Consider the following 115245-nt stretch of genomic DNA (forward strand, 5'->3'; position numbering starts at 1 on the left):
CCGCTTGCTTTTCTTCCGTCGAGCAGTATATATAAGATCTTTCCCCTAAAAAATCAATGTCTAGTTTGCTTGTGGAAAGAGCAGAGGCTGATTAACCACAGACAGCTGTTTCCTGAAAAAATGTTTCTCTAGCTCAGGAGGAAGAGTACTTTTTTTGTTGTATGCACTCTTTCAGTTATTTATAAACTTCTTTTAGCTGACATGAGCTCCTGAGGGAAAGCTCCTGTCCAACTTGTATACACGACTTTGAACCCACGACACTGCTCTCATTTGGGACAAAGAGTCACTTGCTGAATTAGAGAAAAGAGTATTTGAAAATAATCCCCTTTCCCAGAGACAATACCTCCCTGCCTTCCATTCCAACTTCCAGCTTCATGCTACTTATCCAAAACTAGTTTCAGGTGAATTCGCATCTTACCAAGCATTGCTGTAATTCTCTATCAGCCATGACAACACTTTGTGGAGCTGCAACCTACCAATGGAGCATGACCACATATGGCAGCATGACACTGCAGGCCATCAGGAGGCACTGTGGGCAAATAGGAGCAGACGTATAATGAAAACTACTCGATCCTGAGGACCTGACATCCACACCAGACATGGTTAGGGTTTGTCTGTTTATTCACTTTGGACTAGCTCATCTTTTTTTCCCAGGAACAGAACACATATCTGTGGCTGGTGAACATCAGGTGGCTCTGGGAGCATTGCTGCCAGTGTTTCACCCAAGAGGAATCCAGTTCACTAACGTTGAGACTGTTCCAGGATGGAAACCCAAGTGCAGCAGGTGGGGATTGACTTCAGAAGCACACACAGATATGCACTAACACACCAATGACGGCTTAGCCCTTGAACATTGAGCTCCCTCCTGCTCAGATGCATCTATGCTTCTGCCCACTAGCTTTTGTTTAAATCCAGAATTTTAATATTAGATACCCTTTTGGTCAAGCATTGTCTTTTTACGTATATATTCTTATAACACAAGCTTCAAAGGAGTCTGTTCTGAATTGGATCTTTTGGATGCTGCCACATAATAAATACTAAATAATAAGCATTTGGCAGTTTCACGCTAGACATCCTTTATCAAAAGAGAAATCTAAGGTAAATCAATGCCAGTTGCTGCTGATGCATGACAGCATAAGGATACATATGCCATTTTTCATGGTAAATACATTTTCAAATGAAACGTTATGCTTGCATAACTCAGGAAGATATACCCCTATATTAATAGCCTGCATATGCAGTCAGCTCAGTCTCTGTCTACAGAAACACTACATCACTGCAGTCAGTCATTCCTTCCAACACAGCAAGGCTGAGCTGTTCAGGTCAGTTGGCTCAGTTATTAGAGGTTTCTAGGTCACCTTGGAAACGTTTAAGCAGTAAAGCCTATAGAAACAGTAGAACTTGTAGTGTTGCAAAATTATAGCGGCAAAGCTCAGCTGATATTCAGTATTTCAGTGTTCTAAAATCAAAACTTGATTTAGAATATCAGAACAGACATAACCAAAAAACAAAAAAAAACCAAACAAAAAAAAAAAAAAAAAAAAAAAAAAAAAAACCACGCCCAACCAAAGAAATCCAATCCAAACCAAAACAGTCAGGAAAGGCTTTTTGGCTGTTAGGAAGAATTTCAGGAAAGACTAGAGAAAGAAAGAGATTTATGTCATTGAACAGTTGGTATATGAGGTACTTTAAATGAAAAAATTTTTAGAGCTCAGTTCTAGTTTCCCCTACCTCATGTCCGAAGATGGATAGATAGACTACACATGCTCTCTCAGTGCCAGACACATCATAGATCATGGCCTTTTGGAGACCAGATGAGATACCCTATAGCACCTCCAAAAAATACTGATGCATGCTCAACTGAACTGAGCACCAAGAGTGAGAGCTCTTCTAGACAGAGATCCTGAATGCAGGTATCTAAATGTCATCCAAGGTTACATCATAGAAAACTAGGGTTTAAATATTCTGTCTGAATGGAGAGCAGACCTAGGAAATTACTGCATAAAAAATAATGTTAATATTGAACAATCTAATCTCACTGGCTATCTGGAATTTAGTTATGTCATAATTTTTCAGTAAAATTGCATAATACACAGAAACCACCTCTGGGTAGGATGTGAACCTGTGGTATTATCGACCGATTAGGTAATATAGATCACAAAGAATCCAAAACTATACGTGACTAGTTTTGAACTACATGCAAAAGGAGCTAGAGATGGTACTAACCACAGTACCACATGCTCCATCTTATTTAGAGTTTGTTGTTTAAAGCTTTTTAATATGTGACTTACCTGTATCAGCTGCGGATTTAAAGTCTTACAGAAAGAGATGAAGTTTAGATTGCATAAGCAGTAATCTATAAAACAGAGCATTTGGGTGTGTACTTAGATGGTAGTGTTGTCTGCATGTGAATTCCCCAGGTGTACCCCATCCCTTACATAAGCAGCTCATCTGCTGTTACCTCCAGTCACCACTCCGGGGAGACTGTAAACCACCAACACACTCAAGACAAAGGAGCTGTTTTAACAGTAACAGCAGCTAGAGAAAAGAAAATTGCTAAAGCCTTAGAGAAACTGAAACAAAAAGAAACCAGCTTTCTAAATCATCATCACATTTCTATAACATGTCATTACGCTTCAAATTCTGAAAGCAAAAAGCTGCTCTCCCCCTGCCCCTTGGGATAATCAAACACAATAGAAAACTGAGCCAGGACTGTTTCCAGATAAAATTATTTTCAGACTTGAATTCTAGCTCTGTGTTTACACTACAAACATTACTAAACTTCATATGCCAAGAAGAATTGTTAACACTATATTAACTGGTCTTAAAAATGAGCTTGTGTGTTGTGGTTCGTTTGTGTTACTGTAAAACAAAACCTCATTCTGTCTAAAATCATATCTGTTTATATAAAGATTAAAAAATGAAGCATCTCAGAGCTGAATGGAATTACCTGTGACATTAGAGGACGTGTTAATCAAGATCAAACTTACTCATACATGCGTACCTACATCTATACATGTGCACACACACATAGACATAAAGAAGCTACTTCATCTTTTGAAAATTCAAAAGCCTTAGTGAAGGAATAAGTTTCAATGGTACACAACACTCCCCCACCCCCAAAAGTGTTAAATTCTTCTTCACCTTTCCTAGCCCAGGCAACCATGTTAATGTTATGTTAGAAAAGCAGCCTAGTCTCACCATAGCACTTCTGTAACATACTAAATCTAATCATCTGCCTCTCGCTAGCATAACTGCAACAACACCTCCAGCTGAATCTCCTTAGGTCCAACAAAAGGAAACACAGATCTTCCACCTTGGACCTGAAGGTACACAGGTGGCTGTTACCACTGCAGCTTTCTGCACAGGGTTAGACAGGCACCAAGAACTATTGCATTTGCATTTAATCTGCTTGAAGAGGTGTCTTCAGTGCTTTCTTTAACACACAAAAACCCCCATGGCCTCAGGAGGTATGAACTTGCCTTTCTAATTATCCCCAAAAACATTCACTTTCAGACAGGGACTGCAAAGACCCCATTGCCAGGTACCTACAGAACTTCACCTGCTAACTCTGCTCAAATGCAGCTCTGCTAAGTTAGGGGCAAAAAGCAAGTGGCACAGCTGTTGTACAGTACTGAGCATTGCAGACCCAGGGTGGAACCTCTCTAGAAACTACTCCGAAAGAGAAATAGCACTGACATACTAGGCTAACATGGTCAGTTTGGGAATAAATGTACTTTCACCCGAGTAAACTTCTCACAGTGTCAAGAAGTTTAGAAAGTCTGATACAGAGCAGTGAACAAGTTTAAATGCCAATGTCCACTTTCCCATTTGAGGGGTTTCACTAAAAATAGCCTGCACTCTTTTCACAGACCCACACTTCCTTAGACTAAATATTTCTTTGTAACACCTCATTGACAGAAACTTGAGGGTTTGACATGATATAAATTGTTATGATTGACTACATTCTTCTACCTCCTTGGAAACCAGGATTTAGCTCTTGACTTCTGGGAAACTAAAGTGAAATTAAACACTATGAAACCAGCTACCTGAAACTGAGAACTGAATTATGCTGTAAATGGTTCAGAGTACAAAGAAATCTTTAAACACTCCAATCAGTACACTTTATTATCACTAAATTAAGAGATAAAACAGGAGTATTTTATAATATATATCCTCTGTTAAAAATGAAATGGTTAACACATAAATCACATGAACTTATTTAGAAACTTATTTAGACAAAGACTTTTGTTTTTCTTTTTTTTGGAGACAGACCAAGGTATCCCTGGAGTTTGAGGTTGTTGGATTTTTTTTTTTTCCTTTGGGGTGAGGAGTTTTAAAATTAACATTATTTGCATCACACAACCTGTGTTGGGATTGCATCTGATTTTAATGAGAGTCACTTTTATGAGCCATTTGCTCAACCTCTTCAAATTCTTACGTAAGTCGTATCAGAAATTCCTCTCTGCTGAAAGGAAGATGAGCCACTTGCCTTTATATCAACAACATAACTTCAGTTTATGCCCAGAAGAAACACCATAGAAAAAATCACAAATTCATTGAGGCTTTCTTGCTAAATACATACACAGAGTACAAATATGCTGTCATATACATATGCAGACAGCTTAAACAAAATACAAGAGCACAGCTAAAGTACAGGGAAAGTAACTAGACTAAAGTTAGCATATATCACCTGGAGGTACATTTAATATCTAAATGGAGAAAGTACAGCCTCCAGCACCAAATTATCCTCTCCCTCTCTCACTCTTCTTTGAAGGTCCACTTGCAGTGTCACATCATTTATACAAAAAGTCATTGTAATAAATGGCTTAGCTGCAGTGTGAGTGTGGCATCATCTAATTTTACAAGACTTGGAAGCACGTAGACCCTGTAATACAGAGACCCTGCGTTCCTCTGCAAACCTGTCTGCACTGACTGCCTGGGCCTGGGGACAGGGTGGAAAACTGCAGAGGTGGCAGGACCAGTGAAGTGCTGCACATTTCCATACACCAAGGAATCAGCCAGCACGGCACAAAGGTAACAGAAGCTGGTATGATAAGGAATTGCAGAATGAGTGAAGGCTGAGATTGCCAAATGGGATCATTCTGCTCTTTACTGCTCCCCTTCCTGGCCACCTGTTGCTTTTCTTCTTCTGTGTCACCACCCACTATGAGAAGCTGATCCAGCTACATTTTTTTCCCCAGAAGTTGTTTCCAGCCATATCAGTTTCTCTATCTAGCTAGCTTATCAAATGTCTGTGCTAACATCAAGTGGGAACAGCTTGTCAAAGATGAGCTGCCCATTTCAAAAGCAGTTGATGCCTGGATTGGCTTAAGTAGTGTGTGGCTTAACACTGTGAAGTTGCACATTGTAGGGTGTGAAGGGGGGCACAGAGAAAAAAAAAAAAAAGGAATGGAAAGATAATTTCTCTAATGAAAAAGAAACTCAAACTTTTTCCATGTTAAATGTTTACTAACTGCAGAAAGGGTGCACTGCTTTAAGCCCTACTTTGGATGTGTGAAATTTGTCATCTGAGAAGTCCCTTCTTCTTCAAATAGAACAATTTCTCTTCAATTATTTATTAACCTCATATTTGAGAGTTGAAAATGTATTAATTATTACACTCCCCAACATTAAGATGATGACTAAGAAGGACATGGTTCAAAGGCAGAAGATTTCTCAGGCTTGTGAATGAATCTGCTAAACCACGTTACTCTGAGACAGAACTACAGCATTATTTAAAGCCTACATGTGGCAGTTGTGCAGCTGCACGCATTCTCAGCTTCCATGTATACACCACGAGCTGTGCACACAAAGACACATACAGTGAACCCTTGAAATTTGGCTGACATTATTCCACAAATCTATTCCTTGGATATATGTCTGAAAAATTATCAGTTCACAATTCAAAGAAGATGCATGATAAAAAAAAAAATAAATAATTGCTGAATAAATTCTAGGAATAGCAATGAGGAGAAAAACCCAGATTAAGAAACAAACATCTCGTTTTCTCAGAACACTTTATATTGTTTTATTTTAGTGGATAGTTATCCCACCAAAATAGACTATATTTTTCCGTTCTTAAAGTAGGTTATAGTCAACAAATACATCGACACAAAATTTCCTATTATACAATTAATCTGTTGAGATAATAAGTACCAGCTGGATCTTTCCCCAACAGCAATAACAGCATGTAGAGCACAATTATAATGTAACAGATTGTGAAACAGAAGAGATGGTTTCACTTGTAATAAGGCCCTTATGCTAATACAGTAACAGAAGAGAGAGTTCTTCTCGTACACAATGCTTGTAGCAAGGCCCTTATGTTAATAGTACATTATTTCCAAAGTAAATTCTCTGAAAATATTGCCTATGAACATTTTTAGGAGCTTGATTACAAATGCATATATGGGAAAATGCGGGCCCACCACTGAATGAAGCGGGGCCTCTGGTGACACAGGACATGAAAAAGGCTGATGGAACCTCATGAAGTTCAGCAAAGGCAAGTGCAAAGCCCCCTAAGTGGGGGGGAATAACCCCATGCACCAATGGATGCTGGGGGCTATCCAGCTGGGAAGCAGCTTTGCAGAAGAGGACCTAGGGGTCTTGGTGGACACTAAGCTGACCATAAGTGAGTAACGTATACTTGCAGTAAAGACAGATAATGGGTGCCTGGGCTGCAGTAGGAGGAGTGTTGCCAGCAGAATGAGGGAGCTGATTCTTCCCCTCTGCTCAGTATTGGTGAGGTCACACCTGGAGTGCTCTGTCCTGTTCTGGGCTCCCCAGTACAAGAGAGACATGGACATGCTAGAGAAAGTAAGATGATTAAGGGACTGGAACATCTTTCCAATGAAGAAGGGCTGAGAGTTGTGGCTGTTTGTTCTATGATTTTATGTTCAGCCTGGAGAAGAGGAGGCTCAGGGTGGAACTTATTCATGTGTACAAATACCTGGAGCAACAGTGTAAAGATGACAGGGCCAGGCTCCTTTCAGTGGTGCCCAGTGACAGGACCAGAGGCAATGGGCACAAACTGAAACACAGGAGGCTCCATCTGAACACAAGGAAATGATTTTACTGTAAGAGTGACAGAGCACTGGCAGAGTTTGCCTAGAGAGGTGGTAGAATCTTCCTCCTTGGAGATATTCAAAACCCACCTAGAAATGGTCCTGGGCAACTGGCTGCTGGTAGCCCTGCTTGAGCAGGTGAGTTTGACCAGCTGATCTCAAGAAGTCCCTTCGAACCTCAACCACTCCGTGATTCCATGAGAAGCGAGACAAGCTGCGCCTTGAAAATGCTAGCTACTTTTAGCAGGCAAGAACACGTACACAGGCAAAGATAAACATCATGCACAAGGAGTTGGCAAGCAGAGCTGCAGAAAATCATTCCAAATGTCAAGTACCTTAGAGGCAGATCCACATTCAGCAATGAGCACAAATGCAGTTTAAATTACTTGACAAGGAAAGTTTTTGTCTAAATCCATCATGCACTGATTTTGTCTCTTCTCTAGGCTTTCCAAAATCCATTCTGCTGAGAAGCATTCACACTTAATTTTGAGATATTTAAAGCTATCCTAGCTTTTTACAGACTTCGCAGTTGTCTGTTTAGCCATAGCTCTTGGTGCCTTCCAGAGCAAAGCATTTTTTGACATGCTATTGGCAAAACTTAACAGGTCACTGTTCCTATGTGTCTCCCACGACTGAAAAGTATTTGCAGATTAAAGTTTTTACTTCTGAAGTTTTTACTTCTAAAGGCAATGACCAAATAGTCAAGTGGAACACCAGACTGAGAGCAAAGCTTGTGGGAACACTGGCCTGTCTGCCAAATGTCTGCCCACAAGCCCTCATCCAAAATGTCCTGCTGACCGCCAAGAAACATTCAGTGGCACACTTGTTGCTGATAGATCAAGTTGAAAACAGCCACCTGCTGTCAGATTGCATGATTTTGTTTTTCTAAAGAAGGCTCACAGCATTTGGTACGTGTTTTTTCCAAAAAGCTCCAGTACCCAGATTTTTGCTTCCCAGTTCTGACATTATAAAAAAGCAGCTTGAAACATGCTTCTGAATAGCATGTTTTGCAGAAGGCAACCACTCTCCCAAGCATTTAGTTATTACTGGAGAAAATCCATAAATTTTGATAACCCTAATGATGTGTTTAAGACACTACTCTACATTTCTGAATAACCAAAATTTTCATAGTCACATAAATCTCTCATCGCTTTGAAATGTGACAGCATCCCTGGGGTCTGTAACTGGTGTTCTTCTGATGTATAGAAAATTGTAGGAGAAAGACTATTTGGCTTCAAATGTCAGAAAATCCTTGCAGGAAATAAGGATTAAAAAAAAAAAAAAATTAAAAAATTAAAAAATCTGGTATTTTGTTTCCCAGTGTTTACTTGCTGTCCCATTTTTAGGTTGTCTTTTGATACCGGTGCAGTAACTCAACACAGATCCCTACCGTGACTGAAAAGTTCAGGTTGCACATGGCCTGTAGTGGCACGTTAAGGAATTTATAGCATAAAGTCAGTGTAACTGAAATCAGTTTAGAGAGACCAATATTTCATTCCAGAAAAGAGATCTCATTTCTGCACATTGCTTATTAGCTAGTGACTACCTTTTTCCTGTGATAGGAATATATTTTTGATGCAATAAGGTTTGGACACATATGAACACAGGTTTATGTAAAACCTTGCAAAAAAGCAGTTTATCTCATAGAATCTTAGGTCACAAACTTCATCTCCAGAATAACAATCTCCAAATGTAAACAGGATACATGTGCTCTGAAAACTTGGGCTTGAAGGCAGACTACTCAAAATGGAATAATAAAGATGTTGAAGTTTGGTTCTTTATTTATAACAGCTCAAGCAGGATTACGCAGTTTAGAGCATCACATTCTCAACTCTTCCATTCTCCATGGACTTCATAACCATTGCCAAGAACTCATGGATGGTTCAATCAGCACATACTTTTAAAAAAATCAACCCAGCAAGAACAAAGAAAAAGCAAGCAAACAAACAAAAAAACCCTCTGCAATTCCAGCTTCTCTGGAACTTACTGCAAATGGTACCTCTTCAATATACAAGTAGTTACCACGTGTGGAGAGCATACCATTTTCCAAAATCCAGCTGCTCTGCTAGTCTCATTCCTACCTGAGGAGGAGATTCAGTTTTCTTTACAAAACTAATACTTTTAAATTGAAAGATTTTGCCACACCATCTTTAAAAAAAGAAAAAAAAAATTAAATGCTAAGAAATCATCTCAGGACTTTTTAGGCAGAGACAGGAGACACATGCAACACTTTTGCAAGCAGAGAGACCATAATAAGCTTTCCAGGTCTCCCCAGAAGAGCTGTAGCACACAGTCAGCACACGAGGTCCCTAGCACACACCGAGACTCACTCCTCAGTCCTTCCTCATACACTGCACACTAAGAATAGCATTTCACACGTTAGCTTTGAAACCTGGGTCCTCTTCCAGGCCCACATAAGCAAGGTGCCAAGCCCTTAAGCTGCAAGTTTTGCAGCAAAGAAATGGAAAGATGACTCTTTTTAAAATTATCATGATAAAAAACACATGTGGGCAGCATGGCTGCACTTCAGCTGTAGGCACACAGGAGAAACCCGACAATCTCAAAGCCGTCACGCTCGCATGGCTCACAGTCTTTCCATTGCCTCCCTCCTCATTCTGCCTTTCCCTTACTTGTTTCTGCTCTGACTGTATGCAACTCTATCCTCTATTTATAGTATTAGCACACTTCTCTTTGAGCATGTTGCAGGACTTGGGCACAAACAGGCATCAGGAACTTTAGGAATACAGCCTTGATTTCCCCACTCCTGACTCTTTTAAACACAATTTCTCTGTGTTTTATTATTCTGTCCATATTCTTCTCCAGATGTTTTCTAGATGCCTTTAAAAGGTAGCATACATTTTGGGTACATGTAAGAACCTGATCTTCTGTCTCCATGTGGATTATCATAGAATAGTTTTGGTTGGAAGAGACCTTTAAAGGTCATCTAGTCCAACCCCACTGGAGTGAGCAGGGATGTCTTTAACTGTATTAGATTATTCAGAGCCCCATCCAAGCTCACCCTGAGTGTTTACAGATACGGGCCATCTACCACCTCTCTGGACAACCTATTCCAGAGTTTCACCACCCTCATTGCAAAAAAATTTCTTCCTTACATCTAGTCTGAATCTACCTTCTTTTAGTTTAAAAACATCGCCCCTTGTCCTGCTGCAGCAGACCTTGCTAAAAAGCTTGTGTCCATCTTTCTTACAGAAAGGCTGCAGTAAGGTCTCCCTGAAGCCTTCTCTTCTCCAGGCTGAACAACAAAAACTCTCACAGCGTGTCTTCATAGGAGAGCTGCTCCAGCTCTCTGATCATCTTCGTGGCCCTCCTCTGGACCCACTCCAACAGGTCCATGTCATTCTTTTCTTGTGGGCTCCAGAACTGATGCAGTGCTCCAGGTGGGGTCTCATAAGAGTGGAGCAAAGGGGGAGAATCGCCTCCCTCACCCTGCTGGCCATGCTTATTTTGATGCAGCCCAGGATCTGGTTGGCTTTCTGGGCTGCAAGCACACATTGCCAGATCATGTTGAGCTTCTCATCAACCAACAACCCCAAGTCCTCCTCAGGGCTGCTCTCAACCCCTTCATCCCCTAGCCTGTATTGATACCAGGGATTAACCTGACCCAGGTGCAGAACCTTGCACTTGGCTTTGTTGAACTTCATGAGGTCTGCGTGGGCCTCACACTTCTCAAGATCATGCAGGTCCCTCTGGATGGCATCCTGTCCCTCAGGTGTGTCAACCACAGTACTCAGCCTGGTGTCATCTGCAAACTTGCTGAGGATGCACTCAATCCCACTATGTCATTGATGAAGACATTAAACAGCACTGATCCCAGTTCAGACTCCTGAGGGATACCACTTGTCACCAGTCTTCATCTGGACATTGAGACATTGACCACTACCCTCTGATGTGGCTATCAAACCAATTCCTCACCCACCAAACAGACATCTGTGACTATTCCCTTGCCCACTGATGTAAAGTCACTCTACCATAGGAGGTCACTAGGTTGGTCAGGCAGGATTTGTCCCTGGTGAAGCTATGCTGATGCAAAAAGGTTGAGTACCTCAGCCTTCCTTCTCTTCCTCTGTTGCTACCAGCTTGCCAGTCTTGCTCGTCAAGGGGGGTACCAGGCTAAGAAGTTTCCTAGTGCTGTCCTTAACCTGGACGCCAGGAAAGCAAAAGACTTCCCTAAAGGAGGGTCTGTCCAGCATATGGGAGCCTCTGTTTCTCTCAGAAGGGAGTCACCTACAACTCTAACACATCTTTTTTAACTCATGGAGGTGGTCATGATAAAGGGTGTAGGCCTTTCTGACCCTGCCAACACCTCTAGTGTAGATTACAGTCAAAGAAGGCAACAAAAACATCAAACATACTGAGCTTGCCTTGAGCCTTGTTTGCTCCAGCACTACTCATCCATAAATATGTTGTACGCACAGATAACTTGTTACTTACTGCATCTTAGATGAAACAGAGACCTGAAAAGAGCACAAAGCAATGATCAGCAGGCAGAACCAGTCTGTCAACTTATTAACATAAGTTATCCTTATGAATACAGGTAATTCAATTTTAAAGCACAAAATTTCAGAACTCTTTTCTTCAGGTGTTAATTCCCATGACATAATTTGAAGCAGTAATTTTCTCGTATTATTTTAATACCCTATTCTCTGACTTGTACTTTGTTCTTTGTATTAGTTTGGATTACTTTTATTCCATTTTTACTTATTACATTTATCACACTTATGACAAGAACTCAGGTTTGTAAACTGAAGAAATCTAATCTCATTTGACTGACATTTCTAGCACTGATGGCCAGTGAAAGAATTGCTGCCACCCTGTCTTGAAAAACGAAGTGCATGCAAGACTTTCTGTGTATTACCCATGCTCTGCATGCTTGTGGTTTGGACAGAATGCAAGTGTACCTAAAAGATTCCTGAGAGAAGGTCAGATCAGTGTGATGGCCATTCTGTGGTTTGGACTAATTTCTTTCCTTGTACATTTTTCTCCTTGGAATGAAACACACCATTTTGTAATGAAAAGTTGGAAGCATTAAGGTCATTGCTTGTGACATGGAAAAGGTGAAGACTGAAATAAGTCATACACTTCTTCACATTCTCCTGACCATTACAACACTAACAGTCTTAGTCACTCCATCACCATTTTTCTTCCTTAAGTATAGATGAAGAGGTCAATAAATGTAACTGAACTCTCATCTTTGAAAAACACAATTTATTGTAATAAGAATAAATGCTGTGTTGTCAACTTGCATTATTCTTTAAGTACATATTTTTAGCAGATTTGTGAAAGGTATTGATTGGATACATCTGCCTGATTCCATGTTTCTAAAGTCCCAGCACATTTAATTTATAAAATAATACTTCAGGTGAAAGAAGGTGACCTTCACCGAGCAAGCTGTTTTCTTTAATTTAAATGTGCATCTATAATTTAAGAAATCTGCAGAGAAGTGGGCATGCTTTGAAAAAGAGAAAAAAAAAAAAATGTTCAGGAAACAAAGAGTTATCCACTGATATTATTTATAAATGCATAGTGTGTTTCTCAAGGGTCTCCAGTCTAAATTAAGCATCCAAATTTTATGTAGTAAGTGAAGGTAAACAGTGGGGAGAAACTGGAAAGGCGGCAGACTGTGCTGTCACAATGCAGTGAAAGCTCGTATGTGAAACAGATACTGGCATAGGCTAAAGTTACAAAGACTGCAAGATATACAGCTGAAGGGACAAGGGAAGCAGTAAAATAATGTATAAAACATTAACCTACAAACCCCAAACTCCAAAACAGCAGCAACAGCAATTTATTTGACAATCTCAGGTGAATAATCAAAGGAACACCACTGATGGCTCGGCTAAGCCAGCTCTATGCCCTTGTCTCCGAAAGGACACACAGCAGCAGGGACTCAACAAGGCGCTGAAAGTGGGACAGCCCACAAGGGAGCCTTCAGCCCACCGTGCCACAGGAACTTGAACTACTGTCAAGCAGCTCATTTGGATAAAGGGATGACATTGACCACTTTCAGCAGGCCAGCAATTTGCATTCTTCTGCTTTTTTTGTGTGTGTGTGCCCCTTTTATTTATGCATACTTTAAGAGCATCAGAAATCTGCAGAAGCTTGTGCTTCAGCCACGATGCTGTTTTTGTAGTGACCCACACCAACAGGCAACCTTCATAAATGGCCATAGGGACTGAGGGCAGGACCTTCTCAGCTACAGAGCACAGAGCGCTCCAGAGGGCACTAAACTGCAACTGCCTGCTGTGAAAAAAGTATGTAGCAAATCATGTAGCCATTGGAAAAAATGAAACAAAATATTATACAGGTTTACATCTTAATGAAAGTATGTTAGAACTGGACCACTGGAAAATATAGTTGCAATAAATAAAGGAGAAGGACGGGGCAGGGAGGGGAGATTAAAGGTAGATCATCTAATAGAAAGGAGTAGATTAAAAAAAAGGATAAAAAAGGGAAACGATAACTTTTCCTTATACAAATCTTATTTTAAAACATAGCACTATTGGTTTTCTACTGATAGAAATACGCATGTTTCTTCATTCTGCAGGGCAAAGTGTTGAGAATGCCAACTACATACCTAGATAATTACACACGTCTTGTCCATTTGACAAAGACTGGATATAGGGAAACCCTAGTAGCAATCTGCAGCAGAAACAGTTGCAAATCTGTGCTACTCAGTTTCTCAACCACAAAAATTATTCCTGTAGGAACATCTTGTCAGGACAGCCAGTATCATTATGCAGTAAGGAAGATTAAGAAAATAATCAAAGATGACATTGAAGTACAGGCTGCCATGAGAAACCATATTAAGAAACTGTGAATTGCATGAAGAATTAAGAATTTTAACACTACAAGCTAAGACTTCTCAGGATAGAGGAAACTCAACATTTTCTTTCTTAGCCATCTGTCTGCATGCTGAGATACATCCTCAAGAGAAAATGTCCTGCTTGTTGGCCCGAGACACTAACTATTGCAAAGGAAAGATTGGCTTTTCTTTGGCATACTTAAGTGTTAAGTGTGTCCTGTGTGTACATCATTAGTGCACTTCAAAAGAAGAAAAAGAAATTGTGACACTTGTACTAGCAGCTGGTGCAAAGAGGAGCAGAATATCAGCAGCAAACACATTGAGTTCCGATGACTTCTTTAGCAGTGTTCAGAAGAAGAAAGTGCAACTTCAGCCAAAGCCGTTAGGAGGACACAATCATCAAGACAGCACTACAATCAAGGACAAGTTTACAATTAAGAAAGGAATAAAGGCTGACACTGTGACTTCAGTTAAAACATGCAAATTCAGAAACCTCAGTGACCCTAAACCTGAAACAAAAAAGTTCAGACAATAGTTAACATGAGTAAAAAGAACAAACCAAAAAAATATTAAGAGCAAACAATGTAATATGATGTCCCAGCAACTTAGAGGCCTGCAAGGATTTAAAAGGACACAGTGCGTAACAGCTACCTCAGAAAGGAAAAATAAATCCTGGAAAACAAAGACAAAATTGCTCAAATTTGACACTTTAATCCCATACCAGTAGTTTTAACGACGCCAAAACAATGTCTGCTTTAAATTCAAACAATTTAAACAAACACTAAACCAACTCATCCCGTTAGTGATAGCTATAGAGTATCACTGGACTGAATACAATAACTCACTCTCTGCAGATAGACCAACATTTAAAAAACTGTCTTTGTGCACAATGTATCCAACCAAATGCACAAATAGGCCTTTAAGGGAGCCTTGCCCACAAGTGATGACATTTTTATGTCCCTAATGCAAAGACAGCATGAAGGATGCGATAGCCACAGCCTTCAAATGTCTGCCAGAAATACCTAGGAAAGTGAAGTTAAAATTACCTTGCTGATCTCTGAAAACCTTAGTTCTATCCCCTAAAGGAAAAGGGTGATAGTAACTGCCTAAAAACATTATTTCAGCTATCCAGAAACTATCAGAATCTGTAAATTACTTCATACTAATTGAAATTGCAACATTACATCCCACTTACATGTCACAAAAAAAAAAAAAAAAAAGAAGCAGGATGTATCCAATTGGCTTCTTAAGCCAGGTAGCTCTACAGCATAAGCAACCAGGAACTGGAAACAACCATCAATGAGTTACAGAAGATCCAGGGACACTTAAAAAATATTAAATAAACCTGTGACATGTCAGTTCCCATAAAGAGAATGAAAAAGATCCAAACAGAAAGCTAAGTGTGCCAAAAAAAAAAAAAAAGAGTGCCTATGCTTACCACTGTGCAAAGCCAGCTGCTTGAAGACCAAGTGCCAGAATGGAGACATTCCAATCAACCAAATGTTGTAATACACAGCGTGGAGGTAATTGAGTCCTGTTCAGGTCGCTAACAACAGATCACCAACAATATTTTGGAAACAAACACGTTTTTATAGAGAATGCATATTGGTCAAACACTATTAAAAGCAGCAAAAATGTGATTTTAAAAAAAAAAAAAAAAGTCAGGTAGAGTAGGCCCTTTCACCCTTTTAAATACATAATAGACTCCTCAGCCTTGTAAGATTACTATTTGGATTTGAGAAATCTGGCCAGACCCACCATCCCTCCCCCTACTTCCCCTCCTTCTCCAACCCCCTCCAGTGGTCCCAAGCCACACTTGATTTGTGTCTGACAAAGGCTTCAGCAAATAAAAAGTTCTGTATTCATCATGTCACGACTATTGCAATTACAACAAAGTAAGCTTTATGCTACAGATAGATACATAGGGGACTACACAGGAACCTAACAAACCAGCTTTCAAGAAACAACTGAGAAAAGGGATATGTATATACAGACAAAGAACTGAAGTCTGAATTTGCCCTGCCTGGGTACACTCCTTTCAAGCTTTTTGAGCACTGAAGTGCTGCCTCCTTCCATTGTTTCTGAAGACTGCATACAAAACACACTTTGGGAGGAAGGAAATGGGTGGTACTGTGTTCTACAAAGGAGCAAAGAGAAGCTGTGTGAGAAAGCAGCTAATGTAAGCAACAGGAAGAGGTTAATAGGGAGGGACAATTGTGCATCTAGAGAATAACAACTGAGGCATGAGGAGGAGGAAAAGCACGTATGTTCTTGGAAGAGAAGTAAGTACACCCTTTCTTAGTCAACAAAGCACTTAAAACACGATTTGTTGAATCATATTCACGAGCAATAAATCCATATGCCTTAAGAACATGAATTTCAGTGAAGTCTTTGCTATGAGCTTTTCACAAATATAACAACAGAGTTGCCAAATGAACATCATGGGGACTCGGACACAGCATGCAAAATTTCAGGAAGCTTGGTGATTTTGGCAACATTATTATCTGAACATAAAAACCAAAATTCTAAATTTTTTAGGAACTTCTACAGCCAGCCTTAGTCACAGAGGGACATCCATCACTTTTCCAGTCTGTTCACTTAAACAGTTGCACTGTGCTGGTATCTCCACTCACAGCATACAGACTCAAGGCATTACACAGAGCCCAGGGACAGCCACGTTCTTTAGATCAGGGAGTCATAGGAAACAGGACTCAAACTTTCTTCAGAAGTTGAATTTCACAAACCTTTATGTTTTCTCGTTCTCCTCTAACTCTGTCAAGAAGGTGAAGACCTTCTCAAAGCACCTAACCTGAGTAAATCCCTCAGCCAAGGTCTCAACATGACAGAAAGATTCACTTATTTCATAGGTTACACAAGATAAAAAACTGTCCAGAATGTGCCATCAGCAAGTGGAAGAAATATGTAGGGTAAGGCTCCAGGATAACAAAAAACTAAAATAAACCAAAACAAGATTTTAGAGTAACCAGAAAAACCTAATCCCCATCCTCTAACCAAAGCCAAAATCAGCAAAGACTAACAAGCTAGTATTTTGGAGGATGGACATGAAAATAAAAATTACCAGAAGTCAAGATGAATTATTCTTTTTCATTGGCACAAAAAGCAGAAGATTCTCCAACTGAATAAATATCTCAAAACCAAAATGAGTTGTCTGGGCCACTCTATGGACAGGAAAGAACAGAGCTCAGGAGTAAGCTATCTATAGCTACCTAACAAAGTGAAGCATTCTTCAACATGGAAAACATCTTTAAATACAGGGACTAAGAAAACCAGTGATAGCAGCCAGCACAGAGCTTTGAAAGAACCAGAACTACTGCTGGAATTCTCAATGATCAGGTTGGTACTAAATTTAATAATAATCATCAAAACACAAATACAATTGACTGAGAACACAGCTTTGGAAGGCACTGACAACAGATAGATCAGAATATTCTAAGAGGAGGATGTGACGATATGATAATCATGTTGACAGAAATAGGATAAAATCCAGATAAAGATGTAGATCATGCTTCATTCCAAACAATAGCCCTGGATGTGTATATGTCCACAAGATGCAGAGTGGCTACACAAGTTTCTACTCCTCTACATGCCCTACTGAAGTTTGGCTTATTCTGACAAGATGGAGAGGAAGAAAATATGGAAGAAAAGAGAAAGGAAGAGAGCTACTCAGCTTAAAGAATGCTTAATGCAAGAATCACATACACATGGAAACCGACACACGGAGGCTCGTTACCTTTTGACTACTGGGGCTGTGGATCAGCCTCCCAGTTAAGAACTTTAGCAACAAAGGCTATCACTTAGGCTATTAATAACAAAACATGTGTCAGGGTTCCCTGCACTGTCAAATCAGAACAACCTTTCCAGTTCTATACTGATGTTGAAAAGCAGGGTCTCAGTCTGGAAGGTTGCTTTGTATCAGTGCAATTCTCTGTTTTAATTGGACTCTGACCACAGACACCAAGGAAGTGAGGTCATCCTGGGCCACACAGACTACCCTCTGTTAGAAAGCAACAGTTCAGATGAACTTGTTACACAACTCAACAGAATCTAGTTAAAAAATCCTCATATTTCTCTAGTGATGAGAAAAGCCTCAAAAAAGATTGAACACATCACCTAGGCAATTTATCTCTGCCACACTTACTGACCCCGAGGCAAGTGGTATTTTTTTTTTCTAGACTGTACCAGAAGATGATAACTGCATGTCAAAATACTTTGGCAATGACTGAGAAGGCATTTTAAACATGACTACTCTGATGTGAGTTTCACTGAAAAAAAAATGATTGAAAAACTACCTCCCTCAAATGCTTTTAAATAATGCTGTAGTGACTTTTTTCCAGTGTGGACAACGTAGATAAAAAAAGTGGATGCTGCATTAGTATATAATGAAGGTTTATGGTTTTTTTTGTGTATATATATACATATACAATTTTTTTTGTATTTATATTACATATATATATTTGCATGCACAATTTCATTGCTGCAAGGGCAACAATGCTGCAAAGAAAAGGATCCTATTTTAAGATGTCAGACTACCTACAACAAAACTAACCATTTAAGTACCAAAGAAAAAAAAGAAAAATTCCAGCGAATTCTCCAAACTGAAAGAGAAAACTGAACATATCAAGCAGTGACAGAGTGCCACCAAACAAAAAGCTGAGGTATACAAGTCTGCCCTCACTACATAACACAAATTCGAGTCTTGACACAGAGAGCCGAGGCTAATTTCTCCACAGGGAACACAGTCAAGCATGTGGAGTGTCACTGCATAAATTTAATCCCAAGGAAAACCAAGTAAGAATAGTTTTAAGATTATGCAGCCTATAAACTATACCTTCAAGGTTTATAGTTTCTTGGCTTGTTCCTGTGATACAGTTATATCAGTGCACGAATTTGAAGAACAACTAATATTCTGGTACCCAGGTCATGTCTACTCAATCCTAGATAGTCACTGCATATAAACGAGTAGAGTGTTACAGATTTTCATATTCTAGTAAAAAGTACAAATTTTCATTTATCACATTTTCTGTGGAAAACAGAAGTAAATAATTCCATCTTACCTCAGTAATAAACCTACTTTCACTCCAAGCCTTCTCACAAAGTATGCCAATTTTAGACACAAAACTGCAGAGCTTCTTAAAGGACAATCTAGGGATAGGAGTCCAAAATAGACCAATCATCTCAGACAGTTGCTTTCTCCTGAGAGGGTCAATTTTTGGAGTGTTTTTAACAATGTTCATATTTTCCCCAATAGATGTGTCATTTAATGTATATTAGAGAGGCTGTTGCTGTTACATAAGCTTTGTCGACAAAAGCATTTTTAACGATTCATCACATACCAACTAACACCTATGTATTTAGTTGCAATTGAATCACTACTTGCATTCTCCAGAGCTGATTTTGTCTCAACTATTCTACAATCCACATCCATAATCCTGGAACTTTATTACAATTCCTACAAGTCTTGAAGCAAAGAGAGGGCTTTGAGTTTTTTTCTGTTTTAGAATAGCAACACTGTTCCTGCTTGAAGTGGACCAAATATTTTAGTTTCAGATTTATACATCTAAAACATGCATGCTCCTCCAGGTGACCAAGGTTAATCCATTATAGCAGTACCTTCAATATCTCAGCTTCTGTCTCAACAAGTTTCAGTAAAAAAAGTCATAAAAGAGTACATATAATTGAATGACATTTCTTCAGAGAAAAATTTTCCTTCAATTTCAGTGTTCCATGAGATTTTGGCTAATGCAACACCAAATGCCAGAAAATGGTAGTTTACTTGTTTGCATCTTGCTGCCTCTATGAAGTAAGTACAACATTCATATTACATATGAATGAATACATATTACTGTGTCCAGCTCTGGAGCCCCCAGCACAAGAAGGACGTGGAGCTGTTGGAGTGTGTCCAGAGCAGGGCCACAAAAATGATCTGAGGGCTGGAGCAGCTCTGCTGTGAGGACAGGCTGAGAGAGTTGGGGCTGTTCAGCCTGGAGAAGAGGAGGCTCCGGGGGGACCTTATAGGGACCTTTCAGTACCTGAAAGGGGACTACAAGAAAGCAGAGGAGGGACTATTGACAAGGGTTTGTAGTGACAGGATGAGGGGTAATGGCTTTAAGCTAGAAAAGGTTAGATTCAGGTTAGACATCAGGAAAAAGTTCTTCAGTGTGAAGGTGATAGATCCCTGGAATAGGTTGCCCAGACAGGTGGTGGAGGCCCCATCATTGGGGACATTCAAGATCAGGCTGGATGAAGCTCTGAGTAGCATCATCTAGCTGGAGATGTCCCTGCTTGTGGCGGGGGTGTTGGACTAGATGACCTTTGGAGGTCCCTTCCAGCCCAGACATTCTAGGATTCTACACATGTACTAGAACAACTATTAAATCTGTTTCAGAAGAAGTCATACCATAGCAAGGCCTTTCCTTCTCTTGAATCAGTTGCCATGTGAAGCGTTCTTTATCTCCCAAATCACAATGAATTAAGCCATGTCTATTGGACAATGAGTGTTGAGGATGTCTCTACATATCGTGCTCTAAAAATATTAATTACCAGAGGGAGGCATAGACAGGAGGATAGGGAATGCTGCTTAATTCAATACTATATCAAGCATGATACTGAAAAAATTTGACAAATGTGCAAATGGTTCACATACCTCACAAGCTGATAAGAGGAATTATTTCCCCAGCAATGCACCTTTAGTATTACTGAAGGACAAACTTGCAGGTAAGATATGGAAAAAACATACAGTCATTCTACTCATGTCAGAATGAATGGGGGTTCTGTAGCTTCTTGAAATGTACCCAACAAGTATTAGCCACAGATTCACAGAGAGTAGTTCCACACACATACACACCATACAAATGTAATAGAGTCCCTATTTTCTTTCCTTAAAGTGCTAAAGATTCTAGTCATAAAAAGAGAATTTTACAAGTCCCCTATTTCCAGTGATTTTTAGTGTTCTTATGATTGTATTTCAGGTGTGGAATGTTTCCAGAGGTACGTTAGAAGACTTAAATCTAGACATAGCATTTTGTTGCTTGTCTTTGCAATGAACTAATAATGTCAGATTTGGAAATAACACTTATCAAGTATTCTAAAGCTAAATGGCATACAGCTGCTAATGGCTTTAGCGGTGACACTTTAACTCAGTCTTCTACATACTACTGAAAATATTGAACCTAACCTCTGGGAAAAAAAAAATCGAAATCAAAAATCGAATCAAAAGAAATTGAATCAATGTCAACTTTTATTGCTAGGGATTCTATTGAGTGATCTTTATTACTTGAAATAGCTTCTTCAGCAAAAACTCAAGATGGCTCACTTTCCAAACTTCTCCCTACCCAAATGTTAAGACACGCATTCCTTCCTTTTACACCATTCAGAATATAAACCCAACACAATCTTTCCTTTAAAACTGTTTACATTCTTTATATAGCCAAGGCCATACCTATATTCTGTTTTGGGCATCTCAAATGCTTCTGCTGGGGACACACATCAACTCAGTCATTCTCATTCAGCAGTACACACCCCAAACTTTTCAAAAATCACCATCAGCACAATTGTATATTAAGAAAAACTCCACACCAGTGGTTTGCCCACATCACTTGGCAATGTCCCTTTAATATTAATACACAGAGAAGTAAAATTTTTTTCATAAATTTGTTCAAGTATGTGGAACATGTAAAATGCATAAGAATCAATATGGACTTCATTAATGTTATATTTATTTATTTTCCAGCTTCATACAAACTGGATGTAGAAGCATAAACATAGTACATTTCTACCATTTTCAACAAAAATATAACCAATATGTACAATTATTGTATTAAAAATACAAAAGGGATACAGACTCCACCAATGTCTTTCTAAAAGACATACAGGTACAAGTAGTATCAAAAGTATGAGGAAATCACCAGTTAATTGTACATTCTGCACTTGACATCACAGAGCGAACTGAGATTAGCAGTCCTATGGTCTACAATTACTTAATGCTTATATAACATTTGTGCAACTTGTGATAGAGCTAGGATTCTGTATTTCTATATGCACGAGGTCCATAGCCTTGAGAATAAAACTGGCAAATGCATATTACATGTAAAATTACAATGTGATATATAAGCAAATAGACAAAAGCTATGATTACAGGAGAGAGAATTAAATAAAGCACTGACATTTGTTTGATACAGTGAAAAAACACTGCAATTTGATCTTTAAAAGTTGAAGCTATTTACGTTTATCTACTGATCAATATGATCAGCTGAGTTCAATGGAAAAAAAAATAAAATCCAAGACCAGCAGTTCCTCACATTTGAGTACTACTCGGATTGGCAGCCTTCACTTCTCCGGAGTCTGTGCAAAAACAACACAAAAATAGAGGGGAGGGTCATTTCAGTCATTATAGGGTTAATAGCAGCTGTGAGCAGGTGGTTGCTACACGTTGGCCTTCTCTACACATGCAGTGTTCCACGAAGCCATTAACAGTTGTGACTATTTCTGCATTGCAAAGGCTGGCAAATCTAAACGTGTTATTTTTCATTACTTAAAGGCTCGTTTATCCCCTAATGCCAGAGTCAATAGATGGAGGTTATTAGATCAGTACTAACAGCCAACACGAGCTGTGACATCCCAATTTGCCTTCGCTGCAGTGTTATCCAGTTAATTTTCCTTTTAATAGAACTACGATAGAGTAAAAAGAAAAAAAATAAGATCTGTAACTTAAAGGTGGGGTTGCCATCTGTCTCACTGGACTAGGACACTCTCTCTCTCAGTATGCCACCCTGTATCCCACAAGGCACAGCTCTGAGAGACACAGTGTCCTCTTCTACCACCAGCCCGCTGCAAGCACGTGCTCCTGCATCTACACCAGACCCGGCGGAGGATGCCATCAATGCCAACACTGACAAACTTCTGCAGGTTCCAGGGTGGGGCACATGAAGAGTGAAGCGAGATGGTCAGGGGAAGGCTGCATCCCATCACCTCTGCCTTCCCTCCTGCCCTGCTCAGCCACACGATAGCAGTATCTCCTCCAGGAGCTCAGGCTGGCAACCCTAACCTACAGGTATGAAATAATACTGTAATTGCTAAGCGGATGCAGTATTTGATCTCTGAAATGCAAACATACAAAATCTCAACAAAGGCATTGTAAACAAGCAAATAAGCACTGCCTCCTTGAAGCATCTCAACGCATTTTTCTCTTTGTAGGTTAAAGGCCAAATGTAATTTGACAACTAGCTTATCTCATTATCCCAACGAGACTAAGTGCTAGGATTGTGATTAAAATCTAAAAGGAAGATTAAAAACAAAACCAAAACACAACCCTTCCAGGCATTGGGAAGTGCAGCCAGAGTTAATCATCCTGATGTGATGATCTTGGAATTTGGAATGATACTGTGTGATGTGGCAGACAGCGACAGTGGTAGCTTGGAGATTGCTGCACTGTGCATTTCAAGCAACACAGTTTGAAAAGTGCCAGGGCGATTTCTTCACAGTATTTCACATGCAAGGGGAGAGGGGACAGAAGGGGGAGGGGCGGAGGAAGAAGCCCCATGCTGCTTTAAGGCAGGGAAGGAGGCAAATAGGTCCACCATCCTTTAACTAGAGTTCCAAGGCTCCTATTCTAGGGACGTCTTCTTGTGCTCTCCTTTAAGGTGGCTCACTCTGGATCCAGAAAAGCCCAAGTGTTAGACAGCAGAGACTTGTTCATCTTCTGCAAACACAACAGGATAGGGGAAAATAGAATTTAGTTCATGTAGACTGCTAATGAATGAAATAACCTGTGCTGTGCTCACAAGTTTTCCATTTCATTGCACAAGGTATGTATTTTAAAACACTCTAAGTATCTGTACATTTCAGGTCTCGTGAGAAGCATTCCTTTGTAATTTTGTTCTCAAAGAAAATAAGACAATTACTGTAACTGAGCTAGATGCAACTCCTAAGCCCGAGGAACACAACAGCTACTCCTAGATATCCAATAGCTTCATAAAGCCATCTTACATTTTTCCCTGAATATATCCGTGAATTATTTAAATACAGACTGCATTAAAATTGAGTGAGGCTCTAGTCATCATTGGTAGAAACAATTAAAATTCTCTGTCGTGGTAATTCTCAAAGTCTGCAGCAATTCAATTAAGGTAGGCTTCATTTTTTTTTTCCCATCATGTTTCACTGCAGAGTTCATCCTGCACTTAAGACCTTAGTAACTAAGCAGTTCGGGAGGGAAGGAGAACTTTGGCCTTTCTATCATTAAGCAAAACAAAGCATTCAAATGTGTGATTTGGGCACTGCTCTGCCTAAATCGTGAGCACCTAGCCCTCAAGATGCAAAACAGCTACATTTGCATTCTACAGAAACACACTGTAGTTGAGCCAAAGCATAAAGATGCAGACACATTTGGGCAAGCAAGGCAGAAAAAGAACAGTGGGCTTGATATGTGAAGCAGTTGGTGTGGAAGACCCAGTGTCCACGGTGTAAGAGTTTCAAAGTAGTGATTAACCAAATTAACCTGACCAGCGATGCTCTATGGTGTGGAAGAGCAGGTATTTTATAGACTGGGACACTTTTTGGACCATTAAAGTACATGATTAGTGCCAAACATTCATTAGGCATGCTGGATACCTTCAGGGCAGGCAGAGCTGTACCTGGTGAATGCAGGCACCTCTGGAGAAGCTGCCTAAGCCAACTGCTTGGTTGTCCAAGATTCAGTTGGATCTACATTCCAAATTGTAAACCATATTTAGAATGAACTGAATTCCTCCACTTCCAAAAAGTTAACAAATAGCAAGTTGTGCAAGATGGAAGACAGCTCAAATTATGGCAAGAATTTCTATGGCAGAACACATTTGCATAATTTGCTCTGTGTCTGTGAAAGGATTGGCCTTTTTTGCATGCAGCACACTCAAAATTTAACAATTAGAAATTTACCATCTTCCTCTGTGGAAAACCCTTGAGACGGATAGTGAGCAAGACGTGGATCTGACTCATTTGGTTTATGCCACTGAGGTTTGTTCACGGGTCTGCTAGTTGAATGGCCATGTGACTGCTGCTGTGGAGATGATGTCCCATGAGTCTCACATGTCCGTGCCACCATCCTAGACCTCTGAAGTGCTATATTGTAATCTGGAGGCTTTCTGGCTGGATGGGAACCACCTTCTGCAAACTCAGCAATAGGTATTCCTACATAACCAGGAGGAGTTGGAGGTGGTTCTCGGTATCGACCCTCTTTTCGTGCTGCAGGAAGAACAACAGTATAAGGGACAGTATGAGGAAAACTGTTCTAGGAAAATAAACAATGAAAATTAAACAAACATCAACCAACTCAACAGTCCAGGAGAAGAAAATCTGAAGGACAAAGTTAATCACCATACTGTAGAAAATGAAGTCTTGGAAAATAAACCATGCCAGAAAGTGTAGCATATACAACATACACAGGATATAGCTGTTCTTCCAGTAGTGAAGCACTAGTCTCCTAAAATTCACCAAACTACATGAGGAATTTGTTCAAGCGGCAACTGAAGCTGTTTTATCAATTGTATAGAGTAAAAAGTACATTGATCAAAGTAACCCTGAAGAATCACGAGTCCAGAGAAGTGGCAAACATCAGGAATATTGGCGTCTCCCCAAACACATCGGTATCTTAACGCTGAAGATGGGCTTTGTACCTAAGAGCTCATCTCTTTTCTTTTTAGCATCTGGGGAGGGTGAGGTGGGTAGGGAAGGAAAGCAGCTGATATAAGATTTGTAGGAAGAAATAATGTCAGTTAATGAGACATAAGCTACTATTCCAAAACATAAGGAAGAAATGTAGGCTTCACCTTCATACTTTCTGTATTCACTACTGCCCACTGCTCTTACAGCCATATTCTCTGCAAAATTAAAACTCAAAAGTATGCCTGTAAGAACAACGATTTAATATGATTTTACATAGGAGATGGAAAGACCACCACCTACTTAGTGGGTCTCATTGAGGTGTAACTGTTCACCTGAACAAGGTTTAACTCTGGGTGTATTTAGAAGTTCTCTCTTGCAGTGAACTTCAAGGGAGGAAACAGCGATTAAGAATTTTAAACATCTGCAGGGACACACAGCAGATACACATGATTCTCTGTTTTGCAGATATGTATTTAAAGAAGTCAGCTGAGACTTTGATGCTGAACATTTTTTGTGGGTCTAGCCCTTTAACACATGACAACTTTCAGTACAGAGGCAAACACAGCAAGAAAAACCACGGACACAGACAGTTTACTCTCCACAGCTTGTCATACACTGTATATGCTTGCACAAGCAGTGATGACAACATCACCCTGCATTACACAGCATGGAATTGACTGAAAGGGCAGTACAAGCTTAAAATGGAACACTGCTACCTGGATGGGAGATTTTATAGACTAAAACTAAAGTCTTAGTACTGCAACAACAACAACAAAAAATTTTCCAAAAGAATTTAAGTATTTTTCTTTGACCAATTGTTTTAACTAAGCAAAGTAGCATGAAGAAGTTTCTGAGAAATTTTATTCAAAGGTTTCTGAAAAGTAATTTTGATGCAGAAGAAATTCTGTAGAAAAATTCTTCTTAAATACTGCAAGAGATCGATGTCTATTCAGTGCAAAAGAACCATGTAAAAGTAGTGGCTGCTGTTGGACAGTGACATGCAGAGTTACATTTGCAGGATAGTACCAAAGTGTATGGAATTGTGCGGTTTGAATATTCAGGTCTCTCTGAGGCTCTCTCAAGTGTTTAAAAATGTAGTGGTGAGTATTGCCTTGAGCAGCAAGTTTGGAAGCATGCTTGCTCCACATTCTGGTGAACACCAGGGGTATCAAAGACTAATATTAGAGAGTGGCATGAATTTGAACTTGGTGAGTCCTGAACTGAACAGCTTCTTCCTCGTCACAGCTGAGGGATTCAGATCTGCACCCAAGCTTTGAGGCAATGGGCCATTACTAAGCAACATACTTGGGCAGAAAATGGAAAAGCCGTTTATCACAGTGGTCTCAGCATGACCTCAATCTGGCAGACTTTTTCAGATGTGTCAGTGCAAAATGGCTTTTGGGCAGTACTTCATATTAACCTGAAGAAAGGCAAAGTGAGGGGGAATGAAAGGAATGAAATGCAGAGCTCATGGAGGACCCAAGGACTGGGAGGAGCAGAAAGAATAGTATGAGAAAAATGTTAAGCTCTGCCAAAAACACCTTCATATTAATTTATATACTATCTGATATTTCTTTTGTTGAATGACTACAAATATATTTCAGCTCTAACTACTTAGGAACTCCTGCAGTTTCAGTAGTCCCCCCAAAATCTCAGTTGGTATTCAAGCACAAAGTCATCCCACTTTGAGAAGTAACAAACATTCACAATTATCAGACAAGTCATACAGATGATAAAGTAAAACACTTCTAAAAAAAAAAAAAAACCAGGCCACATTTATTAAGATTTCTAAATATAGAATCTGGAGCCTTACTGTGAAGAGAAATTCACAATTCAGAACAGGCATCTAAATACATCAATCTCTCAAACACACTGTCCAGCATCTGAGCTAGTTTTTTGATGTATGGCATGCTCTCCTGAAACACAAAGGCACTGCCAGAACTGAGAATCAACAGTAAGTGATATTTTTCCCTAGCAATAAATGCATAGATAAAGGGGAAAATTTAAGAGGCTGCAAAATGTTCATTTTTGCTTTAAAAATAAAAATAATAATTAAAAAATCAAACTAGACAAAAGAAACGCAGGTTTAGAACAATACAAAGAACCATAAGCAAATGAACTTACCAATAAGCCCCTTTGTACTACTTGATGATACTGCCATATGAGTGGCCACGGGAGCGGGCTTGGACTCCTCTGCTGGTACAGATGTTATGCTACTGGTCTCAGCTTCAGTCGAAACATCCTTCCCACCCCTCCGCTTTATGGTACCTGTATCACCTTCTGAGTCCTCTGCCCAGTATCCTGTTGAGGATGCCCAGCTTGCTCTGGACTGTGCTTGATCAAGGCCCTCCCTACCTTGGCTTTGCCTGCCATACTTTGTGCCATGATCGGGAAACATCAGCTGGTCCATATGACTGCCCGAGGCCCAAAGTCCTGCCCCATCGCCTGAACTATCGAAGTGAGCATGTCCAAAAGGCAGAGTCTCCCAGCTTCTCTGGTGTTGTATTGTTTGTATGTTGTCATGAGAACCACTCGAACAAGAAGTCCAGCTACCACGGCCACTGTCAGCTGCATCAAGCGAAGCTCTGTCCCCCTGATCCTGTGACAGTTCTTCTGTACTAGGAGAAGAAAGCACAGTTGCTCCAGCATACAGGCCTCTGGTCTCTGACAGTGGTGCATAGGAGCTAGATGCACAATGATGAGGGTGGGAAACAAAAAAAATCCAGCGTTGGAATTGGTCATCATTTGTAAGACCCATGAAGAATTCAACAATCAAGAGAAAAGTAAACACACTGGGGGGTTGGACTAAAAGACCTTTTAAAAGGCATCTTCGAAAGCAAACCATTCTATCATTCTACGATCAAAGGTTTTGATGCAATTTGTATTAATTATTATTTGTATTAATGACTAATTAAATTCTGAGAATAGAACACTGTCCTTTCAAGATCATCCTTAATAAAACAAAACAAAAAAAAATTACTCAATAGATATGTTGAAGTCAACACTTCAATGGAATCCCTTCAAAAGGTAAAATCTTAACTTTGCAGCAGCCCTTTGAGACAAACTGCACTGACATATATAAAGGGGAAGAGACTGGTAAATGGGGTTCCTAGGGCTTTTCAAAGGATCAAAAGTTAGATTTAGCAGGAGGCGGCTGACATTCAGGTTTAGGTTTCAGCTTTTCAGATTTATTTTTTTTTTCTGCTCTAGGAATCTCTGAAAACCAACTTTTCAACATTTCTTGCAAAGAGAAATGTATTTTAACCTTAGTTTTGAAAAAACATGCTACTTTGTAGAGCGAGTATGTTCTTTGCTGCCTTTGAGCAATTAAGCAAGCCTGACACTATTACTTAGATAGCAGCAAAGAAAACCAACAAAGTGTCACTTTTGTTTAGCACCTACCCAGGCTCTTGGGATTTGCCCTTCCAGGGCAGCTTGCTATGCAGACTGGAACCCTTCTCTTCCAAATATTTAAGACATGTCATTAAAGAGTTTGCATAGCCTGGGATTCCCAAAGCTAAAGTACATTGGTTTTGGAACAGATCTGCCATCCACAGACCCCGCTGGATTACAAACCCTAAAATCATTCAGGGACTAAAGCATCCAAATAACAGCTTAGAAAAGTAAGTGGAGGCTAAATAGGAGCCAGAGCTCAAATATTTTCAGACCAAGGCTCACTGCTAGAGATTTAGAGGACTCCTCACAGCACTAGCTTCCCCACCATTACAGAAGTTAATTACCTAGAAAATGACTTATAACACCAGCAGCCAAATGTAAATTTTAGCTTGCAATTAGTGTTGACTAGAAGACATATTTGGGGTAAAATATTTTTGAGTTAGATAAATATGCACTCTCCTATGAAACAGAGTGGAAAATTACTAGCTAGTTCTGTTCTCAGCTTGATCACTAAATAATTGTATGAATAATTTCTCATCTAATTCAGTTAATTCCCCATCTAGAAAATAGGCTAGGGTACTAGTCTGCCATGAAGAGGATAATCTACAGTACTACTAAATGCGCAGATCATTAAGTTCTGCTGAGGTAAAGTCTCACTGCTGTAGACCTCAGCACACACTCAGGAGTGCAAAACCTTTTCTTGTCAGAAAATGGAGCATTATCATAAAATGCAGCATTGAAATAGGTATTTTGAGAGCAGAGGAGAAAAAAAAAATTTGAGAGAGATACCAGGAAAATTACGTGAAAAAATATACAAGCTACATGCATTATACTTTCATACAGTGTGTAAGCAAGCACAAATAAAATTCCTACCCTAAGCTGTATTGATCTGGTTCAATCATGATTCTTCTATCAATCCTTCCCACACCAAGATTTGTCTCCACGATGCTGACAGAATGCCTCTGTCTCCTCTCATCATGCAGGGAGACTGGCACAGAGTCAAAAGAGGAATTGCTGACAATACTAGATCTGGAAGAAATTTCGCTGTGACCAGAATCTGAGAAGTTATCCACCGTGCCACTAGGAGCCAAAGTATAGCCTGCAAAGGGAACATCATGTTAACCAGACTCTCTGAGAAGGCTGCTCAGTTATTGCCAGGCAGCTGGTAATACTGTTACCATAGTGAATCAAAACTACAATTACATTTACACAGAAGCAGCACTGCAGAAGATAGACACATAGGCAGAACAGTGTAACACCATCTATTTTGTCTTTTAAAAGAGGTTTAAGATTGTGGGAACACACACTACTCATGTAGAAAACAACTGCTCATCTTTCTTCTTCTCTGCCCTCCTCCTCCAAATTTAATTTTCAAATGCATCATTATACTTGTATCCACACACTATGAAATCTCACTTCTCAAAAAAACTGCCTGTGCCTAAACACTGTCTCTGAGATTGGAATGAAAGAGATGCCAAGGACAAGCTGACTGCTTAAAATGACCCAAGAGACCCTCTCATACAGGTTTTTCTGCTCTGCACAGCTACATTTCTGAGATGAACATCAGGTACAACACAACGCCCAGATGTCTGGCCTGACAGCTTATTATGCATCTTGGCCAAGAGAGGGCCAGATCTTCAAGCTTTCTTTGTGGTATCTGGTTAACTATTACATTCCAAATGGCATATGCTACCAGAATTCTACTGTAATTTGGAGGTAGCATTGACAGCCTCAGAGATAAAATCTGAAAACCATGTCACAGAGGCAAATTCCGCTTTTGTTTTAGTATTAAGCCAAATTGTGCTGAATGCCCTTGCCAGCTAAGTTAAAGGTCATTAAAGAACATACATCCACAAGAAACTGCAGTTTCCACCTTTTGTTTTCACTCTACACGTGTCAAGATGACTTCAACTGATCTACCCCAATTCACTTGCTGAGAGTACAGAATTAATGCTGCCATTTTTGTCTGAAAGAGCATACTGTTTTTGTCTGAAAGAACATAACCATTAACTTCATGTTACCATCAAACCAAGGATCTATTAAATTTATAATCATGTTTATGATTTGCTTTTTGCAAAGATACTTTTCCCACTAGGAGTCAAGTAGAGAATCCCAATTGCTTTTTCAAGAAATGCACAAGCCTGATGATATTTATATGTAAGTTCATTCTTTGCTAAGGTAGTGTTTTAGGAGGAATCATGATGATAGCTTACAAGGATTCAAGGTGATAATATAAGTATTCTCTGCTTAACATCCTCCTCCATCTCACCTTAGTAAATATCACTTCAACAGAGGTTTTGGACAGGCATTTGTACTTTCTTGCCACATTTGTCTTGCCCCTTTTCAGATCTCTGGCTTATCCAATTGGACTTATTTTTTCCCCTTTTGCTTCCATAAGCCCCAGCTATCCTAGAGGTCCTTGGTGAACTGCTTTTCTTGTTAGTGTTCTCACTTCCAAGAGGAGAGAAGAAATTGGTTAGGTTCATTAGTCTGGAGCCATAAGGCCTCAGCTGATCAGCACTGCCCTCTACCATGTTAAGAAAAGGGCTTAGCTATCATTTGATAAGAAAGTAGAAAAAGTGATACTCATGTAAGATTTCAAATCCTTATCATCCCTGTGCAGTTTGTTAAGTTATTCGTACAGGGAAATCTCCCACACACATTCATCTCTTTAGCATTCTACATTTCTCTTATGGGGACTCAACCCCAATCTTTTACCATAAAGCTATATTATGTAACTATTAAACTAAACTTCTATGATAGTCCGAAAAGAGCGTATCTTAGAACTTACCTGCAATACAGCTAGACTATCATGCTTCCAAAGGGACCTTTTTTCCTTTTTTTTTTTAAAATGAAGGAAAATGTCCCTATTTTCCATTTTGTCAATTCATAATGGGAATACATAAAATGAAACAACAAACAGGCTTAAAAAAAAAAAAAATCCCTTTGAAGTCCTACATTCACTTAAAAAGCCCAACTCTAAGAAATCACTTAAAAAGAACACCATTCCTCAAATATCCATATATATTGTTTAAATAACCAGGCTGCTATTAAAACATTGTGTATTAGTGATTTGAATCCCAAATATCTTAAGCCTGGCCTGTCATACACAGATGACATCCTTCCAGATGCATGACACAGCAAACAATTCCTCGAATATGTTAGTGTGCTCACTGATGTACAAAGATCTTAAGTTGCAATCCGCACATCCTTTCATTGGCAGGAAACACCCTGGAAATATTTTTGTAAGAAGCAGCTGCAGTGAGAGTGACCTTCTGCATCAAATCCTCTATCAGATCCGGCTATCTTCCCTGGATTTTGCTTACCAGAGGGCTTTCAGGTATCCCTGAAATCACATTCCCAGGTATCCTTTTATGCATTCCACTCTGCACTACATTTCCTGCCCTCTTACTGAACGTATGTGACAGAAAAAGGAACAGTGATATCTTATCCTGAGTGTCCAAATTCTCCCTCAGAAGTTTCCAAAAGTCTATGAGCTTCAGGGAACACGATGAGAAATATTTCATGTCTAATACCTTTCCTTGGAGAGCTCTGTGGTGAAGTGGGAGGAGAAGACAGCTGTGAAGATGCACTTGAGACTGCGTCTTCAGACTGTTTCTTGTGGCGATCCAAACTTCCCTCTTCAGATAATGAAAGAATTTTCTTTAAAGCTTGTGGGGAGTTAATGCCTTTAAATGAGAATCAATGTAGGCAAATGTAAAGTCCAGTATAAATTCATCTTTTTGTCTCACAATGCATTTATAGAGCAGACACCATACAGGAAAAAAAATAATTTTTTTTTTCCCTGTGTATTTGTGAAATTTCTGACACCGGCTTAAATGAAGCAAACATTTCAACCTACTCATGCAGGAATAAAGTGCAATATGTTAAAACAGCTGGTTTTCTGTTCTAGTCACCAAAAACAAGTACTTTATCAAAGAAAACACCATGCAGATTCCATGTTGCAGAATGCTGCCCATACCATATACAATATATAAATCAAGGATATGCATAGTAATAGTTATGGAGAAACATGAACTAAAATTATGTTTGAATACAAACACACAAAAATCTCACTGGTTAGAGAAAGTTTATATAGTAAGAACTGAAATTGTTCTCCTATTTCTTTTCTATTCAGAGTACCCTAGAAGGTCAAAGAAAGCTGGAAAGAAGATTAATAACTCTAGGCTTACAAAACAAGGCCATCCTGCAGCTGCCTTCTTCCCCCCTCTAATTTTTGAGAACTACGTCTGCACCAGCTTATTTTGGGAAACTAAAAAGTAAAAACATCCTGAAGATGATGTATGATGTAAAGATCTAGGGCATCAAGAACTCTTTTTCTCAGGCAACATTTCTTCACCTTACTCTTCCCTCTCCCCTTAAAAATCCACCCTGGGAGAGTCTTAAAAGTGAAGACGGAGCTTCTCTGACAGTTTTGCCAGTGTTTGTTGTAGAGGTTACTTTCAACTATTCTACAGAATTTATCTTTGATCTGTTGGATCAGAATGCTGCTATCAATAATTTACAGCTGCTCCATCAACATAACCTAGTCAGTTTTCATAAAATTTCCCACCATGAGCAAAAACAATCTATGGTGCTTCAAAGTCCTTTTAAGATTAAAATTTAATAGTAAAATCAACAAGAACTAGCTGAATATTGATTTGTTTCTTCCTCATTTTGCTGCTTCTAATGTTTCGCTAGCAGCCCAAGCAGTGCACAAGTTAAACTAGTAAAAAGTTAAATCAGAATTAAGCTCTTGTGAAATTACCATCATGCCATAGGAAGGGCCAGTTACGTTACATATACTTATTAGTAACATTGTTGTACTTTAAGTGATGTGTAAGAAGTTCTTTAATAATCAATGGACGTTATGTACGCACGCTGGGATACAGATTTGGAAGCCAGAAGCAATTCCTACAGTCTGGTTGGTGTCTTTCTGAGTGGCATGCAGGCAGCAGCGACTGAATAACAACAGTAAAACAAGTACTAGGGAGCAGAAGCCAAAGGGACAATTCTCAGTGTGAAACTGCAAGCCTACATTTAAAATAGGGCTACCTGTTTTGACAGGCCTGAATTTCACATCAAATGTTTTTGAAAAAACACCAGAATTTCTGAGGCATCTCAGATGGGTCACTAAAAAAAAAATTCAAGTTGCTAATCCCTTTGGAAGAGTTAAGCTAAGATCCCAGGGCAGATAGACAGAAACATTCATTCTTTCCAGCTGCTAATAGCTGGTAAATACTTACCCTGATTAAATTGAAAGGAAGCTATCCTAGATTCTTTCCATTTCTAGAGAAGGAAATTATGCACACACACTGCATGACCTGGCATAACTTGCATGTAATACTACTGGAAATAAATGTCTGAATCTTATTTAATTAAAAACGTCTCCCTGACATAAGCGAGCAAACTTTAGAGTATTAAACCAAACACTTCATTGTTCCACTTACCAAATGGTGGGAGGTCTTTGACTGGCACTTTCTTGCGAGATGGATAAAGAGATACAGCAGGGACCTGCAGTGCTTGGTTTACTTTATGTTGCTGCTGTTGCTGCACTTTCTGTTGGATGCCTGCCCGGGGAGCCACCGGTGACGTTTCAGATTTTCCAGATCGCTTGTCTCCTGTATTCTTGGGCACTTTGCAAGAAATGGGAGAAAGCACAGAATGACTACCAGCTAAAAATATTGTATGTGTTTTAATCTGAGCAGTGCAAAGCCCTCCCATTACTAATTAAAAGGTGCTCAAATACTCAGACAATTAATGGAGCAGGATACCTTTAGAGAGAAAGGATAAAAAGATAAGAGGGGAGATCTAACTCCATTTAAAATAAGGACATTATCAAAGAACATTTACTTTTACTCAAAATAAAGCTGTCATAAACTGCTATTATAATAGTTATCAAAAATATGACCAGAATTTATACTGGGCTATCATAAGCACTATAAGTGGTTTAGAATATAATTACTATTTTTTGCTACCCTGAAGAAAGGGAAAAGCATAAGATACAGCATTCCCTCAAGTCAAAATGAAACTGATAGCCAGCATAAGGTCCCCCTCAGCTGCAGCCAGGTACAACCCTCCAGGTGTCTCTGAAACATCTGGACGTAAGGAGGTCCCCTTTTCCTTCTCAAGACCAAGATACCCAGGTTGACAAACCCTGTCACACCAACAGCCTGAATACCTCAGAACTGTAGAGAACTTTTGATTTTTCCATACCCTTTGCATGAGCAAATCTAAAGAACCTTTGATCACTTCAGTGTGAAATCATGTGAAAGCCTTATCTCCTATATAAATGTGTCTCTACATTGTTAATCTGCAAGATGATTTCCTTAAGATTCACAGATGTTCAGTACTTGGAAATTACTAGACACTTTTCTGTCTTACTGTCTAATTATAGTTCCAAATTACTTCCTCGGAGAAGACAAAAACGTATCTTGAAATCAGGAATGACAAGGCTCACATGTGTTGGTGGCTGGCTCGCACTGCAGAGACAGTGTCTGGAGGCTCTCTTCATCCATTTCCAGATCCAAGTTTGAAAGGTACTGCTTTACTTTCCGTGCCATCTGAGCATCCTCATACAGTTTTTTGGCATTAAGGAAGGAGCTGCGACGGACCCGCTTTTTATGACCCCCCGTCTGCGCAACATCCAGCACAGCTGCATTCGCACTGCCCTGGCTGAGGGACCTGGAGCGAAGGGGGGGCAGGAGGGGGAGGAAAGAAGGGAGAACTATGACTTAGTACAACACGATATCCCTTGACAAACAAGAAACGTGCAAAAGGTTGCAGGAATGTCAGTCCATGGTCAAAGCTTACATGCCTCATTCCAGTAAGTCAAACAGCTATAACAGACAGAAAGATGAGGGTCAGGAAATCTTTTTACTTGGTTACAGGCACTACTTTAATTACACAAATATTTTAACCTATTCTGCTCCAACTAGCTAATATATCACTTCACACATCTAGAGAAGCATTCAAGCTAGCGCTCTCATGTAAGCCAGCTACTGAGAAGATTGGAGCATTAGGAAAAGCTCATGCAGTAAGGCAATGCTGACAGACAACTATAGTTGAGATTCAAATTTAAATACCTATACAGAAGGTATTTTGAAAGCTCTCTACTTTTAAAATCAGACTGTACACAAAACATACAGCTCCATTTTACAGAATCAAACTTCCTTGCAACTTGCTAGGTTGAAGACAGCTTTTTGTTAAATAAAATGATCAGCTAGTTCATGATGAAATGAATGTCATGCACATTTCAACACATCTACGTTTATATGAAAGCTATGCGTTGTTCGTGAACTGTTAAGAGTGAAAATTATGATGGAATAATAATATGAAAATAAGTTATTTTAGCAGATACTGTAAGTTTTAACTTTTGTATTTAGGCATAAGGAAACGAACAGCAATTTTCAGCTGTTGCAACCTTGCCATTCTATAGTTTCTCTTTTACTGACAGTCACTTCCTTTGACAATTTAAATTGGAGGTGGGGGAGAAGAACACCCCACTCCCATCTACAACCATTTATAAATAATTCACAGCTTTTGCGTTTTAGCTTCAAACGCAAAGACAATCCTGGATTAAAATGTATTGTCAGTAAAAAAGGGTTAACAAAAGGAAGAAAATGTCAAAGCAGCAGAACATTAAAGACTGCAAGTAGGAAACAATGCAAGTGGTAGGAAGAATGAATGTCTGTTTGTGTTGTCTCCAACCACTTACCCCAAACTCCTCCATTTCTTCTTCCTGCAAGTGAGAGCCAGGAAGAGTAAAGCATGGGTTTAAGAAGAGACAGAGAAAGATCACAAGCTCAGAAAGAAAAAGACCAGACCTCAGGACAAGCAGTTCTGGAAGCCCACTAAGATTAAAAAGAGCCTTGACTTGGGCATACAGTCAAATATTACAAACTCTTCTAGCTCAAATTAAGAAAAAGAGTATGCAATAAATTGGTCTAACATGAAGCCAAAGAGCATTCACTCCACATTTGCTAACAGTACTAGCTGACAACGTTTCAGACACATTCCCACTTCTGCTGAATCAAAATGGTAAGGCTGGTACACATCAACATTCCAGACAGACTAATATGTATGTGTTCAAGACAATATCAGCCCCTCCCTCCCACTAACGGAATCGCATTTTCATGAAGTAACTGGCAGCTAAGGAATAATATAAAACATTTTAATATATATTGATAAACACAAAATGCAATGAGTTCTTCAGTTTTAGAACACCACATAGTTTTGGTAAATTTTTATCAACAAACAGAAAACCTCACACTGCCCCAGTACAAGAAGGGTCACGTAAGAAGCACCTCTGGCTGACATGTAGCCTTCTCTCAGCTGGGAGCAGCTCTGCCTAATACAACCCACTCACCTCGTTCTAAACATTAAAGCAGGATCCATGTTCACAGAGGCCATGCGACCAACATGGCGTATCTCCTTGGCAATCATTCTCAGCTTCTCAAAATTGACCAAGCCCTCCACTTTGGAATCATTTCCTAGAATTAACAATTAACGACATCAGTTATTAGGTACCAAAGTTAGTTTTCCTTAGCTGGTAAGAGGTGATGTACTTCCGCTTTTACCTTCATGAAGGAATGTAAGGTCTTTTTTGATAACTGGAAACAGGGGAATAATGGGGGGCTGTAGGTTTTGGCTGTTAAGGACATTACGGTATTTTGCCATATTCCTAGATGGGTCAAACAAGTCCTGTAGATCTTGAAACAGTTTTTCATACTTGCTTGGAAGCTTCTCCCAAGTAGTTCGGAGTCTTGCAACTGGTGCCAAATTCAGGCCACTTGAAACCAAAAAAAAAAGGTGCAAAAAAGTTAAAGAGCAACTGGGAAAAAAAAAAAAAAAAACAAAAAACCAAATCCTAGAAAAGACCATGTCAAATTTTGTATGGGAAAAATACCCTATAGTCAGAATAGGATAGCACAACAATATCAATAAAGTAACAGGGTTAAAACTTCCTTTTGCCAGCATGTATTACAGAACAATTATGATAACTTCTACTAAAGCTATAAAACCTGGAGATATCTACATGATGTAACCATAAACAGACTCAACTTATGTTTGGATGAGTAATTAAACCCTACAGAGAGTATGTACTTATTCCTACTACTTTGGAATAGTGTCTGAATTAGATTACAATACTATAATCTATCTGCACTTCAGGTTCACCACTTACTTCCAGATTACCACACTGAAGGACAAACTATCTTTGTCCAAACTATGCTATGCTTAGGTGGTGACAGCACAGTGACCCATCTTCCCACTGCAATAATCCATCTGACTTTGTTGTGTCTAAATCAAATTGATATAAGAGATTATATATATGTGAAGTTATTCTGAAGCTGTTAACTGCTACAAACCCCACTTTTTTACCCTTTAATGGCATTGTCATCTTGCTACTGATTTCTACCTTTGGGAAATTTGGTACCTAGAATCTTTCCTTCACTTGAATTTTTGCTGGTAGGCAGGCTGCTTTTACTTCTCAGAGATCAGCTGAAACAGCTGAACTAAATCTCAAGATTTTTATGTCTCAGAGACACTAACTGATAATCAGCATGGATCCTTGACTTTGGAACTTGCCACATTTGATTGTATGGTATTCAAACCCAGTGATCATTAGAAAAAGTGTCACATTCAATCTGTTGATTGACTATGACAAGGGCTTTTGCCAGATACAGTGATAAAATTGCCATTTTAATGCAACTTACTTAAGCTTTCTCAAAAGAGACAATATTTAGGGATTTGTTGTTGTTAGGCTCTTTCTGCCTAACATGAGAGACTAAAGGAAATGTGAATACACACACCCACAATAGTTTCCTCTTCTTGTTTTCATTCCAGAACTAAGAAAGGCTTTTTGTCACAGACTTTCAGTACTTTTTAAATTCTTATTAAAAGTTATTTATTTACAGCATATCATATGGCATTGTAGCCTGCTATTGACTATTATCAGAATTCTATCAAAGAAACTGCTGATACAAACAAAACCAAAGAACATATGAATGCTCAATGAATTCAAGATACTGTGAACTATGTATAAAATGATGACCTCCTTTTGGGAAACTAACCCATTCACTTATGACAATGTTATAATTTTTCTTCCTATAACTGCTGTTTCTTTTGTTCTTTGTTTTTAAGTGCAGTAACTTCTCTGGTACCGTGTTCACCAATGACTCTTGCCTCACTGCCTTGAGCAATAAGTACATAATAGTAGCATTCCAAGTAATATTTCAGCAAGCATTTCAATGTCAGATACAGATTATGGGAAAATGCCCTCCTTATTGGATTGCCAAGCATTAATGTTAGCAGTATGAACTGGCTTACTCTGTTAAATCCCTTTTTTTTTTCAGACTGACACAAGTTAAGACTTTGTTTTTTATTCAGAAATAAAATTATTAAGGGGCAATACCTAATGATGGCAAACATCGAGTTGAAGTTCTTGCATTCTCTGCAGTGTAGTGCTATCTTAATAAAATGCTTAATGATCTTCATCCTTTTCAGTTGGTTGGTTTCTCTTAGAATCTCAGAAGCCACCCAGAACGTTTCTTGATTTATCACCTCTTCGAACTTTTTTAGATTAGTGCAACCTGTTTTTGACTTGAGTTTAAACAAGTCATCTATGTATTCTGTGGGTTCAATATTACGGAACAGCTCAAAGTTTCTCATGGAGAGCTGGGTAGCCACCTCAACAGTACTGAGCTGTAGTAGGGAAATTTGGCTTTCCCTTAGTAACTCTTGAGCATCTTCATCTGAACAAAGAGTTTCTGTTTCCATGTTGTTCTTCAGGTAATACCTGTAAAAACAAAATTCAAAAAGACACTAGACACAAAATATTCCAATAATACTGAAAGTTATAGTAATGATCCAGTTGGAATCGTAGAATAAATCAACTTTCATGAGGCCTAGATGTTAATTAGAAGTTGCATAACGAGTGATTTTTTTGCAAACAAACAGAACATTAGTGATTAAACAATGCTCCTATTGATGGGATTCTGACTTAATAAACTGGCATCATTTGCTTTAGCTCACAGTCTCCAATCTTACCTGCCACTCAACTGTATCCTGTCAGCGAGCTTGGATAACTGATCAGGAAGCCTCCTCTGCTTGATGACACCCTCAGGTGTGACAGAGACTTCGCATAGTGAATATGCATCAGGGGTTGCAGTGAGAGCAAACTCCCTGATAGCCTGGACGACCACTTCTTTTGCTGTTGTGTCCTTACTGATCATGATGTAGCGACTTTGCTGATCTGCCTTGAAAACCCTCAGAACTTGATCTGGTAAGTCTGGGGAAAAAAAAATAAACAAAACAAAAAAACCCATTCAAGGTATGCAATTTAATAAAGTGGGGTTTTTTGTTTGTTTGGTTGTTTTTTATTTTATGCAAGACTAGTTCTATTATCAACCAGAAAAAGCAGTTAGGCTATCAATGGGGCAAGCCACAAAAATACGTTAACACTTCCAAAGTTTGGACTGACAAACTAATAAGCAGTCTGATTTTCACCGTTAAATTCCATTTAAGTCTGAGAAAAATCAAGGACACAAAACAACACTTCCCTATATACTGACATACAAGAAGTTTAGGCAAATTAGGAGATAAGAGTGTCAATCTTCTCAAGGATGCTTTTAAGAAAAAGTTTGAGACTCAACAATAGTGTCACACGCAGAGGGAAGACATGGACATATAAGGAGCTAGGAAGATACGTGTGTAATGACCAGCATGCACGTATACACAATAAATTGCAGTAGTAGTAATCCATCCAAGTACTTACCAAAATTACTCTATCCTTGATACATTTATATCATAAGTGTGTGACAGACTGAAAACTTGCTCTTTATTTCTCTATCCCAGTGCTTTAGCAATTAAGAACTAAAGCAGCGAGAGATAGAAAAACACTTCACAAATATTTGGGTTCTAAATATACTATTGTTTCAAGTGACTGATGATGGAAAAGTTACAGTCAACACCTACAAGGTGGCTTTTTTTAGGAAACCTGGAAAATTACCAGCCTAAGTGCAAAAGTTGGACTTGGTAAATATATACATTCCCTTACAGAAATAACAGATCCATATATATTTCCATATTTCCATTAATGTATTGAAATCTAGACCTGTTAATCAACTAAAGTTTGACTCTTATAATTGTATTTTTAAAAGACAAAAAAAAAGAGCTAAAGTTGTACAACTATTCACCATGGGATTTTTTTTTTTAGCATAAGGTATTTTTAGCATAAGATTTTTTTTAGCATAAGACTGACAAGTACTTTCAATTAATTTAATTCCTTCCTGTTGTTACAAATAACCTTTTCTAGTTTTGTGTGGCATGACATCTGGTGATTATTCTTTCTTTAATGAAGAAGTTATATAATTAATTTTTTTTTTTTTTAGATAAGAAAGGTCATACAATAGATAATAATAGAAAGTCTTCTGAATCTAGAGCCAAAAAATGATAATTTTAAAAAATCAATACTGAAAAAACAGCTGCCAAATAAAAATATTCACTTTGATGCAACCACAATGTTTTCTGAGAAGACCTGAATGTGTGCATAACATATATTCAAGTTACTACAGAAATATCTATTCAGCAACAGAAATCTCATGAAAAAAGAACAAAACCTAACATCTTCCCACTGCTGCTGCATTTCTCCAAAATAATCATTTGGAAACCATTAAGATAAATCTATCTGATGAGTTGATTTACATGCCACAAAGGCTGTTTAGACTTAAATATATTCATCTACAAATTTCATGCAACTAAGCCCATAACTTTGATGCTCACAGTAGAATTTTTGCAACTTGAGAAGCACTAATAGGGAAACACATCAGAATTGCATTATTACATCATCAGTTACACATAACAGATATCAGTAAAGGCCAGATTTTAGCTTGAAGTACCTAGAGTAAAATGTATAAACAACTTGGAGCTAGCAAGTCAGTTTTGCCTTTTATCACCAGCTCTATAGTGACCCATCTTCTTTCAGGTTGAAGAGTGAGACAGAGCAGAGCTTGAAATAATTTCTACAATTTTTGACATCCTGAGGAAGGCAGATGCCAAAGAGACAGCTTTTCAGAGACGTTATTAAAAACCAGACTGTTGCCTAGATCTTGTTGCCTCTTGCTGTTACAGGAACACCTGCCACTCAAAGAAATGCTACGAGGACGGGAAGCCACCTTAAACAACACCATGATGGGAGCTCGCCTAACGCTCCCAAGAAACAAGCGTTTTGTGCAAGAAGAAAATAACTTGCTCTGCTGGATCACTCAAGTCAATATGAAGAAATGCAGAGAACAGCAAATAGAAAAGTATCATCTTTGCATTGTACTTTACCACCCAATTTTTCAGTCTGCATACTTATCAGAGCTGGTAGCAAAAGCACAGAATACAGAGAAGTCTGCCAGCAATTGAAATGATTACAGCTGTAGCAATGGTGGCAAGTAATTCAGTACAATAATTTTTAAATAAAACAGCATTTGGAGAAAATTGCAATCACCTCCCTTTACTCCTTTTCAAAAACGGAAGCCAGAGTGGCAGGCTGAAGAATGCAATGCTGTATGAACGGAATCTAGTCCCTTAGAAAGCTTGTGTGGGGGTAAAAAAAAAGTAGCAGTGACTGGCAGCTCATCATTACTGTATTATTTTGACTTCCAATAGAATAGCAAAGACAGCACAAGAGAAGAGAAATCAAAGTGCTGTTGACTATTTGAACATTAAACCTTAAAAGGCATATTTGAACAAGACTGAACAAATCAGAAGAGAAACTAAAATGACTCCTTGCAGAATCCAAGCTGTTCTCATTTTCTCCTCAAAAACTAGCCTTCCAAAACAGCAAGTTGTTTTATTTTCTATATTTAGGGATATTCCCCAAAACCTCAAAGCCTGTGTCCTACCACTTTTCTCTTTCTTCTCCGGTGCATTCGATTTCTTGCAAGCTGCCTCCATCTCCATCTTTAATTTAGTCCGAGGTAATAAAAGAAATTAAAATTGTAGGCTTTCATTTTTTCAAGTCTTAAACTACATAAAGAGGTATAATTCAACTCTTCTCTCTACAATGCAACCATTCCTAAAGCCCTTAAGGTATATGTTTTGCATTTCAGTTCCCCTTTCCCCCCCTTTCCATATAGGGAAAAATTAAGCCTGCTCATTTCTTTCAAAATATTCAGTGCGTGGACATTTGGGCAAATTTTAATGAATGACAAAACAAAAAAAGAGCTTTTTTTAAAATGAGAAAACACTAATTATTTAATACATTTTCTAGAAAGGTAATGGAAAAGCTGCTATAACATTGAAGCAATACCATTACAGGATTATTTATCTTCTTTCCTGAAAGCAAAAGGCAAACAGCAAAACATGATTAATTTATTAAAGTTCTCCGAACCCCAATTGTGACTAAGGGATCTTCAGACCTGTAATGGTTTTCCTTCTCAATTAATGGAGTATGTTTGAGCTGTGTGAGACAGCAATGCTCACAGCTCTGTAAGTTAGCCAGTCACTGCACTCAGCATTAGGGGCATAGTAATTACCTAGAACTGTCTGGCCGAGGTAAATTGCAAGCTAGAGAATGAAATCTTCACCGGTTTAAAGATAAACTGCTGATGAAAAGTTAGGCTCTTATTGATAAAGAATATCCTTGAAGTGTTGGATTCTAATCATTAGATAAAATACAAAAAAAATACCAATCTTCCCGCTCTCTCAGTAGCAATCTTAGACAGTGAGACAAAATTCACACACCACCTTCTTGAAGTCTTTTCTAGCTTAAAGAACCTGACATGAAGTGATGCTCAATATCACAGTTTCAAGTGTGATGATTGCACCACATTGCCCAGTATGTAGGCTGATGTTTAAGCACTGTCTGTTCCTTCAGGTAAGGTTTGAAATCCCTCAGATTTAGGAGGGCACTGAATTTTCAGCTCTACTTCTGAGAAATACTCTTAACGGTTAGACTAAAGTAACCAAGTGTCTGCACAACTACCATCACCATATCCTCCTCCAGCAGCTACATTTTAATAGCAAACATTTGGATACTTAAGTCTTAGAAGATTTCCTGCTAAGAACCTTCTTGCAGCCAGACAGAACCCAAATCCCAGCCCTGCCAGGAGCTCTGGTTAAATCCTTCTTATAAGACAAGGCTCTCAAGTTTCTCATATTCACCTCTTTTCCTCCCTCACTCGCCCCCATGCTTTGTTCCTCTGTGCTAAATGTGTACATTTGTTATCTGTTTCAGAGTGGGATTTTAAATCCCTTTAAATACAAAGAATTCACCATATAGCTGTAGGGCAGGGTGACTAACAGGCCAATTTGCAACTCTGTGCCTTACAATGTACTACAAGATTATATATGTGTAGGAAAAGACTGAAACACATATCCTGTGTCCCAGTCCAATGCCCTTTCGCTTTCACGTAAGCTAATAATCTCCTGTGCTATTTGAAAATACTGCAGTCTTATAAAGACCGATCTGTCAGGGCAAATTATGAAATACCAAGCAAAATAAGTTTTTACTGGCCAAGATTATTCAATCAGTACAAGGCACTCTTTGTATAACATACTTGAAAAAGAGACATCTAATACATTCAGGTAAAGTAGTTGGAGCAAATGTAATAAATTGTAATGCATTAATATATGGCTAATCTGGTGACAGCATACAGTTACTAAAATCTCTCATGCATCTTCGGATTCTGGAAGTCCAGGAAAAAAAAAAATACACTGAAAGGAAATTAGAGGGTCAAGAACAACAAGAAGAAGAAAGGATCCTTACCTGGAGTAGTATTGAAGTCTAAGATGCGGTGATGAGACTGCAGTAGATCAGGATTACTGGAGGACAGGGTTCCACTGACAGGTAAAGCAGGAGGAATGTGCTTCGTTTGCCTCAGTCCCACAATGCTGTCGTCCTGAGACTGGCCAATTCCAATGTCACTGTGCCAAGAGAGAAATAAAATCAGGACTTACAGACATGCAGAGCATTGACTACGCTAAAGGAATGCAGTGATGTTTATATCACTACACTTTCACACTTTAAATTGTTAGCAATCACTACTTAGAAGTTAAAATTCTTCAGACAACACTGATTGCTGTCCAAATGTCTCAACAGCACCCAAACATCCACTCAAAGCGATTAGATCTGCTTGCTCACACTGCCAGGAGAGCCTCATGTTCACCACTAAACTCTGAGGAGCTGCTAGACTTGTTTTTTTCATTATTTCTCACAGCAGCCAAGACCTTTCTTCAAAAGGTGGTACATACACCTCATCATTCTTGCACCAACCCATCACCTGAACTTTGACTAATGCTGCTGTCCCCTCAGTGCTGTTTTAGAAGACCTGAATTTCACAGATCTTTCACCCCATCACAGATAGGATTTGCAACTGTACTTCAGGACATATTATAGCCATACAGCCTAAAATCTTTCAACAGAGAGGTAAGAGAGGATCATTGAGATCATCTGTTTTTCTGTCCCTTATCACAACCTTTGAGTTTTCCTTCACTGAATGTGACTGAGGCGATGCCAGCTCGCTTGGAAGGCTAAGCTAAGCATCCGCACTTGGGTGCTGCTGGTATCCTCTCAAGTGGAGGACAGTATGCTCTGCAGGGCCTGACAACTGTAGATAAACTATACTGGGACAAAGGTGAAGGACTTGGTTTATTAAATTGTGAAAGGCAGGGTCCCAAAGGAGGTCAGTAGTGCTAGCCGGATCAGAGACAGACCTATCATCATATTACAGTAGGCACTAATTTCCTTATTGCTTTAGAGTTCATAACCAGCAAGTGAAGCAGATCAACTGCTACAGGACATAGTATTAAATTTTTCTATAAATACATAGATGCAGAACCTTAATAAATACTCAGAGGGTGTAAAATGTTGAACTGCAGCCCTTATAGGAAACGAAAATAATTAAAAATTTAGCTACTATAGGCAAAGCCTTTTTAAAAGCCAAGCATATCTCAATCTGTATCTACACATGTAAAGAAAGCATAAACTCAACTCAGATTTCATTTTAAACTGCTGCAACTCTAAAAAGTCAAGCTACTGAATTAAATGATGCCATACAAATGACCACTTGCACCCTAATTGTGAGCACTTAAGCTTTTGTCTAGTGTTCTATCCATCCTCAGAAAACGTAAACAGAAGTAATTAAGTGCCTGATAATTATCCCTGTTGAGCTGCTACAGCACAAGCATCCTTTTGTGCTTACCAAGGAAATACTCTACACAGCACACTTCTTGTACCACTTCTTAAAGTTCTATGAGTTGAACAGTACTCTGGGAAGCTCAGACAGCATCTCTGGACATTTAGGACACAATTTTAAGTACATGGATAAAGCAACTGCTTTTTAGAAGGTAATGCAACAAGATAAAGGTTGGAGGAGGTACCTCTGTATGGCTTCTTCATTGTTTTGATTTTAAAGAACAAGTTAAACTCTGTGTTACCAAAATATTCTACAAAGTGTAAACTCCAAGGCACGCAAGTCCACTGAAAAAAATTTCTTGAATTCTCTCTCAAATAGAAACTAAGGTTCAGATTCAGATCTGTTCAGATCATTGAGATCTGTATTTCCACATAAAGGACAAAATACTGTGACAAACAGTGACGATCAAGCTCAGCACACAGCACTTTTATGCTAAGATACAAGCAAGTCTTTCACTACAACTGAAAGCATTCCCACCAATCAATATCTTGTCTCTCAAGCAGGAACACAGACCCCAAAAAACAAGTAAACAAAAACCCCAAAGCCCCTGACCCTCAAAATGCTTTCCAGTGGTTCTAAGCTATGTAGTATATTTCAAAACTGTGCCAACATCAGTATCTTCTCTAAATTCAAAAGAAATTAAGACAATGTGACCCTCCCATTTATATTAACAGTTTCACTTGCAGTTTCAACAGTCTTATACCATCTCATGCCTATCTTGCGTGTCATAATGGAAGTGGCTTCAGTAAAGTGGATCGCTGACAAATAGATTTTTTTTAAAAAAGTAATGTTTCTAAAATTCTTCTCAGTTCTAAGTATCCATATATGAAATTGGAAAGTATTTACCTTGTAATAATTTTTAGCTGTTTTTAATACTCAAATCAGAATCTGAATGAGTTCTAACTTATCCAAACAGGAAATGAACTCCAAAAACTTCAGATAAAAATAGCAACACTAGAAAACTCCAGGTCCCACGAAGACTGATTAACTCACTGCCCTTGCTGTTAGGTAAAATATTTTATTATACCAGTGAAAGGAGATTGTGGTTTTAAAGGAAAGGCATTTTGACTGTTTTCTGTATGCATTTGCCACACAAGCAGACAGCATTAACTATGAAATAACTTCCCTGATGAATGATGAACATGGTAGAAATGATAATGGAATGGCAGAGCTACTTGAATGTGTCTTCTTGAAAACGTGGTATATTGTGCACCCCACTGCAGGGCTGCAAATGGAGAGGAAAGAGTAGGGCTTTGTCTTTCTCTGGGATGCTGTGTTATGGACCAAGCAGAACTTTGCTAGAGATGGAGGTGGAGGTTGTGTTTAATCCTTATTTGGAGCAACTGAGCTTACAAGACCACAAAACCCACTCTGGGTGAAAAGAGCTCCAGTGGAGGCTGTAGCCATAAGCACATTCCAAGAGATGCCTCATAGCTGGTGGAGAGAAGGAGATTTCCCAGTAGGTGCAGGGGAAATGGTGCTATTTGCTCAGTTTGGGAAGTTACTTGACATATCGAACTAAAAAGCAGGACTGAAGGAAAGTATATCTCCTGCTCAAACTGATTCACCTGTGATATCGAGTTAATGTCTCACAAATCAGACAAGCTAAAGAATTACCTCATTTTAGTTTAAAGATTGGATTTATCTGGGTATATTCTGGAGACACTGGAGACCTCTGCAGTATTCATGTTCAAAAAAACATGGACAGTTTCACCTCACAAGCTAGCTGATCCAAGAAGTCTTTAAATACCTACTTTAATTAATCATCCTTTTCATCACTCTTGAATTTTGGTATTTAAAAACATGTGAGAATAGGTAACATCCCTTAATATATGCAGTACTGTTTATTGTTAGGAAGAATGAGATAGAAGTTTCTACACAACTGGGGGGAAAGAAGCACAAACAGGAAAAAAGTCTACAGCTACACATCTCTATGCAGAAACTGTGCAGACACAAATAACTGAATGTCAACAGGCTTTGCAGACAAATTGCTATATATAACCAATAAAGTAAAGCTAGCGAAAGCAAAAGAAAATAGGTCAAGTGTACTATTTTTCCGAGTCTTACCCAAAAAGATCCCTGCACATAAAAAGTGCAGAAATGAAAGGAATCAAAGAAAAAAAGAAAATCAAGAACATTTTATGCAGAAGCTGTGAACAATGGTGAACAATGGTGAACAATGAAAAAAACATATTAAAAAATCACACTTAACAGTACGCATGGCTCATCAGAAGAACAAACATACAAGAGAGGTGAAATAAAAGAAAATATCTAAAGACAACATAAAAAGAGGATTACAGACTCTCCTGTACTGAAATGTACCAGTGTCAATCTTAAAAATATCTATTATTTGGACAGAGTTATTTATATTCATTTAACCTTTACATTGCTAGCATTCTTTTTATAATGCTTCAGAACATTCATAACATTTAGTAGGGGACACCTAATATCAGCTGAGCAGACCTTTCTTTTATAATAACAGGAAAAAATTCCTAGACTTTCAGCACAAGTGTCTTTTTCACAAATTGACATAGAACTAATTTCTTTCTCAGTGGGATAAAGAAAAATGCAGAAGAAAACACTGAATACACATCAACTACCGTCTATAATAATTTTTTCCCATTCATGCTATCTGTCTTGGCCAAGAAGCAGATTCCCATAAAATCATATAAAACTCGTTCTTCTGTTGTTTCCAACAGTCACAGAATCACAGGATGGTAGATGTTGGAACGGATTTCTAGAGATCATCTAGTCCAAAATTGCTGCTAAAGCAGGTTTTGCAAGTCTCCGAGAGGGAGACTCCACAACCATTCTAGGCAGGCCATTCCAGTGCTCTATCACCCTCAAAGTAAACAAAGTTTTCCTTCTGTTTAGGTGGAACTTCCTGTGTCCTAGTTTGTGCCCATTGCCCCCTGTCCTATCACTGGGCACCACTGAAAACAGACGGACCTCATCATAACCTTATTCAAAACTCCATTTCTAAAATGTGTTCATAGTATAAAAGATATCAGATACCACATTTAGCTTCCATTAAGAATACTCAGTTCTATCAAAAAACCCAAATTAAAATTTTAATTTCTCAGTTTCCCTTATGGCAGTAAGTAGTAATGCTCATAGACTGCTGGAATATGGATAAATTGAAATCATTGCTCCTCTCCACAATTTGCAAGCAAACCTGTTTGTAGAGTTATTCTGAAATTAACAGCCTGGGATGCTTCCAATTAGCAGTCCTCTTAAAACCAAAAGTGACATGAAAAAACACTTGTGCCATCACTTAATCTATAGCAAGCAAACTATGTCCATACTGATGTCAGAAGCATTATGATGATCTACGGTCTATGGTCATTCAAATACTCAGACTAGTATTTCCCAGTATGCTTTTTCAGATATAAGCATGGTTTGCATTAATAAATAAAAACGTATCTTGACAAATTATAAATATCACAAGAAATCATTAAAATGTAACATAAAACAAATATTTAAGAGGAAATAAAACACTCACTTGTATGGTTTCTGGGGCAGAATACTGATTCGAGTCTTGTCGAGTATCTTCTTTAATTTATTTCTTCCCCCAACTGTGTTGGCTTTACTTTTCTTATTTACTTTTTCTAATCCGATTACCTGCTCCACATCAACAGCAAGGTCTGGGATGGAATAACGACTTGCCTTTTTAATATCACCAATTTTAGGAAGGTGAGGGGCACCATTTCTTTTTTCCTCTGACAATCGTGTTAAGAGTTCTTTAAAAACTGCATCAGAGAGGAAAAGGGAGCAAAGAAAAAAAAAAAGTAAAAGAAAGCTCTGTGCACTAGGTGAGTTTAATATTAATTATTAAAAAAAACCCTAGGATATTCTGTCAATTCAAGTATTGAACAAATTTAGTTATAAGACTTTTTTTTTTGTTATTTTTAAAAAGGACACACGTTTTCTGTAGTACAAATTGGAAAAATCAGTGAATTGGCCCAGCTCAGAACAGAAAAACACAGTTATTTGGACAGTGGCAATAGAAACACCTTGACTTCTCAACCTGAGGATACAGGCTTCTGCAGAATAGCAGCACACATAAAAACACCACAGTAGACAAAAATAAAATCAGAAAACTAACAACTAGGAAGGAACATTTTAAGCAGATAGCCAGCAACCAAAGCTCTCAGATGGACAAGAAATTATTAGCAACAGGATCAAAAAAGATCAGAAATCAGAGGGGAAACTGCAACAAAATCATAAGGAAAAGACGAACATATGACACTACAGAGACACCTTAGATGTTTGACAAAGCATTCCTCAGAGAAAGAAATACCTGATGAATTTGTGAATTAGTTCGTCAACTTTTAGCTTCACAAGAATGTTCCCATATTTATATAAATCAAACAAAACTGATCAAGTCGCATATTCTGAGTTTGAGAGGAAGTCTCCATATATAAATGGAAAACATCCGATGAGTTATTTGTAATAAATGAAAACTAATAAAACCAAGGAATTGTAGAAAAAGCAGGAACAAGGGCAACCAGCTAAGGATGAGTACTAGTGTCCAGGTTTCATTATTATGTATTAATTATGTCCTTAATATTCAGCCTTATCTCCAGAGGTATACATAAATCACCAAGAGACTTCAAAAATAAGACAAAGAAAACTGGAGAAAAGTAATCTGAGCAAATAGCTGTAACTGTTGAACAGCAGCTGGGAGCTGGAGAGACAAATTAGATACACAGAAGAAGACGCTGTCAGAAAAAAAGGAAACTCTCCTTTTGGGATTTGCTGACAAGGAATATTGCATGCAATACACAGAAATTACTGCTCTGAGAATACTGTGATATTAGTTCAATACTTGCAGTGGAGCAACAAGATTAGAAACTTAAGAGAAATACAGCTTCTGAAGAAATTTGGTTTAATCTTAAACATACTAAAGCAACATGAGATCAAAAAACCTAGTGTGTGAAGAATGGTTACACAGAGCTTACACAGAGGAACAAGCACATACTGCTGAACAAGCACATACAGATACATTAAGAAATTAATTACTAGAAACAACTGGAATATTAGACTGACAAAGCAATAAAAATCCCGAGGAAATAGATTTGACAAATTACTTTTGGAGATAACCTAAGCATATTTAATCATCACCTAGTGCAGTGACATCCTGTAGTAATATTCTGCCCTACTTGTGATGAAGAACCTGATCCTGAAAGAGATACTGGGGGAACACATCACTAAATTATATAAATAATCCAAGTGTCCAGTGGTAACAATCACACAAAACCCCCAAACTGTTAACTGCTTATGATGCTAAGCTAACTGAGGTCCTGAGCTGCTTAAAGACTCCTTCATGACTGCTTTAGTACTTGTTAGAGGGAGAAATGAAGGGAACGTATTCAGAGGGTAGCAAAGCCAGTAGGAACGTTTTTATTTATTAACCTTATTGTGCTCACTGAAGGCATGAACTGCAAAACCATGAGCAAATTTAGCAGACAGATTAAGATCAATGATTAACTGAAATTCCAAACGAGGCATCTCTCTTGAGAATAACTGTTACATGTACAAACACGTTTGGTAAGCTTGAGCTCAGTGGTTGCAGTAGTCCCCTCTTAATGCAGAAACACACACCTATGAGACTGAAGTCACTTCATATAAGACTCTACTCAAAGTTTTCTCTGCAATTATGAACAAAGGTATTTTAGGACCTACAAGCTTCCTTTTTCTGTTCTCAGTACAGAAGTGCTTTGAACAAAACTATTTTAAGCTATTAAAAAAAAATCAGACTACATCAACATTAGAACAAAAATCACAACAAAAAGTGCACAAAACCTTACCAAATAAATTGGTTTTCACAGTGATAGACAGATGAGTGTTATTTCTAAGGATTTCCATGGCTTTTGACAGCTGAATGTTTTCAAAGTTTTGACCATTCACTTCCAGTATCTACAAATATCAACAGGTAGTGTTATTTTTATTTAGTGAAGAGAAAGGAAACAAAAAAGGGGTGGTGGAGGAAGACACCAATTAAAATTAAATATAAGTAAAATTATATACCTGGTCTCCACGCTTCAAGCCTGCTTCTGTAGCTTTGCTACCAAAATCTACACTGTCAACAAAGATTCCAAATCCCTTTTCTGACCCTCCCAGCAAGATGAAAGGCAAAGGGGCTTCTCGAGATGGCTTTGTTAAGGTTATCAATCTTCGTTTAGCTTTAGCAGCACAAGCAATGTTTAACAGCCTCAAATGTCCACCCATTTTCTGTAAGAGAAAGTAGAGAGTTATACAGAACAATAACCTGGTTCCTCCCTGCCATCCCAAATTGTCAGAAAAGCTCCTAACTCTTACCTCCCTCTCCAAATTGTTCTCAAATTCTTCCAGAAATCGAGTCATAGCAGGATCTCCTTCAAAATCATTGAAGTGATTGTTCACCCACAACAATACTACCCGTGTAACCTGAAAATTAATCAATAGTAATAATAATTTTCCAGGAAAACCCAGAATATCTGTAGTGCTAAGTCGTTTAAAAATACTGCTCCTTCAAGCCTCTGTAAATCTCCATTGCAATCCTAAATATTTTATATTTTTATATATATATACACACATATCTCAAACCTACTTCTACTCATATGCAAACATTTACCGGGAAGATAGAATGAACTAAGCATTAAAATTGTTTTCACTTGTATAAGGGATTGCATGCTGCATTTCATAAAGAACACTATGAGTTAGAAAATTAACAGTGGCTGTATCAAATCTGATTGCACAGGGAATGGAGCACACAGGTACAAGGCCATAAGTGAGATCCATTTCTGCTTCACAGCAATAATTTCCTGTTCATGTACATCTCCAAATCTGCTTAATTCTTCAAGCACATGGCTGTAAAGCTTCTGATACTGCTTCATATGGGTTCTTCAATCCCAAAAATCTTCATTAGGCATTTACCTGCATGGAAGAGCTATTTTATGTTTAGAGAGGCAGGAAAAAGGAACTATTGTGAGAAGCAGGAAGGATTTTACCAGCAAATACATGCAACTCTTCTCCTTAGAGTCAATCCTTCAGTTTACTAATCCTCCTTTCTCTCCACCTCTACTCCTTCAAAGCAGCTATGATTACCAAGTTCAGAAGGATATTAGCTGGTATTTTACAGTTTGTTAGGAACAAATCCTAAAAGAATACTATCAGTTAATATTATTGAAAGTGAAGTCACAAAGGGCTGAATTTTTAAAAATTATATGCTTCCATTATTACATTGTATCTTAGTCTGTGATTTGACCTGGAGCATCAGCAGTACTATCCTAACAATATAAAAAAGTTTTGGTACCTTGATTTAATATTGATTCACGCTGTTTTTAAAAGGCTCCTGAATCCAAAATGGTTATGCCAAAGTTATCTCTAAAAACACAGCTGCATTTTCTTTTAATACGTTGCAAAAGTAACTAGAATGGGGAAAACCTCTAAACATCTAAAAAACTATAGCTTAAGAATGAAATGTCATACAAATTTTAATCGGGTAAAGCTAACCCCTGTCTGTTCTTTGCAACTGCACAAAATCTAAACTTCTGCAGCCTTGTATGCTAAAGATCTGACACCAGACACTCAAAATCAAACCCTGCAATCCTCATATACAGTTTCTAAGTAGTTTGGCTTGAACCCCAGAAAAGCCACTGAACACCAAAGAATTGCCAAAATTGATGAACAAATTCATCAAGTACTTCAGAACTCAAGAGTTCAGATTTCTAACAGGGGCACAGCACTGTGTGCTGCAGCCTCAGCCACAGGGATGTAGGCTAGGGGTAACATTTCTCACATATCTGAGATTTTACCACCTTTGAAACTGAAGATTCATTTCCTTTCTGTTAAATATCTCTGGTGGTTTTCAGTATTGGGGTGAAACTTAGGCTAATAGCAGATTTTTAAAATTAGCTGGGAGGTTGCAATCCATACCACGTAATGTATTTTAAACCACTGCAGGGTTAAGTTCAATATTAACACTTCTTTCAAAGTTGGGGCTTACTCATGTGCACCCAAACAACACTGCTGGAAAGGGTGGAATGGCGACTTCCAGAGGAATGCCATTACTAGTTGTCACAGGCAGGAACAGTATGAAACGAGGATTAAAGCTGTAAAAGTCAAGTACCCTGCTGCTGGGCAAAACCACCAGTAAGGCTGGATCTCAGACGTCCCAGACCGATTACTCCTGAGAACCGATCATCCTCAGGAAACACTACTCACCCGTTTCCCCCTTCTCACTGCCTATCAGCCCCTAACACAATACACCCAACATTTTCCAGATTCCTTGTTCCCCACTTCTCCCAAGCTGTTCTCTGACTCTTGCCTTTCTGGCAGTGCTCGTGGATGTCAGAAAGGGTTGGTTATTGAGAGAGCAGAACACAGAGCTGCTCTGTTTTCAGACCTGATACCAGCAACTGTCCTAGCTCATGTTTTTACAGAGGCTGAGGGGATCATCTACTGGAGGACAAGAAAATATAAGTTTAAAGATGAACTCTAACACTATAGCTCTGAAGCTGTAATGCACCTATGCTAAACATAAGTTGCAAAGCCTATCCTCTCTGCCAAATACAAGATCCTTCCACCAAGGCACAGACAGACTAGCACTGTTAGAAGAAATATTAAGATTTAAATGAAAGTTGAAAATCAAATTTTTCTTTAATCTTATTGATATATTTCCCTTGGTTTCAAATTTGGGGAAAAAAAATAAAAAGAAATTTATACTAGTTTTTTTATGTATGAGAAAGTTGTATACAAGTGAAAGTAAAGCATTACAGCCTGAAGCACAGTACAGACTCAACAGTGTGCCAAAAGTGGATATGCAAGGCCTTACCCTTCCATCATGGCAGGGTTTTTTAAGGGAAGAGGATGTTTGTTCGCTTTCTTTTGTTTGGGTTGTGTTTCTTTTTAATGCTGTGTAAGGCTCGACAGGTTCTTAATAATGGCTATATTTTCTAGTGTCTTTATATAAAAATACATTATGATAAAATATTTGCCGAGTTGTGTTAACAAGTATTACATATGAAAAATGCACAACTTTGTTACATGCTCAAATTTCAAGACAACAGAATTCTATTGCATTATATTAAATGAAAATGCTGATTATTGGAAAGAAGTTTTCCTTAGCCTTACAAGCAACTATGTTATGTTGTAAAAATATAGCAGGGTAAAACACACTAAGTTACCTTGCCTGAACACATTAATACTTAAATAAAATACAACAAAATAAGAATTTTTGGGGTTTAATCCGTATATTCTGCCATTAAAATATGCTGCCAGCTATTTGTGTCTTGTTCAGTTTAGTCATTCTCCCTAAAATATATTTTTTTCTTAATAGCTTATATTTTAATGCAAAAGGTAACAGAAGAAGGTAAAATTCAGGGTATTACAACCTTATCCCTGAGGCTGGGGTCATTGAACCACTCCAACAACTTCTTGCCCACTTCCATTGGGCTGGAAAGAAAGGTCCGATATGTCAACAGGAAGTCTTCTATAAATGTTGGATCTACCACAGAGTGCTCTTCCACCAAATGCATTGTTAACCTTTCAGCTGTTCCCTACTCAAACAAACACAAACAAACAAAAAACCCACACAATTATTAAAACACATTTTCAATAAATGTAGATTTGTTTTCTTGTAACATACTGAAGATGCATTATACTAGAAAGCATACTGGTATCTACTGACTGATAGCTAAGCAAACCTAACCATTGTGGTAAGAAATGTGAAAAATGTATGTCATTATCTTCTACAGAAATCAGTTCTCAATATGCTTAATTATAAAGACAAAACCTATAAATATTAACTATTTTCAAATATATATCTCAACTAATCCTGGACCTAACTTGCCAAGCCAAAAAGTTTATATATCACAGACTTTTGCATGACACTCCCTCTTGCTTTTACCTTGATGACAATGTGACCTTTTCTTGTTCCAGTGCGATCAAGCTCCCTGTGCTCCTTCACCATCACAATCTCCCCTTCCTCTTCTACCTTCTGCATATTCTTTTCCACTTGATTGAGGATGCGACAATAATCTTGCTGGGCTATACAAACAAACTGGAAAGAATCATCACACACCAGTATTAAAAGCTAAAATCTTCCCAAAAGCATTTAGACTTAAGATGCAAGTAGTCTATCAATAGAAAAGATAAAGCAGCTTCTCAACTAGCTGTGGGCCAAATTTATCTTTCCAGCAGTTCAGCTGTAGTAAGCAAGTGAATACACAAGCACAGTATTTTCACTCCAATCTGGCAGTTAGAGGAGACCAAGACTCAAGACCAAAATTTTTTATCATCATCAGCCATCTTTGCCTAGCTGCTTTGACTTCCCCTCTGCTGGAGATGAAGCTCACTATCCTAGCTGGTATTTTTTCTCCCATGCGAGCTTTTGTGTAGTGTTTGAAAGGCTAAAAAGATTGAAGGGAAAGCTTAGCTTCTATTTTTTTTGTGTCTATTGCTACTGTAAATAATTTTCATTTTTCATAGCTATTATTAATAAAGGCAATCTTAAGAAACTAACATTTATTCAACTACATGAGTGCAGGCACACAAACAAATTGCTTCTGGATTAAAGCATACAGCAAAAAAAAAAAAAATTCTACAATCATCTGCTCAGTCAAGAATAAGCACAAGACAGTCTTGAGAATATCCCTAGCACCTACACTATCCAAATATAATGAAGACCACCCATTACAACTTAGAAAAAGAAAATACCGTACACATTGTGAGCTGTCTTCTATAACTTGCTAGAAGTTTTATACCTTTGTCTCTTTTTCAGGGCAAGATTAAACTGTTTTCTTATATGAACTTAGGTATTTAACTAAAGGGAAACAACAGTGTTTCTTCTGACTGAAAAGTTGTTAAATCATCACGTATTTGCTTAGGACAAAGGCATGAGATTCACAGAGATAGCATTTTCTCCTGCATGCTTTATAATGCATTTACAAACTTTTTCTATATCCAATAGCTAGTAGTAGCTGAAACAGAAGTCCTGCAGTATGGATTTGTAGCAAAACATTATTTTAATAAGATACCATTTATGCACTTTTTTGAAGTTAGATGGGCAAATTAAACCAGGTGACTCCATTAACACACGTTTAGACCCATTTCAAAGGGCATCTACTGGAAGCTAAGAGCCATCAGGACTAAACAAATGCTTAACTCACTGAGGGATTGACCATTATTTTCTGGATAGGAATGACCAAACAGCAACAAAATATCCAGATTAGGCTAGTAGTTTTAGGCTATGAGAAGCATCCCTTACATGTGACTGTGTTAAAGCAAACATCAAGGTATTTTCCTTGAGAGGCCAAATTAGTTGAAGCTAGAAGATTTTCCATTCAAACCATGGGAAAGAGAGCTTGTATTACTTTAAGATTCAGTAGCTGAGTCGAGTAAGGAAGAATGGCTATGGCCATGCAGAAGTAAAAAGGTCTATAATGGCTAATGAACCTTGAGATACTACTAAGGGGAAAGTTTGAAGCAATGGATGTATCCAACAGGCTGCTGGGCATCAAGCTCTGGAGAGAGCTCAGAGACAAACCCCTTCATCCAAAATGATCCCTATCCAGATAAAGAGAATTCAATTTCCCAGACTGTGGTTAAGCAGAAGCCATATTTCTCAACTATTGTACAGGGTTACACAATGGAGATTTTAAATATATTGAGTTTAAAATCAAACCATGTCTGACTGTTGGGTTGCATAACACTTGTATGTATGTTACTGCAGTCCAATGCTCTACCTGACAGTCATCCACTTTGGTTCTCATCACTCCTTTCATGTATTCCTTTTCCATGGTAGGGGAAACGCCAAAACTGTTCCCCATGCAGAGTATCTCTGTTCTTCCATCAGAGTATGTCACTTCCACAGAGCCATTCAAAATGACTGACCAGGAATCCAGCTAAAAATCAAATGTGGCAGGACACATGAAGACTGAATCACGTAACATTATAATATCAAACTATATAGATACAACCCATACCATTTTTCCAAATGAAAAGTTAGTTTTTAACACCTATTAAAAAAGTTATAAGCTAGTGAACCTTAAGTGTGTAGCTATTTCCAGCTCTAAAAAAATAGGATTTTAAGTTTATATTTAAATGTTAAGAATTAACATAAGACTGAAAAAAATAAATGTTTTTAAATACCTCTTAAGCACTGAAAGAAGCTCCCCAAATCAGCTCAAACAGGCAGAAAGGATTTTGTACATTTTGAAGAGTGTTTTCTTATGCTTTTGTTGCATAAGATGCATGTGTGAGCGCTTAAACAAAAGCTTTCAAACTAATCCACACAAAAAGAAAAAAAAGAGGCTTAATTCACCTGTTCAATGTTGTTGTGTTTTTTGCTTTTTTGTTTGGGTTTGGTTTTTTTTGTTGGTGATGGTTTTTTTCCTTTTTTTTGTTGTTGTTGTTGTTGTTAAGCAACAGAAGAGGACCTTAACCTTGTGAAATCTGGTATGTTTAGTATAATAGGAGAGTCAAAAGCAACTTCTACTAACCTCTTCCCCATCATTTAGTACAATAGTTCCTGCTCTCTCCACAACTGCAAACACCATTACAGCACAGAGCTCTCTCCTCACTGACATTGTCATGTTGGCAAAAGCAGGCAATTGATGCATGAATTCCAGTAGTTGTTCTGAAGGAGAAAAAGCCCACTGAGTCGTGCATGTCAAAACAACAAAGCACAGTAAAGACAGTTCTTCAGCAAAATGCCTGAGGCTACTTAAGCTAAAATGCTGCACAATCGTTTCTGTATACTAATAAATCAAGTACAGTGGCCTGTTGTAATTACTGGGTATTTTGTAGACACAGGCTGGCTGGTCATATCATCAATAGAAGCCCTGCAAAGTAAAAGTATAATAGAAGAATTGTAATGTAACAGAGATCTCTGAATACAACTGATGATATTTGTAATACTCCAGCCAGGGTAACAGCTCCCTGAAAGCTATGATAGGCCTATATGAAACACAATAAGACAGTAACAAGGGAGATTCCACAAAACTGAGCAAGTTCATTGGTAAAGCCACCCCTTCCCAGGCTAGACTTAATGGTAAATTGTACTTGATCATCTGGCAGATCTACAGAGTCCCCCTTGCATGGGCCAGACAGGATCACTGTCTTAAGGGTGACTACTGCTGCTCAGTCTACTGTCTGCAAGGACTGTGGTTTCACTCGTACCCAATAGTGAACTCTTGCAATATTTTCACTTTTTACATTGTTTAGAGTGACAGAACTCAAATTTTCTTAGTAGTCTTGCTGAGGGATTGTATGCTTTAAATGCTAGACATTTTTGCGTTCAGTTTGATCTAAAAAAACCAACCAAAATTAGTCAATAGATCCCATTTTTTTCCTAAGTTTTTATTTACTCAGAATCACTGAATGGTTGAAGTTGGGAGTGACTTCTAAACGTCATCTGGTTACACCTGCACGCTCAAACAAGGTGACGTACAGCCAAATACCCAGGACCATGTCTTTTGAGTATCTCCAAAGAGGGAGACCTCTCCATCACCAAACTGGGCAACCTGTGCAGTGCTTGGGCACAGTAAAGAAAGCGTTTCCTAGTGCTCAGATGGAGTTCCCTGTGTTTCAGTTCATGCCCATTGCCTCTGGTCTTCTGGTTGGGCACTGCCGAGAAAAGCCTGGCTCTGTCTTCTTTACACCCTTGCTTCAGGTATTTGTACACACCAGTGAGGCCCCTCTGAGCCTTCTGTTTTCCAGGTTCAAAAGTCTTAGCTCTCTTAGACCTTCCTCATATAAGAGATGCTCCAGTCCCTTAATAATTTGATCATCAACCTTCATCATCATTTAACCATACTTTAATAAGAGGGGGAAAAAAAATAATTAAAACTCAGCCAGCAAAACAGATTAGATTAGCAAATGTTAGAATTTTAATTCTAGTTCAGCTTTACTTCCAATGTATTAACCTGTACATTAATATAGCAAATTAGTTTGATTAGATGCACATTTATGGAAAGGTCTCAATAGCTCTAATGCTTAATGTATATCTTTGGTAAAAAACAGACACAACATCACAAATTACAGTTAAAATTTTAATGTCGTATAAGTATCTAGTGTTAATGTTGACTTTGCCAAGGTTCTCTTTTCTAGTATGCAATGGCATTTACTTCATAAACCAGGTCTGCTATCAATCCAAAGTTGAAGCTTGAGATCAAAAGGGCTAACAATGGATAGTTTTCACCCACATTATGTGTGTTTTTCTTCTCTTCATTGGCTGTACTCATTCATTGCCTGAATTTACGGCATTTAAGAATCACTTAAATAAACACCAAAGAATAAACACTAAACTTACCAACTACAAAAGCCAATAATTGACATAAAACCTGAAACTCAAAAAGTCTGTGGCTTTTTTTTTTTTGTGAAGTAGAAGAAAATGTTTGATAGTAATTTCCTATATTGCAATACTTACCAATGTCATCATCTGTCCTGTCTATTGGGTCTTTCTCCAAGCAGTCTCTAACAATATCTCTACTCATCAAAGGATCTGATGCCCTTTCAATGTCTTCTTCATCATCATCATCCTCAGAATCCACTGCTGTCTCTGGCAACCCACTGAGATCCATATCACCAGCCTCACTTTCTGTAGCCTTTCATGTATAAATAAAAAAAAGGAAAACATTCATTTGTGTTCTTCCCTACTGCAGTTTTCTAGTTAAATGTACAGAAATCAATTCTATCACCTAAAATATCACTCATAAATTCACTCAGTATTTCTTGCATTGCTTTCTTCTTTACATATTTTTTTTAATCAACTAGCAATTAATCCAAAAACATTGTTTAAACAGGGCTTTGAACACTTATTTCAGTCAGCCACACAAACAGGATTCAATCAGTAGGTCTTATGGGAATTGAAGGCAGTTACATATTACAGAATAATTTGCTTGAATCTTATATCTGTTCCTGCCACAACTCCCAAATTTACATTTGCAGACAGTCAGGAATGTAATGTCATTTTAAGCAGACAGCTTTTAGAAGCACAGGAGAAAACCTGTAGCATTTTGATGCTACCTCTCAGGAACCCAGGAATGTACATTTCTTTTCCAATTCCAGCTGAACATAGCAAAATATGGCTTTCCTTTGCTGATAAACTTTATAAGAATTTATACAGTTTAAATGCAGTATAAAGAATTTATACAGTAGATGCAGAAAAAAAAATGCAAAGTCACTGTTTAAAAACCACAGATGAGCTACACAGAACATCCGCAAACTTAACCTCCTTTAAATTGTATTAAGATGAAGGAAAACATAGTCCATATATAGTCTGAGATCATTAGTATAGCACCGAAAGGTAAATGCATTTTAATGATGCAGTTTTAAGACCGAACACTTAATAAATCTCTGCAAACATTTGTTTGCCACAGTTGATAAAGCTGCTTTTCCTCAGAACCTGATTTAATACCACAGCAGCTGCCAAGGCTCAGCTATGACAATTTTCAAGGAAATGCAAGCTTCTAATGAGTGAGTTTTAAGTCATGGCTTCACAAATCAAGTTTCACATGCCTTCTAGGAATTGGTTTGTTTTCAAGACTCTGGAAGCACACAATGCATTCATGTCTGCTTTAAAAATACCACAGGGGGCAAACACAGCTACTAAAGCCTGTTTTATCGATCTGCCTCTCACAGTAGTAAAATGAAACATCCAAAACTAGGTCACTCTCCAAGCACAGAGAAGGTAAGACAAATTACACTGGTATTTCCATAGAATCATCTTCCCTATTCCTGCCTGACTAGCTGTGGCTGACATCTGTTACTTTAATGCCATTATACACAGCCACCTTACAAATGGTAACATATGGCTGGAGACGGATCAGGGCAGCTAGCGTCATTCTTAGAGGCTTCTGTCCTACAGTATCACACGAGCTTTGTAGCAGGGTCTTGTTAATACAAAAAGCATAACACCACCTACATAATATCCAAATTATTCTCACTTTTTGTTTTGTGGTTTTGTTGGGGTTTATTTTTTTGAAGAAAAATGCTGACCATTGCTTAAGCAGGATAAAGAAGGATGTTACAGAGGCATACAAACATATCACAACGACGGCTCTGATAGTATGTTCCTTAGCTGTCTCACTGTGCTTAACATGTGTGTTCTCCAAGACATATTTGTAACTCTTGCTCTAACTACTCTTAGAAAATAGCCCTCATCAAAAGTGACTGGTGGAAAAATTACTGATGATGAATCAGTAGACACACAGCTTTTTACACCGATCTGCCAGAACCAGAAATCTCCAACAGTGGCAATTCCAGTGACAGTGGGACTAATTCATGAGTCGATTTTGCAAATCTTCCAATTACTAACAAGTGCCCCTCCTACCCACTCAGAATAATCTCTCTCAAAAGCACGTTGGTAAGATGAATGCAGAACTAAATTTAGTCACATGAGGTTAACATACATGAGAAAGTTAGATTTATTGTATAAAACTGATCATTAAAAGACAAGTTATTTGACTGTCTTAAAACAACAAATGAAAACCAAAGAGAAATCAAAGCTCTATTATCAAGAAAAGTTGATGGTATTTAAAAAAAAAAAAATCACACAAATTCATTGCAATTATGTATTCAGAGAGCACCTTAAAAAAATACAACTGAAGGTTAAAAGTATACCCTTAAGATGATGACTTTTTACTAACTCTTTTTGACAATTGAAGTTATTGGTAGAAATCTGAATGATAAAGCAATTATTTCTAACTTACTACTTATCCAAAAATATAAACGACTGCAACAGAGAAGCTCAGAACTTAATGCAACCATCCACAGAGTAACAAAAAATTGTATTAATTTAACTTTAAATTTTAAAAATAAACCTTAACTTTTGAGAAAAAAAAAAACTTTTACCAAGTGATTTTTCTGAAGAAGATATTATTATGCAAAGGTTAAAGACAGACAAGCATGGCCTTTCCACATAGGTAATATGCATTCACAGTAGTAAAGACTCAAACAATGCATCCCACAGAAACTCTTCTTCCATTTATACATGCAAAAAATTTTGTATGAGTTTTGTTACATTAAGAATAATTGGATCTGTCTTCCTGTTAAAAGCACACACCAATTTATCTACAAAGCATTGCAAATAGCTTCTTTAGGTTTAGCAGCATTAAGCAGCCACGGTCCTCTTGCTGACACATTAAAACTTCATAACCCACCTACTTCAAGTACCTTTGTACCCCCCTGACATGTTAGAAAAATGAGGCATGTCTGCACAGGAACCCTGAGTTATGAAGCAATAGCTGTGTGTTTGTATAAGACTTAGAGGGAAAACCTCGTTCAGCTTCCTTTTGAGGACAGAGGTTTCCTTCTAAACCTCAAGCTGCAGAAAATCCAGAACACAAGACAAAAACACGACAGAATATGTACTACAGCCAGTCACGAGGCTTAGAGCTTTCCAAGGCATTTAACGAGGAATAAATGGAAAGTAGTGCTTTCATAGATGCATGTTGTCCTTTGTTTCTCAGGTAATATGTGAAATTAGCTTCAGTTAAATAAACCTAAGCAGACTACACATAAGAAAAAAGCTGGCTGTAGCTTAAAGTGCAAAGTAACGTCTCTCCCAGGTCTGAATATGACTTGCAATGAAAATTTTCTTCACAGTTGTAACGATTGCATGAAAAATTTGCTGAAGCTTCAAGGAATCATAAAATGACATCCTAATATTTTGTCACATTGCCAACAAGAGAGTCAGGAGACTTAAGGCAGGCATTTTCAAGTCTAAGGTGAAGAACTATTTCACATTTGGTATCTAAGGAGCCTTGCCCAATTTTAAGCAGTGTCTATTAAGGATCTTATTGTAGTAATACAAAAATGGTTGTTCCAATTGCTAAGGATCTTCAATACCAAAATAATACCTAGATCTGCATAATAACAGCTAATTAAACAAATACCATTAAATAATTAGGAAAAAATGTAAAATAAAGGAGCCTTGTGTAAGTTTTCTCAATTAGCCTTTGGCTCCTTGACTGATTGTAGGAGGGGGAAAAATAAAAAGAACTATCATTCATTTCCCTTAGGTCACACTGTGCAGGCTGGGGAAAAGTTAGATCCTGTTGGTCCCTTTAGACTAGTACAAGAGGAAACTGATTAAAGTAAACTCTGTTGGTCTTTCATTTTTTCGAGGCATGATGAATATGGACATAAAAAGAGGTGATGGACTACATGAACAGCTAGAGAAGATGGACTCCTTTACTGCCTCATTTCCTTCTCTGAGCAATTTTGGGGTATCTGTTGAGAAAAAGGTCAGAAGAGGCCAAGAGGGATACTGCTTATCCAACAGATCTATACTTTTATAATCAAGTAACGCTCCCCCTCCCGTATTACAAATGCTTCATCACAGACACCAGCACACACATACCAGCCTTACTAGGGGAAAGAAAGTGGGAGAACTTGGAGAATTGCTTACAAGATGACTGCCTATTTTAGGTGGCCTTTAGTTTTATTTTCTGCACTAGTTTGGTGAAAATGCTTCCAGCTAGTCTTAACATGATAGAGATAGAAACAAGCAAGAAAACCCTTAAGATTACCCACCTTAACTACTGATTTCTTAGTATTCTAAACACAGTATTTTTGCCTAGAGTTTTTAATTTATTTTAATGACCTTCCTTGGGAAACATTAAGACAAAGAAATCTTCATTTTGAATAATGGTTTCTTGACTAATGCCATCACCTAAATTGACAATACAAAATCTCTAAACATGCAAGAGAAAAACACTGGAAAAAGTAAAAAAGCATAGGTGACACTTGTTTCACAAACCAGAAATACATTCATTGTCTGGTGCAGTCCAAGTCAATGAAGCTAATAAAAAAAGAAGCCAAGCTTAGCCCAAAACCGCTCCCCCCCCTTATTTTTCAATCATTGTAGTTTAAGGGTCAAAAAATAAACTAAAAAAAAAAAAGAGATATTAAGAACATTTATTAGTGAAAACATTCATTTTTACATCATCATTTATAAGCCAATACCAATACAAAATACCAAGAGCACTGGTGTTACACATTTTGTGAAAGCACTTGCAGAAGTTCCATTAGTTTGAAAGTGTTCTCGTGACACTGCATAGACATGCTGGATCCAGCTTTTCCACTGAGAGAAAACAGGACTGGGGTTTTGTTTTACATTAGGTTTCAATTCACTGGGCAAAATTTAAAATCTAAATAAATTCCTATGCAATTTGATCCATGTAATTATAACATGATTTGTGAAAAAATTCTCATATATATATGACAATCAATTATAAATACTACATGCACACAAATCTTACATATATCTAAGCAAGCAAAATTACTTTTTCATACTCTAATAACATGAGTGCAAGTAGCCATGAAATACCTTAAAAGACTTCAGTCTAAGATTTTTACTGCTCTCTTTCTTCATATTTTCTCCTTATCTACTACAAAATTTACAGCACAGCAGCTCACATCTGTCACAGGAGTCAGCCTGAGCACAATTTCTCCGTAGAGGAACACGGCAGGAGCAACATCCTCCCCTATCACCACCTAATTGCTGGTTTATCAAAACAGAGCAACATTTGTTGAGATCACAGGCATACAGAACAAGGACTCTGAAAGTCACTCCTAGGCTATAAATTGCAGAACAGATTAAGAGGACCTGAACTCACCAGGAATGCTAAGGTACTGCACAGCACTTGGCCAAAGCTGCAGGGGTTCGGGAGGACCTAGTTTACCTGTCTCAGATGTCCTTGCACTGCAGAGGTTATATGATATAGTCAGAAAGACTGATTTAAAGTAAAATGTCTTTCTTTTGCATGCAACTACTCAGGGGCAGGCTGCACAAACTCTCTGGCTTGAGAGATAAAGGTTTGGGCTCCCTCAGGAAGACTTTCTGGAAGGCAGACCTTTCTTCCATATCAGTCATGAGAAAACAAAGTTGACATCTTGAAAATTTTCAAGCAACACACGCATCCTGGGAGGGTCTCGTAAAGGATGTTCCTGGTTTCCTGCATGGCCAGGAGTATCTAGGCAGACACCAGAGGGCACGTAGGGCCAGCAGGAAACCACTGGGCTGAGGACAGGATAAGGCAAAGAAAGGCTGGCAAGTGGAGGAGCTGAGCCGACACAACAACGCCTTCCTCAAATGGGGAGGGGGAATAACACGCGTTCATGGGCTTCAACCTCCTCACTCTCAAATTGGGATCATCATCTGGTAACACACGTGACAGGTACAGGAAGCACTTCTGAGCATACAGAACAGGTACATGCTTCCACAGAGAGCACTAGCTAAGCAGAAAGGAGAGCAAGCAGCCACAAACAAGAAGCACTGTCAATGATTTGCTTTTCCAAGTCAATACAAAACAGAAGCCAAGTATTGTTCTTGGCAGTTACAAGCCACCCCACAATCTATTAACACTCAGCATCCCCTTCCTCTCCAATCACACTACAGACTTAGTCACTTTATGAACATATTTCCTAAAATAAAAGTAACAACATTTAAGGACCTTACTAATTGGCACCTGAAATACATTTGAGACTTGGGTGAGGTAAACGCAAAGGATTATTTATTTTGGCAAGTACTTATCCTAAAAGAAGTTCTTTCATGTGCAACATTTTGACACACAAATTTAGTTACAGCATTAATATTTAAAAGGAAATATTCTCAGCTCAATGCTAAAAGCATCTGAAGATTCAGCTTCATGATTTATTCAATAAAATCTTAAATGGACATGAACATATTTTCACTGCAAACAGTTGCTCTTAAGGCTACAGAACAAAAATTTACTAAGATGAAAAACATGACATAATATTACCTCAGATTTAAATATTAAAGATCTGATTAATAGTACAATAATAATAAAAAAAAATTAGCAATTGCAAGGTAAGATGGCAAGCTTTCTAAATCTTTCCTTTCTACTTAGCTATAACAAACAGAACTCCACTCTGCTGAACAGAAAAATGCATTATATACAGAATATAAGAACCAGAGGAAGAAGACTGCGCTTTGACCAAGACCTATTACATCTGAAGTAAAAAAGTAACATGTAGATGACTTGGTCACATTTTACTGTTTTTGAATAAACACTTGCGAGATAATTAGAGGGCAAACAATTGAGAGAGAATGACTGAGCCAATCTCTTGTTTCAAAAAGTATTTCTGTTTATTTAATCCTTGACTTGACCCTACAGAATTCAAATTACAGCCATTTTACTTTGCTGTGTTTTTTTTTTCTGGTGGTACTTTAACCTAATATTACATCCCTTTTTGACTGAAATGGAGGTCAGAAATCAATGATTCTCCACAACATAAGAAATGATTAAGTTTAACAAACCTTGGCACCATTAAGTTAAATTTAAGAACCTTATCAAATACCAACACCTGGACTTATTAATTCATTTTCTTAATATGTTTCTTCAAGTGTGTATTAACACAAAACCCTCACATTCCACAATACATGCTCGTATTTCTTGATTTTGACACAGACATAGGTTATTTTAACAATTACTTTGATATTGTACGATTACACAGTTCTCAATGCATCTGTCCAAGACATCTTTAAAGGAGGCATTAACTACAGATTAACTGAAGAAACCAGACAGCTTTAAGCTTTTAAGATCACTAAGAATGGACTTTTTTTTTTAAATAAAAGAATATTTAAAAAGTAAATGTTCTCCAACTACATACTTCAGAACACCATTAACTCTAAATATTAACCATACCGGTTGATTCCATTCTTGCAAACAAAACTTATCATAGCAGTCATACACCAGATTGGTGACTACATGTCCTAGTCTGAGCTTGAACAGAACTAATTCTGTTCAGTGACTTAACTTTTCAGCTAAGTTTCTTCTAAGTAACCGCACTGTCCAAAGTTAACAGCATACTTTTGCTGACAGCATCTGCTTCTAGTAGTGATAACTCTCAAGGTTTGTAGTTACTAAGGACTGGTATGGAGAAAGACTTGCTTATACTTGCTCCTGTGCAGACCAACATCACTGCTAAATCTTGCATACCCCTTTGAGGGTGCAGAAAATAAGAGGCTGCACTTGCAGGGAGGAGCAGACAGGACAGGTGACCCTAAGCTGACCAACAAGGTATTCCATACCACATATGTCATAGTCAGTGTAAAGCTGAGGGATCATGAGGGTCAAGCTCTCTTCTTCAATGGCCAGTGTCTGAGAAGGACTCTGCCCATTCTGCCTTCAATCCCAATCTGTGCATTCCTGAATGCAGTTCCAGAATCCAGCTCTTAAAATCTAGTTCCCATCTGCTGCGGGGTCCAGTTTGGGACTTCTCCAGTGCCTGCTCCACAGCATCAGTGGTGATGGCGACATAACTGCCATCAGGGGGGTTGGGTTCAACATTGATTTAGTATATATTTCCATACATTGTATTTTATTTCATTGTTAGTGGTTTTGTTAAAGCTGTTTTCTTTTCCCATCCATAAGTCTGTCTCTTGCCACTGAATTGACAGCGTGTGTCATTTGTCTAATGGCTGCCCCAGCACCAACCCTTGACACGACATTAAGAAGTATTTCTCTGAAGTTTCTATACACTTTGGTTTTGGGTTGGTTTGGGGTTTTGTTTGTTTGGTTTGCATTGTTTTGGTGTTTTGTTGTTGTTGTTTGATTTTGTGTGTGTGTGTTGTTTGTTTTGTTTGTTTGTTTCAGTTCCCCAGAAATTCAGTGATTCTTTTTCTCACAGTTGTGAAAATTTTGCTGAAAATCTTTGCAGAAATCTACTTCCAGCTTATCTAGAGAGTAACGGCATGACTATAACTTACAACTGGGTCTCTCTGGAGGCACTTGTTATTTTTATGTTGAAGTGGAAATCTTTGGAATGAAAGGTATGAAAATCTATAGAACACTTAAGAACAAAGCTGATTCTACATCATCTTCACTTTCACAGTATAAGCATAAATCCTGTCTCGAAGTAATCCTTTCTTCAGAAGAAATTCTGACTTGACTGGCATATGTTATGCCTAAAGTGTTCAGTTACTTGGACATTTTTCACAAAAATAAACCTTTGCATTACTACAATTACTGTCTAAATTGAACTGAGACCTTTTTATAGCCTACCTTCTCTCACAGAAAAGCATACAAGGTTGTTCACCAGAAGCAGACTACATGCTACAACTATGCTCACAACTGAACTTGTATATGTCTGTATAGATGACACTTTTCCTATTGTTTAAATGGCTACATTTGCATTTTTAGAAGCACCCAAACATTATTCCTATTCTAGTAAACAGAATAGGAATACTTCTACTTTAGGTAGAACTGGTTTCAGTAACTTTTTTATGATTGTTTTGATAGAACAACTAATTAACTAGATTTTTCTGGTTTTTAGAATAATAAATTGTTATACTTTCCTATCAGGACAGATTCTTCTCTGACATTACAAGAGCAGTAAACATCAAGTGAATGATGTGGACTTCCTCATTTTATTTTATTGCAGATTTTTTTCCAACTTATATTTAGAGGAAGCACACATACCCCCAAGTCCTGTGGGGACCCTCTGGATCAGTTTCACAGTTAAGTCTTTTCACACTCAAGCTGCTTCAAATGAACAGCATAGAGCTTTTCAACAAGAATCCCCCCCAGAAGTGTAATGACTTAAAAGAGTGTCACCAGTTCAACCTTCCCATTTTTCCCAGGACAGCCAGGAAAGAAAGCACTACCAAGAGGCTGAAACCAGGTTTCTACAGGGTGAAGAAGCTGTAATGCATCCCTCAAGACAGGCCAGCACAGGCTGCTTGCTGTGTATTTCTTTCTTGTTGTCACTGAATATGTTCTAAATTTTGAATCCCACACATCTATAAAATACATCATCAAGAAGAAAAATCCCTCACATTAAAAGGTCCTGAAACAATACTTTTGAAATTCTCATCTATGAACATCACAGCTGCTGTCATACATATGGCAAATCAGACAGACAGAAAGATGAGATAAAGTGCTGTAGGCAGGAAAACAATCCCTTTACTTCCTAGGTCCCACCATGGACATCTGCTGGATAGGCCAAACTGACTCTCTCTTCTGAAGTTCGGGAAGATTTCCTCTCCCAAAAGCACAAATTACAAACAACATTCATGAAGTGCAATCCTGAAATATTAGAAACCACATCTCTACATTGCTGACTCAGATCCTGACAAACTACAGCAACACAAGTCACGGCGTGTGCTGCAGACCACCTGCTGGCTTTTCAAACATCACATCTAGCACGTGATGGATAAAATGCAGAAATTATGACAATTCAAGCAAAAATTAATTTTTTGAAGTCTACTGAGTGCTTCTTCAGACAAAAACTGACAATAGACAACAGCGTGAGCATTCAGCTATTAACATCAAAACTGTCGCTAATGGCACCTCCCATCAGCATCCATTCCAGTCTTACCTGGTAGATATCAGAAAGGCTGCTGCTTCCTGAATCACTTGTGATGCTACATCCTGAGTGACTTGATGAAACGTGGGTCACCTGTGGGTGGAGACTGTCAGTAAGGTGCAGCTTTGTGAAATCTGCAGGAAGCTATAGGTGGAGCAGAAAAAGCATCATTACAATTTGAGGTAATACACAGCAAAATTAATTCAAATAATTTGTCACACTTCACTCTCTGCCAGTACCACATATATCAAGCAAACCATTGGTGCTTAAGAATGCAGCATAAAATTTTGAGATTTGTACTTTTTCTAATTGGTACAGAATTCAGCAAAATACCACCAAATTGCTGCAAATATAAGAGATATTTTAAAATAACTTGTATCTGAGGACAAACACCAGTGAAGCAATAACCCTTCCATCAGAAGTGTTCAGGTATGGGGCTTGGATAGAATTAAAAGTGCTCATGAATATTGTGCTAGTTTCAATATCAGTGGTTTCCTATAGATTGGGGATTAACAGCAAGTAAAGTCACATACTTAAAAAACAAAACAAAACAAAAAACCAAAACAAACAAAAAAACCCACAAGTGCAGCTCTGGATTTGGCTAACTTTTGCTTCTGAAGTTGACAATGTACACTAGAGAATTCAAACCACTTAAATATCTGTTATATTTTGAGCCAAATAACATGATGGCAAATAGGAATTGTAGGAAGACTGACAATTGCCAAGAGCTACAATCCTGAAATGTTTGCTCACACATGATGCTGAAGAATGAACCAAGACAGTATGTTTGATTATTGAACAGTCACCCATCAAGATTTGTGGCATACGTTTTTACTATTGCTTTATGCACACAGTTCACATGAAAAATCTTTAAAAACTGTGAGCATCACCAGACTGCAGAAAGTGAAGTTTGATAAAGGAAAATACTCCCTGTCTGAATAAATATTCAAATGCTATTTCAGAAGCAAATTAATCCTCTCCCTAAGAAGCTTGCATCCCACTGCTAGTTAATAAAAGCATGTTCATGTGTAAATTTTGGTATGCAATAAAAGCTTTAATAATTTTAAAAAACCTCTGCTCATTAATTTGTTTCAACTGAGACAAGGTAGATACTCTCCACAGAGGTGTGTTTTGTACCAAGAACGTGACATGCAGTGTATCCACCCACGGAAGTTACGAATGCTACCTTGGCACTATTCTCCCTGGATGGAAATGAAAATAAGAGCTCATTCAGCATTAAGATATAAAAAATCAAGCCGTGTAAAACATTTTCAAAAATGTGATCTGCAGGTCACTAGAGAGTGTGCCCAAGAAAATTATTAGCTCTATACCGCTAAAGGTACTGAATTATTTTACTGTTGTTTCCCTGATTTAAGCCTGTTTATGGAACATGCCTGGAAAGAACCTTGGCTTTAGGATTTATGGCAAAAGCACAGACAATTGAAAACCTTACTCTTACTTAGACTGACTGGCATTTCCTATTCTAATACTTCTGAAAAGGATTTCTTCCTTATTACAGCATGACTGCATCAGTGAGAGCAACAATGACTACATTTTAAACAATTATTTCTTAATATTTCACCTGAATGAGAGGCTAAAACCAGCAACCAGACATTAATAATCCCAAAAAGCTCCAGCAAGCCCAGAGCTAGACTTGCTCTTCATATACCAATTAACAAAGAAAGGGCAATTAACAAAAGCGATACTCTAGTACATACAGCCACGAATGCTGCCTCCAGAAAAATCTAATTATGCTCACCACTGATGATGATATACCAGAAGAAGAAAAAAAGAGCATGAAGGAGGGCATTAGTTATAGTATCTGTTGGCTGTTACTTCCCTTTTCATTCTCTAAATCAGAATTAGCACAAAACTGAACAGCACTTACTGATATTCAGGCCATTATATCTATTTTTTTACCATGATTCGAGCCACTGCAGAAATAAGTAAACCTTCCATAGGAGAAATGTATAGTAAATGAACAAGCATAGCTTTCGCAATGTGGCAATGACTATTCCTAAAAGTATCATCTCTTAAAATTAAAGTAGTTCAGGTTTGTTACCAAGTAGAGATCTTACATTTTATTTGAAGATACATGCGCAAATCATCTAAGATTCACACATTTAATAACTCAAAGATATAATATTTTGCAAGTTTTACATTTTATAAAGGATTTTATAACTGTTTCAGTCACAAACCAACATTAGGAAGGTGCATGTCCGCACAGTCTTGCACCCTGCCAAACACATTCGTTTTCTCACAGTGCCCTGCAAACACTTCCACATCATTAACAATTGCATTTATTTTTCCTCGATGCAGTGAAATTCTTAAGAACCTTATGTCAAAGCAAATTGAGTTAGTATGGTAAAACTGAAATCAAGCTATGTTTAATATAATGATTGCACTTAGTGTTGTAAATGAACAGCAGGGATTCATACTTTGTTACTACACAGGTGGTGGGAAGAAGCAAGGGATTCCATAATAACTGATGAAGTAAACTGCAAATAAAAGCAAGCTTTCTGATTTTTTTTTTTTGGCTGTAGACAATCAGATGAATGTTTGGCTATTACTGGTTTCTGAATAACTCCTCAAGTCAAAGCCAAGCTGCATGAGCTGGACTTGCCAAACGGTGACAGCAGAAGATCAGAAGCAGGCATTTTACTTAGGGCAACCTAACTAGTCACTTTGATCCTAATCGAATAGGACTACTCACAAGCAGAAAGCACATGCTCACATCTCTGCAGAATACTACATCTCTGTGCTACATGCCTGAAAGAAGAATCCACTTCAACTGCTCTACCCCCAAATAAGTTAAGGCGAGAAGTTGTGCAAAGAAAAATAAACCTAAAGAAGCTAAAACATTTAAATTGTGAGCTCAGTGAGAAGTGTGAGAAATACTTGCATTTCTCTTAGTGACATACTGTTATTTAAAGTATTTAATGTACAAAGTCATTGTGCAAAAGGGAAAAAATTAATGCACTGATGACAATGGAAAACCACATGCTTAAGTCTTCCATGCAAGAGGCTACAACTGTCACTCCTGGAGCACAACATTTGCTAAATGGTTTTCAGTAAGCAGAGTAAGACTAAAACAGAACATCCAACAACCTCAGTAGCATCAGCAACCAGCACAAAGTTGTTTCCTCCAAACCAGGATATTTAATTACATACTAATTTCTTACTTAGTGTAGAACATGATTAGAAAATAGCAATAGAAACTGTGCTACTATAGCCAGTGAAAAACTGGCTAGGAACATCAGTCTCTGCTTTTGGGAAACCTGTGACAGTTAACTTCACTACAACATCTGTATTCGCTGTGCTACTGAACATCACTTTATTAAGAAATTTTTAGGCACACTCTCTCCTTGTATTCAGCTACCATTCTATTCAATAGCTCAGTACTGACTTTAGTATTTAGTACAACAGTAACAATAAAGTTTTTCTTCTAATGTTTTAAAGCACATACAGGCTAGGTATAACACATGTTCTACCCTACAGACCATGGAGCAACACAAGAAAATCTCAGGACGTTTCCTTTGCCTCAGTAACATCATCTATCACAGACTAAAGACACCACAAATGGCATCAGATGATGTTACTTTTATCTTGTTTATAATTTTCACTAAATAATAGCTAGTTTTAAGGAGTCATTCAAAGGAATATGGATCAAAAGCAACTTGTGTATTTTACATAACAAGCACTTATTTTTCTGTGATGACCTTAAACTACAGCTTTGACAGTATTTTTGACAGTAATTCTGAACTTCAGTACTGAACACAGAGTCACAGCATCAGAAGGAACTCACAGAGTAAAAGCATGGCAAGGTAATTTAGAAAAATTAATGCATGATTTGCTCTTAAGCAAATATAGTTTCAAACTACATTACATGTACACTATATTAAAAAATAGTCATTAAAAGAATCTGAGAACTACCCTGATAACCTATTTTCAGGACAAACTTCCTAAGTGAGAAGTATTAAGGCTGCATATGTGTAGACTTAATTAAGTATAACAGAGGGACAAAAGTTTTTAATAGAAAATATAACTGATAAAATAGTTAACACTAAAGCCTCAAACTTATTTTGACAGAGATCTAACAGTATTAAATAAATATACATGTAGCTCTTGAGTGAGGACACATGAGTACACGCACTTTTAAACAGTTTACACACATGAATAGAAAACAGAGGAAAAACTACATCTGGGAACTCCCAGTTTTTACTTCTTGAAAGCCATAAAACAAACGAAAATGTAAACAATTATGGGAAAATATCTTAAGGACTAAGACGTAGCTCCATTTTGAACTGTACAATACTTTAAACACTATCACATCTTTCTATCTTAAAAGCAGCATTTTATTACTTCCACTCTTTAAGTGAGTCACCACGTTATGCATGCAAAGCTAACAATTACTTTGCTCTGAATATGTTTCTCCTATTTTAAGAACATCATGATTTTCTCCTACCTCACACCATGCCTTTTCTGAGTAACAAAAGGCAACTTCTGTTGCATCTTTTACTCAAGAAAGCATTGCCCTTACCCTACTAAGACCGTATTTTTAAAAAACAATGTATTTTCACAGTATATACTGGACAAGCAATTAAAATGTTTGCATAAAAAGGTATGAAAATCTAGTACAAAAAGCTATGAAAACAGCAAAACATAAGTGAAATGATACCAAAAGCTTTCTACATTTAAATAATAATTCTTTATAGTTTTTTTTGTTGTGAGGGTCCTTTTGTTTTGCCTTTTTAATGCAGTTATTTGTGAAAACAGGTATAAATGCTACAATGGTGAAGACAGAAGAACATAATTTTTTAAATGCAAGAGGAATTCTGGATGGAGAGTTTAAATATACCACCCACTTTAGAGCAAGGGTATCAGTAAGCATTTTATAAACAAGGTCTTCTACTGAAGACCAGTCAGCACTTAAAGATTTACAAAGCCTGAAAAGTGAGTGAAGTACACCTGCAGAAAGACAGAATTAAAGAGAACAAAGGTGTAACATTCTGTTACACAATTCCCAATGAATTATCCTACAGGTAATTAGGTGCCACTGAGATAAGCCAAGCAAGTACAGTAGACATAAGACAACATAAAGTATCACCTTTAGAAACTATTTCCACTTTCTGAAATATAAGCAACAAAAGAAAAGGCCAGTTCTTCAGCCTGTGAAGACACGTATCTCAATGCTCATTCTGTATTACCTTTTTACTAATAATATTATAAACCCCACTAATAATAAAAAAATAAAAATCTCTTCTAGACGATTAACTTAGTCCCACAAATCTGAATAACTAAATGACAACAAAATTACTTTGGTGTTCTGTATCTTTTCATAAATAAAAAGCAACAGCAGCTAAATAAAATAGATACTATGCCTTAGCCTTTCCCATTTTTTCCCCACCAAGACAGAAATTTTAAAATGTTTCTTGCACTACAGAAGTCTATATCACCAGCCCAGTATTATTCTATATCTTATCAATTAATATTTTATATCACTATTATGCATAAATGTTCATTTTTATATTAAATGTTTGTAAGTCTGTTGTATGCAGTTTAAGGATATATCCACATTTGTGACATTTAATGACTGGACACTTCTAATAATGATGGGTATTCATCAACATGCTATTGCAACAATTATTTCACTAACAAGAGAGACATCAAGAAAAAACATTTTTATGGTTCAGTGATTTAAAACACAGCAGTCAATGTAAGTAATTACAGAATAATAAAGTAATTTCTATCGATTCTATCTACAGACATGATGCAGGCTGACATGTCCAGTGTAGAGTTAAATTTAAAATAAAAGTTTAAACTACATACAGTTCAAATTAGGATGCAATTCCCATGGAAGCAGGATTTCCTTGTACTTAAGGGTGGGATGGAAAACATTAAGAAGTTTCTCTGTATTTTCTCTGAAAACTTCAGTGGGAGTTAAATAAACTTTTGACTTGAATTATGTCTTCTGTATATCATTTACTTTATACAATAGTATGTCATGTGTTTTCAATATCAAAATTTTCCTCAAATAGACATCTTTATGTGAAACTGTAGCTCAAGCTTCATTAAGACATCTAAAAAAATGTTCTTCATCTTGAGTACAACACCAGACACAACTCAAGCCTCAAAGTATTGCATTCGAGTACTACTGCTGTTAAGCAATTGTTTATATATAAAGCCCACATTAGAAGATCTCTAACAAAAAGATTAGCACTATAAGGATCCTTCGTGGTAACCTCTTCATGTGTTTCTGCACTGATACTTTGCTACAGGTAGCCCCCCTAAAACTGTTCAAAGGTTAATGCAAGCTAATGCAACTTCATCTGCTGAGATGGAGCAAGTACACACAAACTTCATTTTGTTTCCCTTACAAAACACGCAACCACTGCCTCTTGCTGTATATCTCATAGCTCTTAGCAGTTAATCCTATGAGCATTTAATGCATTAAACTTAATTATTCTTTGCTTGAAGGATTATTGACTTCTGCAGAGGGACAGAGGTGGTGAAGTGTAAATGGGTATCTGGGGAATGGAGAAAAGCTCTCAGGGACAACAGTTTTCAAAGGAGAAGTATGAAATGCATCACTGACAAACATCCATTCTTATTTAATGTAACTATCCTACCTGTTTTAGGATCAGATCTCTCAGTATTTGCTTTTCCTTTTGACAGCATCTGTATCTCAGATTCAAGGCAGCACTTTATATTCAAAAGTGCCTTTTTCAGAAAAACTATCATAAACAATATTCCTTCAGCAAATAAGAACCTCAATTTATTTGCAACAGCTCAAATGATGGAAATTTTTTTAAAAAGGAAAAACTGTATCATACAGGTATTTACAGTGACTTTGACTCATGAATACAAAGGAAAAAAAAAAAATGAGGAGCTAAATTATTTGAACTGAATCATACTGAACTAAAGCATACTAAATTTTCCAAAGCTCTTCTCGGGGTTTTGAAATTCTGAGTTCAAACCACTCTAACCTATTTAAAAATTAACAGCAAAAAATCTGCAAGATCAGAATACTTTTACTTAGAACCTTACTGAGAAGTCTGTCTCAGAATATACCTGGTAGAAGTATACCCGGTAACTTCTTCACTGGGCAACAAAGGATAATTTACCATTTTTAAAAAACACATATGTGGTGATTTTTAAGTTAGAAAGCTTCTGCTCCAAGGATCAAAATAAAGAGACCATTCCATAATTTGACTATGGATATACATCTAAGTACCAAAGACTCTCTGGCAACCTCAAGGAAATATGGTCTCTCCTCTCATAACATTTAAGACTTTTTAGCTCACTTCGCATAAATACCGAAGTCATGCTACTTCAGGCCAATTTTAGAGAGAACACCATTTCTCAGACACTGTGTACATTATTTTCCATCTCCTTCACAGAAAGGATCTGTGTCTGTCCGTATATTCCACTTAACTGTTGAAAGATTGTGGTTCTACCTGCTAATTTTTTTCCAAAATAGTGCAGAAGTGAAAAATTGCAGAACTGATTATTAAGACCTTTCAGGCCTTTCTCCTCTTCTTTCACTAACAGTATCTAGTATTTTATATTGATTGGTTTGGTTTGGTTTGGTTTATCAATGGGGAAAATTCAGATCAGGTCCATCCTTGAACACTAGTTCAAAGTGTGAAAAGTAGAATCTCTATACTAGTATATTATGTCTACATGTTTACAAGGACATACAATATCACCCATGGTAGTACCCCGCTGTCCCACCAAGCAACAATCACATGGAGAGCTGTAACAAAGCCTGCACAGCCCATGCCCACACACGAACTAACAGCTTCCCAAAACCACTGAATCAAACTAAGGGAATTCACGCTGTGAAAATCTACATAATGAAAACTGGCAACTAGGGAGAGGCACTCAATGACGATTGCAGCTTTGGCTGAAGGAAAAACTGTTTGGAGGCATTTCAATTGACTTCTGAAATATCTCTAGGGCAGGAGCATATGGAACTGAGCTCAACCACTGAACTTCAGTGAAAGGTCCCCATTATTTAGGGGCAGTAGATGTGGAGGACAATATTAATAAATCCTGGCTCTAGCAGAGATCTCTCTCTTGGGAATAACTGGTTTTCATACTCAGATAATGCATGTTCCAGTTGGTGTTTTTCCCACAGATATTTCTAAATGCTTCCTCTCATGGCTGTTTCTTAAAATGCTGAGAATTACTGCTGGGCTGGCAACTAAATGGCCTACTTTCAGGGTTTTTTTGGAGACCTATAAGGTTAAATTTTGAACTCTTTGGCCTCTTACAAGTAACCGGGAGGGGAAGGAACAGAGAACTTGGTCACAAACTTTGCTTCCACAGGAAATCAGACAAAAGATTTATGCCTAAGGATGTGAAAGCAAAAAAAGTTCAGGAACACTCTGTGGGCACATATTTACAGGAAATGTTAATTCAAACCTTTTTAAGCAAGATGTTTAAAATTCTGCAAAACTTTTTAAGTAAGTGAGGGGATGCTCATCTACACCTTGTCTACAGAGTCACTTTGGCTTTCTTACAGCAGTCTAACAAATGGATGTGGGGTTGCTAAAGAGCAACTGTACCAGCAGAGAGAAAATTGATGGTACCTGCAGGCAGATTTTATTTTCAGCTTTAAAGCACTACTGAGAATTGAAAACCAGTACACACAAGTAAAGGGTTTAGCTGACAGGTGAAAACATCTGTCCTGGGCACATTTTAAATGCTTAAAGCAAAGACCTATGATATACATACATTCCAAGTGTTGATGCCTCCATCAGTAGGACATTCTTACATAAAATGTTGCTTTTTTGCTTTATACCTGATGATGGAATATTTCATTTCATTATTACAGCACTCTAGACAATCTAACTAAGCTTGGTTAGGTTTTTCAAAACACTCATGAAGGGGCATCTCAATTTTGAGCTGTAGCTGTTTAACCTGAACTACTTGCAAGTTACTACTGAACTACAGCACAGAATTTTACTGCGCTGAACTATCTTAAAGTAAAATAAATCAAAGTGATTTAATTCTAGAATAAAGAAAGATTATATTAAGGGCTAACCAGGCAATTTTTATTTTTTAAAGATGAAATAAGAAACATTATAAAGATCTTGGAAATCCCCTCTTTCCAAGTGGAGGAAAAAACAAACATGCTGGTAAAGCCTGCTGGTAACACAGTGCAAAGGGACACTCTTGGTACAAGGGGTAAAAAGGTCACTTCTGTGAGAGTAGGATGACTTCTACTTGGAGTAAGAGGAATTGAATTCTTTATAAGAAGTTGCAAGATCAAACACTGGGAGACAAAAAAGCCCAAGAATCTAGGAACTTACCTAACAGAAACAACTGTAAAAAGAATTCCAGTGTATTCACTAATCAGAATGTGACTGAACACCTTCCAAGTTAAGTTGATGCAGCAGGAGAACCCAATGAGATCACAGCATGCATCATCTACAGAAGTTCTGGGCTCATCTCCATGGCCCCAGCAGAGACCTCATTTGGAAACACAGCACACATTCCCAGCTATATATTTACAATAAAGATGGACTTAAAGCCATACTCATACACAGATTCACAGAACTATCAGAATTACCAGAAGAAAAAAAAACAAAACGCTATTTGAGAAAGTGCAAGAGGAGCATGGCTTATTTGGCCCAGTCTAAGAGAGGGTATGGTCACTACCTAGAAATAGGAAGGAGATAAAAGAAGTATTTCCAGTAAAAGGCAATGCAGGCGCAAAGTCTAACAAGAAGGAAGTTGAAAGAAGGTTGCTGTCTAATGAACCACAAAGATTCTCAAAAACAGGCTCAAGCAGAGCTGTGGTAGAGAAGGCTTTCAAACCTGAGCCAAAGTTATGAACATGCTGTGTAAGAGTGTGTAATGGCAGTGACCCAGAAAATCCATTCCAAATCCACGTCACTGTTCCAAGCAGGAAAATCTGAAGCCATTCTTTTGTGGTTGGTTGGTTTTGGTGGATTTTTTTTTTTTGGGGGGGGGGGGGGTTTTTTGGGTTTGTTTTTTTTTTTTTTTTAAATATAATTCAGAAGAAGGCTAACCAAAGGAGGAAAAAAAGTCAAAAACCAACATGATGAACAGTGTAACATTTTAGATTTTCTTACTGGTAGCTTCTTAGTAACGACTTCAGTATTCTGTATGCTTGCAAGGACAATATTTTTAAGAAGATATAGATATGTAGGGAATTGCTGTGCACAGTGTAAAAAGCAGAGATTTCCATTTGTACACTAAGTCCTACCTCTATAAATACCAAATTAATTCAATGGAATTTGATGAAAATTTGAATAGAGACATGACAAGCAATTAAATGGAATTTTTTTTTTAATGTTTGATAGTTGCATCCATGTCAATGTCACTCAGTCCTAACTAAAGGATTCTTTGCTTCATAGTAGCAACGAATAGTTAAAGAGAAAAGTAGGCTGTTTCTTTTTTCCTAATGCAATGACTTTGCTTTTCAGTAACTTAAGCAATAGGAGGGCATGCGTAATTTCTTCTGCTAACCACTGGCTCCAAATAAGAAATGCAGTGTAACTATTTGTTCTCAATGTCCTTGCTCTACAATGGAGGTTTCCTCTACTTCTCTTCTCTGACAATGGAAGATGCACGTTTTTGCTTCATGTCAAGCAAAAACACCTAAAGAAATGCAATACTGCAGGATGCATATTCTCAAAACACAAGAGGTTATCACAGCACTTGTTCAACAATGTTTTTAAGAATATCATAGTGTTCTTTGATATGAAGCAAACCCATGTACTATCTTAATCAAAGTTTTGAGATTCTTAATTGCATAACAGTGAGCACTTCAAAATTAAAAAAAAATTAAAAGGCTTATAAAAAGTCAAATAATTTTTCTTAAAAATGGAGATGTTATTTTGAAAATAAGGTGATTTTTGAAAGAAGTGTTATAGATAATACTTCCGAGACTGATTCACAAAAAGCAAAAAGTTTTCATATTTGCATTATAAAGTAATGTATGTAATGTCTTGTTGCTTTTCTGGGTAAGAAAAACAGCATAGCAATGAGACAACTCAAAATATTTTTGAATGAAAAGCATTTCCAATATACATGAATTATGCTGCAAAATCTTACAATAGTATGATTTTACCTTATCTGTAATTTTTTATGCTATACTACTATGCCTACTAGTAAACAGCTTTATTACTTATTATATGAGTTTTGAAAGTGCAACTGTGCTCATGCCATAGCAATATAACAGCCATGAATGTTGCTGTAACATCCCCACTTTTGCTTGCTAATTATTTTATTTTCATTTTCCCTCATAAGGTAACCAAAGAAAATTAATGAATATTTTTCATACTGACACAAACTCTTAAAAATGCATGTGGGATCATGCATTCCTAATATCCCCAGAATTTCTATTCTGTCACACAGAACAAGATTCTGACTTCTTTGAACTACTCAACATTTACTAGATTGGGCAAAAGACCTACTTGTGTGTACTCACTGATCACAGGAAAGGAAAAGGTAAAGGACCATTTTTCTTCTTTTCAACAAAGAGTCTTCAGGTAAGTGCAAAGTTGTTCCCTAAATTCTGGAGCACCATGCACCAACAACTCTGCAGAGCTATTTAAAATTATTTACACAAATCAACACAGAACCATCTTTTACATTAACAGTATTTCCACTGAATCTTCACACAAACTGCAGAGCTTTTCTTTGTAGTCTTAGTGTCAGTTATTCAAAACTGTGATATCAAATGCTAAGCTTAATTAGCACATTTTTTTTACATCACCTAACCTTTCCAAATGTCTGCAACAATATATTCAGAAGTAATGGTAATGGTTTCTCAACTTCCTTCAACGACAAAGCAAAATAAGGCCCTACATGGTGCCTGCTAAAAACGGAGGCTCCTTTAAAGGAAGGAAACTTCATCAACTGAAGTACCATGTTATTCTGCTTAAAATTATGACATTTAGATGTGACTTTCAGAAATTTATCTATTTGTGTTTGTGCAGGTGTTCACACAGTTTAAATCATCCCTTATATTCCTGCTTTAGATCAACAGCACACTAAAAACTTCAATTCACTTAACAACTTATACCTTTCTACTGACACCATGAAATATTTCAACGGTGCCTATTCAGGAAGAGATTTAAAATTAGAGGTTGCCAAACTGCAGAAAAAATAATCAGCTCAGAAATCAGCAAGAAATACTAGGACCAATAACTGATGCCTGTTCTACACACAATTAGTGAAGTTTGTATTTTTTTTTCTCCCACCTAGGAGAAGACAAGCTATAAAGACCCAGGATGTGTGTAGGTACATCACCTACTGCACTACATCACTTTGCAATAACTAGAAAATTCTAAAGTCAAATCTTATGCACATATTTATGACAACACTAGAATGATCATTGCTATAACATCTCATGGTACAAAAGATTAAGAAAAGTGGTAGACATTTTAGTCATTTACTACATTAAATATTTTATCTCTGCATGTTTAGCTGAATAAAACCCCAGCTGGAACATTGCAAAACAAAACCACATTACTCAATCTCAGGAATTCCTGAATTTAGTTTTCCCTGGGTACCATCAGCACTGAAAGAACAGTGATGTACAATACTAATGGAAGTGGCAGGTGTAGGAGTGACATTTAATTGTCTAAACAACCTCTTCCTTCAACAGGAAAGAGGTAAATAACTAGATTTTCTGTACACAACTGCTAACATGCATGCTACTGTTTGTGAAACTATGCTTTTGTGTCCATTTATTTAGGAAAAGCAGTTGTGTTCAGAGGACCTTGGTAATGCTCTTCTAAACTGTAATATCTGAAATCCTTTGCTCTGAAATGCAATAAATCTCTCATCATCTCACAAAACTAAATAAAAAAAAAAATAGCAACTAGAAGAATCTCTTGGATTAGAAAACAAGCAAGACTGAACAGGACAGAAACTCCTGGAGTCAGAACACAGAATATGTTTACAGAAGTCATACATCAACAGGCAAGGACAGCTATACCTAGCACACAGACTTCTACATCTATTAACAGAAGCTAATACCACTTCTATTCCAGTTTGCTTTTTATTCTGCTCCTATAGCTGTGAACAGCTTCACTGTTAAAAGACTTAGCATGAGTCTTCTCTGTTGCCTTAAATTCACTGAACCACCATGTCCAGATGTGAAGCTAATTATTTAGGTAGGACACTTAACAAAGGCTCCAAAATCCATAAATCCATGTATTTTCCTTTTCCTTATAATTCCTTAAAAGCAATGACAATAGGAAAAAAGATCCTTCTATAGTACTTATAGATATTTGAAACAAAAGCCCCCTACAGTCAGCTTCTAATTTGAAGGCCAAAAAGCCCAGCTAAAAATCTGCTGGTGATGTGAGTCAAAACTGAAATGGCAAGCACTCGAGGGAAATACATCCAAGTCTGGCATCTGGCTCTTTCCTGAGCAACCTAGAAGGGTAATAAGCAACTGCTCGCCAAGTATTTGGAATTTTTTTTTTTTTTTTTCCTCTAGCTTATTATCAGGAATACACTACGATTTGGAGGTCAAGCTGTACCTTGATCAATGAAGCAGCAGAGTGTAAAATGCAAGTTCTGAGGAACCTTTAGCTGCTTACGTTTAAGAGAAAAAAGAAAAAAAGAAAAAAAGAAAAAAAAAACAAAAACAAACAAAAAACAAAAAAAAAAAAAAAACAAACAAACAAAAAAAAAAAAAACACCAAATCAAGAGCCCAAAAAATGTAGTTGAGTTAAAATGAGAGCAGGGCTGACAGTTCAGCAAATCTAGGATATAGCTAACTAAGAAATAATTCCACAGTGCTGTTTAAATTTCCAAAATCTAGAATGATTCTTTTTTCAACCACAACCAAATACTTCCAGTTCTCAGGTGCAATGTCCTTCATCATCCTGTTTTCAAGCAATTGATCCCATTACCAATATTAAATTTACAGTCCAGTCCTGAAGCCACAGTCTCTTTTTCAGGCATTACCACCCCCTTTCAAATCATCCCACATTACACCTTCCTGACATTCATGTAACTCCTACAGCATTTGGTAGGTTGGCAGGTGAGCAGCAGCTGGTAGGCATTTAGGAGACAATGCTATGGATGGAGTACTAACAGCACAACCCAGCTCCCATTCTCCTGGCTCTGCAGGAATAACAGCAGCACAGAACAGTAAAGTCTATTTTTAACTATAGAGCAAGCCAACATGACTAAAATACACAAAGGGAGCAGACCTACAAAATAGTACAATGTCATTTTTTATGAAATCATTCTTCAGAGAAGGAAAAAAAATTATTTAATCCATTTCTCTTGCTTGCAAAGTCACAGTTTGGAGTCAAGCTATAAACCGATAAATCCTACCCTGCATCAGCGTGTCCAAATGACCCATAGCACAGCACCTATGCTTGTAAGCAAGCAAGCTGAAAGGCTATAGACAGACAAAAGGAGGCAATATTTAGAGGCTCAGTGAAAGAAATCACAGGTTGAGGAATTTTGACCACTGGGTTATTGTCTGGGTTTATAATGTGGTTCCTGCATTACTGCTACTAAACATCTGGCATTTGGACATCACCCAACCCTGAGACAGCTGAAATAAGTTATCTGCAGGTAGAAAATTACAAGTGCTATATGGAGCTACATTTTGTCATTGTCACAGCATTTGTCAGCTTATTAACAGACACTCAATGCAGCTATAATGTGATAATTTGCACCACTTTGCATCCTAACTTAGCAGCCTCCTTTTCCTCTATTTTGAAAAGCAATTGGCTCTTGATTCAAGTCAAGAAACTGGGGCTGAAATAGAAGGCTGCTGTTAAATCAGTTTTCATACTCCCAGTCCAAAAGAGAAGTGCCATCTCCATTACACACTCCAAATGCCACTGAGATATGAATACATTTCAGCGCAGACTCACAACCATCTTCACATTCAAGGCAAAATCTTAACATTTTGTCAAATAGTTGAGAACTTTCTGTTGTTCATGACAATAGTCACCAAATGGGAATTAAGAAGACAGAATCACAGAGTCACAGAATGTTAGAGGTTGGAAGGGACCTCCAGAGATCATCGAGTCCAACCCCCCTGCCAGAGCAGGACCATCTAGTCTAGGGCAGGTCACACAGGAACACATCCAGATGGGTTTTAAGAGTCTCCAAGGAAGGAGACTCCACAACCTCCCTGGGGAACCTGTTCCAGTGCTCTGGAACCCTTACAGTAAAGAAGTTTTTCCTCATGTTGAGGTGGAACTTCTTGTGCTCCAGCTTGTGACCATTGCCCCGCATCATATCACAGGACATAAGTAAGATTTGCCCTTTTCATCCTGACACCCAGCCCTCATATATTCATACACATTAATTAGATAGAATCACAGAATCATAGAATCATAGGGGTTGGAAGGGACCTCGAAAGATCATCTAGTCCAACCCCCCTGCCAGAGCAGGGTCACCTAGAGTACATCACACAGGAAGGCGTCCAGGCGGGTTTTGAATGACTCCAGTGAAGGAGACTCCACAACCTCTCTGGGCAGCCTGTTCCAGTGTTCCATCACCCTCACAGTGAAAAAATTTTTCCTGATATTCACCTTGAACCTCCTATGCTCCAATTTGCACCCATTACCCCTTGTCCTATCATAGGTCATCACTGAAAAAAGCTTAATCCCATCTTCCTGACACTCACCCTTTACATATTTGTAAACATTTATGAGATCACCCCTCAGTCTCCTTTTCTCCAGGCTAAAGAGACCCAGATCCCTCCTAAGTCTTCTGTTCTCCAGACTAAAAAGCTCCAGGTCTCTCAGCCTCTCCTCATATGGCAGGCATTCCAGTCCAACACATGTAAAGAAAAATCAGAAAGCCCCTCTGAACTAAAGGAGGGACACCCACACGCCCATTCGCTACCCAGCACAGGGAGCACGAAGCACAGGAACCACTGAAATTTGGAATAGACTAAATTGTTTGATACCTTTTTAAGGCACTCCACATACGCTCTGTAAGAATGGTATATTACAGGAGACATCAACTTGACTGCCAATAACACAGGACTGGGAAAGGCTAGAAAACTAGCCAGTCCAGGGTGTGACATTTAGTAGGCTTCTCCCCATTTAGGAAAAAAATTCCCTTTTCATGAAAACAGAACTAAATATGCTGGGATTCTGTGCTCCAGCATTTTCTATGGAGACAACAGATCACAAATAGACTGACACCCTTATTTTTAGCTTTTTGACCAGATTAAGGTTTAGGCCAAGTAAAGAATGGCAGGTTATCTAAATACCATGAAAGTGGTTCATGGTAGCAAGCTTCATACTTGCAATCAGAGAAACTAAAAAAAATTAAGAATACCACCTACACAATTTTTCTTCCTATCTTCCAGTTATTTCACCAAATGCAACTGTTTATGAGCTCTCATTTTTTCCAAGGAAAAAAAAACTTAAAGAAAATTAGGCAATAGCTCATCTCAACCTATATGTCTCAGATATACTAGGGACTAGGCAGCATTACTATTTGGGTCAGGTGCTACGTTAGCATAAGGTTATTTACCTTGACCATCAACCACCTACAAGCATTGCAATCCATTGTCCCTCATCTGCCCTTCTAGTATTCCCATACAAACATAGTTTAGGAAGGAATAACAAACACTCCTAGAAATTTCACCTCCTGGGCATAGGATCACCTTTCACAAGCAACCTACTGAGTGGAGACCCCTTCAGTACAGTTCCTGTGGTTCTCAGCTGCATCATCACCATATCAAAATGAATGGCAAAAAAGACTACTGGCAAGCTGACAAAACTGGAAGAACCACCAATCATTCAGTAGTGGGCTATCATATGAGTGCCAGTTACATTTCAGTAACAGACTGACAAGATAATGCAGAATGCATGCAGAAGTTGGAATTCTAAGATGCCTGCAGACCTGCGGAGGTCATCCCATGCTTCTTTTGCACTATAGCTACCAGACTATTTAACACAATATTGAGAGCGAATTGTTGCAGGTACAAGGTTCTTTGGTCAAGGATAAATCTTCAATTTTTTTTTTTGTTTTCTGAATTCCTTAACATTAATTATACTTATTATATACAGGGTCTTCACAGTCAGTAGTACTTCTCATTCACTGGCAACAAAGAACACTGGAAACACTGCTTCAGTATTACCCTCACCTGCATGAAATCCTGAAATAGCCTCCTATCAAGGGGTTTTTTTTGTTTGGGCTATTTTTTTTTTCTTTCTAGTTGTATTAATTCTATTAATTTTTAAATGTAGGGAATGCTAACATAATGCATCAATAATACCAAGTTAAAAGAATTAAGTTGGATTGTATATCTACTGTTGCAATTAAGATATCAAAAATAAAAATCAGACTTTAATAAAATAATCCTGAGATCCTGAAAATCCTGTGTTTACTTCAGCCAGACAAAAATCTTTTTGATGTATGGCTTTTTAATTGCTTGAAGGTTGGTTTTTTTTTTTTTTCAGTTGTTGGGTATCAGCAGCTCTCAATTTCAAGGTGGATTTTTAGCATGCCTGAACATAAGGCAGGAGCACCTACAATTCAGTAATGATAAATAGTACTAGTCTGTTGGTCTCAAAATAGCATTTTGGAAGACGCTGACTTTTCCTTTCAGGTACACAGTGACTTTCATTGTGTCATATAAATGACATTTCAGCATGCACCATCATAAATATCTCTTTGCAAGCACTCCAACACCACTACTAGATTCAGCCACTTTGGAACATAAGCCAGAACCAGTAATATTGATTGTTTGTTTTCCCAATACTCATTGTCAGGCCCTAACTCTTCCTGCTTCATAAACTTGCTAAACAAATGCTCTACCATGAGATCTTCTATACCAACTATCCATGTAGACCTGAAAACATTTCAGGTACTTCTTAAGGAGGCAGAGAAAACAGTTTTGTGCACACACACAATATATATCAAGACAGTGGTGCTTTTTTGTGTATGGTTTTCTTTTTTTTTTTTTTTTCCTCCCCTCCCTCTCTTTTAAATATGTTGTGCATTCCCCAGTCCTTGAAACAGTAACAGAAAGATAGCAGGACATCTCCTATGAGCCAAGGATGCTTTCATCGCTATCTCTACAGGTCACTAATGCATTCACTGTCATCCCTGTGAAATGACCTAAATTACGCCATTTATAAGCTTTTAGGAAAACCTGCAGTTAAATGTTGTCCTGGAGAACAGGAATTTAGCCAGACTCTACCACAGATCTCCGGTAGGATGCCAGGTAAAGTCACTTCAAATCAACCTTTCATATGATCATTAGGCCATGGGTGCTTGAACTGGGCCAACACATACAAAATTCAAAGAACAAAATTCAGATTTTGAACACTTAACTTAGGTCTAGATATGCTGAGGAATAAGCATTTTAATTTCTCAAAACTCTGTCCTTTTTGCCAAAGATTTGCTTCAGCAGAGGTAGCTGAAAAATTAAAATAATGCCCACCCCATGCACTATTTTTTTTTTTTTTTGTGGCTTTTTATGGTGTTTGTAAATACAGTATTCATGCAATTTATTAATGCTTACATCTTCTGAGCAGGACTTCAGTAGTATGCCATAAATACAGCCTGGCCTTTTGAGCAATGAAGCTAGCCCAAAACATCAAACAGTTCCTCATGAAACCAGAGCTATCCATCTTGAGATGAATCTTGTTGAAGATATATGGTCACGTAATTAAAGACTGTATCATAATGTATCTGTAAAGAAGTGAAACACTATTCCTACTCACCGGAAAAATTCACAACTCCTATATTGAAGTTGAAGGATATACTGAAGAAATAGCTTGTTCAGCAGATGACAACAGCTGTGTACCAAGAAACAGCACTGACAGATCCCTATCACCTTCAGATAGGTGTGTGTAGCACTGCTCCACACTCTCCCTATTTATGAAATATGATGTATATGGGACCTGTATACTTTATTTATTCTGCTGATTTCATTTCTTATATTAAATAATCTAGGAAATACAACACATTTTCACTTCTCTCCATTTTCACCATGACCAGCATAATGGTCAGTTTGCATACCATTTTCACAGAACAGTAGGTTTAAACCATATCCCTCATTCCTTAACTAAACCAGTGCAAAATTAAGATTTAATAGCATTAACTAAAATTAACTTGTAGAATTTTGTGAAACTTTGCACAGATTTTTGCATTCAATTCCAGATTGTCCCAGGAAATTAAGCTGTAAAACTCTAGGCAGGGGTGTCAGAACAGTAATTAAGGCTATTCTTCTTGAAGTAAGATCAAGTCAGATACCAATAAAATGTTTAGGATTCTGGGAATGCACTAACATGAAAATAACTCATCACAAAAAATCATTAATCCAGCAAATTTTCCTTTTAGGCAAAGCAAGAAGAAGTCTGTATACCTTGAAATTCCAAGCTTGCCTTCCCCTCTCTACCAAAAATTCACATCTTTCAGTCTCATTTTCCATGGAAAATAACCTCTACTTGGAGAACAAGCATGGAAGGTTTTATTGTCAAAGTGGTGATTTTTGCTGAGATGCAACGTGTCCAATCAGTTTTGTTTTAAACTTCTACATAAACTCTAAACTACGCATTTTGTTCATGCAAAACCTCCAACTGTGTGCCATACTTATGTCAAAGTATGATCTTTTTTTTCTCTTACATTTATGTGGACATTTCTCAAGGTAAACCAATTTCCTCTTAAAGCAATATCTTGACCTCATCCCTTTTACTATTCCTACATTTTGGTCTAGAGAGTGAAATTTATCTATGTGATTTAATTAACTTGAAGTAACACAACTAAAATATGATAGAGCTTGTAACGTAGTCTCTAAAGTGCCAGGTTAATTTTTTCCTTTATCTATCAGCAATTTTTTATTTCAGTCAGACTTGCTGTGTTACCAGAATCAATCTAGAACTTTTCATCCACATTCTTTGGAGAGTATAAAGAGCAGGAAAAAACAATACATATGCAGCTTTCTCATTTAATTCCTATTTGCAAATTTAACTTATCCTATTCTATTTCAGCTTCTTCAGTACTTGAGTTTCAGGAGAATGAGATTTTTTTTTTTTTTTTAGACAAAGTTCTAAATATTTAATGAACACCAAATGATTTGGTAACATGAACTCCTTTATACTTAGAATGTAATTAAGAAGGGGGGAAAGGAGCAAAAGTCTACAAGAAACTGTGATATGGTCTGCTACATGCATAAGAAAAATGCACTAGACATTCTGAAATGTTTCATTGGTTTCTGTACTTCTAAACCATCAAAACTGAATTCTTGAAGAAAATGTTCCTCCTTTAAAAAGTTCCTCCTGTCCCATCTTCCTATCATTTACGATTCTTACCTGTATATGCTGAACATACTGTCCACAAACCCACGCACACTCTAACACAGAGTATGCACAGAACATATACATATAAACATCTTTTCAAGAAACAAACTGTAAGATTGAAAATTATATTGAACCATATAAAATCTAGCATGAAGATTTAAACATGTTAGCTGAGCAATAAAAATCTGTACTTCTAGACTCTTTATCACGCAAAATCTACATTTCTAATTCCTGACACCTGAGGCCTTGTTAAATAATGTTTGCTCTTCTGCTTATGAATGCATTTTTCCCAAACAATAAACACTGGCAGCCTATGGGATTAAAGCATGACAAAGGTGTAGCTGACTCATGGGATCAATTAGGAAGCATCAGTACTTACGCCTTTTGTTCATTCCATGTTTCACTAACAGTTTCTGCATTTTCAGCATAAGTGCATCACAGATGTTAAACGCCATGCTACAAGGCAACAGGACACTAGTACCACACACTAGACAGAATAAATCTATTCTTATCATCACTCACAATTATATCACTTGTTGTAAAGCTTCCATATTTCTTTAAAGTTTTAACAATGCATAAGGATTTTAACTGAATGTTCATAGCTTCCTGCCCAATGAAAGTATGTCAGCATTTTTTCCAGTAAATTTTTAACATTCAAAAAGAACCTACAGAGTTGCCTTTTCTAAGCTAAAAACAATCTTAAATACAGCCACCGACTCTAATGCCACCTCAGGTACAGCTTTCCCTCAAAACCCACTATTAAATCCACAAGCAGGAAAGCCCATGAGCAGGACGACAAGAACTTTCAATCTCCATGCAGTTTGCCCGTGACAGGTTATTGATAGAACAAACAGAATTTGCAATACTTACTGAGTGTTTCTCCTGCTGGCCCATAACTCCATGGTTAGCTGGGATTGCAAGTGGTTTCATAATGAAGAAACATAAGCTGAACTGAATTTACACATCATGTACCAATTTCTTATGGATGGCAAGTCACCCTCTACAGCACTAAATTAAAAAGAGGAGGGGGGGGGGAAACCAAGCTGGAGCTAAAAGTGTCACTACTGGTAAGCTCAAAACCCCCCTCACACTTGCAGTGCAGAGCAGCAATCCAAACGACAGCGTTAGTCTCCATTTTTGTAACACTGAAAGTCTAAGCGTGTCAGGACGTACAGAGCCTGATGAAACCCTACATATCCAGCATTCATCCACAGGAACAAAACCATGCCCTGAGCCTGAGGAATGGGAAGAAAAGAAAAAGGAGGAAAAAAGCTAAAATGGCTGCCTGCACACAGACTCCCTCAAAAAGGCTTAATACAGTATTATATTAGTCAGGGTGCAGGAACCAGCCTCCAGCATTCAGCCAAGCATTGTTAATACTCCTGTTTCATTTGCAATCACATACACTCGCACACGCAGCCTTCCCCCCCTCCACCACTACCCTTCACTCCCCCAAAATCAGGGCAGAGCACGCGAATAGGGACCTCCTCCCCTGGCTGCTAATGATGCTGACAGAGTAGTGACCAGTGATCTCTGTTCCACTCAGCTAACCAAGTTTGCACAATTAATCTTAGCAGCATGACATTGATGGACATTTAATTTAATGATGCCCATTCCTCGCAATCAAGACAAGCACGTCTACCGCCCAAAGAGTCAGCAACAAAAATACAACACAGTTACACACACAAAAACCCAGAGAATCATGAGTCTGAATGCAATACGCCAATATAATTACGTTATTGTGCTTACTTTGGAAGACCATGGCTGCAGGCAGTTGGCATAGCAACGCACAAGGAAAGCCATTTCCTGGGTAGAAAGAATGCTTCCTTTTCTAAATAAAAAATTCCTCTTAGGATACAAACGGCATTGCTGCTTCCTGCAGAAAGCAAAGACACTGTAGTCTGTCTCTTAACCTGCACACAGGCACACACTCAATGCAGTTCGAGTGATGTAAGTGGATTTCTCTCTCTCTCTCTCCCTCCCTCTCCCTTTATCCACCGAAATATTCAAGTCGAATGGAAGGCACATTCCTCGAGGCTCGCCCCCCTCGGATACTTAACCGTTTCACTCGTTAAGGTAGAGATGGACAATGCAGATAAAACAGCGAGATCTTGCCTGTATCTGGCATCAGCCTCTGAAGATCAAGGCTGCCCCAGAGGGGAGGGATCCATTCACTGCTGGCTCCTAAGAGTACCACTGAAGTCAGGCTGGGAATAAGGACTCACGTTTACCTCACCAAATCCTGAACCGAGCACGACTTTTCATGAAGATAAGGATAAAGCAGAGGGTTTGACATCACCTCCCTTTCTCCCCCACCCAAAGAAGTGCTGCTGCAGAACTGTAAACATTGTTATCAAGTATTTATAAACAGGGCATTTGACAAGCTCTCTCTGATTTTCAGCAGCTTCACTACTACAACAGGCCACAGATACCCAGGGGCTGTGGCAGGTAAACCTTGTCCAGAAGCTTTTAACACATCACCTGAAGTCTGACTACAGCACCTGGTTCTCCTTGCACACCTAATACAGAATTCCCACCGAAAACAAAAAGAGATGTAAGATCTGGAAGAGACTGACCATATATACGGCTCGTATAGTTCTCCAGCATGCCTTTAATTATGTCTTAAACTCAGAAATTTCCCCACTCACTCCCATTTACACCATACCACTTCTCACAGTATACTAGCAACATTATACCACAGAGGAGCTGAAACCCAACGGGGAACTTGCTCAAGCAATAAACTAATTCTCAGACCTATTCAACATACATCTTAAGTGCCACGAATTCACACCACTTGACACAGCAGAGAACAAGTTAGGGCAAACAGAACATGCCACTCTTCCATTGGGCTTCAACTTTAGTATAGTTCTCTAAAACAAGTCTACAACACTTTCTTTAAAATCAGATGCCATCTGAGCTTAAAGTAACTTCAGTCTTTTTTTTTTTCCCCTCCCCAACAGAAGAATAGAAGAAAGACTTACCAGCTGTTATACAAGCATAAACACATAGGAATATACATAGGAATACTACAGAATACTGTCATACAATCTGCAGCTGCCTCTGCCAGAATAACATCCACCAGTAGTGACTTTAGTTTGTTACACAGCGATTTCTTTCGGTACTCACAATGACTGCTAGTAAATGAGGCTATAAAAATTAGTGGTAATGCACTCTAGTAAAACAAGAAAATGTCCTCAAATATCTGGTCTATTTTTTTTGCACAGTTATTCTAAAGACAGCATTTTATACACAGCACATTTTAAATTGAATACATTTATATTTATGAGAGTTTAATGACACTTGTGCCCTTGGTCTTCCAGTATACGCTAGAAGAGAAGTTATTCTTCAAACACATTACAAAAACAAGGTTAGTATTCCTAAAAGTCTCTGCAATGTGCCAGTGCAACTAACAGGTGATTTAAAAGTATTAATTTATGCTTAAGTCTCACAAAACAGTCTAATGCTGAGTGCAATCAATTTCCTGATGGAGTGCTGACCAGAAATAGCAAAAGTTATTAATTCTAGCATGCTTAGAGAAACTCTCTCTAGTACAAAATTTAAAAATATTACTTGTGACAAAGCTATTAAAATCCTCTTGAGTCTGATACAGTGGCCTTGCGGTTAACACCACGAGCAGAATTTGAGCGTGGTGTTCTACACTCATACATAACTATCAACATGTATTTAACCATCCATCAGTTGATACTTCCAACCAAAATCTTGCCTAGATTTCTGTGGCATAACTCTTGAAAAGTAACATGAAAATATGACTAAAGGCAGTAAAACAGTAGTGAAAGTCAAAACTTCCAGATAATGACACCAGAAGACACTTCCCTGCTACCTAGGCTGATCACTACTATACACCTCTACTCAGCTGTTCGAAAATTAAGCTGATACTTCATACAGGAATGCAAAATTTAAATAAACCTAACACAGCCTATTTGATGTTCACATGCAGACTGATGAAAGTTTGGTGATTTCCAAAGTAGAAAAAGCCTCTTTATATTAAAAATGTGAAAAATCATATTTATGTAATTAGGTAAGAAAACACTACTCACAGGCAACTCGTGAATCAGAAAAAAACCCTCAAGGACTAAGTGGCTTATTCCATTTCCCTATTCCTTCCTCCTCAACTGTCAGTGTACAGCTACTGTGGTCAGTGTAATCATATGTACGATCCATTATCAGCTCTAAAAATAATTACATATTAATTATATCTTGTAAAAAAACCCAACTTAAATCAGAAGTTCATTTAATTGTTATATGTTTCAGTGAAGAATGAAGGGAATTTAAATCAGTGTAAGACACCAGAACAATATATCCTGGAAATTTTCTACCATAAACAAATATGAATAGTTTATAAAAAAACTCAAACCCTAACTGCAAAAACCCCACAATCACTATGTGTGTCCCAGAAATATTCACTGTGACAGGACTATAACAGAGATATTATACAGTTGGGTAGGTAGAATACAGACATCTAAATAGAAGAATAACAAGAAAGAAGGATATAATTTGAAGGAAAGTAAGTTAGAGGTATCTTTGCTTTCCCCCACTCTTCTCACTTGTAAAGAAATGGAGGTTTAAAACCTAATTTTAAGCCCAGAGCTATTGGACACAAAACTGTTAAGCTCCCGGGAGCATACTTCTGAATTTCATCATGCTGATGGTCTCTTTCTCCCACTAGCCTTATGAGAGATATTGCTAAGTAACAATCTGATTCTCCCACCAGATTTAAAAACACCAACTGAAACCACTAAATACCTGGAAGAATAATTCACTCCAAGTGCTAGAATACATTTAAATATCCCCTCCAGTATGCAAGTCTTCTTCTAATGTATTTAGACAAATTTACTGCCAGTAATTTAAATCTCTGGCTATATGACCCAATTTCATGAAAGCCAGATCCTGTTTATCAGTGTAACAAAGACATAGGATGGTCCAGGCACACCATTCGTATTTGCATTTTCTCAAGAACTTTGAGAATTTTACGTACAACTGTTGAATCAAAGAAATTTACTACACACTTTCTCTGAGTGTCTGTGACTAAAATACCACTTTGGCCAAACCATATGGATAAAGTAATAGCACTTGTCAATTTTTTTTTTTTTTTTCTTTCATTTGTAAAGCTGTGGCATTAACATTATAATGATGTTCACTGCACTACTGGCAATACCAAAGCAACAGTTACAATGGTGCCATGTGTGCTGTTTTGGTAACACATTTAATAATGTTACAGACCATTTGAACAAATGCTCTTCTGCTGAGCTGCTGCTGTAGATGAATCTATAATCCGGACCTTTAAAATACTGACAAGCCCAGAGCAGTCAGGCTGGTGCCTCAGCTGGGTGGATGTGCTGCAGACTGCCAATCTTCCCTTTGACAGCAGACTCATTTGTCACCTTCTGTGCACAACTGTTTTCAGTACAGCAAACTTTGTTTGCATATCATCCATCTTAAAATGTGAGCAAGTTATACTAATTAATTTAAAATACTTGCCACTGAATTCTCTTATGTACAACAATTACGTTAGAACAGACAGGAAAAACCCCTGTAACTGATGGGTACTCCTCCCAAACATGACAAGATGGCCTATTTTCAGAGTACCTAATTTAGCTCCCAGAACTGACTTGAGCAAAGGCCCACCACAGTAAGAAAGCACACAAACTTTTCTCTGGGCTCCATAATTATTTATGCTTTACATCCAACAATGCTTTTAACAGTAGCAACAAAAAAAATCAACATATCTTTTGTGTTCTTCCAACACTTATAAGGTCTTTCTTACTAAATTTTATTTGTAAGGTCAAAATAGTATTTAGTATGTATGTTTGTGAAGTCACTTTATAGAATCGTTAAGGTTGGAAAAGGCCTTATGTGATGTTTAACTGATTTACCTGTAGTTTGTACACAAAGCAAAGGGTTTTGCTTACACAAGCCTAAAGTTTAATGCATATAACATGGCTTTTAAAGTATATATTATCATTATTAAATATTAAAATTTAGACATTAAAATTTTATATATTAATGGATTCAATTGGCAGAATGGTCACAGATCAGTTTAATTTCCTTAAATGTCTCGGTACTTCAGGAGTGAAAAAAAAAATGCAATCTGTCAGGATAGATGAAGTTTTTCCCAATGTTCATAAAATTTTCCCACTTTCATGTGTAAAGACAAAAGTTTAAGATATCGTGCTGATTAAATGAGAGTATATGAGAATGTGCTTTCTGCTTTTAAACTGCGAAAAAAAAGCATGAAAGCAAAAAAACAAACACTCTCTTAAGGTCAAGAATTACGATATCAGGACTATAGGACTAGCAAGGCTTCTTTACCAGATCTAAACTATATTTTGACATCCATACCTCCTGGGATGAGGTTCTCTACTGAGATACAAATCACTTTACTCTCTTGGAAGAAAAACAAAACTGAAAAACCACTCACAAAAAAAAGCATATCAATTTCACTGCAGGAATCCAGGTACATGTCCCTCACTTAGGTGAGGCACTCCCAAAAATTCATGTTCTTCTCTATATAATAATGGAGGAAAACTTTATGGAAGCTGGATAACTACATACTTCTTTCATGTGTATCCCCACTGCTGCACTGTTAAAAGGTCAGAAAAATCCCTGAGTTTTATTCTTACATCAATCAACTGCTCAAATTTGAGACTATTATATTCCTTACTAAATTGAATCCTGTTATCTGAAATACGCTGAGATGTTTGAATTCTAAGGATGATTGTTCTGGAACAGAACTGAATTTATCCAAGACCACTCAAAGCAGAGGAACAGTTTCGGTATAAAATCTTAATGGATTAAAACCAAGCAAAAAAACAGATTTTTTTTCTCAGTATTTCCTAAATGCTAGCTGATTTTCTATTGCTTTTGTTTGCTTGGTTTGGGGTTTTGCTTGTTTGTTTTGCCTTGTTTATTTAGTCATTAGGACATTTTGGCAGTAGTGGCAGAAGAATATTTTTGTTTTAAGTAAATATGATATGCTTTCCAATAGTTTTCCATGAATATAGTTAGAAGCTTTAAGGGAGAATCTGAATCTCTCATCAGTATGTTCAAGGTGAAGACATAAATGGGACAAGCAGAAAACCTCCAGTCTGCTGGTTAGGTTGCCAAATTCCCCAAATAATGATGGAAACTGTGTCTAATTTTTACTACTATATTTGATGTTTAGTCCATCTTCTGGACTGTTTTTTTGGACACCTGCTGTGGTAGCCCACTACTTATCTCTGATATTTTGAGGAAGTTTAAATTTGAAAGGGTCAGTTGCTGTTACAGAAGATTTTAAGTCAATTCAATTATCTGTTGGAATAAAGTAACTTTTGTTTTCTGTCTCCTGCCACACTTTTACCCAAGGAGACTCTCCAGAGAGCTTACTCCACGGGTTCCCAATTCAAATCAATGCTAAAAACAGCTTAGCAGTGTCAGACCATTCTCTTTCTGGAAAAACCTCTCCTCATGCCCCTGCATATTCTCCGTTGTGTAATGCACCATGCACTAACGTATCCTGAGAGCTCTGTGCCCTGGATCTAGTGACTGTACGGAAATCATTTGTCCAGAACTTTCACCTTTATCAGAAAAAAATCACATACAACTTCAGTTGTCTCTCACTTTTAAAAATAAATATTTTGAAATTTAAAAAAAAAAAAAATTAAATCAACCAAAATAAGCCAAATTGGTAACACGAAAAGAGTCAACACATTACATTCTTCAAATAAAGAGACCCTAATATAAAATTCTAAGAAAAGCCCTTTCCCTTTTCTCTTCCCTAATCAAAAATCAAGGAGTCAATTACCACCAACTGATGGATGTCCCATTTTGCAATTTTAACACTACATTTTTCCCTTGCAATTACAAGATCAGTCACCTAGACATAGAAATGCTAAATAAAATTAGGTGGAAGTTTATCGACTAGATTGATTCTCCTTAATATTTTGATTCTACACTGATTTGTATTCCAAGACTACTATCGGAAAAACTACCAGCATGTTTAGTTTTAAGATGATCTTTTGTGCACTATGGATCATTTGCAGACTCAAACTAGTTAGCTGTAGGCCTTTATATTCACCAAATTACAACATTCAAGCATATTACAGAGAATATAATTTAGTGAAATGAAAGGAAGGAAAGGTAAAATTTTACATTCTAGCACATGTATACACACAGACATATACAAATAATGCAACATAGAATGAGAGCACCATATGTGTAGTTTTTATGTCAGGCACATTAACAATACACAACACCTGCCAGCTGTTCCAGGTACATGTCAAAACTTTAGTACCTGAAAATTCAAAGAAAATTAACACTAACTTCTCAAAACTAAATCCCAGTTCCCTATACCCATTACTTGGACAACAGAATACAAACAATCTGACTAGACCTTAAATGAAACAAAAGTTTTTTCAATATAAAAAAAAAAAAATTAAGTCATTCCATCAGAGATGTGTAAATACCGAATATTAAATAAGTGCTTAAGGATGTTCAACCTCACATCTAAGAACAACTTCGTATCACAGTGACCTGTGTCCTGTGTTAACATGCTGCATAAGCAGGTTAACAGGGTAGCGAAGGAGAGGGAAAGAATTTACACACAAGCCTTGTGGTAAAGTCAAGGTAACTACCTTGCTTTATTCAGGGCTTCTTATGACCCCTGAATAGAATTGTCATCTAAAGGAAGATACAAGTCTGGACAACAGCAGTTACACTTATCAGGACTAGCCAGACCACTGTAATATAAATTATCTGCCCAATAAAGTAAGCAGTTTACACATTAGAAGATTTTCTAAGACTTATTACTGTTTAAATAAAGCAAAGTATTCCACTTCTTTTCCTAACCAATACCTTTGGCCAAGAAAAATCTTTGCTTAAATTTTAAGATTAAGACTACCTGGAATATGCAGAATCATAGAATCCTTTAGGTTGGAAGAGACCTTTAAGATCATCAAGTCCAACCATCAAGCCAACACTACTAAGTCCTCTGCTAAAACAGAATCAGAATCTGTCAGGGTTGGAGAGGACCACACGGATCACCCAGTTCCAACCTCTCTGCCATGAGCAGGGACACCTCACACTAAATCGTACCTTTCCAACACCTCCAGGGATGGTAACTCCACCACTTCACTTAGCAGCCTGTTCTAGTGCTTTACAACACTTCTGGTGAAGAAATTTTTCTTAATATCCAACCTAAACTTACCCAGGCACAACTTGAGGCTATTTCTTCTAGTCCTGTCACTTTGGAGAAGAGACTGATTTCTACCTTGCTACAACCTTCTTCCAAGTAGTTGTAGAGCACAATAAGGGCTCCCTTAAGCCTTCTTTTCTCCAGGCTAAAAAAAAACAGTTTCTTCATCCACTCCTCATAGGACTCTTGACCCCTCACCAGCTTCATTGCTTCTCTTTGGACATGCTTCATCACCTCAATGTCCTTCTTGCAGTGACAGTCTCAAAACTGATCACAGTATTCGAGGTGCAGCCTCACCAGTGCTAGAGTACAAAGGGACAATCACTTCCTTAGTCCTGCTGGCCACATTCTCTGATATAAGCCAGGATGCTGCTGGCTTTCTTGGAACATTCCACCTTTACCATGCTTCAGTTCTATACACACATACTTACTGGCTCAGGGTATCTAAACTACTAATATAATTACTTTTGAGCATTGAAATTCAGTCAGGAAAATTATCATCTGAAAAGATTCTAATACGATACAAAAGTACTACTAAAAGATCTCAGAACCTTTTGTGGAAAGACTGACACCAAATACTAATAATTTAATCTTTAAGTCACTACATCAAGCACAGCTCACATAACAGTGACTCTGATGCTTGAGAAAAAAATGAACTGACAGCTTCCTTCCATGCATGAGTGGGCCAATGTCCACATTAGGACTATCACTCACGATGCTTATCTGTATAGAGATGTCAGTACTGAAAGGATCTATATTGGTACTCTACAAATACAATGCACAGGTAGATCCCATCTCCCCATATGTACTTTATACGTAACCATTGTTTCTAAATGAGCAGCTTTATGCTAATAAGGATATCCTATCTAAAAAAAAAAAATAATAACACATGTATGTGTGTTTTTTATCTTCCTCAGCATTAATCAAGTTCAAGTGGTAGAAGTTCAATATTTGTGTCTAATTACATTGTGCAACAATCAGAGTTATGAAAAATTCACTTTTCTGATGCAGGAACAATATTTTGCTTTGATGACAAACCTCACATTCAGTTTTATAACCCCCATCTTAGAAAAGATACCTTCTATATAATATAAAAAAGCACATTGCAAGCCAATAACAGCAAAAAGCTCACACTGCTCTGGAAAATCTATGCTATGGTTGACCAAAGTTTCACATGTGTGATCATAAAGTATTGGCAACTCTACAAGCTGTAAAAAGGATCTAGTGTCAGTAACTTATCTAAAAGAACTCACTAGTATTACTGACAATTCAGTTGCAGGAAAAACTTCATCGCTTCAATGTTTCTCTTTGAATTTCCACATCTAATCATAATTACAAATCCAGCTATGCTATCAAAGTAAGCCTTTGCAAAGGGAATGGGAGAACAGTAAATCCCAATGGATATACGAGTTCTGCAGCAGGGATGATGTAATTTTTAAAAATAGAGATCCTCTGACAGAAGCTGCAAGTTGAGTAAATAACACACTGTATGTCATTAATTTTGCATTAGCTCGACAGCAGACACTACTAAAAGGATGATGAACTAAAAATTTTGTTTTGCTTCAGGTGCTACACAAAATAATACGATAGGATTCCTGATATACTAACAATAAGACATAACTTTAAACAGTCCCTTACGACACGCATGAAGAAAGAAAGCTGTGTAGCTAAAAAGGTTGTGTTTTGTCACAAAGCACAGAACACAGAGGATGGGAATTATGTGTTGGTATTATAACACTGCCAGTGGATGTTCCCATAAAGAAACATCCAACTTCTATACATAAAATGGTTAACAGGAACTGCCTGAATCATCTCAGGAATTTCGTATTTCAGATAAAATTACCCACAATATTTGTAGTGTTACACTTCAAAATACACCTGCATATATAACACAGCCACACATTTCAGGAACTAGCATTACCTGCATGTGTTCAAATATTACATACACAGACTATACATCTATCTATTCAGTATTTTCTATTCATTCCTAGTATAATGTATGCATCAATCTAATTCCTAATCATAAATAATTACCATCACGGAATAATAAAAATAGTTGCTTTTGAAATTGCACACTGAATTTTGTAAATGAACAAATGCAACTAAACTAGTATCCTTCCTACTAAAAGGACAGTTGCACTCGACAATGTTAAAAACTAGCCCCACTCTTTTATTGATGGAATGATCAAGACAGTATATTTTATTTTAAATATAAAGTCTATAAATATTAGATAGATTATTTGATAGTGAATTTATCACTAGAGACAGATTTGTTTAAGCAAATAAGCATGAATTATTTGTGCAAAACTGTGATTAAAACACTCTTGCATATGATTTTACTTCCTATCAGCAATATATTGTAAATTTAGCTGTGTGTATCGTTACATTTGGAATGAACACTTCTCTGTGCACATTATTTAATTTCTTTCATAACCAAGAACAGAATGAGTCCAGTTCAATTTTTATTTAACTGAGGTGACCTTTTTGCTTTCATTTGCATCTGCCATATAACAGAACCTTCTCAGTTTCTTTTCCCCATGCTCTTCACACTTTTTCTCTATCTAGGGGAAAACTAAGTTACCATCAAGATCAAAAATTACATCTATTTAAATAGGTTCAGCTGCCATAACTCATACAAGCCTCCAAACCCAAACCCTCAAACATCCTGCTTCCTCAAACATTTTTGACAAGCAAGTGTATCTGATGAGATCCCAAGTAGTTTTTCTGTGCCTTTTTTCCTTTGTAAATAGACTTGCTTAACACTTTCAAGGTCAAGGATGTTTTAAAAATTATTTTTTCCCATGACCTCTCCATATCCTTTATATCATTGTGTAAGGTCAAACTTGCAGTGTGGCCACACCTGCTTGTTTGCTGCCCTATCAAATAATTTTCCTAGACGTGGCAAATCAGCTCAGATGTGGTTTGTTCTTCCTAAAAGAAAACTTCTTTTTTAATGTGATAATAAACAATTTTGTGTGTGTAATCAACATGGTTATTCTGTGAGGTTTTTTGTTTTGTTTTGTTTTTTATTAACTGAACTTCTATTACAATGAAAGTGCTAGATAATCCTAAAAAATCATCAGGAACATTAAAAGCTGCAGCTATTTACACGCCTGAAAGATTGCAGATTGAATATCTTGACAACTGTTCCTACTGAGTCAAATTAAAGTGACTGAAATTCTAAATGTAATAAAGATAACGAACCACACTACTACACTGGTGTCAGTTAACTATGTAAAATACAAAGCATTAACAAAAATACTTCATAACACAATACTGTAAAGTCCACATTGTTGAGAAGAATGAACATATGAGGTATTTCATGATCCTTTGTAGTTGTCCCTGGAGAGACATCCCACAATATGCATTTTACAACATAAACATAAATACACATGCAGATAAGCAATTGTATTATGCTGGTTTAACAAATTTAATCCCAAATTATCCTGCCCATCTGTAACAAAGTCCTGAAATAGAATAATTTTTTTTTTAATTCTCATCTACTGTATTAACCACAAGAAAACACCACTGTCATTTTGCAAACTTCCACATTACTTCAGTAGTCACACACTGAATAAAAGACAACAACTAGGCTTTTACATCACATTCAGACAGAAAAATTAAAAATTAATATTTTTAAAAATCCCTTCTAAATTTAGAAATACAACATACAGCAGCTTTGTTGATTTTTAAAATGAAATTTCACAGACAAAGGAAAAGGCAAATTATTTCATAAAACAGAACAATCTAAACATAAATTTTCAGTCCAGGAATTTTAGACTCTCCGTGGACAATGTGAACACAAATGGTACCAGGAAAAAAAAAGGCTACTTTGTCAATGCTTTGTGCTATTACTTGAAAGAGAAGATAGGGGTAGGAAGCAAGCTTTCTACAATTAACTACTAAGTGAGCAGGTGTTTTTTTGTTGTTGGTTTTTTTGTTTGTTTGTTTGTTTGGTTTTGGTTTTTTTTTTGTTTTTTTTTAAAAAGGCTAGAAAAATGCCTTATACTTATTTTTTCAGGGAGTCATGGCCACAGATAAGACTTGACTCAGTGACACTAGACACGGTTTAATTTCCAGCCTTCTCGTTCAGTCAACTCCTTTCAAATAAAATCCAGAAGGACAACATTTGTCTGCCTTTAACACATTGGTACAATGACTGGCTCCATAGCACAGTGTGTGAGAATAAAATTGTTACATGCTTGTAACTTGGGGAAGCCAGGGCTATCGATGGCTCCATGCCCACTGCTCTTTTCCTTCCGACACTGGATAAATGGATAATCACCTCATGGGTATCTCGAGCTGAATGGGATAAGAAAGGCTGTGAAAGGCAGAGAGACCTTTTGCAGGGATTTCAGCAGCTGGCTTTAAAAAACCAGGATGCACTAGCAGCAATTTTCATAAGCCTGTTAACTAATTCAAATCTGGACACATTCTCATGGAGTAAAAAAACCACACACTATACTTTTGTCAGGGCTATTCACAGGTGCTTCAGTGTTTTATTTACAGGCCTGCCTGCATCTTTCTAAATATTCACCAGTAAGCTTTGGTATGTTGTCTTTAGCAAAGTAAAGACCAATAAAAGCCCACATCTCAGTTTACCTATCATGTCAAAGGCACAGGAGAGACACTATCACAAACCAGGGAGTTATAAATTACTACTTGTAACTTCTACACCACTGAAGAACAGTATCTTGTTTTGGACAAAGTTATTTTTCCTTTATGAACTTTTGTTAATTTATAAATATGTAATTTACTAAATACGTCACACATTATATACACCATAACCATCTCAGCAATACTCAGACTGGGCATGACCAATTAATTCATTCCTCACAGATGCACTGAAGCAGCCACAAAGTTTAGTGGCAGTGAGAAAGTCTACCCTTTTTTAAACCACTCCACAGGTGACTATTCTATTTTAAAGTTTAAAAGACAAAAAAAATTATACTAAAGCAGAAGAAAAGCCATGTAGGTTCTCTCAGAAGAAAGGATCTACATTCTTTCAGTCGAGTCTCTCTAAACAAGGGCTTTTCACCAAAAACATTAAGTAGCCTTCAGTATAGAGACGCACAGAAAGAAAATCCACATTCAGAACTTAAAATCCAATTTCTATCAAGTAAAGAGGTGTTAACACTAATGCACTAACACTAGTTAAAGAGAGCTGCTGACATGGTAGAAGCACAAGCAAAAAATTTATAATAATAAAAAAAAAAATCTGAACAAGGTTTTCCAGATTCAAGAACAGCTCAGTCTAAACTTATCAGGACTTGTTTTTCTTCCCTGAAAAAGAACAGATCTATTTTACCCCACTAGAAATTGTGGCCCAATTATGCTATTTTATCAGTCTGATAAAACACATTCATTTTATTTCCATACATTATGAAGTTTCTCTTTTCCTTACCCTAAAAATCAGCAACACTTGTTCCAAAAGTTAACATGCCTGATTACAACACTCAACACTAGATTTCACTTCAAAATGGTCCTTCAAGCATTAAGGTAAGTTATCAAAATCCTATGAAGTATTTCAAATTCCTATTGTAATTTGAGAAGCACTTTATTGCTCTTAGCCACAATATAGTAAACATAGGTTACTCAGTATGGTTCTGCTGAAAAACTGGTGAGCACTGATCTGAAAATAAGGAACTGGGTTCCCAGAAGAAATGTATCACATATTGAAGAAATATAATTTCAGCACAGAAGTCATTTGCCTATGATAGTTCCACTAGCACTTACTTTCACTTACTTTAGCATTGAATAAATAAACTTGTAAAATACAAGTTAAGTTTAAAAAATTCCACTCAGATCTCCAAATTACTTTGACACCATTTGAGTTTCAATGTCAGGCAAAACTTCTATATTTTGTTTAGTTTGGTGCCACTCCAAGATACCTGACTCACTCGGGCACACTCTTCTCCCTAGCTTGGGAAGCCTGTGTTTCAAATAACGACCATTTACACATACTTTGATAGGAGTCTACAATTCAGCTTCTTTATGCTGAGTCAGTACACACCATCAGAATGGAAGATAAGCAAGGAGCACTGCTGCAAGTTTCCAGCTAACAAACTTTTTGTTGCTTCTTCAGTGCTCATCTTTTCACAGTCCATTTTCCTGTTCTACTGACACACAGGTACTAAACAGCAACAGGGGCCCTATTTTTTAAAAGCAAAGTCAAAGATTAAGCCCTCTGTGTAATCAAAGAGATACTCGAGTAAAGTGTCTGTCAAACACTAAATATTTTATTTATACCCTTTGCTTATTGTTCTCCATTTTCTCTAAATCACAAGATCTCAAAACAAGAAAGAAAGGTCAGTCAAGCTTGGCATGAGTCATTATGATGTCACCAAATTCCACATTTACATTAGTATTTTTATTTCATAGCGAGATTGCTCAAGTATCAAAGCAGAGGCTAGGAGGCAATTTTAGTCATAACATTGCATGTAGTATTATGGTATTATTCTGCAAACCCACAAGTACATTGTTAGTGGACCATACATGGTAAGTTACAATACCTGAGGTTTAGTGCATTCCTGTGAGCCAAAATGAAATGAATGCCATATAGGAGGAAAGGAAAAGATGAACATTATCAGACATGCCATAGTACATTCCACCACTATGAAGATAATGTTAAAATTATGTTAATGAAGGTCCACTGCCCTCTACAAGTTGATTCTATTGAAGAAAGCCATGCCACCAGTGAGAGCATTTAATTTAATTTTTAATTCTTGAAAAGCACAGCCATGCATCTTCTTTTAAGTTCTACATTTCGCTCTATGTTTTCAGAAAGATATAGAAAATTTCCTTCAGAAAATACTTTTTGAACTCTTTCTGGAAAGCATTCAGAGACTACCACACATAAAGCATTAATAATTTATCAAAAACAACAACAAGTCATTCCACATGGTAACTATGGATTTAAGGTAAAATAAAATAAGAAAATTACATGTTTTGTGAAGATTTTGAGGATGCCATAAGAGCAACTTTATCACTTTGAATCTCATATATCTAACACCTAAACCAGAACACATCCACAAAGAATAGCAAACTTAAAAAAAAATGCACCATATTAATTCCTTTTCAATTTCACTTTAACCCATTATTTACTGTGATATGTGGACATGTGGTTTGTTTGGTTTTGTTTTTTTTTAAAATTTTTTATTTATTTATTTATTTTTAAGGCTTCTTTATTTTTTTTATCCAAAACTAAGAAGCAGAACCAAAGATGACACCCTAATAGGTACTAACCAAAGAATCAATGGGCAACAAGCCCACAAAACATGCTACAACATGCTTTAACTATGCATTTCAAAAGAAAACCCCAAAACAACCTGCTTTCTTCAGTCAAATTTTTGAGGAATCAAGATTAAAAAAATTCAGTCAAGGGACATAAAATAGGAAGGGAGAAAAGACAATGCAGTCTTTAACATGTATGGTTAAAGCAATAGAAATAATATTGCTGGTGGAAGTGAACGAGAAACAACGTATACAAGATCACCAAACACTGTAAAAATAGGAAGGAATGGGCCAGCATGGAGAGTCTTGGCTACACACTGTAAAACTCATTTGAGCTTATATGACTATTTGCTTTGGGGGGGGGGGGGGAAAGCAGTCATGTGCATCATAGTACACTTTTTAAAGAAACATTTGACTGTAATTATTGCAGATTTTACAGTTTATTTGGCAATCTCTTCCAAGTCAATATGGAATCTCGCTTGTAATGAATTTCCCAACACATACACAAAATCATTATGAACTTGCACAACAGAATGGCACACAATGGGCTTTTGCTCTTAAGTACCAGTTAAGCCTACAAAAACTCACCAGGCATACCTAAAGTGAAATTTAGACAACGGGAAAGGACCTATGAATGCAAATGGCACTGTGTGTGATCTAAATATTGCCCTTCTAGAGTTAGATAAAAATCACACTAGAATTGTTTGCTAAGCACAACATATGCATCTAAATAATACGAACAAAAGTAATTATTCCTGTAATTCCTACAAACTACAACATCACGCATTTATTTTTTCAAAAGCAGACCAGTAAAATGTTTCATCTTCGATCCAAGTGAACTGGCTCAATCTGTATTAAATTTAGAGGCAATTAAAACTGCACTGAAAATTAAACCATTAAAAGCTGTTGTATAAACAAAAACAAATTGTTGGCATAAAATGTAATTATTCAACTCATGAGGAAAAGCCTGTATAATTAACAGATGTAATCAAACATCTACACACTTACAGACACACACTGAATATACAGGGAACTGGCAAACAAGTCAAGGAATAAGGATAAGGTAGGAAAAACGGAAAAAACCTACAACTGCATTGGATCCAAGACAGCATTTTAGAAACACTCAAGCTCTAACCCTGCAAATTTATATGCATGTGGCTTACATTGTGCAAACTTCAGCCCAATGAACTCAATGAAATTAAACATGCACAAAGTTATTTATGCCCATGCCCTTATTGTTCTAGCAGATTTGGGGGCTTAAACAAATAAATAAGAGCCAAACGCAAACAGCTTTTCCACTCTTTTGCTTACAGCTGAAATCAATACTAAACAAACATATTAATCTAATAGAGCTTTTCTCAATTTAAAATATACATAAAGTATTTTGTGGAAAAATTTTTAATTAGTAGTTTATTTTCATCTCAAGAAAGAGCCTGGAAGCTTTCAACGTGCACAATTACACCCAAAAATGAAATCAAGTAAAATGACCAAATGATCTTCCTGATGATGGGCAGACTATGAAGCTCACGGAAAGACAGGTATAAAGGTCTCTCAAGGCAGACACTAGTACAGGTTAATTTGACATTTAAGTTCTGGATACCAAAAAGAAATGACAGATTTTATCCAGGAATTTGGCTTACTGCAATGTAGCACAGTCCTTTTCAGGCAACAGCTGTTATCATATATGTGAATGAGTGCTTCACTAACTGACCTTTTGCACTGCACACTGAACTATTTGTACTGTAACTTAGTATCAAAAGGAAATGAGAACATAATTCCTTTCACAACTTTAAATAATTACTGGAACAGCTACTGAGAAATAATACATTATATTCACTGTTATAGAAAATTTGCTTTTCAATTCTGAACTCTGAATTGTAAGCTGCACACACGTTCACATGCTGGTAGAGCAAAATTCACACTAGTTTAAATGAAAACTTCCCTACAGAAGCATGCTTCTTTAAAGATACCAGCAAGTTTAGTCATTTTGATTGGTTTATTTTCAGTAATTTTCCTGTTTAAGTTTTGTGAACCATAAATACAGATAGCTTACCGTATGGTAACCTCTAGGTAGAGGTGGCTTCCCCACAGGATAAGGGTCAACAGTATCAATAATTGTTTGTCTCTCCCCCTTTTGGTTGATTTTCCTAAATCTTCTTCGAGATTGCCTATGAGAAGCTTGACGCTGAAAATACTCCTCATTTTCATCCATGTAATCAACCTAAAATAGATGCAAGAGAATGTAATTTCCCACAAGAAATAAAAATGTTTCTTCTTGTTGGAAACACAACAAATCCTATTTTCAAAAAACATCAGCTTTGAATATTTCCTGCATTTTCAGCACTAAGTGAAGCCACTACTAAAAGGAAAAAAAGAAAAATCAACACTCATATGAACAGTGTCACTGAATATGGCAACTTTTCAAATATGAAAGAAGAAAATTATCCCTTCCTGTCCCACCTCTTACTCTTGCACAAACATTTCACCACTCAATGTGTCAGAAAAAGAAAATTGGTCAGAGGGAGCATTTTGTAGTTTCCCTACTGGCCTCTGTTTGTCACTTCTATCTTCCCTAACAAACGTATGGCAAAAGCATCAATCTTCAATAGGCAGCACTGGTTTTGTTATTTACTTGAAACATTTTCAGGGCATAAAAGGAATATTCCTAATAGACTGGATTTACATAAAAAAAACAAAGCACTTTAAAGCAACAACAGGGAGAACAAAATAATACTTATTAGGTATTTCCTAATTCCAGCTTTCTTCTGGACTCCTGTTGTTCAGTCATCTCCTCTTCCTATGTCTATCTTTATATCACTCCTCCTTAAAAATTGTCAAGGAATGCACAGGAGAGAGAAATCCACAGTGACCATGAACTGAACTGTGTACTTCTACAGAACGAATATGGGACAATAAATTGTCTACCAAAATCATGATCAGATATGAGCTACACAAACTGGTCCAACAAACCAATGGGTCAATACAGGGGCAAATGTGGAGGCATAAGAGGCCGTAACTAGCAGCTCCTCAACAGCAAAGTTAGAATTCTTTAGTTAAATGTAGCAAAAAAAGCAACCTGCATTTCTCACTTATGCCTTCTGTGTCTCCTGCTGTATTTTATTAGCTTTGTAAAGTGGTTTTCTTAATTGGAATTGTAGTGGAAGATATATAATCAAACCTCCAACAGAAAAAGCTACCATTGCACAATCATATTTATCTTTTTACAGTGAAATCCCAAAAAGCTTAAAGCCCACAAAACCATGCCTGCATTTGCATGAAGGTAAGTTAAAAAGCTACTTTTTTTACCAATCAGCTTTAAACAAGTAATCTAATCTCTTCTACAAGCCTAAATCTATACCACCATTTCTTGAGCTTCTGCAATATTTACAGAAACTATCACTCTTTAGGGAAAAAAATGTTTAGTGTCACAGCCTATATTTGAAGTATCATCTATATAAGGCTTAGATAATTGTCATGTCTCTATTATGAACTGATTGCCAACTGAGTGAGAGAAAAAAAGACATTTAGCCTGTTGACTGTGTATTTGTTCAGATGATGCATCCTGAGGTGGCAACTAAAAACTTTAGAGCCTGTGAACCCTCAGAGACAACACTGTTTTGCCACTAGACCACAGCAGATATTGCTAACAAAATAACCTTCACCCAGAAAAATCAGTAAATGTTAAAATGTTCGAATTTCTTCTTAAAACCTCAAACAGCTGAGAATAAGTTTAACTCAATCAAACACTGATGACTTAAAAGCTAACCTGAGATTCATAGTACAAAGCACCTATGCTTATCTATAATAATATTAATGCACCTTTAAAAAAAAAAAAAAAAAAAAAAAAAACACACCACAAACTGTTCTGCTATGAGGGTAGCACAAAAACTCTTTAGTTTTACAAGAAATCTGCAAAAGCAAGTGTAACAACAATATGAAAGATGACATTATCACTCAAAGTATGTGTGCAAAGAATAGCAAGAAAGTTATGTACAACATCTTAGATTCATAAAAACATCATGTGCTGAACAGAAAACTCTTCAAGTTTTAGTGGAAGCTGGATTGTTACCAAAGTTGGTCTGTTAAATTTGAAAGCAACTGAATAAAAATATTCTTACCACAATCATTTCGGATGGCTCTAAAACAATGCATTCACAGCCACGCCTGAAGCTTCCTGCAGAACGCTTGCCAAAACTGAAGAATAAAAATACTTCAATCAGAACAAAAATCAGAGATATAACACAATCCATAAGCACATTTACATCTTCTCCAGATATTGTAGAGCATAGAAAAAAGGTACACAACTCGGCACAATACAAGTTTCATGCAAGTCCTTCAACAAGTAACTGATACCCAAGGACACTGAGAGCAGTGTATTTTGTATTTACATAGAGTTGTATTTACATGCTAAATAATTCCATTAACATTAAAACAAGTATCAATGAAGTGCTGTCTAGTGAAGATGAGTGGTCGATTCTGAACTACACTATGGAGTTTGATCTAGTATCTTCTGCGTTTACAGTATTACATTACCTAAGCTACGTTTACTCCTAAAAAGAAAGCAAACTAGCATTTCAAGAATTAAAACACTGATCTACTTCAGTTGGGTATTTCTTACTTAAATTAATAAAGGATGCTGAACATGAGAGTATTCCCAAATTGAATATATAAGGACAAAAGATTATTCGGCCTTTTATGACACATTCCAACCTTAATGCAATAATTAAACATGATACTATTTTGCTTCCTGTAGAATAAAATAGAAAGTTATTGTAGTTTCAGTTTCTGAAGTGCTCTGCCTGTATGAAATGGATGTGTGTGCCTGCAGGCTCAACTGCAGAGAAACCTTGAAATGCAACAGTAAAGGTGGAGCGCAGAGAACCAGTACATAATTCAGTGAAATACAAGACCTTTACTGTTAGATCCTTAATCACATGCTGTCAGGGTGGAAGAAAAGACACCCAGGTAAAGTTTGTTCCTAGGGTGTGTGCTTCCTCCTCTGGGCAGTTCACATTTAAGCCTGACAGGTCAATGCCACAATGCCACACCTTTCCTATTGCAGAAAGGAAGGCAGGATAGACTACAGAATGGCTGGAACTTCAGGACCCCTCTGGTAGCCTGGCATAACAAAACTGCCCTAAAATTCAGCAAGAGCCAAATGTAACTATTTAGCCTTTCCCGTCTTCAACCTGGCACTGTGCAACAGCCATGGGAAACCTTCCTATCTGGAGCTCACAGGACAACAGCTATTCAGTAAGTTTATGAAGAACAAAATAGACTCAATAAAATTATAAAATCTGCATTTTATCCTACCCCGTAATGCACAGTCACGGTAACACACTTAAGTTACGATGTTTGTGAAAAGTAACTTTTTTAAGCTTTATTTCATAATGACCAAACTGAAGAAGTTCATATACCATTTGGAACGGCATATCTAGACAGTTTATACTATCTGTTCTCTTGTCCTGTCTGGTGATCAGTAGAAAAGAACAATTTAACTTGCTACCCCAAAGGCTAATCTCTTGACAACAGCACGTTTATAGCTAAAAAGGAGGCAGTCAGATTTTGAAAGGAAATGCCAGCTGTGCTTATTCATCAAAATAATAATCGCATTTGATGGTACATGGGACTTCAACAATAGAAAAAATTTTCCAGAATACTAAGCCTCTTGAAAAGAAACATTCAATAAAGTCTCTCGACAAAATGCACATTTTCCAAGAGGCAAACACGTTTCCCCCCCTACAGTCCAAAAAATAAATAAATAAATAGAGCCCACACTACACCACACAGGGTGCTTTACTCTACAATGCCATCTTGAACTTTATACAAATTCAACTACTCTTAAAGATATCACAAAATTAAGCCATTAACTTGATTCATTAGACTGCTGCATAAAAAAGGAAAGGAGGGGGAGAGAAAAAAGAAAGTAAATCAACTCAGAGATTGAAAAACAGCAATGCACAAATGGCGATTAGAAAGTCAACTTATTTGATATTCCAACTGAGAACAGGCACAGAATTTTTCCCTTTCCTCCTGCAGATCTTTGTCTCCTCTTTATAACCACTGGTTTAGGTCTACAGTACACTACTGCTGTATTTTTTGCCAGCCCATTTTCTAGGCTCACAGCAGACACTACTTTCAACAGAAAATGCAAGTACGCTTCGTCCACTGCACCATTTCTTCTTCCCCTGTTTCTGTCTGTAAGTATCAACTCTGAACTTCTGCCTGTTGATAATCACTGCTGACATCCAAAAGTTTCAAGCTTTAGCAAACACAGTAAAAAGAAAAAGCTGCAGTTTTTCTAATCTTGGATAACTTGGGTTTTACCCTGCAGCATGAAGGAACAGGTAGTCAACATATTAAGACAGAAGGGATGCGTTGCATCATTACACAGAAAATTCTTGATTTCTGTTGCCAGTAATCACACTGGTCCTCAAAGCATACAACCACATCATGGCTGTTCTGCTCCCATTCCTATAGCAGCATGAAATTTATCAGAGCAGACAGTGCCTCACATGCATATGTTATCTTTGACCAAAGATCACAAGGCACTTCGGGCTGCAAACAAACTCTGTAATCTCTGTGAAGTATTGTAGGCAAGAAGACAAGCACATCAAGGCAAAAGAAAGTTAAATGACCTTTCAAGTGCTGCAGTTCTCAGATATGCCACATCAGCTAAACATCCTGACTTCCAATCTACTGCTGAAAATTCATCATCAGTGAGGAATTCACATAACCAGTGCAAATTAGGAAACTATCTTGTGACTGTCCACTACATCTGGACACTGTGTTCAACTCTGACTGTGGTAGAACATCCTTCATAGTATTACATACTATCTGTTGCAGAACCACACTTGGGTACCTACATACAGTCCCAGAAATACCTGTTGACATGCAATTTAGGGAAACAACTGGGTTCTTAGGGCATCATCAGCCCCACTGTTTCAATTCAGAAGACTAATATCAAAGTCTGTAAGCTTTACCAGAATTAACTTGTGAGAGCTCTGCGTAAGAACAAAAAAGAAAAGACCAGCAAAAAAGGGCTTCAGTGACACCCTTCTCTGCCGAAAACCCCAAGCTGCCGTAGCCAGCCACTAGGTAGAAGATATCACCAAACAAACTTGATTTAACTGAAAACAAGTTGCTTAAAAGATCAGTAAGCAGTAAAAGGAAACAAATACCCAATACATAATACAGACTCTTTACTGAGCTGATCAAAACACCCAAGCTGTAAAGTCCTTTGTAAGTCTTTAACAGGAAAGGAACTTCATACAAGGAACCACAAGCTGGCATGCAAGCTGGCTTGAGGTATGTTATGTCTAGATCACATAGAAACAGTAACAGCAAATAAAGTCTCAGCGGAAGGGCTGACAGATTACCTTCATAATATCTGGTCCATTTCAGTAACTTTTATTAAACAACGTTCTTTCCAAATTTTGATGCCAAACTTCCCACAGAATATAACTTTGACTACACAGGTTTATCACAAAATACACAGCCTACATGAGCATGTGATAAAGTAAGATGTAAAGAGCCTTTATTAGCAGGTTTCAAAGGCCTAGACATTTGACAAATTTATGCCTTTCCTTACTGTAGCATGAAATAAGCCCGTGGATATATGACTTCACTATGGGATTTAAGGTTAAACCACATTTTTTTTTAAAATGCAGTCAAGAATCTTACATAATATACACTTCATAATTGGTTATATCATATCATACCTTAATAATTTCAATCAAAATTCTGTAAATAAAGTTTTTTCTCTTCCCACCTAAACCTTATTAACTTCAGCTCCAAAAAATAGCTCATTTACAGCTATTAAGTCAGTGATACAGCTGAGAGAACCCCAGCTTTGCAACTATTTTTTCCAAATTGGTGACATGCATGAAAGAAATTCACCGAAGGTAGCTAAGACATCTTTAAAGATAACTTTAAAAGTTATCTTTGTGATGGTGGCTGCCAATATGGGATGTAGAGGTTATAACAGTAATTTAGTTAGCCAGGAGTCTGCCTGGTAAAGATATTGCTGCCTCACATAGATTCCCAAAAAAAAAAAACCTTTGTTTTGCAGTAGGTTTTCCAACA

General features: G+C 37.4%; 1 protein-coding gene across 1 annotated transcript; it reads right to left on the minus strand.

The window, feature by feature from the left end:
* Positions 1–21493: 21493 nt before the first annotated feature.
* Positions 21494–91977, minus strand: RAPGEF2 (Rap guanine nucleotide exchange factor (GEF) 2). The gene is made up of 24 exons (XM_008939165.1): positions 91605–91977; positions 70461–70592; positions 60541–60718; positions 58613–58749; positions 57857–58015; positions 56020–56172; positions 55505–55669; positions 52449–52556; positions 52158–52361; positions 51938–52046; positions 49630–49876; positions 44699–44856; positions 39991–40231; positions 39356–39739; positions 37521–37732; positions 37310–37433; positions 36659–36682; positions 35402–35625; positions 34392–34577; positions 32478–32630; positions 29815–30040; positions 27670–28229; positions 24820–25125; positions 21494–23605 (listed from the first exon to the last, which is right to left on the minus strand). Exons 1-24 carry the CDS (start codon positions 91662–91664, stop codon positions 23580–23582), a joined length of 4476 nt encoding a protein of 1491 aa, XP_008937413.1. The 5' UTR covers positions 91665–91977; the 3' UTR covers positions 21494–23579.
* Positions 91978–115245: the final 23268 nt, after the last annotated feature.

The sequence above is a fragment of the Merops nubicus genome, unplaced genomic scaffold (assembly GCF_000691845.1).
Source record: "Merops nubicus isolate BGI_N331 unplaced genomic scaffold, ASM69184v1 scaffold9484, whole genome shotgun sequence".
In the NCBI taxonomy this organism is placed as follows: domain Eukaryota; kingdom Metazoa; phylum Chordata; class Aves; order Coraciiformes; family Meropidae; genus Merops; species Merops nubicus.

Excerpts from the sequence above, each read along its gene's own strand:
- RAPGEF2 (XM_008939165.1), bottom strand. The coding sequence starts at position 91,664 with ATGAAACCACTTGCAATCCCAGCTAACCATGGAGTTATGGGCCAGCAG. Across the intron at positions 70,593-91,604 it reads GCCAGCAGGAGAAACACTCA|CTTCCTGCAGATTTCACAAA; the intron begins GTAAGTATTGCA and ends CTCCACCTATAG. Across the intron at positions 30,041-32,477 it reads ACAGAGCTCTCCAAGGAAAG|GCTATACTTTGGCTCCTAGT; the intron begins GTATTAGACATG and ends TTCCCTTTGCAG.